This window comes from Schistocerca americana, chromosome 9 (genome assembly GCF_021461395.2).
Source record: "Schistocerca americana isolate TAMUIC-IGC-003095 chromosome 9, iqSchAmer2.1, whole genome shotgun sequence".
NCBI classification, from domain to species: domain Eukaryota; kingdom Metazoa; phylum Arthropoda; class Insecta; order Orthoptera; family Acrididae; genus Schistocerca; species Schistocerca americana.
The window spans coordinates 162,384,683-162,528,861 of NC_060127.1; the positions used below are offsets into that span (position 1 = coordinate 162,384,683).

The 144,179-nt window shown below is 40.7% G+C and overlaps 1 protein-coding gene across 1 annotated transcript; it reads left to right on the top strand.

The window, feature by feature from the left end:
* Positions 1-38,362: 38,362 nt before the first annotated feature.
* Positions 38,363-109,672, top strand: LOC124550773 (15-hydroxyprostaglandin dehydrogenase [NAD(+)]-like). Its single transcript, XM_047125497.1, has 7 exons — positions 38,363-38,436; positions 72,773-72,866; positions 85,808-85,931; positions 87,202-87,308; positions 98,031-98,204; positions 103,490-103,644; positions 108,255-109,672. Exons 1-7 carry the CDS (start codon positions 38,363-38,365, stop codon positions 108,379-108,381), a joined length of 855 nt encoding a protein of 284 aa, XP_046981453.1. The 3' UTR covers positions 108,382-109,672.
* The last annotated feature ends 34,507 nt before the right edge of the window (positions 109,673-144,179 follow it).

The window sequence follows — 144,179 nt, forward strand, 5'->3', positions numbered from 1 at the left end:
ACACGATCGCTGTTTCCGGAGTTCATGTTGATTCCTACAGAGTAGATTCTGGGTTTCCAGAAATGACATGATAGGCGAATAAAAAACTTGTTCTAAATTTCTACTACAGATCGACGTCAGAGATATAGGCGTATAGTTTTGCGCATCTGCTCGACGACCCTTCTTGAAGGCTGGGACTACCTGTGCTCTTTTCCAATCATTTGGAACCTTCCGTTCCTCAAGAGACTTGCGGTACACGGCTGTTATGAAGGGTGGCAAGTTCTTTCGCGTACTCTGTGTAGAATGGAATTGGTATCCCGTCAGATCCAGTGGACTTTCCTCGAGTGATTTCAGTTGCTTTTCCATTCCTTGGACATCGCACTGCCGATGTCTGATCTGTAACCTCCCCATGTCAGCCGAGGTGAGGTATCTACGCACTTCAGGGTACCGGGACTCAGGCAATGCCCACTGTGCGCCTTGGCGGGGTGGCACCCACGGGGAAGGTCTCTGATGAGGGTGGCACTGGGACAGATGATCCTCAATGAAACGGATCACACTTTGAGGCCATCCCAAAACATGGCCGTCTCAGCATTTACGAACAGTGATTTTAATGCAGAAGTTTGCCATCGTAAAGCATACCCGTCTTTGACCATGCCTTAAGACGAGAGCCAGGTCAGGAGAAATAGAAGTGGAGAGTTTTACCGAGTTCTTGATTTGCTCCCAGAGCGATGCAGAATCTTTTGTTAAAATGAAGCCACGGATTTTCGTTAACATGTTGATGATCGATTTGAGGAACCTGCTGCAATAGAGAAGATTAGAAATGGATCTCTGCTGGTCAAGACATCGCCAACCAATTACAGGCACTTCAGCCTGTGTCGAAATAAATATATGAGTCATGGTTTCTCATACCAAGCTCAATAGAATGCAAGGTGTTATCTTCGGTAGGCTCTGAGCACTATGGGACTTAACTTCTGAAGTCATCAGCCACCTAGAACTTAGAACTACTTAAACCTAACTAACCTAAGGACAGCACACACATCCATGCCCGAGGCAGGATTAGAACCTGCGACCGTAGCGGTCGCGCGGTTCCAGACTGTAGCGCCTAGAACCGCTCGGCCACCCCGGCCGGCATCTTAGGTAGGGGTCTAACGCTGCAAACTGATGAGCTGTGTGCTAATCTGTCATGCCGTGGAGTCCATTTTGTTCGCCACATCCAGAGGGGACTCTCCGCAATTATCCTTTCTTTCAGGAGTGCTAGTTCTGCAAGGTCCGCAGGAGAGCTTCTGTAAAGTTTGGAAGGTAGGAGACGAGGTACTGGCAGAAGTAAAAGTTGTGAGGACGGGGTGCGAGTCGTGCTTGGGTAGCTCAGTTGCCCGATAAAGGCAAAAGTCCCGAGTCCGAGTCTCGGTCCGTCACACAGTTTTAATCCGCCAGGAAGTTTCAAGGTTTCTCCTCTATGGACATTTTTGCTTGGCTTGTTTTGGGGAAGGAGACCAGACAGCGAGGTCATCGGTCTCATCGGATTAGGGAAGGACGGGGAAGGAAGTCGGCCGTGCCCTTTGAAAGGAACCATCGCGGCATTTGCCTGGAGCGATTTAGGGAAATCGCGGAAAACCTAAATCAGGATGGTCGGACGCGTGATTGAACCGTCGTCCTCCCGAATGCGGGTCCAGTGTCTAACCTCTACGCCACCTCGCTCGGTCGACACTTTTGCAATTAGTCATGCGACGGTTATCGACAAAGTGGTGCAGGATACAATTGATATTATTAGTCATGCTGAAGCAGCAACGATACCGTACTATGGCTCATCCCGTCGACCGCCGGTGCCATGGTGGTCTGAAGATATATCCACAGCTATCAGGGAACGCCAAAGGGCGCTTCAATGACACAAACGCATCCCTCTTTGGATAATGTAATAACAATCAAGAGCCACTGGGCGAAAGCGTGGTTTTTGATAAACAAAAGGCTGCAGGATTATTGGGAGCAATTTGTCTCAACCATGCAACCCGTCAATGCTCAAACCGGAAACATTGATTACGGGAAAGAACTATCCAAGGAGCAAGTCTCTGTTCTTTCGATAGGAGGAAATTTTGCCATCACTCCATCACAGATTCCCATGGAAGATATTGTTGCCAAAATAGAAGCATGGATTCGTCTGTTGTCACCGCATTCTGCCGATGAAAACAGCATGGAAACAGCCAGGATATTACGTACAGTCAAGCCACCCAGCAGTAATTTATCCCTAGGAGAAAGGTAGGAGTTACGGGAGATTAATGCGGACAGGAATATTATTGTACTTACTGCTGATAAGGGTAATGCTACTGTCGTGCTGAAAATTGAGGATTATCACAGAAAGATCAGTGACCTCTTGGATCCTTCCACCTATAAAAAACTGAAAAATGACCCTACGACGAACGTGTTAAGTGCTACCTAGCGATTAATTAAAAGCTCTTTCATTCCTACAGAAGATAAAAGGTACATGTTGTGACTTGGCAAGACAGCCAAGTCACTATGCGAGGATGCCGAAAGGCACGCGTTAAGCTCACGCAGACTGGCGTGAGGTCTGGAACAGTTAAGGGAATGTATAGTAGCAAATAAAGTACGTAATTGATGTAATATTTAACTTTAATCCATACTTGGAGAACATCGCTCTTGATGATACTTTAAGTACAATCTCAATATAAACTGGTAATGGCGCCTTGCTAGGTCGTAGCAAATGACATAGCTGAAGGCTATGCTAACTATCGTCTCGGCAAATGAGAGCGTATTTGTCAGTGTAGCTTCGCTAGCAAAGTCGACTGTACAACTGGGGCGAGTGCTAGGACGTCTGTCTAGACCTGCCGTGTGGCGGCGCTCGGTCTGCAATCACTGACAGTGGCGACACGCGGGTCCGACGTATACTAACGGACCGCGGCCGATTTAAAGGCTAGCACCTAGCAAGTGTGGTGTCTGGCGGTGACACCACAGTACCTATGCAAAACTGAAGCTTACCCTCCTAGACTGTATGGGTTACCTAAGATACACAAGCCCAATGTCCCATTGAGACCGATAGTAAGTGCCATTGGGGCTCCTACTCAAGAGCTGGCTAGATATCTTGCTTCTTTGTTGCAAACGTATATAGGTAAAACTGACATTCATATTAAAAATTCCAAGCGTTGTATCGAAAAACTGAGGGAGATCACAGTTAGTCCAAGCGACATCCTTGTCAGTTTCGATGCAGTATCCCTGTTCACCATGGTCGCTGTTGACGAAGCTCTTTCTTACATAGCTGATATGTTTCCTACTGATATAATAGCTTTGTTTCGACATTGTCTATCCTCGACTTATTTTCAATATAACGACAAGTTTTATGAACAAATTGATGGGGTGGCCATGGGTAGCCCTCTAAGCCCTGCTATTGCTAATCTATTTATGGAATTTTTCGAACAACAGATGCTGCAGTCGGCCAAAAAAAGCCCTTTGAAATGGTATCGATACGTGGATGACACCTTTGTGATATGGAATCATGCTGAAGAGGGACTGAGAGATTTTTTGGTGCACATAAACTGTTTCAATCCAAAGATACAAGTCACCATGGAGAAAGAGTGTAATGAACAACTAAATTGTTTGGATGTATTGGTTATTAAACGGGCAGATCGGACTTTAGGGCACTAGGTATATAGGAAAGACACGCACACAGATCGTTACATACATAAGGATTCGAATCATCATCCTAGGGAGAAGAGAGGAGTCATAAGAACTTTAGTGGACAGAGCTAATAACATCTGTGAGCCAATTTACTTGCACGATGAATTAAGCCATTTACGAACAGCTGTCAAGAGACATGGGTATACTGACAAGGAAATAGATCGAGCACTCCACCCTAAAAGAAAAGTGTCCGAAAATACACGACAACAACAACCGTCTTCCATTTATTCATAACATCACGGACCGTATTGGTAAAGTTTTGGCCAAGTTTCAAGTGGAGACAATCTTTCGACCTACCAAGAAAATTAGTGAAAGTTTAAGATCTGTGAAAGACGCACGACACCCCTTAGCCACCCGAGGTGTGTAGAATTCCGTGTAGCTGTGGCATGGTTTATATTGGAACGACTAAAAGGAGTGTTAATAACCGCCTAACGGAACACAAAAGGAACTGTAGACTGGGACAAATTGACAAATCAGCTGTAGCGGAACACGTTTTCAAAGACGGTAATCACGAAATAAAATTTAGTGAGACAAACGTGATAGCCAGGACCCCACATTATTATACTCACGTGTATAGAGAAGCTATAGAGATCTACAAGCACAGAAACAATTTTAATAGAAAAGAAGAAGGATTAGAACTAGACAAGATATGGCGGTCGACTCTGTACCAACGAAGTGACAATCGATTACCTGTAATCGAGAGAGATGGCACTAGCCAGAGATAGTTTTAAAGTCGAAAGCACGTGACGAGTGGTGGCGCCATCTAAGCGCTCTATATAGGCGGGACCTCCAGCGCCTAGCAGCAAGTTGCCGACTCACCTCAGAAGATGTTGCCCGCAGTAGGCAACGAAACGTCTGGAAGGAGAAGCAGTTTTATATATGGACCACGGCAATTCAGCCCGCCGGAAGTTTTAATTAATGAAGACGCCGGCCGTGAAAGCTTACATGCCTAAAACAAACAGTTTTTAGCGGTATAGAATTTTAAGTGCTTGTAGTTTATTTGATTCTAAATTAGTGAATATTTCTTTAAATAAAATGTTTCAATGTAAACTAACTATAGACTTAAAATTACCAAATATGCAGCAACCAGTCGCAACATCATGTTTTATTTATTCACTTTTGCAAATCGATTTCAACTGATTAACAGTATAGTATAATAAAATAATGGAATAGATGATAATAAAATGCGTGGCTTTTTAAAATGTATTGAATTAATGAGATTAATTTTTCGGCGTGAATGACAAGCACAATAAGCTGAGCTATGCCTGGAAATAAGTCCGTATTAGTTCATATTATTTTGCAGGGCGGAGTAGTTTCTTTATCCGCTGTAGATTTGTGCTTACCATTCTTTATAATACTACGTTTGGTCGCCGCGTTCACCTTTGAAGTCTTGACCGTGTTCCTATTAAGCTTATCGGATCTTCGTAATTTTCCAAAGTACACAGGTGGGCTTCAGTTATTGTAATTATTGTACTATATGAAATAACAACTCACACGACCTTTCTGTTAATAAAACAATACTGTATTTTTCAAAACGGTGCACATATGAAATCCACACTCCTCACTTATTCATAGCGACCCCAAAATGGCGGTCTACAATTACTCGCTAAAAAATTGACGTGCTTCTCACTCTTTCACTAGCTGAGCGCGAATCCCTCCTTCCTCCTACCGGTACCAGAAAAAATCCTCTGTTTATTAACAACTGAAAGTCAAAAAATACATGACGGTAGGCATAGGCTCTATGATGGGCTACCGCTTCATCTTGTCTCTTTGCCTTTAAGGAAGACGAAAACATAAAGGAAATGCAAAAAGTTTATCACAAATGCCTCCCTACTGTATACTGTCGGAAATAAGTCTCTTTATTTAGGGAGACAGTATACAGTAGTCTTATTAACCTTGGGGCTCATAGTTCAGTCACTTGGTGCACGTCAATGGAGTTTTAATACCCTTATGTTACTACAAATATATCTAAAAGGCTCATTTTCTTGGCCATTACAAAGTCATACATATAAATACATTCACATATACTTATATCACGTAATTACATTCACATATATTCATATTACATATCGCACGTCCATGGCGTGCTAACGTCGTAGTCTCTTATTTCTCCTTACATTTATTAAGCAGTATTATCAGGAGGAAAATGTTACATTTCTTACATTGTCCTTTCACCATATTTTAATAATTGTTTTTCTCCTTGGTGTTTGGTTCATTAGCCATTCTGATAAGCTGCCCTTTCGACACACGTTATCTCATTGTTCGCTGCACTTACGGCCAGCAGCAGCTCATTGTTTAACGCGCCCTACTCAGTGACGCAAACGCCACGTGAGCAGCAGCACTGCCCGCGCCCACACTGTAATGTCGCTCCAGGCTCGTGAAGTCGGTGTTGTATTTGCCCTCCAGTCCGGAGACTGGATACGACGGATTCAGCTCCAACGCTCAACCGAAGTACACCAATACCTCATCTCGCGCCTGGGCTAGGATTTCGGCCAGTGACATTGGAGGTAAGAGCCGCACTGCAGGATACGGCATTACCTTCCGTCGTGCATTATAGTTAGCGGTTCTCACACCTCAACTCGTGGTCATACTGATTTCCTCTGATATCTCCGTCGCACACGCATCACACTCTCTGTATTCACATTGCTAGACTGCAGCGTTTACTCATATTACGGCTGAGCCGTTATTTTCAGTATTATTATGCCTTAATATTTTTGTATCACTTCACACGTGCGAGTATTTTACTCGTCCGTCGCGTTGCACTTCACATACATACATAAGTTGTTCTTCTTCAAGTATAAAATCTCACATAAAATTGATAATAGTACATACATAGACATAAACATTGACAATAATAGAGTTGACACATAAATTTACAACTCACATCCACATTTCATATACGGACTCCATGACATGCACCCTCTTACACACTAATACGTAAATCAGGAAGTATCTTTCATTTATTCTGAACATTCGCATTTTCTATTCTTGTCTTGCAGGACCGACCTCCTGCGCGTTTTTACGTCCACAAATACACATAGAACATACTACATACATATTTTCATAGACATCGACATTGGCAATAGTAAAGTTGACACATAAATGTACAAGTCACATTCATATTTCCTATATGGGTTCCATGTTAGGCATCATCCATCTTACACACTAATAAGTAAATTAGAAGGAATCTCTCATTTGTTCTGAATTTTGGTTTTCTCTTGACTTGCAGGTCCAACCTCCTGCGTCTTTTTAGCATCAAAAATACGCATAGAAAATACGTTCCAGCACTACTCACTACATGGAAAACAGGATTTGCTAAGGTCTGCTTCAGAGATCAAGCTGCTTCTAGGATTGCTATTTGTAGTGCGTCGTTAGTGTACTTATTCTATCCTTGGCATTTGATAAATCTTCATACTATGTATAATATTTACAAATGCTCGTTTGTGAGCGAGTGTGGGGAATGTTTTATCCCTTGACAAACCTGACTTCATCACTGCTTGTTAATCGTCGTAATATTCCACATTCGTGAATATATATTTCAAGCCAGATTTCTGCCTTATTGATTCGACGACATGTACATGTTTACCTTTGTGACGTGTGACCGATAATTTTACCGTATTTTTGTCATGTGTTGCTCCACTCATAATTCATTACCGATAGATAAGAACGCGCAAGTGCTAAAATGATGCTTTCGCTTCTGCGTGCAAGAACTCAGTGTAGAAAATATTGTTTCACTGCATTTTGTGTTCATTCCTCATACGAATCGTGTATCATATTTTCATATATATTAACCCTATAGTTTCTCGAGCTGTAACAGTTAGTCGCTAAGGAAATATTTTTCATACTAGGTTGTTTTACATTCTGATGTCTGTGTAGCAAATCACTGTGCTGTGGTGTGTTTTAAATGTTTATCATGTACCATTGTTACTATCGACTTCACTGTTTCTCCTATACTACTCACTGCTTCTTCGTGATGTTCGTTTTCATAATTACTTACCGTACATGCATCATCATACTTTGTTTTCCCCACTCATACAACCATTCATTCTAAAACTTAAAACTATATAGTGTATTCTTTCTTACGTCAGCTTCGTGGCCCTTTCCTAGGTACCCTTGTAACATTAATCGTCATATTCATCGCCGTATACCCATATAATTATTCATTAAAAATATTCCACATAAATCGCCATTTATACTCATGTACTACCTACCGGGTTCTCACACTAGAACCACCGCACTATTTATTTCTTCCCACAAATATAAATAAACTCGTATTACTCTAATACACTTTCATTCTCTTCCTAGATTCACTCCATGCACGGTAAGTCACCACAAACGTAGATTAACTAATTAATACCTTCAATCGTATCTAATAAACCTTTCACTCTCTCTACTTCAAAATATTATCCAGCAGTGAAATTTCATTTATTTCTCCATATCGCTTTTGTAAACATACAGTACTTACCTCAGTTCTTTTGTTTTAAGTTAATGCAATTACGTTGTGTGCGTATTGGTTGGTGTTTGTATTTACTTAGCTTATCTCCCGCGTGTTGTTCAATTCATGTTTACAGCTTTATTTTGCTGCTTATACTATAAGGTATCGTGTAATTAATAGCAACTAACATAGGCGAGCTCTGTAATAACAAATTTGTGGATATGTATTCTCCCTGTACATTAAGCTCACTACTTCTAATGTTGTCTGTAAAGAAGTGTGGTTCTACGATATGTTATTTTATAGTTTATGTCTCAGTCACACTCACGTCTCAGTCACACGCATTTTTCTATGTTTATGTCTCATTCTACCTTTCACATCGTCGCTCGCGTATGTGTTGTATGTAAGTCGCTTAGTTCTTAAGTTATATGCTAATCGCGTTCTTTCAAGTGTACATGTTGTTACTCCCTTTTTCAACTTGTCTTAGTCCTGTTGTATATAGTCGGATAGGTCATTTCCTGTATATATTCTCTTCTACTTCGAATACTTATACTTATTCCTAGCTATGTACATTCAATAGAATATGTTGAGTTCACAAATTTAGCGTATTCTACTCTCCTTATAGCTTACTTGCGTCCATGTGCTCATTTTCTTAAAGCTGCATATGCTTAAACTAATGATTTACTCTTAACATTAATGCTCTTTACAGTATAGTCACCGACTTAGGAATAAATGTCTCTGTTCGTTTAGTTTGTGTTGCTCATCTACGTCAGAGTAACTAGCTGATAGGTACTCTATTTCCTATTGCTCCTATTTTGTCCAGCTGGTTAGGCGGTGTGGATGCCGATTCGCTTAAATTCTAGAATGGTTTCCGTCGCGGTGCGCAGTGTGTCTCTGCGCATCGTACAGGGGACACTGAACTCAACCTTGCTTTTTGCCTACTTGGCCCCTACGATCAGCTGTTAAGCCGCTCCGTATATAATTGTTGAAGTACGCTCTGCTTTAAGCGCGGCAGCACGGCTCAGTATACCCCATCGCTCTTGCCTCTCGCTTAAAGCTCGCGCGCTGTGAATTAAGTCTTAAGAAAGTACAATATCAAAATACAAGAAAAGTTTATTTTCACTAGGCTGAATCTCACTCTCTGCATGTTAGATAGTAAAAGAAGATTGAACATTCCTTATTGATTAAGCAGGATAGTAGAAGAGGGAGAGGGCACCGGAAATATAAATATTGTACCCCCTAGCTGGAGAGGAACCGAGCGCCAGTCGGTTTATTCGTCAAAGAGCGACAAACCTCCTACCTTCCTTTATTATTGCTTGAATAATTTCACTTACTTTGCGTGTTGTTTCTTTCTCTTCGATAAACAAGTCTTCTTTCATTTCTGCGCCCTTATCATACCTTAAAAATAGATTCCGGATATGCTGTATGTGTAGGTTTGTTTCAGTGTCTGCTTCCTCCTTTCCGTTCCTGTTCGCTTTAGTGTTTAAGTCGCTCATATTAGTACTGTGGCACACTGACAGTTCATTACCTTCTTCCTCTAGTCACGCTCGATTATTATTTCCTGGGGCCGGTAAAGGTATTGTTTCATTTTCTGCCGTCACTTCTACTATGTTTACTGTATGTTCGCGTGCTCGCCAGTTCGTGTCCCGGTTGTTTCGATTTGACTGGACGGGCTGCCTGTTATCTCTCGGATCCCTGTGTTGCATATTCCGTTCCTGGTAATTTGCATTTCCTTGTCGCCCATTGTCGAAGTTTTCCCTCGAGTTTCTATTGTCTCTGCCATTACCGTACCTATAGGACTGATATTTAGTTTCGTACGACCCTCGGCCACTCTGTGGCTGGTAGGTAGACCGATTGTACGGATTTCCGTTGTGGCGCGGCGGTACATACGGATGCCATTCATTCATACGCACACGACCGTTATAATTTCCAAAGCCGTTGCCGTTACCGTAGTTCTTCCCGTTTGGGTTGTGCCCATCACCGTTACGATAACTAGGGGTGGCTTGCCCATCCTCATGAATCAGATCTATTGAGTCGAGCACTGAAAGAAAATACTCGAGATCATATTCGGGAACAGTTATTAATTTTTCCCTAACATTTGCAGGTAACTTGTTCTTTAAGATTTTCAGTACATCGACATGAGATATCGGATTATTCCAGTAGCGGGTCTTGTTTAGGTATTTTTCAAAATAGCTTCTTAGCCCCCCGAATTTTGAATGATATGGTACTGGGTTAAATACCTCTCGTCTTAACCTCTCCTGGATAGCTGTTGACCAGTATTTATCTAAAAATGCATTCTCAAACTGCTCATATGTCTCGCAAAGTTCTGACATCTCCGTAGCCCACAAAAGGGCATCACCCTCGGTGTGTCCTACTACATATTTAATTTTTTGAGCTTCTGTCCAAGTCCTGGGCAGTACGTTTCTAAAGGCTCGGACAAACACTACTGGGTGCGTTCGCTTTTTCTCATTTGAGAATACGGGAAACTGTCGATGTTTTATTAAGCTCTCATCCATTAACAACGCTGTCCAGCACGGCAGAACAGCATTTCCCTGCGGTGATGGTATATTTGTTTCAGCAAAGTTTTGCCCGCGTCGCGCGTCGACATGCGGTCGCGCGGCGTGCGTTGGGCATTGTTGTCCGCGCCACTGATTCCTCCCACTGGCGGATGGCTGTTTATCGCTCCGCTTACCGCCCCAGGCGATGATATTACCGTACTTCGTTTGTTAACTATTTCGTCTCTTAACCGTTGTTCTAACTGCCTGATATCATGTTCTACGCGTTTTAAGATTTCTTCTTCCTTGTCCCCCATTACTTCCTTTACCGCTTCCACATAGGTACGCTGTTCACGTACGCATTTTTCTGCGAACGTTGTATTGTCGTCCTTTGCATTGCTCTTTACCGATTCATAAAGGTGCACAATGTCTGAGTTGATCCTCTTGTGTTCTAACTTGAGTAATCCTACCTCCAATGTGATTTTTTCTACATTTTCTGGCAAGTCGTTACAGAAAGAATGTAGTTTCGCTACATCTGATTGTACATTGTCTAAGTTGACCTGCGTATTCTTTTGCATTGCCTGTAAATTCTCTTGGGTTTCTCTAATTCCGGATAGCTCCTGTCGATACGTGTGTGTTAGTGTTTCAAATTTTTCGCCCACTATGCCTTTTAATTTCTCACCCATATCGTGAACCGAAATTTGTACTTGTTCATTAATTTTACTATCCACCTCCATGGAGATTTGTGAAATCTGCTGTGTGAACTTCGTGTCCAGACTATTGAGTTCTGTGCGCAAATTTTTTACGTCGTCTGAAATGTGTGTCATGTTTGTATTAACCTTCTCGATCTCGGACTTTACTGTGGTCATGTCTGCTTGTATCGTTTGTAAACTTGACATTTTAGTCTCTAAGCCCGACATTTTTGAATTTATGTCTGCTTTCATTGCATTCATGCTTGTTTGTATGGATTCTGTTAAGGCTCGAAATAAGGCTTGCATATCTTCCGTATTCACTTCCGGCCTACGCCTGTCAGTATCTGTGTCCGTACTACGCGTACTGCTCTCATTTAAAATATTCTCTGGCCTCGAGGTGCCATTAGTTACGTCTACTGTAATTAACGTATTGCTTGTAATTAAATGTTCTGTATTCACGGGCGTCGAATGCAACAATGGCATGTCGCGCCCAGCATCCAAATAATCACAGTTAAACAGTTCCAAACCACTCATTGTTGCATTTTGCAAATGAACATCCACTACATTCGCATTATGATTTTCGAATGACATTTCCTTATTGTTTTGACCCTCCATTATAGAAATCCTTATACCACTGCAGTTATCAAAATAAAAATTTTCTTTTTTAAGATTTTACTTCCGCGCTACTTCTCACGCGAAAAAAATGCATATACAGTTGTATGTAATTATAGTCTCAGCTATTCTTTAGTCAATATACTTTCTATACTAATAAAGAAATGTCATTATCTCCACTTGACTACAATAGCGTTAATATCTGAAGCTTTAGGTTCTGGAATTTAGGAAATAGGTGGATGGATTTTCTAATAGGTCTACTGGGAACGCATTCTCTATATGCATTGCGCAGTCCTACCTGATTGTTGTCTTGTAAATCGTACTTCCTCTATTGTGCTTTGTTGTGTGCTTTTGGTATTGTCGCCTTTTTTCCTTCTAATTTATTTATTATTTCCTTTTTATAGCATTTCTTCAGTACCATATCATCGTCTCCGTCACATCATCAGCGTACATGGAACATAAAGAAATCGTTAACATACATGTATATTCATTTTCCTAACAGTACTAGTACTCACAGTTTTGCCCACTGCGTATCGTGCCTGTCACCTGTCGCCACTTTATAGTATAATAAAATAATGGAATAGATGATAATAAAATGCGTGGCTTTTTAAAATGTATTGAATTAATGAGATTAATTTTTCGGCGTGAATGACAAGCACAATAAGCTGAGCTATGCCTGGAAATAAGTCCGTATTAGTTCATATTATTTTGCAGGGCGGAGTAGTTTCTTTATCCGCTGTAGATTTGTGCTTACCATTCTTTATAATACTACGTTTGGTCGCCGCGTTCACCTTTGAAGTCTTGACCGTGTTCCTATTAAGCTTATCGGATCTTCGTAATTTTCCAAAGTACACAGGTGGGCTTCAGTTATTGTAATTATTGTACTATATGAAATAACAACTCACACGACCTTTCTGTTAATAAAACAATACTACATATGAAATCCACACTCCTCACTTATTCATAGCGACCCCAAAATGGCGGTCTACAATTACTCGCTAAAAAATTGACGTGCTTCTCACTCTTTCACTAGCTGAGCGCGAATCCCTCCTTCCTCCTACCGGTACCAGAAAAAAATCCTCTGTTTATTAACAACTGAAAGTCAAAAAATACATGACGGTAGGCATAGGCTCTATGATGGGCTGCCGCTTCATCTTGTCTCTTTGCCTTTAAGGAAGACGAAAACATAAAGGAAATGCAAAAAGTTTATCACAAATGCCATCATCGGTGCTTTCAACCAATATGTGCCCCGAGTAGTAATACTGTCTTTAGCAGACGCCAAACATAAAGTCTGACATATGCGTCATGTGTAGGAAATACAGCAGAAAAGAAAAGAAAAATGTTTATTTATGGAATAGAATTATAGAAAGGAAATGGGGGAACTCCACCTTGCTATGTTTCAACACATTCCCTCACTTTATGTTTGATCACTTCATGTTTGACCTCTGCTTAAGGCAGTATTACTACTCGGGGCACATATTGGTCGAAAGCACCGATGATGGCTCTTAATCAGTAGAAATCGATTTGCAGAAGTGAATAAATAAAACATGATATCGCGACTGGTTGCTGCGTATTTGGCAATTTTATGGTTTACGGTCGCTGCACGACTTGAGAACCACATTCATAACTATCGACTTATTATCAGTAGTCTAAAAACTATACATTGTGTAATAACATTTAGGAAAATACAGCGCGAATAACAATTTTTCAATACTATGTAGTCATGACATACGCGTCATCTGTAGGAAATACAGCAGAAAAGAAAATAAAAATGCTTATTTATGGAATAGAATTATAGGAAGGAAATGGAGGAAGTGCACCTTGCTATGTTTCAACACATTTCCTCATTTCGCGAGTTTGTAGTTTGGAAGCACGAAGTAATATAAACCATAACATAATGTAAAGGTATTACATTTTAGGTATTCACGTAAAAGATAAGACAGTGAAAAAAGTACAAAAATCCATTAAGCAACATTGTTTCGTATTTCTTTTTTATGAAGCAGAAGTATTGTTGTGCACTTGGATCTACAAAAGATCGCCAAGAATTTTCTGGAAAGTTTAATTCTCTAATTTGAATATTTCACAAAGTGACATATTATTTTAGTAAAATTATAAATTTTTGGAAACGGAAAAACTGGTGCTACAAAACAACAGAACTGGATTTTGGAATGGACTACATTTTAACATTCGAACATTTTATAATATGATAATTTGAATAGGAACAACTTCTGAATCAAACAATTTTCTGAATCGGTAATATGTTGCTTAGTAAGACTAGAATAAGAAATTTTAAAAGAGGTTTAAAGAAGGTAGGTCAATCCTAAAACAAGCAATTATAAGCAGAGTCGAGTATTTTGGTGCTCGTCGTTTACATGATTCTTAAATCACGAATATTTGTTTAAATTAAGTTTTTCAGTGTGAACTGTAAGAGGCGATCAAAACGTTTGTTTGTGGGTGTTGTTTCAGCATATACGCAACATAGTGCGATTACGACGCGGATATACAGGGTGAAAAGTATTTAAACCGACAAACTCTGGGAGGTTGTAGGGGACATCAAAACTAATATTTTTCCCTAATGTCACTTTTTCATTGAGGAGTATTTAAACCGGCAGAGGAAGATTTCTCTGGCGGCAAATTAATTAAACCAACAAACGTGCTGCCTCTGCCAATCCACGTTTCTGGGAACCGTCGGTCCAGGAATCGACGCACACTATGACACGCACACTATGACTGAAATGTGTCGGCGCCCCGTCATGTTGGAACCACATGCGTTGCCTTGTAGGGAGCGGAACGTCTTCCAGCAATTCTGGCAATGCTCTGGCGAGAAAATTCCAATAGTGCCTGCCATTTAATGGCCTAGGAACCAGATATGGCCCAATTAAACAGTCCCCAACAACACCGTGTCACACATTAATGAAGAACCACACTTGATGAGCGCTTAACTGTGACATGTGGGTTATCCTCACTCCAAACATGCGAATTGTGCATGTTGAAGACTCCAACAGGCCCGAACGTTGCTTCCTCGGTAAACAACACAGAGGATGGAAATTTAGGACGCATTTCACACTGTTACAGGTACCACTGCGCAAACTGTGATCGGGGTGGATAATCAACTGGTTCCAGGTTGGGGACACGCTGTAAGTGAAATGGACGAAACAGTTGCTCTCGAAGGACTGTTCTTACATTCGTCTGATTCATATGATGCGGGACACAGCGATTAGGATATTGTTGTTGATAAACCCGCTGTGCAGCTCGTCCGTTGTGGTGCGCTACGTAGTACGCACCAACCACATCAGTGTACTCACTCCACGTGTATCGCTCCATTAGTAAACAAAGACAATGCGCTACTACACTGGTGGATAGCAGTTGCCTACAACTGAATATCGTAATACGGCCTCCATCGGTTTAAATAATCCTCGTAGGAAAAAATGACATTAGGGAAAAATATTTGTTTTGATGTCCACTACAACCTCCCAGAGTTTGTCGGTTTAAATACTTTTCACCCTGTATAAATATCGATGTGTAGGCAAGGTATTGTGTAGTACAACGTTATTATGAAACGCTCCCAAAGAGGACCAACGTGCTGTTGTTCTCTTCTTGGCTGCCGAAGGACAAACAGCGGTAAACATTAATCGGGGAAGTAAAAGTGCTGTGTGGAGCCGCACGTCCTCCGGAAACCACCACTGTGAGATGACGCGCCAGGGGTTGGCGCTGCTGCAAAAAAAAAAAAAAAAAAAAAAGAAATGGTTCAAATGGCTCTGAGCACTATGGGACTTATCATCTCAGGTCATCAGTCCCCTAGAACTTAGAACTACTTAAACCTAACTAACCTAAGGACATCACACACATCCATGCCCGAGGCAGGATTCGAACCTGCGACCGTAGCGGTCGCGCGGTTCCAGACTGAAGCGCCTAGAACCGCTCGACCACAGCGGTCGGCCGTCGTAACGCAGAAATTGTGTTAACTCAAGTGGGAGACACTCGAGTACCTACCTGAGCCGAGTATCGACTCGTGCTACACCTTGTGTTTAGATTGCATTGGTTTTCCTTTTCTTCCCCTGACATGTTTGTTTGATATGTTGTCAGTCATTAAGTGGCTGCTTGGTTGTCCTTTTCCCTCTGCTATCGATATCTGTGTTTTTGCTTCCGGGAAACTGCTATGGAGGAAGTCAGATCTTTGACCGGTCGTAGCCTCCTGTGATGGCGCGGAAGTAGGGGCGTGCTCTCAGAGAGTCTGGTGGACACGGGAGGGAAGTGTGGCTCGCCATCGCGGACCAGGCGTGGTCGGTTGTACCGAGTCGCCACGTGATGTATGTCGGTTGTGTGTAACGAGCGGGTCGAGTTGACGGAAGAGCTCCCCGCGTGTTGGTTGTATACAGAATCGCCCCACGAGTAGTTGCTGTTTATTTCGCCTTGGTGGGGCGTTAACAAGGTTCTTTAAATCCTCCGTTTCAACACTGGAGTGTAAAAGGAGACACCTAACATGAAGGAGCGGTCACTACCCGTCAACGTTGCAGAGAAGACGTGAACTCCGGTGACAGAGCGTGTTGTCGCGTGACCGTGGCGTGTCGGGTACGCTGGCGACGCGTGCGCGGTCGGATGTGTGGATCCTTGCCATCGGAGGTCGAGTACTGCCTGTTCGAGAATAATTGCAAGTTAAGTTCGTGGAAGGTTTAATCATTAAGTAATAAGTGTGCGTAACCAGCGTCTCTTCTGCCTTGTGGCCTCCGGCGACCGGGTTTTTTGTCCCTGGCACCGGTGTAGTTTAAGACAGTGATCTTTCCTCCTCCTCTCGTTACTGTCCGATGGGAGGTTTAGTTTTGGCAGTTTAATTGTTTCGCTATTCTGTCGTGAGTTATAATTCATGCTTCTTGTTGGTTGATCACGTGGTTGCTCATTCAGGACTGTGGGGTGTAATGTTCCTTGCACGAGGTTAGCTCTAATTCTGTCAGCAAGTGAAGCCATCTTATAACAAGTTTTCGCTGGCTAAAAGTCGGTGCAGTGACCAGCCCGAGAGTGGCAATTGTGTTTGCGGGCGTATTCAAATTGGTCAGTATTGTGCCTAGCCTGAGCATCCCTGAGTGGGTGATTTGTGGCCGCCTTACACGGGTCCGTCATATCTGTTATGTTCTAATGATATTCCAGGATACTTTTGTTTAAATTTTTTTTTTAATTCCTCCAAGTTTGTAAATTCCTTTTATTGCCATTAATTGTGTGTTTGCTGAGACCTGTTTAATTTTTTTAACGACGGTGTTGGTAGCTTCACTACCTCACCGTACCTTATTAACAAAGTTCTGTCTTTGCTTTAGTAGCCTGTTTACTAATGTTCTTTAAATTTTTTAAATTGTTATATTGCTATAAATTACTTTGATTAGCGTTAGCGGCGTGTTTTAAAAGGTAGTTCATTGCCGTACTGCTTGCTTCTGTGTTTTTTCTTTTTAAAAAATGTTTCAACTGTTTTATTGCTATAAATTACTTGATTGCTGTTAGCGGTGTGTTTAAAAGGCTGTTTATTGCCGTACTACTGGTTTTTGTAAGATACGAATAAAACATTTGTAAAAATCTAAACTCGAAGGTAAACTTCTAGAAATTTGGCCCCGTTTCGCAACTTGTGGTGTGGCTTGTAGTAACCGTAACCACTGTGTGTGTCACTACCTTACAGTCCTAATTTCTCCCCATGCGATTATCATGCCTTCAGTTCTTCTTCTTCTTTTTTTCTTTTCTTTTTTTTTTTTTTTTACAGCCTTTGAATAGTCTAAGAATCCTATTGGACGAGGATGTGCAGCAGCCAATTACGGACTCCTTCACACAGCAGGACACCGTATTTCTAGCAAATGTGTATCTTCAGCCTGGTGCGTCGTTGGGATTATTGGCCTTCGGTGCTCACGGCTATTTTGTATCATTGACATACCAATTCTGAATACGACCTTCGAACGGAAACTTTGTAAGACGTGTGTATTTCTATTGTCTATTGTCAAACCACAATTTATGAAAGATGTTTATATTTTATTAATAGGATTAAGTAAGAATAATTAATACTTGTCATGTTGGAAATAATTGTGGTAGCAGGGAATGTCTGCACCAAAGTATTGTTGGCAGGAGAGGCCGCACATTGATATAATTTTAAAATGGGCGGGAGAGACCGCGTATGGATACATTTTAAGAAAAGAGTGGGAAAGACCGCGCATTGATACATTTTGTAATGGGAGCAGGGATTGTCTGCACCAGAAAGCATTGTTGGCGGGAGAGACCGCACTTTGGCGTTCGTAGGAAGTCAGTAGTAAGCGAGACGTGAAGCGAGTCGGTAGCAGGTCTGAAGCGAGAGGTTGAGAGGAGCGGTGTGCCTGCCAGCCACCAGCTATGATTTACAAGAGATTATAAACGGATGTACAGAGACATCAGCTAACTATTATCATAAGAGGAACTAATATTATTGAATTATTTTCTTTGCGAAACACAATATTACTGAAGGGTTGATTGCGCAATGCTAGTTGTAATATTATTGTAAAAGTAAGTCCCATTTGAACGTTTGTAAAATCATTTCATTACCAACAGTAAATATTTGAAGCGTTTTCAGAATATAATTAATTTTTGCCAGCAATGTTGCATTACTGATTGTAATCCATCCCAAAATCCATCAACGTAAAACTTGGCAAAAATTTTATTGTTGTCAAGAAAAAGTGTAACTATGAATTACGTAACTTGAGTCAAATTAATTAAAGAATAACGTCACCTTTGGTAATAAATACAGCCAGTTATTATGACAGCCCACGAGCAGTTAATAGAGTATAGTAAACCAGAGTAAGTATATTCATGTCGCAGTTCGATGTAGCAGTCAGATGGCGATCCAGTAACAGTAAAAAAGGTAAGGAACAGTTTTGGGTTATTGCAGGTAACGACTGAGGGCCACGACGACGACACATTCTATGTTTCGTCGAAGTAATCAGAAAATCACTTTTAATAGGCAGCAATTAAATTTGTATGCGAAGATTGAGAAAGAGAATAAATTTCAAAGGGAAGATTTCATTTGTTATTATTAAGCAAGTGATAGAAATCCTAAGGAAAGGTTTCATAGGCTATTGTAGAAGGGAAAGTTGCGTAAAAAAGAAAAGAGCTTATAGAGGAGACGGGAAGGTTTCAACTTTTCGATCTCCCCTTAGAATTGTACCGTTACCGTAAGTTGTGTGGAAACTACACACTATTAATAAAATTTATGAAAGTACCGCGTGAATAACAATTTGGCGTCGGACGGTGTGGCCGAGCGATTCTAGGTGCTTCAGTCTGGAACCGCGCAATCGCTACGGTCGCAGGTTCGAATCCTGTCTCGGGCACGGATATGTGTGACGTCCTTAGGTTAATTAGGTTTAAGCAGTTCTAGGTTGTAGGGGACTGATGACCTTAGATGTTAAGTCCCATAATGCTCAGAGCCATTTGAACCATTTTTGAACAATTTGGCAATCTTCTGCCTTCATGGTATGTGACTTATGTGAAGAAAATACACTGAAGCACCAAAGGAACTGGTATAAGCATGCGTACTGAAATACAGAAATATATAAACGGGCAGAATATGGCGCTGCCGGCAGCAGCACCTATAAGAGACAAGTGTCTGGCGCAGTTGTTAGATCGGTTACTGCTGCTACAATGGCAGGTTACCAGCATTTAAGTTAGTTTGAACGTAGTGTTATAGTCGGCGCACGAGCGATGGGACACACTATTTCCGAGACAGCGATGAACGAGGATTTTCGCACACGACCATTTCACGAGTGTAGCCTGAATGTCAGGAATCCGGTAAAACATCGCTGCGGCCGGAAAAAGAACCTGCCAGAACGGGACCAACGACGACTGAAAAGAATCGTTCAGCATGACAGAAGTGCAGCCCTTCCGCCAATTTCTGCATATTTCAATGCTGGGCCATCAGAGTGCGAACCATTCACTGAAACATCATCGATATTGGCTTTCGCAGCCCAAAGCCCACTCGTGTACTCTTCATGACTGGAGAACACAAAGCTTCGCCTAGCCTCAGCCGGTCGACACCGACATTGGACTGTTGATGACTGGAAACATGTTACCTGGTCAGACGAGTCTCGTTTCAAGTTGTACTGAACGGATGGAGACAACCTCCATGGGGACCTTGCATGCCAACATGTGACTTTTCAAGCTGGTGGAGGCTCTGTAATGGTGTGGGGCGTGTGCAGTTGCAGTGATATGGGACCCCTGGTACGTCTAGATACGAGTGTGACAGGTGACACGTACGTGAGTATCCTGTCTGATCACCTGCACCCATTCATGTCCATTGTGCATTTCGACGGACTTGGGCAATTCCAGCAGGACAATGCGACATCCCACACTTTCAGAATTGCTACAGAGTGGCTCCAGGAACACTCTTCTGAGTTTAAACAGTTGCACTGGCTGCCCGACTCCCCAGACATGAACAATATTGAGCATAACTCGGATGTCTTGGAATGCGCTGTTCAGAAGAGATCTTCACCCCCTCCTACTCTTATGGATTTATCGATAGCCCTGCAGGATTCATGGTGTCAGTTCCCTCCTGTACTACTGCAGACATTGCTCGAGTCTATGCCACGTCGTGTTGCGGCACTTCTGCATGCCTACATTGTATTGGGCAGGTGTACCAACTTCTTTGACTCTTCAGTTTATACCAGCAACAATTACAAAATCCGGCCAGAGTGGCCGAGCGGTTCTAGGCGCTACAGTCTGGAACCGCGTGACCGGTACGGTCGCAGGTTCGAATCCTGCCTTGGGCATGGATGTGTGTGGTGTCCTTAGGTTAGTTAGGTTTAACTAGCTCTAAGTTCTAAGGGACTGATGACCTCAGAAGTTCCATAGTGCTCAGAGCCATTTGAACCATTTTCGAATTACAAAAAAATGTTGTTTTAAGGAATGGAGCCGCCCCGTTACGTTTCACGAGTTTGTAATTAGCTAGCGTGAAATAAACAGACGGGTAAAACATCATGTGATTTCTAAATAGTCAAAAATATAGCTCTGAGCCAAAAATTCCTTTGCAAAGGAGAACCGAGAGGGTGTGCGGACATTTGCCACGCCGTACATTTGCCACGGTTTTACCTGCTCCAAAGGGTTGGGTCCCTTGTCTCTCCCTCCTCCTCCTCCCCCTCCTTCTCCTCACCCACCACCCGACCACTTACTGAGCCTTTCCGCTGGTTTACTTAACATAGGACCAGAATCTCTAGGGATTTTCCGCAACTTTTCTAGAGAGAGTTTCGTTGTGGAAACTATTAAATGAATCTCGCACTGAAATCCGCATCAAATTTCGAGCCTCAGTAAAACTTCGCCAATCTTGGAGATTTTGCGTGCGTCTAAATTATACTTGCCTCTTTCGGTGCTCCTGCAGCAGCTTTCTGTCTTTTTTTTAACCATGGGGGATCAGTTCCGTCTCTTATTAATTTATTTGGTATGGATCTCTCGAGTGCTGTTGATACTATTTCTTTGAACTTAAGTCACATATGGTCTTCACTTACATAGTTTGCAAGGATTGGATACTCTCTCTTAGAAATACTTCACCCGAATTTTTGGTTGCTTTTATAAATAGATATATTTCGCGTTTAGTTTTGGTGAATTTCTTTGTTACGGAATTGAGCCTCGCGACGACTGTGTGTTCACTAATCTCTGTATGTCGTGATGCTCAGGATTATTTGTGGCTAAGAGGTCAAGTGCGTTTTCGTAACCATTTACAATCTCAATGGCCTCGTGAACTAATTCTTCAAAAAATTTTTAAAAAAAGCATTTAGAACAATTACTGAAGTTGTTTTCTATGTACAACAGGGTCTGAAAATGTATTTTTGTCAACATACGGAAGGTAGATTGAAGCACTGCCAAATATAATTGTATGAGTAGGGTACCTATTTGTGATGATACTCACGTTTTCTTTGAACTGTTCTGCAGCTGTTTGATCTGAGACCGGGGGTCGGTAAAAGGAGCCAGTTACTAATTTAATCCGGTTGTCGAATATAACCTCTGCCCATACTAAGTCACAGGGACTATCTGCTTCAATGTCGCTTGTGAGCTGGAACACACATTACATTATTTTTCCTTAAGTTGTGCTTCTTGTTTCTGTTGTAGTGCAGATCATTACAATTACGGCTTTTCCCTCCAAAACCTAGGATGCTTCCTCTGTGACCCTGCAAATACCAGAGCTAAACAATGTCGAACAAGGACGTACATTACAAGCATAGCATTCTGTATTACTTCATTTCCTTATTTCTAACGTTTTAAAATTGTACGTTTACATTAGATGGCATGTCAATCATAGATGTTCTTATCTGTATTTAGTGAACGTATTTTCAGTCGTGTTTTGAACATTGTCCCGCTACACTTTATTAACTAATGTTTCGCCGCAAGGGATATCACATTTTAGAGAGTAAATTAATATGAAGTATGTCGTTCTTCTTTTCACATATTCACATTCCCATTTCTTCTTTCCTTATTGTCTTTTGGGCATGCAGTTGTAGTAATTAAAGTAGGCACAAATGCAGTGATCAAAAAGAAATGTTTAGCGAAGGCTTCATTCCCATTATCTTTACATCGCTCCTTTTTTGTTGCTCCCATGGCGATGGACAATTTCTATCGTAATCAGTAAGCGTCTAAACATTCTGCGTGGTGTCTGTTTGTTCTGTATCGTGTCTCCCTACCACCTTCGCGCAACGACGCTCTGAGCGTGTTTTTTAGGGAATTGACTACTTTGAACCTGGGACCTGTTGCTGGTAAGGAGACGTCAGACCACACATGACATGTAGAATTCAGAAGAGTTCAGTGAGACTACTGATGATATAACCAAATACTTAATGATTTCAGTGTCAGCTCCACTGCACTGCCTGTAAAGGAGTCTTAATACTAACTAAATTTAGTGGAAGGGGTTCAAGGCTTTCCTATTTTTAGTTAGCTGGTAAAATAACGTCGAAAAAGCAGTTAAGTTTACCATTGGAAATTTTGTTCTACTCACAAAACATCGTTTAAAAATTGCACTATTGATAAAAGGAAATGTTTTAATACAGGATGGTAAAAACCAACTGCGTTCAACGAAAATGTGAACGAATATTCCCAGAATGGGTTTCCAAGTTCTACTACAATGGATCGAAGGATGACCTATGCCTTATCATATCTATAATCTAGGTTTAAATTAAGTTTCACAAGAGAGACAACTATCAAAATGGTCTACAGTGACCCTCAATTATCTTTAATTATTTATCTAACTTGTCTTAAATTACAGTGGCTGATGTGGTTTCTCAATGACTATATAACAGAAAAATCATCGCGTTTCAGATTTTTACTTCAAGTGGCAAATGTGAACACCACGAGCTTTAATTGACGATCGACACTAGTATTACGTAAAAAGGGGATGTAACAGATGAGACTTCTGCAGTTCTGAGTGAAGCCTTATGCGCTCAAAAATGCGACATCGCGTGCGTTCATTACCTTGTTGGTGTTCGTCAGGGGGCGGCGGCCGGTGCAGCTCCGCTCTCCGAAGCAACTCTCCCTTAACTTCTCCTTACTACAATTTACCGAAGTTGGTTTAAAAAAAACTATCTGGATGTGTTTTAATCTGACCAATCAGGGTCTCAATGTTAACCTTAAGCTCCGCCTACAAAAATTCTGTCTATCCAATGAGAAACGTTATACTTTTCATGGTGGGGCAATGTTTTTAAAGTTTGCAACGTAACAGAGACGCGAAAAAGTCTCACGCTAAAACTTGCAGCTGGTATGGTCCTTTTAGCGTTATCGTAAATCTATACTGTTCTTCTGGAGGGCTCTAGCTTTTAACATGGGCTGGGGGGTGGAGCTGGTGGTTAGCTGGCGACGTGGGTGTCCGTCCCTTATCGTAGGGCCTTCTCGCTTAACACGGTTCTGCTCTCGGCTTCTGTTCTCGTTTCTCCCCTCGGAACTGCGTCTGTCTCACGGTGGGAAGGTATGACATGCATTTAGGCATTCTTGTGTTAGTCTGTGGTATTTCATTTGCTCACTCGTTACTCGTATTACTTTGGTTGATTTAATGTCACGATTTATTCGGAGCTATGTGACATACTACTGGATTTGCTTATCATGTCAGGGTTTTCATGGAAGGTGTTGGATTTGCCTGACACATTACAAGCGTGAAAGGAAGCTAGAGTACAGGTAGAGGGATATGTATTTATACTTGGCAGAACTAACTATGTACTGACATAATCGTCGGTATTGTTTTCGTTTCCCAAAAGTTATAAATATTTAGATTTCGTAAAAGAAGCTCTGCATTTGTCCAAGACGTCGAAGAAGAAGAAGGTCCCTTACGTACTAGTTGTATCGAGTAAGATGTGGAGACGGTGGTTTGAAAGCGGACAGAAGAAGTACGAGGAAGGGCGTCCCTTACCTGAGGGATCGCTACCTGGAGAAGGGGCAAGTGTGGCAGATGTCCGGCGTGGCAAATGTCCGGCATTCAAACTAGAGGTGTAGCACCTGGACCGCTATCCCAGTGAAACAGCGCGTTTCCAAGTACCTCAGGTGTTAGCGTTACAATTAGATATCGGAGTGGGCGGCCCGTATGAGGAGCACTTGACTGATAACTAGGTGAGTCAAGTCGCGGTCGTGGACTTTGTACGAAAGCGGGGCTCATATAAACGCACAGCAAGGCGTCTTGTCGGCAGTTGCGTAGCGGACGCTGACGGAAGAATCACTCTTACAGGTACAGCATTAGGCTATTTTGGTTGTTCCTTTTTTTTTTTTATTTACATTGGAACATTGGCACATTGGACAAGCGTTAGTCACCTAGAGGAGGCATCAAGATAATACCGTGTAACTTTTGAGAACGGTTTAGATATAGACACTTTATATTGAAGTGATAAACCTAATTCTACCTTTTTAACTGTATCTTCCGTCGGTTCTTGGTAGAACAACATTATAATAAATGAAAACCGCTAGTTTTCTTTCGTTCTACAGTATTACTTGGTTCAAATGGTTCTGAGCACTATGGGACTTAACATCTGAGGTCATTAGTCCCCTATAACTTAGAACTACTTAAACCTACCTAACCTAAGGACATCACACACATCCATGCCCGCGCAGGATTCGAACCTGCGACTGTAGCAGTCTCGCGGTTCCGGACTGAAGCGCCTAGAACCGCACGGCCACCCCGGCCGCCTACAGTATTACTTTTATTGTGTGAACTGGTTTTCGGCTTACAAGGCTATCTTTTCTGACTATTGTCGCCAAAGAAGCGACAATGTTCGTGAACGACATTGGAAAAGAAATTACACATCTAGACTGAAGCAGAAACGTACAGTAAATAACATCCGTCAAAGATGTTATTTACTGTACGTTTCTGCTTCAACCGAGAGCAAACTAGTGCTTTTCATTTATTATAGTTTTACCATTTACAGGAAGCCGAACGCCACATGTATAATTAATTATTAACGCAGATTCATGTCATCCTCCTAAATACGAAAAAAGCCTTTTTTTCAAATCTGTGATTCGCAGAATACTTAAATTTTCTCTGGCACCAGATACAATCCAAAAAGGACTAAACATTTTGAGGCCAACTGTCAAAGCTGTCTTGGCTCTGAGCACTATGCGACTTAACTTCTGAGGTCATCAGTCGCCTAGAACTTAGAGCTAATTAAACCTAACTAACGTAAGGACAACACACACATCCATGCCCGAGGCAGGATTCGAACCTGCGACCGTAGCGGCAGCTCGGCTCCAGACTGTAGCGCCTACAACCGCACAGCCACTCCTGCCGGCAAAGCTGTCTTAACTGCAAGGAAGTTGATTACTTGCTTCGTAAATTACAATAGTCTGACAACAATCTTGCAACTCGCAACAGCAAATTTACCAAAATAATATAAACGGGCTTAATGTCTGATAAAAAATAAATTCTTCAAGAATACCGGTTTGATAATTGCCTTTACTACTAACAATCGTTTGCAGAATAGGCTGAAACATAGAACTGGAAACTGCAATGATATCTATCTGAATTTCGGCGTTATTAAAACATTATGTAAACACTGAGACAAATAGTACATTGGTCTGATAGGTCAGAACTTCACTACTCTTTATGAGGAACACACTTCAGGTACATCTTGTAAGAAGTCAGTATTTGGCCAATACCTGAAGCATCACAATTACGCGGAAGGATCTATAACGTATAATTTAAAAGTTCTTCAGAATGCTCCTAAAGGATTGCTACTCAGCACATTAAAAGAGATAGAAATTTATGCTTACTATGAAAATAAACACTCGTCCATACTCAGCGAGCAATTAGACTTCAGAGGAAAATATTTCTATGATCTTTTTGGTGACTTACTACATAATTTTCCTGCTCTTCTTTTCCTTTTTCATACTTTATTTTGTTTTTAATGAGAAGTTTTTTTGATTGTATAAAACTTTGTTCACTTCATTTTAAACTCTCGTCTGCTTATGTTTTTACTTTTTATTCATGACTATCTTAATACGCCCAGTTTGTTTTATGGCAATTACTGTGCAGCGCCTCCCTTGATGTAGTATCATGATTTTGCTCAAGGCTGACCAAAGAATGGTACTTTATTTGTATTCGTCTTCATTACTCCAAATAATAATTGTAAATTAACGCTTACTGCTATTTTACGGATTTTTTGTGACTGTAAACAACTACGTTCAAAGTTTCTTTTAACTTTCGACTTCTTAAGCGTTTGTTTTACATTTACAACTACTTAGATGGCTCCATGATGTATTGTATCATAGTGATGTAACCTATATTTCCGTACATCTTAAATTATGTAGGCCTATTTCATGGAATATTTTTGAGTATAAACAAGTATGTTCATTTCTTTTAAACTTCAGTTTCTTCTGCTCGTTGTCAATGACATTTTGTACCGTAGTTCTTTGGATGTAATTTATTTTTCCACGCTTTAGGTTTTAGGAATGAGTAGGCAGTCTCGGATGCAAAATGGTTTTTTATTTATTCAATTTGCGACTCGCTTCACTCTCACAGGATCATCAGACATCTGGGAGAAAAACCAGCAAAACTTTATGAGCCAGGAATCAGCTGTAAAGCTACATTGTCAGTTACATAAACTCCAGCGGGACTATCTATACATTTGCCACTTGTGTTTGTGTGTTTTTACTCGGTGAGTTTGTCTTCGGTTAATCTCGTTTCACAACTCATGACGTGGTTTCCCAGTTGCTTTATTTAACTGATAACGTAGCTTTATAGTTGATTCCTGGCTCATGAATTTGTTCTAGGCGCTTCAGTCCGGAACCGCGCTGCTGCTACGGTCACAGGTTTGAAACCTGCCGGGCACTGATGTGTATGATGTCCTTAGGTTAGGTTTAAGTAGTTCTAAAGTCTAGGGGACTGATGACCTCAGATGTTTAGTCCCATAGTGCTTGTACCGAGGAAACTTGTTTTTCCCCCAGACTTCAGGCAGGCTAGTCGGTTTCAGAAATGTTATTGTCTACAAACCACTGCCCCACAGATGCCGCTTTACGGCAGGGTGCTCTGTCACAGAGTCATCGTCTCCAAGCTGTTCACCGCTTACTGGAACATGTTTCTGTAATATGTGTTCGTATTCTTGCGTATTTTGCGTTTTCCCAAGTGCAGTAAAGGAACTATAGTCCTAACGACGCCAAACGAACCCAGACCGTAACACCACCTTCCCTGTACTTCATTCTAGGTACCATACATGATGACTATAGTTCAATTCTTTTATCTTGGCGGCTCGCACATGCCCGCCCAGACGCAGGAGATTGCTGCGTTGCCAATTGCAAACGACGCACGCCCCAAGAGAAGCAGCGCCATAGTGTAGTATAGTTTGCATACTTACGTTTAGGGGGGAGCGCGCAGTTTATGAAGTAAAGCCACCACGGCCGCATTAACCCTTTCGCTGCTACAGAGATGTGCTCCCCGCATTCCGCGCTGTGCGCGATTTTGTCATCACTGCACTGCTCGCCTGTGCAGACACATGGTGTTCCGACTGCGTTGACACACTTGTCATTCAATTTCACAAAAACTATTTGGCCCAAAAATTTGATTTTTACACATATTCTTGACAGATACCTTCCCCCCATAAATGAATTAATTTTGTTTCGATGTTCAACGCAGTTATTGTGCAGCATTAAATGTAGTAAACCATTGCACGAAATTTTGAAGAGTTTGCAGAGGTAAAAGTCCATGGCGTGTACTTTCCGTATGGTCGATTTTAGTTGCCACAATGTTGAGAATGACATGTGGACAAGATACCTAAATTTCATATAAAATTTACTGTGTAACAATATCTCATTTAAGTACCGATAGGTGTCGTATGTAATATTGAGAAATATTCCGTCTTTCGCGACTATAATAAAAGTTTAATTTATACCAGAGTCATTTTGCGTTTTTCTAAAAAGTTCTGATTAAAACAAAGTTGGCGAAGTACACAAAACTTAATTGCGGACGTAATAAAACACAGAAACTAAAATACATTGTCAGTGAATCGTAGTGCGCAAACAATTTGTGTTTGTCACAACGGACAGCAAATACTTGCGAAAACATAGATCAGTCGACGAAAACATTGAGTATGATGATGTTGCCAAAGCAGCGAAACAAAGAATTGCGACAGACAAAGTAGCTCGGCAACATACGAGCCGAAATTCTGCTCTAAATAATACTTTTGTAGTGTCGCAAAAGCATATATCTCAATATGAATAGTAAAAGAGCGACTGCGGAAGAGAAGATATACAAACAAAACAGATAACATGAAAATTGTATGTGTGAAAAAAAATGGCTCTGAGCACTATGGGACGTAACATCTATGGTCATCAGTCCCCTAGAACTTAGAACTACTTAAACCTAACGAACCTAAGGACAGGACACAACACCCAGCCATCACGAGGCAGAGAAAATCCCTGACCCCGCCAGGAATCGAACCCGGGAACCCGGGCGTGGGAAGCGAGAACGCTACCGCACGACCACGAGATGCGGGCCGTATGTGTGACTTTTCATTGTTTTAGTTGCTGTAAAAAGAAATATTGGAGGACAAAATTAGAAAAACCGAAAACTTATTATGATTATAATGAAGAGACGAAGCAATAGATATTTCAAAAAATTACATTCAAGCGAATAAAATTCATGAAGTGAGACATTTCGATATTGTTTTTAAATTATGAAAATATTAAGTACTGAACAAGGTTTGAACTTAGAACCGATTGCTTGGCAGTCAAACACCTTAACCATAACACTACCGCAACTTGCTTTCCTAGTCTTCCTGGACGCCTCCAAAATGGCACGCAAAATACCGACAAACACTGTTGTTATGACTATGAATTACTCACGTTTCGTCGAAGTACAATAGGAAATAAACAATTACTGCTGCTCTTCATTGCGAAAAAGCGGTTCGTGAGAACGATACAAACCCCTTTCCTTGCTATCGCCTGAATTAGGAGGCTTGTTGCTTGTTTGGTTTAATTAATTTATAGAATATGAAGCAATTGGTATAAAGAATGCTTTTTTCAAACTTTCTATAAAAGAAAGTCTGCTATCATGACATTGCTTTTCTAAAACTGAAGACACTCGTCTGCGCTCTGCACTGCAGTCGAGGTCTGGCAATGCGCTGACTGTGTTTAGGGACGTCAGATGCGCAGAACGAACCTAAAATCGGCCGCCGTCGTAAATGACGCATAGTAACATTTTCCAGGCATTCAGCCAACCCCGACGCTCCCATAGGGCTACGATAGGGCACAGCACGGTTCGTCGCTCCGAATCACTGGTTCCCAGTTGTCCACTGTCTTTACACCACCTCAAGCGTCGCTTAGCATTTACTACTGAAATGTATGGGTTATGTAACATTGTACCCCAGTCTTTGTAACTCACCGCGCACAGTCAGTTTACTAGCTAGGTTGCTAGGACTCACGAGTGATTTCTTTCCCCAGTTTAAAGCGATTTTAAACGACCACCCTGTGCAATGTTCGACCGTCCGCAGCTCGTGGTCGTGCGGTCGCGTTCTCGCTTCCCGAGCGCGGGGTCCCGGGTTCGATTTCCGGCGGGGTCAGGTATTTTCACCTGCCTCGAGATGACTGGGTGTTTGTGTTGTCCTCATCATTTCATCATCATTCACGAATGTAGCGAGTTAGGACATTGGCTTTAAATGTTCCTTCGAGAGTCTATCTTTATCATCATTCATATAAAGTGTCCCATAAATGTTTAAAAAAAAATATGTTAAAACTACGATTTACTGCGTGAGGGTCTGGCGCAATCTAGCGCTCAGTGCAGTCCATGTAATACTATAATAGTTAGCGACGGAGTAGGGATCCTGTTAGATTCGCATAATATCACAGAGGGAATTAGTATCAACTAAAATACCGATTTTAAGAAGATTCCTCTTCGTTAAATGATTCGTTTGTGACAAACAGCTCCGACGAAGAGGTGAAAGAAGAGTTTAAACATTAAGCTATTTTTCGACATAATCACCATTACTGTCGATGCGTTTTTGTAGACGCTGTGGCAGTTTTTGTATGCCCATGTCATACCAGCTCGCCGCCATGCTGTTCAGAAAGTTATGAACCTCTTCTTTCACCTTGTCGTCGGAGCTGAATCGCTTTCCAGTCAAATGTTCTTTTAACCTAGGGAGCAGGTGATAGTCACTGGGCGCCAAGTCAGGACCATAGGGTGGGTGGGTGGGTGATTATGTTCTACTGAATCTGTTGCAGGAGAGCAACAGTTTGCCAAGCAATGTGTGGGCGAGCGTTGTCACGGAGAATGTGTACGCCCTTGCTCAACATTCCTCTTCTCCGGTTCTGAATTGCCCGTTTAAGTTTTTTCATCGTCTTACAGTACCTGTCAGCGTTAATTGTGGTCTCAGCGATTCAGCTCCGACGACGAGGTGAAAGAAGAGGTTCGTAACTTTCTGAACAGCATGGCGGCGAGCTGGTATGACATGGGCATACAAAAACTGCCACAGCGTCTACAAAAATGCATCGACAGAAATGGTGATTATGTCGAAAAATAGCTTAATGTTTAAACTCTTCTTTCACCTCTTCGTCGGAGCTGTTTGTCACAAACGAATCATTTAACGAAGAGGAATCTTCTTAAAATCGGTATTTTAGTTGATACTAATTCCCTCTGTGATATTATGCGAATCTAACAGGATACCTACTGCGTCGCTAACTATTATAGTATTACATGGACTGCACTGAGCGCTAGATTGCGCCAGACCCTCACGCAGTAAATCGTAGTTTTAACATATTTTTTTTAACATTTATGGGACACTTTATATGAATGATGATAAAGATAGACTCTCGAAGGAACATTTAAAGCCAATAAAAGAAATTAGGCTCAAAAAATTTTTACATCTACATCTGTATCGATACCCCGTAATCCACCTTACGGCGCGTGGCGGAGGGTAATCAGTACCACTACCAGTCATTTCGTTTCCTGTTCCCCTCGCAGAAAGAACGAGCAAAAACGACTGTCTATAAGCCTCCATATGAGCCCTAATTTCTTGTATCCTATTTTCGTGGTTCTTGAGCGCCAGCCGGCCGCTGTGGCCATGCGGTTGTAGGCGCTTCACTCCGGAACCACCAGACTGCTACGTTCGCAGGTTCGAATCCTGGCTTGGGCGTGGATATGTGTGATGTCCTTAGTTTAGTTAGGTTTAAGTAGTTCTGTCTAGGGGACTGATGACCTCAGATGTCCCCTAGTGCTTAGAGACATTTGAACCTTGAGCGTAGTTTATGTTGGAGACAACAGAACCTTTCGGCAGTCAGCTTCAAACGCCGCTTCTCTAAATTTTCTTAGTCTTTTTCCTCGAAAAGAATGTCGCCTTCCCTCCAGGGATTCTCATTTGAGTCTCCAAGGCATTTTCGTCACACTTGCGTGTTGTTCAAACCTACCAGAAACAAATCTAGCAGCCCGCCTCTGAATTGCTTCGATGTTTTCCTTTAATCCGACCTGGTACGTATCCCAAACACTCGACCAGTACTCACGAATAGATATTTAAACGATGTGGCTGTGTCAAGAAAGACACTACTAATGCTGTACCCCACCATTATGCGTTTGTTCGCCTTACCCATGTGCGTCTACCTACATTTTTCTACATTAAGACCTAGCTGCCGTTCATCACACCAACTAGAAATGCTGTCTGAGTCATCTTGTATCCTCTTACAGTTACTCAACCTCGACCCCTTACTGTACCCCATGACACCATCAGTAGGCAGCCGGATATTGATGCTCACTCTGTCTGCCATATCAGTTACACCGGGTGATCAAGAAGTCAGTATAAATTTGAAAATTTAATAAACCACGGAATAATGTAGATAGAGAGGTAAAAATTGACACACATGCTTGGAATGACATGGGGTTTTATTAGAATAAAAAAAATTCACAAAATGTCCGACAGATGGCGCTGGACAGCAAAACGTCAGTGACTGCACATGACAAACGTGTATCGGCATCATGAACTGTTACCTGGTGATTTAGTGAAGCGGAGGGCATTTGTGGTGTGGGCGTTTCAAAAGATGGCGGAAGATGACGATTGGTTGAGTAACGTGCTGTGGACCGACGAAGCTCATTTCACGCTCCGAAGGTTTGTCAGCGCCCACAACTGCAGAATTTGGGCTACCGAAAATCGTAGAACTGTCGTGGAAAACCCATTGCCCGACGAGAAAGTCACGGTATGGGTTGGATTTACGACATATACCGTTATCGGGCCTTTTTCCTTCGAGGAAACGCGTGATTCTGGTTTTTTAACTGCTACCGTGACGGGTGAGAGGTACGCCGATATGTTACAGAATCGCATCATTCCCAGCCTGGCTGATAAACACCTGCTGGAACGTACGATGTTTATGCAGGATGGCGCTCAACTCCATATTGATAGACGCGTGAAAGATGTCTTGCGCGCGTCGTTTGCTGATGATCGTGTGCTCAGCCGCCACTTTTCGTCATGCTTGGCCTCCCAGGTCCCCAGACCTCAGTCCGTGTGATTATTGGCTTTTGGTTTACCTGAAGTCGTTAGTGTATCGTGATCGACCGACATCTCTAGGGATGCTGAAAGACAACATCCGACGCGAATGCCTCACCATAACTCCGGACATGCTTTACAATGCTGTTCACAACATTATTCCTCGACTACAGCTATTGTTGATGAATGATGGTGGACATATTGAGCATTTCCTGTAAAGAACATCATCTTTACTTTGTCTTACTTTGTTATGCTAATTATTGCTATTCTGATCAGACGAAGCGCCATCTGTCGGACATTTTTTGAACTTTTGTTTTTTTTTGGTTCTAATAAAACCCCATGTCATTCCAAGCATGTGTGTCAATTTGTACCTCTCTATCTACATTATTCCGTGATTTATTCAGTTTTCAAATTTATACTGACTTTTGGATCACCCGGCATACACAGAGAATAATAGCGGTGCTTTCACAGTTCGTTGGGGCATTCCTGACGATACCTTCGTCTCTGATGAGCGCTATCCGTCGAGGAGAACATACTGGGTTCTATAACTTAAGAAGTCTTCTAGCCACTCTCACATATTCTGAACGTATTACATATGATCGTACAGTATCTTCCTTCTAATGCAGACGACTGCAAAATTAGGTTGGACAACAAACATTTGGAAAACGTATCACACCTTAAATATCCAGGTAGCCAAATTAGAAGCGATAACAGCCTGACAACAGAAATTGCAGCTCGTATAGTCAATGCACCCACAGTTTTCGGCAAACTGAATCACCGAGCACGGAAATCACATGATCTCAGGCTACAAACTAAAATTGCGGTCTACAAAGCAATGATATAACCAACTTTATGCCTCGGAAACTTGGTGCTGTTATAAAGCTAACATTAGGAGGCTAGACACCTTTAATCTTCGCTGACTGACAAGAAGACGACACGAGCGTGGGGTCGGCGATTTGTCCGAAACTTTGTGTGGTGAAAGAGGACCCCTAACACCTCACGTGGTTAAAATATTAGGACGCACTACCCGGAAAATCCCGGGAAAAATCGATCCAAAGTTTCTTAGGTGACTTATGAGTATAAAATGTTGGTCCACTGCCGAGCCGCCGTGTGGCCTGGATGTTTAGGGCTCGGACTCTTACGCCAGAGGTCTCGGGTTCTATTCCTCCCCTGGCACTTTTTTCCTTCTGTTTCATTTTCTTTTGCTATTCCACCAATTATTCAGAAAGTTTCCCAAACGTACATTATCTTTAACAAATTGGTTAGATTACTGAATAAAAATTATTTTCTTTTTGTCCAACAACACAATTCATGGCGGTGGGTTTTCCATTTTTTATTTTGTAAAGTACGTGAGGAGAAACATTGGGTTTTTTATCAGAATAACAAACTCGATTGGGAAACATTCAATTTTTATACATATAATAATTATAAACAAGAACTGCAGTGCTAATTATCGTAAAAACAAACAAAGCAATAATTTTTGCGACATCTTGCGCAACATATAAAAGCGAATTTTTTACAATCACAGGGCGTTTGCAATAAATCTGTAGAAAAATGTGCTCCATTAACATTTACGAAAATGTTTTGATTTTCTGATAATTTTGAGGCAAACCAGGCATATCGAATCATGTCTCGGAGTATTGGTGACGATAACTGATGGTGAATTATAGAATGAATTTTTATACAATCTCCCCGGGAATTAATTTCACGATTCACCTGTAACAATGCGCTGCAATTTTGCAAGTAACAGAAGAAAAAAAAATGAGGGAGGAGGAATCGAACCCGAGACCTCTGGTGTAAGGGTCCGACCGCTAACCATGTAGGCCAACCATGTAGGCCAACAGAAGAAGAAAAAATGAGGTGGGAGGAATCGCACCCGAGACCTCTGGGGTAAGGGTCCGACCGCTAACCATGTAGGCCAGACGGCGGCTCGGCAATGGACTAACATTTTATACTCATAAGGCACCTAAGAAACTTTGGATCGATTTTTCTCCGGATTTTCAGAGTGGTGCGTCCTAATATTGTAACCACGTGAGGTGTTAGGGGTCCTCTTTCACCACACAAAATTTCGGACAAATCCCGGAGCCCACGGTCGTGCCGTCTCCTTGTGAGATCAATTCTCCGCATGAAATGGGAAGACCGTGTTCCAAACACGGGGATTTTGCGTTGCGTGAAACTGCCTGGCATCGAAGCTCTCTTCATGAGACACCAACTGAGGTGGAGTGGCCATATCGTACGCATGGACGACAGTAGACTTCCCAAAGCGGTGCTCTACTCAGAGCTCTCGTTTGGAAAGCAGCGGCAAGGTCGCCAAGACCTGCGATATAAGGACACCACCAAACGCCACCTCACAGCCTGTGGCATTCCGAGCAGACGTTGGGAGGGATTCGCAGTGCACCGATCACAGTGGCGCCCAACTGTACACAAGAGTGTGGAACAATGGCTCTGAGCACTATGGGACTTAACATCTATGGTCATCAGTCCCCTAGAACTTAGAACTACTTAAACCTAACTAACCTAAGGACAGCACACAACACCCAGCCATCACGAGGCAGAGAAAATCCCTGACCCCGCCGGGAATCGAACCCGGGAACCCGGGCGTGGGAAGCGAGAACGCTACCGCACGACCACGAGATGCGGGCTAGAGTGTGGAACAACTCGAGCATATCCGCCTGAAGAATCTGGACGATAAACGAAAGCTCCGCAAATCTAAGACCCAAGCCTAATTACATCTATACGTGTAGCGTCACTGGGCAGCTGTATTGCACTTCGTGTGACCGAATCTTCAAAGCAAAGCACGGTTTTTCAAGCCCACGTCCGAGCCCACCACAATACGGACTAAACGACTGACGGAGTCGCTGTCGCCGAACACGGCGAGGAGAACATCATCACCTCCGGTAACAGCCGGCATTTCTGAGAATCTCTTCATCAATAGTAGGCAGTATGTCATGTGAGTAAATAGCGCGCTGAGTCTTCTATCCTGTGAGACCTTAACTTTTCCCGGCGTAATGAATGTTCGAACAACTTACGGGTTTGCTGCCGGGTGACGTCGTCGACCACCGCCGATATTTCGACAGGAGCACACCCTGCCATTCTCAAGGCACAACTCCAAGGAAGAAAAAATGTGCAAGGAAATTTAATACCTCGGTTCACAGAGGAGAAACAAGGAAGATAACACACACAGAACAAGTGTCAACACAAACAAAGATGACCAACACGAGAAATATCGTTAGTGACTAATCAACAGGTGAGGTAGCACTAATTCTGTCCCTCTGTTTTTTGATGAGAGACAGAGCCGGATTCCAAGCAGCATTTAAACAAAATCCACCATCTCTGTTAATAAGGTTGCTTGATAGTTTGATTTCAACAGCTTCCTTAATAACAAATGGTTCAAATGGCTCTGAGCACTATGGGACTCAACATCTGTGGTCATCAGTCCCCTAGACTTAAACCTAACTAACCTAAGGACATCACACACATCCATGCCCGAGGCAGGATTCGAACCTGCGACCGTAGTGGTCGCGCGGTTCCGGACTGACGCGCCTAGAACCGCTCGACCACCGCGGCCGGCCCTTAATAACACTATCCCAATAGCTGGACGTGCAAGCCAAAATCTCCGTGTTGTTGTATTCCATAGGATGACCAGTGCCAAGGCAGCGGATTTACTCGGCTGTTGTAAGCGTGTGTGACGCTTATGTTCAATACACCCGTCTTCCACAGTCCTGATTGTCTGACCAATATATGACATACCACAACTGCAAGGAATACGATAGACCCCAGCCTTACGCAAACCAAGATCATCTTTTACGGACGCCAACAGGGAGTTGCAATGGGAAGCCCGTTGTCACCTATTGTGGCCAGTTTGTTTATGGAGGACTTTGAGGAACGTGCATTGGAGTCAGCGACCTTGAAACCTGCGTGTTTTTTTCAGATATGTAGATGATACTTTTGTTGTTTGGCCTCGTGGTAGTGAGAATTTAAACCGGTTTTTGGAACATCGGGATTCAATCCACCCGAATATTCAGTTCACTATGGAGGTGGAAAAGAATGGATGCCTTCCCTTCCTTGATGTGTTGGTCAAAAGAAAGACTGATGGTACGTTGGGATATTCTGTTTATATGAAGCCCACCCACACTGACTTGTATCTGCGAGCTGATAGTTGTCACCATCCAGCTCAGCATGAAGGAGTACTTTTCACCTTGGTTCACAGGGCCCACGTTATCTCAGCCCCTGAAAGTTTGGCAGCTGTGCTACCACATACCGAAGTCACCTTTCGTCAGAATGGTTATAGTGAGAGGCAGATCAAACGTGCGTTGCGCCATCAGCCTTCTGTGCAAAGGGTGAGTGACGATAGCAACGAAGTGGCACCTGAGTCTACGGCGTTTTTGCCATACGCAGGAAGTATTTCCAACAGGAGTGGCCGTATTTTGCGGAAATATGATGTGAAATGTGTTTTTCGACCCCTTCTAAGATCAAGGCCCTGTTGGCGTCCGTAAAAGATGATCTTGGTTTGCGTAAGGCTGGGGTCTATCGTATTCCTTGCAGTTGTGGCATGTCATATATTGGTCAGACAATCAGGACTGGAAGACCGGTGTATTGAACATAAGCGTGTCAAATGGTTCAAATGGCTCTGAGCACTATGGGACTCAACTGCTGAGGTCATAAGTCCCCTAGAACTTAGAACTACTTAAACCTAACTAACCTAAGGACAACACACACATCCATGCCCGAGGCAGGATTCGAACCTGCGACCGTAGCGGTGCGCGGTTCCAGACGGTAGCGCCAGAACCGCTCGGCCACCAGCGGCCGGCCATAAGCGTGTCACACACGCTTACAACACCCGAGCAAGTCCGCTATTGCAGAACACTTCCTTGACACCGGTCATCCTATCGAATACAACAACACGGAGATTCTGGCTTGCACGTCCAGCTATTGGGTGTTATTAAAGAAGCTATTGAAATCAAACTATCGAGCAACCTTATTAACAGGGATGGTGGATTTTGTTTAAATGCTGCTTGGAATCCGGCTCTGTCTCTCATCAAAAAACAGAGGGACAGAATTAGTACTATCTCACCTGTTGATTAGTCTCTATCGATATTTCTGGTGTTGGTCATCTTTGTGTTGACACCTGTTCTGTGTGTTGTATCTTCCTTGTTTCTCCTCTGTGAACCGAGGTATTAAATTTCCTTGCACATTTCTTCCTCCTTGCATCTGTGCCTTGAGAATGGCAGGGTGTGCTCCAGTCGAAACATCGGCGGTGGTCAACGACGTCACCCGGCAGCAAACCCGTAAGTTGTTCGAATCTTCTATCCTGGTCTACCGCATCGAGTAGGTGGTCGTAACGTTTTGCCGCTTCAGTCTACCTGTTGACGTGCACCTGCTGTTTCCAACACGTCCAGCGTGAGTAGAGCGCGCTGTGTTTATCAGCTGATCGGAGCCGCCAGGAAGTCCTTCGCCCGGCCGCTCCGGCTTACGTGAACCCAGATCGGTGTCCTAACGACGTGAGTCAGCTATCAGCTGCCGGAAGTCGCGACCTTGCACCCTTTGCGCATGCGCCGTGGCTGCCTCGACGCAAATCCTTCACAGTCTGCCAGCGACGCACCGACGCGCAGCATCGCTGAGAGGTACGTCTGGCAAGGTTCTCTCGTTTCACGTTTACAGGCCTCTTGTTTACGTTCTCTGAGGGGGCATAGGGTTAGCAGTCTTCTGGTCGTTCGCCTCTCCCATATCGGAATGTTCATCGCATAGTAGCACTTACACCCTTCGTCATTCATTCACTCACTCAAATTGCTCCGCACATTGAAACGTCCCTTTAGAAAAATTAATGAATGACTGTGCTGATAAACCTCTTACGAATTCTAAGGAAATGATATTCGAAAACAAAGGAAGTAGGTTACAGTCCGCTTGTTCGCCCACAGCTTGAATACAGCTCAGCAGTGTGGGGCCCGTACCAGATAGGGTTGATAGAAGAGATAGAGAAGATCCAACGGAGAGCAGCGCGCTTCGTTACAGGATCATTTAGTAATCGCGAAAGCGTTACGGAGATGATAGATAAACTCCAGTGGAAGACTCTGCAGGAGAGTCGCTCAGTAGCTCGGTACGGGCTTGTGTTGCAATTTCGAGAACATACCTTCACCGAAGAGTCAAGCAGTATATTGCTCCCTCCTACGTATATCTCGCGAAGAGACCATGAGGATAAAATCAGAGAGATTAGAGCCCACTCAGAGGCATACCGACAATCCTTCTTTCCACGAACAACACGAGACTGGAATAGAAGGGAGAAAGGATAGAGATACTCAAGGTACCCTCCGCCACACACCGTCAGGTGGCTTGCGGAGTATGGATGTAGATGTAGATGTACGTTATTTGATTTTCAAACAGCTGGGCAGAACTGAACGTACTCAGACGTTTCTCTCTTTACTTATTCTGATCACCACTAAACTGACACACAATATTTTTAGCGCAACGCAATCTGACTTTCAATAATCCCTACAAAAGAATGGGCCTGACTAACAATAACCTATACCTTTCATGAATCACTTGCCTCACAAAAATCTTCGTTACTCGAACTACTGCAATACAACAAGCGCCACTACTGCCAGCTAAATAAAAGATTACTGAAGGCACTAACTACTGATAGGCATAGTCAGCAAATGAAAGATTTTGATAGAGAACAAACAATGTATTTACCTTAATAACGTTCAAAAGTCATCTCTCTCTCACACACACACACACACACACACACACACACACACACACATATATATATATATATATATATATATATATATATATATATATATATATTGTTGTGGTCTTCAGTCCTGAGACTGGTTTGATGCAGCTCTCCATGCTACTCTATCCTGTGCAAGCTTCTTCATCTCCCAGTACCTACTACAGCCTACATCCTTCTGAATCTGCTTAGTGTATTCATCTCTTGGTCTCCCTCTACGATTTTTACCCTCCACGTTGCCCTCCAGTACTACATTGGTGATCCCCCGATGTCTCAGAACAATATCCTACCAACCGATCCCTTCTTCTAGTCAGGTTGTGCCACAAGCTCCTCTTCCCCCTAATTCTGTTCAATACCTCCTCATTATTTATGTGATCTACCCATCTAATCTTCAGCATTGTTCTGTAGCACCACATTTCGAAAGCTTCTAGTCTCTTCTTGTCTGAATTTTTTATCGTCCACGTTTTACTTCCATACATGGCTACACTTCATACAAATACTTTCAGAAACGACTTCCTGACATTAAATCTATACTCGATGTTAACGAATTTTTCTTCTTCAGAAACGCTTTCCTTGCCATTGCCAGTCTATATTTTATATCCTCTCTACTTCGACCATCATCAGTTATTTTGCTCCCCAAATAGCAAAACTCCTTTGCTATTTTAAGTTTCTCATTTCCTAATCTAATTCCCTCTGCATCACCGGACTTAATTCGACTACATTCCATTAACCTCCTTTTGCTTTTGTTGATGTTCATCTTATACCCTCCTTTGAAGACACTGTCCATGCCGTTCAACTGCTCTTCCAAGTCCTTTGCTGTCTCTGACAGAATTACAATGTCATCGGCGAACCTCAAAGTTTTTATTTCTTCTCCATGGATTTTAATACCAACTCCGAACTTTTCCTTTGTTTCCTTTATTGCTTGCTCAATATACAGATTGAATAACATTCGGGAGAGACTACAACCCTGTCTCACTCCCTTCCCAACCACTGCCTCCCTTTCATACCCCTCGTAGCGTTGCGCAGTTGGAGGTGAGCCGCCAGCAGTGGTGGATGTGGGGAGAGAGATGGCAGAGTTTTGAGAGCAGACGATGTGGACGTGTGTTCGCCAGATAGAGTAAATTCGTAATACTATATATCATGAACTCATACACACACACACACACACACACACACATATATATATATATATATATATATATATATATATATATATATGCGCAACGCTAAGCGCTGTTCACATCCAACTGCCCAACACTACAATGGCGAATATTCCAACAATGCCAACCAGCCACAGACTGCGCACAGCACAGCCAGTGATTTTCATACAGAGCGCTAGATGACGTTACCAACATAAAAACCTAAACAGCCTACTTACCACATTACAACAAGATGCAGAGCCCCCGGGAGGTGGAACTAATCAAGATCTGCGATAGAAAAAGCAAACCAAATCGTAGCAACTTAACCCATCGGCTTATACTACCGGCTCGAAGCCGGCTGGTGGTTTCAAGTCTGTTACTGCAGTGCCGTCTGAGACGGTCCGAGCGTACTATAGCTACTGCTTAGTATTCCTTTTTCTCTGTTAACAGATGGCATGACGTGTTATATACAATTGGAAAGCTGAGAAATCGATCTGTTTAGTGGTGTATAACTCATTCAATTTCTTCCGATATTTTGCGAGGCATAAGCAATCGTTTCACGGTTCTGTTAGGTTTATCCCCTGTCCGGCCTAATCCCGTCAAGAAAACACCGTCCAGAGATTCTGCAGTCTGCAAAGCAAGGAAGAGGATAAGTGATGCACGGCATGAATGTGACGAGAGTCTAGTGGTATTACACATGCCTGTATTTTTTCGGATATGCCATAGCAACAAAAACTTCTACAACAGTATTATCTTCACACCTCATAACTTCAATAATTAGTAAGTACAGATTTGTAAAGAATTCCTGTCAAAAAGTTATATAATTCTGAGAAAAATGTCTACGACGAAATACGCTGATTTTCCTAAATTAAAATAGTAAATATGGGATCGACTGTGGGGAAAAATATTAATAAGTGAATGGGTTAATAACGATCGTGTGAAACCCAATTGGCTCTGACCGTTCACAAAACACAGAACGCAACAGGTATCGGCGGCAAGGTAGCTGCCCTATTCCTACCGGAAGTCATTCGATATAGTTCAGAGCGGCCGAATGTCAGCGAGCGCAATAGAACACATCTTCTCCTTCTTAATCTAGAGAAATCATGATACGTAAAAGTAATTTAGAGTTTACCCAAAGCGAGTATTACAGCACCGTTACTTATCAGAATATACTGTATTTAAATCGTCCATTGCATAACGTCGGAATCTCCGTAAGACAGTTCGCGGAGGGTAGTGGTCAGCACAGAGAAATCGCAAGGCTAGAGCTTTGGAGGAATGTCGCTTGTTGCAGGAAATAGCGGTGGTCCGCAACATACAAGGTGACAATTACTGAACTACACTACTGGCCATTAAAATTGCTACACCACGAAGATGACGTGCTACAGAGGCGAAATTTAACAGACAGGAAGAAGATGCTGTGATACGCAAATGATTAGCTTTTCAGAGCATTCACACAAGGTTGGCCCTGGTGGCGACACCTACAACGTGCTGACATGGGGAAAGTTTCCAACCGATTTTTCATACACAAACAGCAGTTCACCGGCGTTGCCTGGTGAAACGCTGATGTGATGCCTCATGTAGAGGAGAAATACGTACCATCACTTTTCCGACTTCGATAAGGGTCGGATTCTAGGCTATCGCGATTGCGGCTTATCGCAATGGCCTCGTATCACTAGCAGTCGAGATGACACGCGTCTTATCCACACGGCTGTAATGGATCGTGCAGCCACGTCTCGATCCCTGAGTCAACAGATGGGGACATTTACAAGACGACAACCATCTGCACGAACAGTTCGACGACGTTTGCAGCAGCATGGACTATCAGCTCGGAGACCATGGCTGCGGTTACCCTTGACGCTGCATCACAGACAGGAACGCCTGCGATGGTGTACTCAACGACGAACCTGTGTGCACGAATGGCAAAACGTCATTTTTTTGGACGAATCCAGGTTCTGTTTACAGCATCATGATGGTCGCATCTGTGTTTGGCGACATCGCGGTGAAGCCATATTGGAAGCGTGTGTTTGTCATCGCCATACTGGCGTATCACCCGGTGTGATGGTATGGGGTGTCATTGGTTACACGTCTCGGTCACCTCTTGTTCGCACTGACGCCACTTCCAACAGTGAACGCTACATTTCAGATGTGTTACGACCCGTGGCTCTACCCTTCTTTCGATCCCTACGAAATCCTATTTTTCAGCAGGATAATGCACGACCGCATATTGCAGGTCCTGTACGGGCCTTTCTGGATACAGAAAATGTTCGACTGCTGCCGTGGCCAGCACATTCTCCAGATCTCTAACCAATTGAAAACGCCTGGTCAATGGTGGCCGAGCAACTGGTTCGTCACAATACGCCGGTCACTACTCTTGATGAACTGTGGTATCGTGTTGAAGCTGCATGGGCAGCTGTACCTGTACACGCCATCCAAACTCTGACTCAATGCCCAGGCGTATCAAGGCCAGAGCTGGTTGTTCTGGGTACTGTTTTCTCAAGATCTATAAACCCAAATTGCGTGAAAATGTAATCAAATGTCAGTTCTAGTATAATATATTCCTCCAATGAATACCCGTTTATCATCTGCATTTCTTCTTGGAGTAGCAATTTTAATGGCCAGTAGTGTAATAAAACAAAAGTAAACACAAAGCTGAAGTGTAAAGCTTAGCATCGATATGAAGACGACGACAAACATGTAATACGACGTGTGATCAGGCAATGCAGCGATCACAGATAACGACCGTAGCGAATGGATCGCTAGGTAAGCTAACAAGGAGGGCCCTACGAACTCCCCATAGCGAGCTGATTCATGTTGGTAGTGTGTGTAGGGCACCACCAGGAGTTTGAAACTTTTTGACTTGCCTATATAACAAGCATTTCAGCAAATACTCAAGCACTTCGCAGCCGAGCGAATAAATCAAAGCTGAAGACGTACTGTTCCAGGGCAAAGTATACTTTCCCACCGCCAGGACAAACGCCGTAAGCTGGATGAAGGGGGATGTCCAAGTATTATCTGTATCGCACCGATGACGAGAACGTCATAGACTTCTGGTACATACTGCAAGAGCAACATAATATCTTGCAGCGACACGTGAAATACAGAACATGTTTTTCCAGTTACTTTGATTCGTTATTCACGGAAGGAACAGATAGAAAATGTTGTGAGGAAAGCTAACCAAAGACTGCGTTTTATTGGCAGGACACTTGGAAAATGTAACAGATCTACTAAGCAGACTGTCCTCTTTTAGAATACTGCTGTGCGGTGTGGGATCCTTACCAGATAGCACTGACGGAGTCCTTCGAAAAAGTTCAAAGAAGGGGAGCACGTTTTGTATTATCGCGAAATATGGGAGAGAGAGTCACAGAAATGATACAGGATTTGCGCTGTACATCATTAAAAGAAAGGCGTTTTTCGTTGCGACTGAATCTTCTCACGAAATTCCAGTCACCAACTTTCTCCTCCGAATGCGAAAATATTGTTGACACTGACCTACATAGGGAGGAACTATCACCACGATAAAATAAGGGAAATCAGAGCGCGTACGGAAAGATACAGGTGTTAATTCTTTCCACGCGCTATACGAGATTGGAATAATAGAGAATTGTGAAGGTAGTTCGGTGAACCCTCTGCCAGGCACTTAAATGTTATTTGCAGACTATCCATGTAGATGTAGACCCTCCGGCTAATTGGGGTGTTCCGGGTTGTTGTTGTTGTGGTATTCAGTCCTGAGACTGGTTTGATGCAGCTCTCCATGCTACTCTACGCAGTCCAAGCTTCTTCATCTCTCAGTACTTACTGCGACCTACATCCTTCTGAATCTGATTAGTGTATTCATCTCTTGGTCTCCCTCTACGATTTTTTCCCTCCACGCTGCCCTCCAATGCCAAATTTGTGATCCCTTGATGCCTCAGAACATGTCAGACTAACCGGTCGCTTCTTTTTGTCAAGTAGTGCCACATACTCCTCTTCTCCCCAATTCTATTCAATAGTTCATTATTAGTTATGTGATCTACCCATCTAATCTTCAGCATTCTTCTGTAGCACCACATTTCGAAAGCTTCTATTCTCTTCTTGTCCAAACTATTTATCGTCCATGTTTCACTGCCATACCTGGCTACACTCCATACAAATACTTTCACAAACGACTTCCTGACACTTAAATCTATACTCGATGTTAACAAATTTCTCTTCTTCAGAAACGATGTTCTTGCCATTGCCAGTCTACATTTTATATCCTCTCTACTTCGACCATCATCAGTTATTTTGCTCCCCAAATAGCAAAACTCCTTTACTACTTTAAGTGTCTCATTTCCTAATCTAATTCCCTCAGCATCAGCCGACTTAATTCGACTATACTCCATTATCCTCGTTTTGCTTTTGTTGATGTTCATCTTATACCCTCCTTTGAAGACACTGTCCATTCCGTTCAACTGTTCTTCCAAGTCCTTTGCTGTCTTTGACAGAATTACAATGTCATCGGCGAACCTCAAAGTTTTTAATTTTTCTCCATGGATTTTAATACCTATTCCAAATTTTTCTTTTGTCTGCTTTACTGCTTGCTCAATATACAGATTGAATAACATCGGGGACAGGCTACAACCCTGTCTCACTCCCTTCTCAACCACTGCTTCCCTTTCATGCCCCTCGACTCTTATTACTGCCATCTGGTTTCTGTACAAACTGTAAACAGCTTTTCGCTCCCTGTATTTTACCCCTGCGACCTTTAGAATTTGAAAGAGAGTATTCCAGTCAACATTGTCAAAAGCTTTCTCTAAGTCTACGAATGTTAGAAACGTAGGTTTGCCTTTTCATAATCTAGCTTCTAAGATAGGATAAGTCGTAGGGTATGAGAAGTGAAATGAGGAGATAGCTCAACGATCAGGAACTAACGTTCATGCCCGATGTTTCCAGTGGACAGTTAGCGGGCAGCCGACATGGATACACGCCAACAGGGCGTCTGCAGGGTCCCGTTTTCTTTTCTTTCTTTTTCTAGTGAACTCTCTAGACAGCGTTAGGAGCTCTTCTTACGTTTGGATGTGTTGAATGGCATCTTTAGATTTTGTATGTTGTGTTTAGTACCCATGAAAGGCAATAAAAATCTATAGCCGCAGAAAATACCTCAAATAAAAATTTAAAAAATATGAAAAGAAAAAATTAGAAAATCCCTTTCACATATTGGAACACATCCCCAGAAAAGGGAGGGTTGAGACGTTATGGCCAAGCCTCCTGTTGCGACCCTTGTCCCCCCTGCCTCCGCCAGCCAATGACCTGATGCCCTCCCCCCCCCCAAAAAAAACAAGGAAAGGGAAAAAAAGTGGTAAGGCGAAAAAAGTAAGCGCGTAGTTTTGTATGTGCGAGGTCTCTTGATCGAACCCCGCTGTTGGTAATTTTTTCATTCCCACGTAATTCTAACAACGGATTTATTACGACTATGCACATTATCAATACTTAATTTTTCACTTATTATTTAAAATAATTTTATCCTGAAGAATTGAGGAAAATCTTTTTCGTAAGGATATAAGAAAATAAAAAAAGGGTACAAGGGAACTGTCAATCAAATCGTTACAGTTATGTAATTTATATTATTGTATTTACATTTTTGATAAGTATTGTCTGTAATTTATGGAGCACTGCGCGAATCACAATGATGATGATAGTAGGAACTTGGAAAACAACAATTATTCCGACATAAAAATTGTGTGTGAATACCTAAGGGACCAAACTGCTGAGGTCATCGGTCCCTAGACTTACACATTACTTCAACTAACTTAAGCTAACGTATACTAAGAACAACACACACACTAATGCCCGAGGGAGGACTCGAACCTCCGGTGGGAGGGGCCGCGCAATCCGTTACATAGCGCCTCTAACCGCGCGTCTATAAAAGCCTTTCAAACGGTTTTCGCAACACACAACTGATGCAAAACTATCTTAATCCCGTACAGGCTATGATGTCATACATAACCAACAACAAGAAAAACCAGCAGAAGATATCCCTGACATCAATATGTGGGCATCCACTGGCCCCTTCTCCCTCAAATGCCACACCAGCCACTATAGTAACGAACAATGGACAAAAAGTTCTAGGTTAATTTAGTTTAAGACAATTTATTTTTCAGTAACATTGCTCTGTATGTATGTATGTATGTACAAACGCCTGATGGCGAACAGAACGAGTTCGAAACGCGTTGTATTATTTTAGATTAAACATAAAACAAAGAAAAGTGATTGGTAGCAGAAATTACAAATAAATAATTCGCCCAATATTGCTACTGACGAATGATGGTGTACGATTGATTGAATTTTTATAACGTCTACTACAGAAGCTATTCTTTTCGATGATATACCCACAATTTTGTAATCGTTTTATGATGTTCTTCTCTTGCATTTAAACACAAAAATCGCGTGGCTGCACCAGCGTAACACATTTGAGAGGGTATTGCATTAATATTGCACGTTGGCAGAATAACATGAGAATGAAAAAAGTATCAGCAGCCAGATTCGATCAAGGGACCTCGCGATTATGAAACCAACCACTTCTCTCCCAGCTGCGGACTCCTTGGATGATGATGATTTTTCAGAGTATGTAGGAGGGCATAAAATTTTCAAACTATTATTTTCTCGAAAATGGTTAAGAGTTGCATCTTCCTGTTTAGATATGTTAGTCGTGTCTTACACAACCGGCCAACATGTCTGAAACCGGTGAGGGGAAGTTCGTACGGCTCCCTTATAATAGGGACTAGCGAGGTCCAAGAAAGGGCCGAATGGGTTACCTCAACCTGTCCACTCACTCTGATTGTTACATTGTTAATTGGTCTGTTCAAATGTATTAAATGTTTATGACAGCCTTCCTAGCCATGTAACGCTTTCAACTTTAGCTTGGTGAGTATTTACTTCCGTACTCTGATTATTCCTTATCTCAAGTGGATTACATGTTGATTCTTAGGTCAATAGAATTTTTAATAATTTTAATATAACTTCACTCATTTCGCCATTGTCTTGATCCAAAGTTGACTACTGCTTATTTCGTTTTAGCCTTCTGTTACTGAGGCTTCCCACTATCTGACTAATGGGTCTTTCGCTGTTTCGAGGGAGGTACAGTAATTTTTACACCCCCATCTCAGTGATTGTTAGTGTCAGAGCGATTCACACACTTCCATGTAACAGAAACTTTTGTGTCATTACTTGCAAACATTCTGAAGAGGAATCAATCGTCCGAAACGCGTCATTAGCAGTAACTACTTTTACAATAGAGATTCCTTTTTCTTTTTGGAAAAATTTGAGAAGTTCGATCCGACACAGAGGCTCACTAGGAATCGTTCTTTCCCCGTAACTTCGCGTTTGGAACAGGAAGAGGCGAATTGAAAGTGGTACCTAAACTACCCTCCGCCACACACAAATGAGGTGGTTTGCGGAGCATAGCTGTAGATACAGACGTACGCTTTATTAACAAAAAGCCCACAATCACTCGCTTCGGAACTTCAGCAGACGGTCATTTAGAGCTTTCTCTGGAGTTTCGCCCTCATTAGTGCCTAGCACAGAGTTTCCCAAGTTGTGTCCCACGGAACACTGGTGTTCCACAGGAATTGAATAACTGCTCCGCGAAAATTTATAATTAACGCGAAAATGAATAATTAATAACGCCGGGCTTTTTCCACATTTTTTCTTCTTTTTTTTAAAATTATTATGGTTTTTTTCTTATTATTTATGATTTAAAATGGAAGTAATCTCTTTCGACTCATCGTCGTCCAGCCAAAACCGCTAAAGACAGAAACTTGAAATTTGGAAAGGGTGTTGTTTTCTTATATGCAGGAATAGTTTAAGAATGCGTTTCCCGAAATTTCTTTCCTTAGAGGTGGAATACTTACGGGATGAAAAATTGTTTCGAAATATATCGCTACGAAGGCAATTTTGAAGCGATACCTATGACAAAAGATTTTTGCTTTCTCGGTCAGAAACAAAGAAATACGTGTTTCAGCATTTTTGGAGATTTAGTCTCTATGGAGGCGAAGTAGTGCGTGAAAGAGTTTTAATAATAAATCATTATTAAAGAACTATTAGATTATTTTCAAAGCTACACTCCTGGAAATTGAAATAAGAACACCGTGAATTCATTGTCCCAGGAAGGGGAAACTTTATTGACACATTTCTGGGGTCAGATACATCACATGATCACACTGACAGAACCACAGGCACATAGGCAACAGAGCATGCACAATGTCGGCTCTAGTACAGTGTATATCCACCTTTCGCAGCAATGCAGGCTGCTATTCTCCCATGGAGACGATCGTAGAGATGCTGGATGTAGTCCTGTGGAACGGCTTGCCATGCCATTTCCACCTGGCGCCTCAGTTGGACCAGCGTTCGTGCTGGACGTGCAGACCGCGTGAGACGACGCTTCATCCAGTCCCAAACATGCTCAATGGGGGACAGATCCGGAGATATTGCTGGCCAGGGTAGTTGACTTACACCTTCTAGAGCACGTTGGGTGGCACGGGATACATGCGGACGTGCATTGTCCTGTTGGAACAGCAAGTTCCCTTGCCGGTCTAGGAATGGTAGAACGATGGGTTCGATGACGGTTTGGATGTACCGTGCACTATTCAATGTCCCCTCGACGATCACCAGTGGTGTACGGCCAGTGTAGGAGATCGCTCCCCACACCATGATGCCGGGTGTTGGCCCTGTGTGCCTCGGTCGTATGCACTCCTGATTGTGGCGCTCACCTGCACGGCGCCAAACACGCATACGACCATCATTGGCACCAAGACAGAAGCGACTCTCATCGCTGAAGACGACACATCTCCATTCGTCCCTCCATTCACGCCTGCCGCGACACCACTGGAGGCGGGCTACATGATGTTGGGGCGTGAGCGGAAGATGGCCTAACGGTGTGCGGGACCATAGCCCAGCTTCATGGAGACGGTTGCGAATGGTCCTCGCCGATACCCCAGGAGCAACAGTGTCCCTAATTTGCTGGGAAGTGGCGGTGCGGTCCCCTACGGCACTCCGTAGGATCCTACGGTCTTGGCGTGCATCCGTGCGTCGCTGCGGTCCGGTCCCAGGTCGACGGGCACGTGCACCTTCCGCCGACCACTGGCGACAACATCGATGTACTGTGGAGACCTCACGCCCCATGTGTTGAGCAATTCGGCGGCACGTCCACCCGGCCTCCCGCATGCCCACTATACGCCCTCGCTCAAAGTCCGTCAACTGCACATACGGTTCACGTCCACACTGTCGCAGCATGCTACCAGTGTTAAAGACTGCGATGGAGCTCCGTATGCCACGGCAAACTGGCTGACACTGACGGCGGCGGTGCACAAATGCTGCGCAGCTAGCGCCATTCGACGGCCAACACCGCGGTTCCTGGTGTGTCCGCTGTGCCGTGCGTGTGATCATTGCTTGTACAGCCCTCTCGCAGTGTCCGGAGTAAGTATGGTGGGTCTGACACACCGGTGTCAATGTGTTCTTTTTTCCATTTCCAGGAGTGTACATCTATGAAAATTTGTATTTAACCCCTCGGTTACAAATAAAAAATACAGCTTTCAATGTTTTTGGAAATTCAACCCCTATAGGGGGTGAAATAAGAGGTGAAATGTTTCGTGAAAATATTTCATTCTGAAAACATTTTTACTGCTAAATCTACGATAATTGGTATTTGGCTTCTTAGTTCGAAATGGTAAATATGTATTTCACTGTTTCTGAAATTCAACCCTCGAGGGAGTCAACTAGCGTACGTTGATTTACTGACACATCACTGCTCAATCCAAACCGTTAAGGATAGAAACTTGAAATTTGGAGAGGATGTGGATCTTATACTGTAGACGTAGTTTACGAAGGGATTGCTCGAAATTCCACTTCTAAGAGGGGTGAAATAAAGGATGAAAGGCCTTTTACAAATATGTAGCTATTGAGGCAATTAAGGAGACAGAACCATGAAAATTGGTATTGGCTTTCTCCATCAGAAATAAAAAAATGCTTGTAGTGAGTGATTTCTCATCATCTTTATTAAAGAACTACTAAAGCATTTTTAATGCTACAGTCATGAAAATTGGTATTTGACTTCTACGCTAGAAATAAAAAAAATGCATGTTTCAGTGTTTTTGGAAATTCAACCCCCTAAGGGAGTTAAATAGAGGATTAAAAGTTTTAGGAAATTATTTCATAATGAAAGCATTTTCAAAGCTAAATCTATGAAGTAAAGAACGCTTATTCCACTATTTTTGGAAATTCAAATTCTAAGGGGATAAAACAGGGGATGAAAATATTTAAGAAAATATTTCGTTACAATAAAATTTTTTAAAGCTAAATCTATGAAAACTGCTATGTAACTTCTCGGTTAGATATAAAGAAATATATGTGAGGGGGCGAAAGTTCCTATGAAAATATCGCCACAAGAACACAAAAGGCATGGCTAACAAAAACCTTGGACTGCAGCTATCAGAATCGCTTTTTGGTCAGAAGGGAATTCGGAAAAGACCATGCTTCTATGGCTTTAATACGAGTGAAAAGCTTAGAATATGTTGCAATTTGTGGACAACATAAAAATTCATTTACAGAAAAACAAAAAATCTATGCAGACCGTACAGTCGATGCGATTTTCCTCTCGTATTAAAATTTTATTAGTTTTATTACCCTTCAAAGTGAACTAGGCGTTCCATCAAAATATCAAGGATTCTCAAAGAGTTCCGTCAGAAGAAAAATTTTGGATCGCCTGGCATTTTGACATGTTCACCCTGCATTGCTGGTAACTGAACTCCGCAGACAGAAATAGAGTGTGAATATTTGACAATGCTAGCCACTCGTGCTTGCGAAACGCCAGAAAAAACTCAAAACGACCGTCGGCCGAAGACCCAGAAGAGCGCCAGCATGCAATAAATCAAAAAGTTGAAACAAAAGCTTCATAGTACATAGTAAAGTATCACTATACGGCTTAATGCGGTCTTAGTTTACGACAGGTTAATTTCACATCGTAAATATAAAAAAAAAGATAGCAAATGCTTCAAAAAAAGTTGATTCTTCCTCAGTTATATTAAATAGCTACTTAATATTAAATTATACGTCGGTGCCTGGCAGATAATGATAGTAATATTAAATAGGAGACACGTCCTATTATTCATCTGTATTATATTTATGTAGTCACGAAACAGAATATTATATTTATTTAGTCACGAAAGAGCTTTCGGCTTCTTAGGCTATATTCTGGTGACAGTTGAATGTCGTAAACACGGAAAATAGCGCGAGACTTACACAGATATTATTTATAGAGACGATACCCCAGATCACGTACATGATCTGGGACGATACGAAAGGTACAAAAGTGATGGCATGTTAAGTGTTTAGATGAAAGAATTACATTTTTTGTCACGCAGAAATAGTTACATTAACTTAAATAGGAAAAGTAAAGTTTTTGTGGGGAGATACAGTTAACAACTGATGAAGAGGTGATGCGGAAATAACTACATTAACTTAAACAGCAAAGCCGGCCGGTGTGGCCGTGCGGTTCTAGGCGCTTCAGTCTGGAACCGCGTGACCGCTACGCTCGCAGGTTTGAATCCTGCCTCGGGCATGGATGTGTGTGATGTCTTTAGGTTAGTTAGGTTTATGTAGTTCTAAGTTCTAGGGGACTGATGACCACAGATGTTAAGTCCCATAGTGCTCAGAGCCATTTGAACCATTTGATTAAACAGCAAACATAAAGTTTATATGTGAAGATCCATTTAACAACAGATGAAGAGATAAAATAGAATTTACACTTTATATCTAGTACTTACAACTAGAACTTAATTTAACAGAGGGGGAAAAGGAAATTGCGTTTGGGTATTTAATACTAAGCTGACATTCTGTGGCACATGTTAGTGAATTTCCAGTATTTCCAGTACAGTCTTCTTCCTGCATTTCTAAACAGAATGTAAACCTTCACATTGCACACTATAAGACTGGTTTTCTGTGAAAAGATGGTAGGCAAAGGTTGACACTTTCTGCCTTAAACCTCTGCTTTTCCCAGACGATCTTACAACTCGCTTCCATTGATGTCTGTAGCTCTCCCCTGATTGATGATATACTATGGAGAAAGAAAATACCCAAAATTACACCACGTCAACAGGAACCTGTCAGGAGGTACCAAAATTAGTGCATCATCCCATACATTGGCAGACTTTCAAATAACCTCGTGAAAAATTTCGTCTCGCAACTACCGATTCGCTTTTTATAATATCAACAGCAAATCAAGAATTTTATTCAATAGTAACGACAAACTGCAGCCATTCGCACAGAGGTGCGGGTATAAAATTACATGTTAGAACTGTGGAAAAGCATAGTTAGGTCACTCAGGGAGAGCTGTGGCAATTATTTTACCTGAACATGACCAATTTGTCATAAATGGTACGAGGTGTGTGAGAAAAATAAAGAGACTGACAACTCTTCGAGCGACCTGGCAACGCTGTGTTGTTCTGCATGTGCAGACCGGTGTGTCCATCCTTTCCAGATGCTCAGTCGGAGGTTCAGCTCCATACAGCCATCACATTATTCTTGAGAGCGCCTTCACTGAAGTTCTGCTTTTGTCGTGTATTGTGAAAATGAAAGAGCAGAATTCAGAGCAACGTTATGCCACCACGTTCTGTGTTAAAATTGCGGAATTCGCCAGTGCGACCAGTGAAAAGCTGAAACAGGCCTATGGGGAACATTCCTTATCAAGAGCACAAAGTTTTTCGCTGGCACAAGTCATTTTTTGCAAGGCCGACAACACGTTGAAGACGAACCTCGCTCAGGAGGTCTTAAACTGCAAAAACTCACGAAAACGCCAACGTGTGCGTTCTCTTGTGAGATCAGACCGACGCTTAACATTAGAGATGATAAGTGACCTGTTAAACACTGTCACCGTACATCGAATTTCGACCTTAGATTTGCGCAAAGGTTTGTGCGAAAATGGTCCCGAAAAGCCTCACAACTGAGCAAAAGGCAATCGAAGAAATGTGTGCATTGATCTTCTTGAGGGGACTGCTAATGACGATGAATGGTTGAATCGTGTGGTAACAGGTGATGGATCCTGGGTTTTTGAGCACGTTTCTGAGACAAAGCGTCAAAGTGAGACTCCTCCACGACCGAAAAAAGTTGGAATGAGAAAATCATACACTCCTGGAAATTGAAATAAGAACACCGTGAATTCATTGTCCCAGGAAGGGGAAACTTTATTGACACATTCCTGGGGTCAGATACATCACATGATCACACTGACAGAACCACAGGCACATAGACATAGGCAACAGAGCATGCACAATGTCGGCACTAGTACAGTGTATATCCACCTTTCGCAGCAATGCAGGCTGCTATTCTCCCATGGAGACGATCGTAGAGATGCTGGATGTCGTCCTGTGGAACGGCTTGCCATGCCATTTCCACCTGGCGCCTCAGTTGGACCAGCGTTCGTGCTGGACGTGCAGACCGCGTGAGACGACGCTTCATCCAGTCCCAAACATGCTCAATGGGGGACAGATCCGGAGAACTTGCTGGCCAGGGTAGTTGACTTACACCTTCTAGAGCACGTTGGGTGGCACGGGATACATGCGGACGTGCATTGTCCTGTTGGAACAGCACGTTCCCTTGCCGGTCTAGGAATGGTAGAACGATGGGTTTGATGACGGTTTGGATGTACCGTGCACTATTCAGTGTCCCCTCGACGATCACCAGTGGTGTACGGCCAGTGTAGGAGATCGCTCCCCACACCATGATGCCGGGTGTTGGCCCTGTGTGCCTCGGTCGTATGCAGTCCTGATTGTGGCGCTCACCTGCACGGCGCCAAACACGCATACGACCATCATTGGCACCAAGGCAGAAGCGACTCTCATCGCTGAAGACGACACGTCTCCATTCGTCCCTCCATTCACGCCTGTCGCGACACCACTGGAGGCGGGCTGCACGATGTTGGGGCGTGAGCGGAAGACGGCCTAACGGTGTGCGAGACCGTAGCCCAGCTTCATGGAGACGGTTGCGAATGGTCCTCGCCGATACCCCAGGAGCAACAGTGTCCCTAATTTGCTGGGAAGTGGCGGTGCGGTCCCCTACGGCACTGCGTAGGATCCTACGGTCTTGGCGTGCATCCGTGCGTCGCTGCGGTCCGGTCCCAGGTCGACGGGCACGTGCACCTTCCGCCGACCACTGGCGACAACATCGATGTACTGTGGAGACCTCACGCCCCACGTGTTGAGCAATTCGGCGGTACGTCCACCCGGCCTCCCGCATGCCCACTATACGCCCTCGCTCAAAGTCCGTCAACTGCACATACGGTTCACGTCCACGCTGTCGCGGCATGCTAACAGTGTTAAAGACTGCGATGGAGCTCCGTATGCCACGGCAAACTGGCTGACACTGACGGCGGCGGTGCACAAATGCTGCGCAGCTAGCGCCATTCGACGGCCAACACCGCGGTTCCTGGTGTGTCCGCTGTGCCGTGCGTGTGATCATTGCTTGTACAGCCCTCTCGCAGTGTCCGGAGCAAGTATGGTGGGTCTGACACACCTGTGTCAATGTGTTCTTTTTTCCATTTCCAGGAGTGTAGTTCAAATCAAGGCTGATCTGCTTTTTTGACATTAGGGACACCTTGCTATAGAATTTGTTCCTCTAGGATAAACTGTGGACAAAGGCTCAAGGAAAGGATGAATCGAGTGAGACCGGACTTTGCAAACAAGTGGATGGTGCATCACTGCAACGGCCCACGCCACACAGCCACTCCCATCACGGAATTTTTGACCTCAAAAGGCGTTCGTGCTGCTCAACAGCCCCCCTTTTCAGCTGATCTAAGTCCTTGTGACTTTTTTCTTTTTCCGAAACTGAAAAATGTTTTAAAATGACCTTATTTTGGGACTCTGGAGAAGATTCAAAAGAATGTGATCTGCACGTTAAAGGCCCTATCAATTAAAATCTTTCGGTGCTGCTACCAAGACTGGAAAGAACGACCGCACCGGTGTACAGCTGCCGAAGGGAACTAACCTGAGGGGACAATTTTGTTGTTTGAAAAACGTAAACACTTCGGTAGATAAAAAATCAATCTCATTACTTTTCACACACCTCGCATACCTCTTTTTCCAAATAATAGAGCAGATCATAGAATTAGGAATAATCTTTATAAAGATTCAAAGTCACTATAGATCCGAAAGGCCTCCATTATCCAGCAACACACATTTTCAATAACTTGCAAGCACTCATAATATAGTTAGCTACTTATAAAGGTCTGTTTAAGGGATGCCGAATGATTTATTTGTGATCTTCCCCTTCTACTTCACTGACAAATTTCTTCGTGTAAAAGCAATCCACCTACACGCTATCACCAACATCAAAAAACCTCTGTGTTACGTAAAACCCGACGCCTGCACGTCTTAGAGCGGTAATGCAACCTGTGTACCTAAGAGCTGTAACCCGCTTTCTGTTTGATAAGGTCTGTTTGCACGTGTTATCTGAGTCCGAGATCGGCTTTCATACAATGCTATTCCCCACACGCACGTTGTCAGGAATTTCTTTTTCAAAACAAGGCCCATGTTTAACACTAGCAGACTTTTGTAACGGCGACTGCCCTCTTGGTCTGTGTTAATCTGTTTCTTATGCCCTCACTGCTTCGTCCAATCTGCATTATTTTGCTTTCAAGGTAGCAGACCTTTTCGTTTCAACTTTGTGACCACTGATGTTGATGGTATAGTGCGAACTTTGGATGAAGGGCAACAGGCACATGGATATTTCTAGATTTCCCCGTGCAGGTTGTGAACGTAGATACGAGCGAGTGGAATAATTTCACAGATATGTGAGTGCCTCGACGACTTCTTAAGTAATAGAAGCCAGTACGTTATTCTCGACGGCGAGTGTTCATCAGAGTCAAGGTTAGAGTCAGGAGTGCCCCAATTAAGTTGTTGTTGTGATCTTCAGTCCTGAGACTGGTTTCATGCAGGTCTCCATGCTACTCTATCCTGTGCAACCCTGGAGGACGACGGTTCAATCCCGCATCCGGCCATCCTGATTTAGGCTTTCCGTGATTTCCCTAAATCGCTCCAGTTAAATGCCGGGATGGTTCCTTTCAAAGGGCACGGCCGACTTCCTTCCCTGTCCTTAACTAATCCGATGAGACCGATGACCTCGCTGTCTGGTCTCCTTCCCCAAAACCAACCAACCAACCAACCTGTGCAACCTTCTTCATCTCCCAGTACTTATTGCAACCGACATCCTTCTGAATCTGCTTTGTGTATTCATCTCTTGGTCTCCCTCTACGATTTTTACCCACCACGCTGCCTCCAAACCTAAAATTGTGATCCCCTGATGCCTCAGAACATGTCCTACCAACCGGTCCCTTCTTCTTGTCAAGTTGTGCCATAAATCCTCTTCTCCCCAGTTCTATTCAGTACCTCCTCATTAGTTATGTGATTTACCCATCTGATCTTCAGCATTCTTCTGTAGCACCTCACCTCGAAAGCTTCTATTCCCTTCTTCTCCAAACTATTTATCGTCCATGTTTCACTTCCATACATGGCTACACTCCATACAAATACTTTCAGAAACGACTTCCTGACACTTAAATCTATACTAGATGTTAACAAATTTATCTTCTTCAGAAACGCTGTTCTTGCCATTGCCAGTCTACATTTTATATCCTCTCTACTTCGACCATCATCAGTTATTTTGCTCCCCAAATAGCAAAACTCCTTTACTACTTTAAGTGTATCATTTCCTAACCTAATACCCTCAACATCACCCGACTTAATTCGACTACATTCCATTATCCTCGTTTTGCTTTTGTTGATGTTCATCTTATATCCTCCCTTCAAGACACCATCCATTCCGTTCAACTGCTCTTCCAAGTCCTTTGCTGTCTCTGACAGAACTACAATGTCATCGGCGAACCTCAAAGTTTTTATTTCTTCTCCATGGATTTTAATACCTACACCGAATTTTTCTTTTTGTTTCCTTTACTGCTTGATCAACATACAGATTAAATAGCATCGGGGATAGGCTACAACCCTGTCTCACTCCCTTCCCAACCACTGCTTCCCTTTCATGTCCCTCGACTCTTATAACTGCCATCTGGTTTCTGTACAAATTGTAAATAGCCTTTCGCTCCCTGCGTTTTACCCCTGCCGGCTTTAGAATTTGAAATAGAGTATTCCAGTCAACATTGTCAAAAGCTTTCTCTAAGTCTACACCCAATGAAGTATGAAATTAGAAATTTGTGGTAAGATCTTATCGGACCATACTGCTGAGATCATCGGCCCCTAAGCTTACACAGTATTAAATCTAACGTAAACTAAGGTACGGCAAGGACGACACATACACCCATGCCCGAGGGAGGACTTGAACCTCCAAAAGGGCGGAGCCGCGTGGACCGTGACAAGACGCCTGAGACCGCGCGGCTACTCCGCGCGGCAATGTAGTATGACAGGACCGGTGCTGTCCTCTACATACATAAACGATTTGGCGATCAGGGTGGACAGCAGTCTCCGGTTGTTAGCTGATAATGCCCTGGTGCATGGTAGGGTGTCCAAGTTGAGTGACTGTAGGAAGATACAAGATGACAAACAAAATTTCTAGTTGACGTGGTGAATGGCAGTTAGCTCTTTCTTTCTTTCTTTCACTGGTGCCATGCCGCGCACTGACGCAGGGTCTACATTGTTAGGAACGGATTTGGCAATGTTAGTGGAAAGGGGTGGCCGGATGCCCTTCCTGCCACCACCCCGTACCCCTGGGACGGAATTCGTGTACCTCTACTGTCTGCATCGAGTGTAATTAATGGAATAGTGCGAGCGTGTTCAGATGTCTGCAAGTCTTGTAACTGAGGCGGAACGTGGGGACCAGCCCGGTATTCACCTAGCGGGATGTGGAAAACCGCCTAAAAACCACGTCCAGGCTGGCCGGCCCTCGTCGTTAATCCGCCGGGCGGATTCGATCTGGGGCCGGCGCGCCTACCCGAGTCCACAAAGCAGCGCGTTAGCACTCTTGGCTACCATGGCGGGTAAATGGCAGATAAAACTGGAAAAATAAAGTTAATGACGATGAGTAGGAAGAACAGACCTGTAGTTTTCATGTACAGTATTACTAACGTGCTGATTGACGCAGTTAATTCGTTCAATATCTGGGCGTAATGTTGCAAAGCGATTTGAAATGGAACGAGCATGTATGAACTGTGGTAGGGAAGGCGAATGCTCGACTTCTTTTCGTGAGGAGAATTTAGGAAATAGTGACTCAACTGTAAAGAAGACACCATATAGGACGCTGGTGCGACCTATTCTTGAGTACTGTTAGAGTGTTTGGGGTCCGTACCAGGTCGGATTGATGGAAGCCATCGAAGCAATTCAGAGGTGGGCAGCTAGATTTGTTAGCGGTAGATCGGAACAACACGTGTTACGGAGATGCTTCCGAAACTCGGATGGGAATCCCTGGAGGGAAGGCGACCGTTCTTTTCGAGAAACACCATTGAGAAAATTTAGAGAACCAGCATTTGAATCTGACTGCCGAACGATTCTACTGCCGCCAACATAGCTCGTAAGTACCACGAGGATAAGATACAGGGTGTCCAGAAAAGGGCTCCCTGATTTCAAAATTAAATATCTCGAAAACAAAGATCGATAGAGGGATGCAGTAAACGGTATGTTTATTGTGAAAGCTGTAAGAAGTTTACACAGCAGTTCGAAATAATAGTTACAAAAGCTGCTAACAGATGGCGCTGTACGCTGTACAGCTCATATCAGCATACATAAGTGAAATAATCGTATGAAAACAATCTTTGCAAACAATCACATCACAATGTTTTCAAAATGTTCACCATTGGCACTACAGAGGCGGCGCAAACGAAGAATGAAATTCGCCATCACATTTCGTAGTGTCTCAACCGAAATGGATTCACATGCCACAGAGATCGCCGATTCAAGCTCGTCCAGCGTGGCGGGATGCTTGGGGTAGACCATGTCTTTCACTGTGCCCCAAAAAAAAAAAGTCACAGGAAGTCAAATCTGGCGAATATGGAGGCCAATCCATGCATGCACCAGTAAATTTGGGATATTCCAAAGCAATGACTCGATTCCCGAAGTATTCCTCAAGAAAGCGAAACACTTGTTCGGTCCGATGTGGTCTGGCTCCATCTTGCATAAACCATTCAGTACCTGGTCGATCCTCTAACGCTTGCTGTGTGGCGACAAATTGTTCCAAAATTGCAACGTAACGTGGACCAGTGACTGTTTCTCGAATGAAAAAAGGTCCAATAATGCCTCTGCTGCATACTGCAGCCCACACAGTAACTTTAGGAGAATACAGGGGTTTCGCGTCACATCAATATGGCTTTTCGGAACCCCAAAACCGCCAGTTCTGCTTATTCACGTATCCATTCAGGTGGAAGTGTGCTTCATCTGTAAATCAGATGCAGCCAACATCAAATCCTTCGCTATCAATCATTGTGAGCATCTGATTAGCAAAGGCAACCCTTTGTTGCACAGCTCGTACGGGTATGGCCTGGTGCGTTTGAATTTTGAATGGAAACATCCAGTCTCAGATGCAATTCTACTGACGGATGACATTGGAATTCGCTGAATAATTCCAGAAACTGTGGCGATATTTTCAGGCGTAACTGCGGTTTGCTTGCGACCAACATGTCCCACTAGATCATCAGTTACGCTGCTGTTCGTTGAAATTTTGCGAAGAGCGTACGAATGGTTTTCGCATCGGGTCCTTTTGGAACATTAAATCGTGCTTGAAAACTTCACCTTGTTGCCGTAGGACTCTCTTCTAACCTGTGGTACTCTGGCACCAGAAAAACGCATTCAATGGAGTACATGGTTTTAATCTCTTCCTTCGGTACGCTAACCTCCTTTCACGTTTCAATAGTGGAACTGATCGCTCTGGGCTTCGGATCACTATTTATACTAGGCATTAGGTATGGCGATTACAGCGCCATCTGTTAGCAGCTTTTGTAACTATTATTTCAAACTGCTGTATAAACTTCTTACAGCTTTCACAATAAACAAACCGCTTACTGCATTTCTCTATCGATCTTTGTTTTCGAGATATTTTATTTTGAAATCAGGGAGTCCTTTTCTGGACACCCTGTATGAGAAATTAGGGGTCATACGGAGACAGTCGTTTCTCCCTCGCTCTGTCTGCGAATAGAACAGGAAAGGAGATGCCAAGTAGTGGTACATGGTACCCTCCGCCATGCAACGTATGGTGACTTGTGGAGCATCTGCGTAGATGTAGATTGCTCAGGCTATATCCTGCGCTCTTTTCCCCTGAGAATGGCAATGTCATCAGCGTGTCTTAACATTGATATCTTTCCGAACTGAATTTTATTCCCACTGCTTAACCTTTCTGTTATTTCCGTCAGTGATTCTTCGCAGTACAAGCTGAACAATAGCGGACAAATGTTGCATCCTATTACTTTTCTCTCGGCATTTCTCGCCGAGAGAAGTATATTTGTGTCAATAGCCTGAAACACATCACCGATTCTTTCAAGAATCCACGTACAGTGTATAAAACAGCTTCAAACTTCTGATAACTCTACCAATGAGATAATGTATGTTTGACGTTAAGCATGTAAAACTTTTATGGTTTTAGACGCAAAATCCAAATTATGTTCATTTTATTAGTTTTGGATTATTCGCTGGATGAGCTGTGGGTAATTTGCGCACCTTTCTAAGAGAAGGTAGTTTCCTGCGGGTCTAAATTTTATGACGTAATATCTCCCGCATTATGTGCCGCACAATAATATAATTTCACACGGTACATTCAGCGGTATGTGTGGACACTGAAAGCAAAATGTGTTCCAAACAGAGTTGTTAGGAAAGAAGAAACAAATTAAAAGCCGGTTCCAACGCTCGAGTTTTACTGCATGAACACCGAGAATGTAGTAAGCGATAAGTTTTCTTCCTGTCATTGTTTTGTGGGGCGTGTCAGCCAGTAACAGTTTCCAAGTCTGGACGCATGGACATAAAACAATTAGTCTATACCGACAGGTGTAGCCCACGTAGTGATGCAGTTACAACCATGCAGAAAACATCAGGTCGTAAAGTCTGTGACGTGTTTGTAGAAAGAGTATCCGACGCAGGGAAAAAGCAGTCAACACGCTGATGTATATTCATATTAAGGTACCACATTTAAAAATATCTGTACTCATACCCGTTGCACCCTGCACATAGGGTTTCCCAGGAATAGTCAGTATTCGAGGATATGACAGGAACGATCATTCAGGACCAAAAGGTCTAGTAAACATACGCTCTAAAAGGCTACAAGAACTCGTTCAGTAGAAAAGATGTGTTTCAGAGTGACGAAAAATGGTTCAAATGGATCTGAGCACAATGCGACTCAACTTCTGAGGTCATTACTCGCCTAGAACTTAGAACTAATTAAACCAAACTAACCTAAGGACATCACACACATCCATGCCCGTGGCAGGATTCGAACGTGCGACCGTAGCGGTCGCTCGGTTCCAGACTGTAGCGCCTAGAACCGCACGGCCACTCCAGCCGGCTACTAGATTTTTTGTTTAGATCATCGTTCCTGTTGTTTCCCTGAATGCTGACCATTCCTCCTTGGCCACCCTGTTTGTATCATGTTAAGCAATACCCTCATTACGTTGGTGTCGAATGCGAGTAGTAACATTTAAGAGATATGTGTGAGTACAGTACGAAAGGAATCTTATGTGTAGGTGACTGATCAGAGTTAGTTAGTAGTCGACAATTAAGTAGAGTGTCGAACACGTAGAAGGACGCGATCTACTTACTCTCCTGCATCTAGTGCTTGCAACATATGACTGAAGCAAGATAATACATGCAGATCATTTTAGAGGTGGTTTTTTTTTTTCCTTACGGGAACGTCGTTACCTTCGAACTTAGAATATGCTACAGGATCCTGCAACAGATGCACGTTAAGTTGGTCTGTAATTCCCACCGTGCCTTGGAGAATGATTATACGTTCTGAAGACTCAGCATCACGCTATACTTCCAGGTCGATCTCCTTGAACTACGCGAAACGTTGTTAACCAGAAAAAGCGACTACTAGGCCTCAAGGGGAATACATGAAGTCCACGGCATGTAGTTCTCCGAGATTGCCGCCGTATTCAGTTACCTCGACGACTTAAAATGCGTATCTCTGATTTCTCTCTCCTTCTCTCTTTCTCTCTCTCTCTCTCTCTCGTGTACTTTTCAATGGTTTTTCTGCTGACTTATTCGATATCTTGCGTTCCATTTCACAACTTTCCTTTCGGATTTTGTATGCACATTGAAGTTGTAAAACTCCCTCTTGTGGCATCACTGTTACCTCACATTTATGTTATCAGCATTACTCCTTATACATCGATATATACACGTATTTTCTGCTAAATACAGTGATGTGCGTGGCGGGGGGTACATTTTACTCCAGTAAACAAGGCGTGTTAAAAAATAACGAGAATCTTCGTTTTTCGGAAACAGTTTTACTTCCTCGTCCGCATCAGTGTTATCCCATTCAAAATAGCTCCCATTAGATATTATACACTTATGCAAGCGCTTTTTGCAATTCTAATACAACAAAAAAGATGGGAAAATAAGAATGGAATGCAGTAACAAAGTGCTCGGATTAGAAAAGGTTCAAGAAAGGGGCGTAGTCCTTCACCCCCCCGCTGTCCATTCTAGACATTGAGGAAGCTATGACGAAAATAAAAGGTGAGTCTTATGACTAGGATCAATATTCAGGGCAAGGATATCAGTGTTAATATTCGCTGCTGATACTGCTGTCTTCAGCGAAACTGAGGAAAAATTTGCAGGATCTGTTAAGTGGAATGAATAGCTTAAAGCGGACACACTATGGACTGAGAGTACACAAAAAATGCAAAAGTGCTGAGAAGTAGAAGACAGAAGATTAGTGACAGACTTAAGATCACATCTGGGGGCCGCAAAGCAAACGAAGTTAAGGAAGACTACTGCTTCAGAAATAAAATGCAAGGAGTACATAAAAAGCAGACTATCACAGGCAAACAGTACACTAAAATAACTGTACTAGTAGGAATTATCAGCCTCAATTTGAGGAAGAAATTTTGTGAAAATGTACGTTTGAAGCACAGCATTTTATGATAGCGAAACATGGACTGTGGGAAAACCTGAACAGAAGAGACTCGAAGCATTTAAGATGTGCTGCAGAAGCATGTTGAAAATTAGGTGGGTTGATAAGACAAATGAGGTGATTTTCCGCAGATGTGCGATGAGAGGAAAATCTGGAAAACATTGACGAGAACTACTCTGGAACGTTTCTTGACGGTCCATCTACTGTAGATGTTCATCTACTAGTTGTTTGGGCATGGATATGACGCCCTAGTACTGCTAGGTAGACCATTTTTTAATAATTTCATACGAATTTTAATTTCTAAATGTTAATCTTTAACTTTTTAAAATTTCTTAATTGTTGAATGGAGTAGGTTACAACTGTCCTTTTACGTTAGATTTCAGATGTAGCTGATGATGGGGCTAATACATCGAAACCATGATATTGTACAGCGACTTCTGTTGTGTATGACTTGGGCCAATAAAAATATTTTACAACTGTGGCGGATTTCATTACCGTGAACATGTAGTAGAACAGTTGTGGGTGTCGCACAAATAAAAATTTAAATTTCATGTGGTTGTTGTTCTACAAACAAATGCCATAAATGCCGTTCCCGTGGGAAGGCTATTTTCTTCCTGTTTGCTGTGTTTTCTAAAGGTGTTACGTCGAAAACTTCATTTACATGTGGAAAGAAGCGTCGGACGGGTGTCATTTGCATCTGAATGTTTTCCTGTCGTAATGAATGGGCTTTCGGTGCTCGCCGTAGAGTCGTAACACCTGCTGTCTCAGCTTTTTCGAAAGACAAATGGGAACGCGAGAAGAATGTAGGGAAAAGTCTGGTGTGCCGTCAAGATTGCGATATCTCCAGTGTGTGTGTGTGTGTGTGTGTGTGTGTGTGTGTGTGTGTTTGTGCGTGTGTGTGTGTGTGTATAATGTGTATGGTAAATAGCCATCAGCTGCGAATGAACAGCATACTATAACGTTCGGTCTTACCAGATATCTCTATTGCAACTGTGCTGAAGTAAAAGTATGTTGTAGACTTTATAGAAATCCTAGTGAAACTCGATCTTGTGCGGGTGTGAAATTTTCCAGAGATTTTGCAGCCAAAGTTTGGAAATAAATAATTTCGTTGAGTCGAAGTGAAATCCCGTGCTAATTTCGAATATAAATCAACAAGCTTTATTAGCAGCACTACATGCATTTTTTTGTTATCCAGAATGATCGTTCATAACATGAAATTTTAATTATTATGCAAGAAGATTTATTAAGGGACAAGTCCTGTTTTGTGTACTTTATTATTTGCATGAGATATTCCGCCTGGTCTCCCTTCGAAGACGTACTTGAAGTCTTGAACGACAAAGCAGTCAGAGGCGGCCAAATGTCTCTTGGGCCGGCCGCGCTGTCAAGGAATACCAATGACCAGAACTTTATATCAATAATGTACATATTTATCCATTGAAAAAAAAAAAAAACGCTTGTTATTCGTCACCCAGAAGGTCTGCTGTAACACGATACTCATCATCTAGTATGCGTAGTATTTAAAGGCACTTTTTTTTTTTTTTTTTTTTTTTTTTGAGTCATCTGTCTTCTGACTAGTTTGCCAACCTTTTCATCTCAGAGTAGCTCTTGCAACCTGCGTCCTCAGTTATCTGCTGGATGTATTCCAATCTCTGTCTTTCTTCACAGTTTTTGCCCTCTACAGCTCCCTGTAATACAATGAAAATCATCCTCTGATGTCCTGACTGATGTCCTATCATCCTGTCCTTTCTCCTTGACAGTGTTTCCCACATATTACTTTCTACTCCGATTCTGCGCAGAACCTCCTCATTCCTTACCTTACCAGTCCACCTAATTTTCAACGTTCGTTTGTCGCACCGCATCTCAAATGCTTCAAGTTTCTTCTGTTCCGGTTACCCCACAATCCACGTTTCGCTACCATACAGTGGAGTGCTCGAAACGAACATTCTAAGAAATTTATTCCTCAAATTAAGGTCTGTGTATGATATTAGTAGACTTCTCTTTGCCAGGAATGTCCTTTTTGTCAGTGCTAGTCTGCTTTTGATGTCCCCCTTGCTCCAGGCGTCATGGGTTGTTTCGCTGCCCTCATCAGCTTGGTGACCATCAGCCCTAATGTTAAGTTTCTCGCTGTTCTCATTTCTGTTGCTTTTCATTACTTTCGCCTTTCTTCGATTTTCTCTCCAGCCATATTCTGTACTCATTAGATTGTTCTTTCTCTTCAGCACATCACGCAATTCTTCTGCACTTTCACTTAGAGTAGCAATGTTATCAGCGAATCGTATCAATTAGGTCCTTTCACTTTGAATTTTAATCCCTCTCCTGAAAATTTCTTTTACTTCCATCATTGCTTCTTCGATGTACAGATTGAACAGCAGGGGTGAAAGACTACATCCCTGTGGTACAGCTTTTTTAATCCGATCACTTCGTTCTTGGTCATCCACTCTTACTACTCCCCTTTGGCTCTTGTACATATTGTATTTTACCTGTCTCTCCCTGTAGCTTATCCCTATTTCTCTCAGGATTTCGAACATCTTGCACCATTTTACATTTCCGAACGCTTTTGCCAGGCTGACAGATCCTATGAACGTGTTTTGACTTTTTTTATTTTTTTTTTATTTTTTTTTTTAGTCTTGCTTCCATTATCAACTGCAACGTCAGAATTACCTGTCTGGTGCCTTTACCTTTCCTGAATCTAAACTGACCGTCATCCAACACATCCTCAATTTTCTTTTCCATTCTTATGTGTATAATTCTTGTCAGCAAGTTGGATGCATGAGCTATCAAGCTGATTGTGCGATAATTCTCGCACTTGTCAGGTCTTGTAGTCTTCGGAACTTTGTGGATGATATTTTCCCGAAAGCCAGGTGGTATGTCGCCAGACTCATACATTCTGCACACCAACTTGAATAGTCGTTTTGTTGCCACTTGAAACGTCGCCTTAGAAAAATTAATGAATTACTGTGCTGATAAACCTCTACGTTAATTGATTTTCAAACAGCTGAGCATAACTGAACGTACTCAGACATTACTCTCTTTACTTATTCTGTTCACCACTAAACTGACACACAATATTTTTAGCGCAACGCAATCTGACTTTCAATAATCCCTACAAAAGAATGGCGCTGACTAACAATAACCTGTACCTTTCATGAATCACTTACTTCACAAAAATCTTCGTTACTCGAATTAATCCAATACAACGAGCGCCAATACTGCCAGCTAAATAAAAGATTCTAACTACTGAAGGCACTAACTACTTATAGGCATAGTTAGCAAATGAAAGATTTTGATAGAGAATAAACAATGTATTTACCTTAATAATGTGCCATCTCTCTCCCCAAACCCACTACTGCTGGCGGCTCACCTCCAACTGTGTAACGCTACGCGCTGTTCACATCCAACTGGCCAACACTACAATAGCGAATATTCCAACAATGCCAACCAGCCACAGACTGCACACAGCACAGTCAGTGATTTCCATACAGAGCGCTACGTGATGTTACCAACATAAAAACCTGAACAGCCTACTTACACACTTGCTCCAATGATTTCAGAAATTCTGACGGAATGTTATCTATCCCTTCTGCCTCGTGTGATTTTAAGTCCTCCCGAGCCGTTTTAGATTCTGATTCCACTACTGGGTCCTCTATCTCTTCTCAATAAATAAAAGCCTTAAAAGCTCGGGGTTACCAACTCCTGGTTTTTAGTAAAAAAAACTCTACAGATAATGAGAATATGTAACAAGTCGTGGGTTTGCAGACTACTCCGAGCTGAAGGTCACAACGAAATAACTGAAAACATAAACAGACCCTCGAAGCCTGTGTATGTACTGAGTGACGTGTTCAGGAAGACTTCTGGCCAGATCGCTGCCCATCCTGCCTTACAGAGCGGCAAATAGATCTCCACATTCTGTCATCAGGTCCGCGCGTCCTAAGATTGTCACATACTCGTTTCACCTTCTTTCAACCACATGTCATATATACAGTGGTTACAGTTAAAGTTCCAGTTTCAAAAAGTTGTAACAAAAACCACTGCTCTGAATTAATTCAAATTTGAACGAAGTAATGCCGAAGATAGAGGATATTGTGCGTAGGAGCTAAGATTTACAGTTAATTTGTTGGATACGATAGTTGGTCCAATGTTTCTTGTTAATGAGCTCTGAAAAGGTTTCTGTTATTTAGTTGATATGTCATTGCCAGGAGATCCTATGGATAGTCTGGCTGCCTGTAATCACTGTTACTCAATTAGCACCACGCAGGAGGCACTGGTAGGGTATTTTAAGGTTAAACCTACGGACGTGAGCAACGTTACTCTGAAGTTCGAGGTAATCACTGGAAGCGACATAAGTAAGGAGAGGAAGCTGAACAACGGATTGCCGAGTAGTAATTCCGAACGGGAAGCAACGCGACACGTTTGGTTACTAGTTCCTTATCCGCAGCACACAATGAAACCACCAAAGCGTGTCACCGATCAAACAGTTATTTTACATCGGCCACTGACAAAGCACAGTTGCACTCGCGTGCCACTATACTCACCTTCTGTGCTCGCTGCAGATTCTTTGTTGGTGTTTTTCTCTGTAAACTTATCGATGTGTTTCTACAGCTAAATACATCTCGCTTAACATTACACTTTCAGACATCCCGAGCACATCGATGTATAATTTCATAAAACGCTACAGCTTCACATAGTTATCCTCAAGAAAAGTAATTTTGAATTAGAAGCACATAAACACGCAAACACACAACATCAAAAGCTAAAATTGTTATTCCATTAACGAGCTTGTACTCGTGTGATAATTCCTGACACGGTCACTCGCGCAAGTGGCACATGTCATTCACAACATGAACGTAGCATTTGGACACTTTGAATGATTTTAGAAGTTTTTTATGTAAATCTAAATATAATATATCTAATGCAGAAATGTAGTAATTTATAGGTTAGGTGATAAATAGTTTTGAGAACTGAAGTTGGAATATTCCACGATATCCCACAACAAATTCCGCATTTTTTCAACCGAAACTGGCTGAGAAAAAAAAAGTGTTACATTGCTTATTGAACGCCTCTTATGTTCTCGACATCTCCTACTAAAGCAGAGGACAGCTTTCAGCCAAATTAATACATATATCAACAACTATTTGTACAGAAACAATGTGGGGGAAAGACCCACCTACGTCACACAGGGCTGGTGTGAAAAATGGGTGACACAGGAGCATGATTGAGGAACACCTGGAGCAATTAAATTTTGTGTACGGGGTGGTTCAAAACTTCCACAACCAATAGATGTACAGGGTGTTACAAAAAGGTACGGCCAAACTTTCAGGAAACATTCCTCACACACAAATAAAGAAAAGATGTTATGTGGACATGTGTCCGGAAACGCTTAATGTCCATGTTAGAGCTCATTTTAGTTTCGTCAGTATGTACTGTACTTCCTCGATTCGCCGCCAGTTGGCCCAATTGAAGGAAGGTAATGTTGACTGCGGTGCTTGTGTTGACATGCGACTCATTGCTCTACAGTACTAGCATCAAGCACATCAGTACATAGCATCAACAGGTTAGTGTTCATCACGAACGTGGTTTTGCAGTCAGTGCAATGTTTATATATGCGGAGTTGGCATATGCCCATTTGTTGTATGGATTAGCACAGGGCAATAATCGTGTCGCGGTACGTTTGTATCGAGACAGATTTCCAGAACGAAGGTGTCCAGACAGGAAGACGTTCGAAGCAATTGATCGGCGTCTTAGGGAGCACGGAACATTCCAGCCTACGACTCGCGACTGGGGAAGACCTAGAACGACGAGGACACCTGCAGTGGATGAGGCAATTCTTCGTGCAGTTGACGATAACCCTAATGTCAGCGTCAGAGAAGTTGCTGCTGTACAAGGTAACGCTGACCACGTCACTGTATGGAGAGTGCTACGGGAGAACCAGTTGTTTCCGTACCATGTACAGCGTGTGCAGGCACTATCAGCAGCTGATTGGCCGCCACGGGCACACTTCTGCGACTGGTTTATCCAACAATGTGTCAATCCTCATTTCAGTGGAAATGTTCTCTTTACGGATGAGGCTTCGTTCCAACGTGATCAAATTGTAAATTTTCACAATCAAAATGTGTGGGCTGACGAGAATCCGCACGCAATTGTGCAATCACGTCATCAACACAGATTTTCTGTGAACGTTTGGGCAGGCATTGTTGGTGATGTCTTGATTGGGCCCCATGTTCTTCCACCTACGCTCAATGGAGCACGTTATCATGATTTGATACGGGATACTCTACCTGTGCTGCTAGAACATGTGCCTTTACAAGTACGACACAACATGTGGTTCATGCACGATGGAGCTCCTGCACATTTCAGTCGAAGTGTTCGTACGCTTCTCAACAACAGATTCGGTGACCGATTGATTTGTAGAGGCGGACCAATTCCTTGGCCTCCACGCTCTCCTGACCTCAACCGTCTTGACTTTCATTTATGGGGGCATTTGAAAGCTCTTGTCTACGCAACCCCGGTACCAAATGTAGAGACTCTTCGTGCTCGTATTGTGGACAGCTGTGATACAATACGCCATTCTCCATTGCTGCATCAGCGCATCAGGGATTCCGTGCGACGGAGGGTGGATGCATGTATCCTTGCCAACGGAGGACATTTTGAACATTTCCTGTAACAAAGTGTTTGAAGTCACGCTGGTACGTTCTGTTGCTGTGTGTTTCCATTCCACGATTAATGTGATTTGAAGTAATAAAATCAGCTCTAACATGGAAAGCAAGCGTTTCCGGACACACGTCCACATAACGTATTTTCTTTCTTTGTGTGTGAGGAATGTTTCCTGAAAGTTTGGCCACACCTTTTTGTAACACCCTGTAGATCGATCACAGTCCGCATGCTACAGTACAGGCTAGACCTCAACACAGTTTAATATTAACCTTTGGCCTGAAACTGTATTGGGTACTGGTAGGGCCACACGTCCTCCCAGCGTGTCTTACAGATGAAGTCTATGGAAACTTTATTCGGAAAGCCGTCCAACACTAGAAGACGTGCCCCTGAAAATAAGAACAAACGTGTGATTTGTGCACGGTGGAATTGTAGAACATTTCGGTCTCAGAGTTAGAGACGCACTATTCGTTAGCTATCATGACTGGATGACCACTTCCGTGGTATGTACGTTCCCTGACCTCAGTCCTTTACATCTCTAGGGACACGTGTTCTGTCCAGCAGACCATCCGGATGCAAAAAGGTCTCGATCTGCTTGTCATGGAAGCCTGCGCAGCCATTCCAGATCGTCAGGGAGCACTTGAGAGGGTGCGACAGCCCATGACTCTACGAGTCGCCAACCGGCAGTTGCGCTAGGTTATTCAAAACGTGTGACGTCATCCACTGCGAGGAAGCAAGCGTAAACGGAATTTTGCTTCTGTCTTTAGCGAGCCAGGGTGCGAATCGGACACTCACACAAGCTATAATCTCCCTCCAAAGTGTCCTCCGTAGACGGGGACCAAACGTTGGGTTGTAATGTGAAATCCATTTGACCACGGCCTAATAGTCCGGTAGCAAAGATAACTACAGAATATGAAAAAACTAGAAACCCGCCTCGATTGCGAAAAAAGCACCTAGTGTTAACCTACGTTTCGGCGTAGATAACTATACCTTCTTCAGAACAATAAAACCCACAAGTGCTTAAGAAGACCTTTGTCAATGATTAAAAGAACACCATAGCTATACATTTATAAACGAAAAAGAAAAGGAAACACAAACAGTACATATGTACAAAGTCAAAACCAGCATATTCCTACTAGAACCGGTGACGGTACTAAGGGCTCTACTTATGCGGAACACCTTGTGCAAACGGCTCATGCGCCGAGCCCTCTAGTTAATATCGAGTTACTTCATGCCGAGGTTAAGGGCTTAAAACTGGATGTTTTGGAAGAAATGCAGATCTTTAAACATCTGCAACATGATAAAGACAATATCCTTTTTTGAAGGTTTCGCACCTTTAATTTGTTCTTCATACTTGTAAATCTGATGATCTTGGGATTTTCACATGCGCGCGCTGATTGGCGAGCGCGGTTGGTCAAGCTGTTCATCTTTTTTCTTTTTTTTTCCTCATTTTCCTTTTACGATGAAGGTCATTTTAGCCCGTTGAACACCTCACGTTTTATCCCTATATCTTTATTACCACGACGTCTTTAGATTACGTCCCCTCAGCCTCCCCCCCCCCCCCCCCCCAAGCTAACTACTGGCTTTAGATATAGTTTAAGCGTTTCTCCTGTTCTCATAGGTAGCTTCATATATGTTTCTTTCCTAGCATAAGCAATCGTGTGCGGTTATTTTTAGGTTTCATCTCCTGTTTAGCTCGTCACTTATTCTATCAATTCTATTTTTTGATATACGTTGATCCACGGTTGGGAATATATGGGCTGTTTAACCGCGACCCATGTATAAACTTTCTCGTTTTCGTATGCGCATGCGCATTCAAGTAACTTACCTTGTCTTGCGCATGTGCATAGGTAGCGGGTCGGGCTTGTAAGTGAGCGACCGTTTGTAGCTGCAGTTTATGGCGGGTCGTGGCCCATCGAACATAGGCCGGTGTGAGGTGGAGCGTACACCATTAAGTTAATTAGTGGTTTTGACTTTGCACATATGTACTGTTTGTGTTTTCCTTTTTTTCGTTTATAAATGTATAGCTATGGTGTTCTTTTAATCACTGACAAAGGTCTTCTTAGGCACTTGTGGGTTTTATTGTTCTGAAGAAGGTGTAGTTATCTACGCCGAAACCTAGTTTAAAACTAGATGCTTTTTTCGCAATCGAGGCGGGTTTCTAGTTTCTTTAATATATTAACCAACGATTGCTGACGCGCTGCGATGTAGAAAGTTCTTAAAAACTACAGAATATCATCTGATATTAAGTTCAACGTCTTTCTTGGAGTAACCGACGTGGACCGATGTAGTCTAGTGGTTGAGGCAAAACGGCGTCACATCGTCATGGTGATACAGGGTCAGTTGATGTTGATGTTGTTCTTGTTGTTGTTCCAGGATGGATCCCTCAGGCAAAGTGGCGCTCATCACGGGAGCGGCTGGCGGGCTGGGAAGGGCCTTCTCAAGGGCGCTGCTCGCCGCTGGAGCCAAGGTCAGCACTGCGGCAGCGAGCCAGTCCTATTGAAATCTGCACACGTCTCATCAATCTGATCTGATTCTGATCATTCGATACACTCCCGAAGTCCCTTTTCCACAGGCAACGAGAACTTGCACATGCGTCCAGCCTGCCAACACACACGCCAGACAACTGGTCTGAGGTAACAAAATGGTTCAAATGGCTCTGAGCACTATGGGACTTAACTCCTGAGGTCATCAGTCCCCTAGAACTTAGAACTACTTAAACCTAACTAACCTAAGGACATCACACGCATCCATGCCCGAGGCAGGATTCGAACATGCGACCGTAGCGGTCGCGCGGTCCCAGACTGAAGCGCCTAGAACCGCTCGGTCACAGAGGCCGGCCTGAGGGAACACCCTACAAGCCAGGTGGCCTAACAGTCAGAAAAGTTACAGTTGCATGACCACTGTGCAATTAACACTAAAGTACGCAGCGGAGGATTCATCGAACCGCTTCCACACTATTTCTCTAGGGGCTGAAGCGTAAATATTCCACGATATCCTACACACATCAAAAAAATTTTTGCATCACCCCAGTTCCCAGAATTCCTGAAGATAGACATTGGCTGTGCATATTGCATCACAGACACAGTCCCTTTCACTGCTCAGAGATGTCACTAACCCGTCCAAAGGTGTAAACAACCATTCATGAGCAGCGCTTATTGGACGGAGGGGTTCCCACAGTCGATCAGTTCAAGTCATTCCACCAGGAAGGAGATACACGGATCGTGTTGTCTGTAGTTCAGCCACGCCTAGACTGTCAATACCGCTGTTCGATCGCGTCGGCATTGTTACTTTGTCCCAGGAAGGGCTCTCAACGAAGGAAGTGTCCAGGCTTCTCGGAGTGAACCACAGCGATATTGTTCGGACATGGAGGAGATACGGAGAGACAGGAACTGTCGATAACATGGTTCAAATGGCTCTGAGCATTATGGGACTTAACTTCTGAGGTCATCAGTCCCCTAGAACTTAGAACTACTTAAACCTAACTAAGGACATCACACACATCCATGCCCGAGGCAGCATTCGAACCTGCGACCGTAGCGGTCGCGCGGTTCCAGACTGAAGCGCCTAGAACCGCTCGGTCGACGACATGCCTCGCTCAGGCCGCCCAAGGGCCACTACTGCAGTGGATGGCCGCTACCTACGGGTTATGGGTGGGGGTAACTCTGACAGCAACACCACCATGCTGAATGCTTTTCGTGCAGCCGCAGGACTCAAACTGCACACAATAGGCTGCATGATGCGCAACCTCACACCAGACGTCTATGTAGAGGTCCATCTTTGCAACCACGACACCACGCAACGCGGTACAGATGGGGACAGCAACATGCCGAATGTACAGCTTGGGATTAGAATCACGTTCTCTTCACCGATGATTGGCGCGTAACCCTTCAACCAGACAATCGTCGGAGACGTGTTTGGAGGCAACCCGGTCAGGCTGAACGCCTTAGACACAATGTCCAGCGAGTGCAGCAAGGTGGAGGTTTTTGGGTGGCATTACGCGGGGCCGACGTACGCCGCTGGTGGTCATTGAAGGCGGCGTAACGGCTGTACGATACGTGGGATGCCATTCTCCGACCGATAGTGCAACCATATCGGCAGCATATTGGGGAGACATCATTCTTCATGGACGACAATTCGCGGCCCCATCGTGCACATATTGTGATTGATTTCCTTCAGGATACCGACATCGCTTGACTAGAGAGACCAGCATGTTTTCCAGACATAAACCCTATCGAACATGCCTGGGACAGATTGAAAAGGGCTGTTTATGGACGCCGTTACCCTCCAACCACACTGAGGGATCTACGCGGAATCGCCGTTGAGGAGTGGGACAATCTGGACGAACAGTGCCTTGATGAACTTGTGGATAGTGTGCCACGACGAATACAGGCATACATTAATGCAAGAGGATGTGCTACTGGCTATTAGAGGTACCGGTGTGTACAGCAGTCTGGAGCACCACCTCTGAAGGTCTCGCTTTACGCAATGTGTGGTTTTCATTAGCATTAAAAAGGGCGGAAATGATGTTTACGTTGGTCTCTATTCCAGTTTTCTGTACAGGTTCCGAAACTCTCGGAACCGTGGTGATGCAAAACTTTTTTTGATGTGTGTATAAAAAATTACGCATTTTTTGAACTGAAAGTGGCCGAGAAAAAAAAAAGCCTTGCCTTACTTATTGAACGCCTCTCGTGTTTTCCGCATCTCCTACTTAAGCACAGGACCGCTTTGAACCAGCTTGATAGATATATCATTTACTATTTGTAAATTCTGAAGGTGGCAGGGGTAAAATACAGGGAGAGAAAGGCTATTGACAATTTGTACAGAAACCAGATGGCAGCTATAAGAGTCGAGGGACATGAAAGGGAAGCAGTGGTTGGGAAGGGAGTGACGGTTGTAGCCTCTCCCCGATGCCATTCAATTTGTGTATTGAGCAAGCAGTAAAGGAAACAAAAGGAAAGTTCGGAGTAAGTATTAAAATCCATAGAGAAGAAATAAAAACTTTGAGGTTCGCCGATGACATTGTAATTCTGTCAGAGACAGCAAAGGACTTGGAAGAGCAGTTGAACGGAATGGATAGTGTCTTGAAAGGAGGATATAAGATGAACATCAACAAAGCAAAACGAGGATAATGGAATGTAATCGAATTGAGTCGGGTGATGCTAAGGGAATTAGATTAGGAAATGAGACACTTAAAGTAGTAAAGGAGTTTTGCTATTTGGGGAGCAAAATAACTGACGAAGATCGAAGTAGAGAGGATATAAAATGTAGACTGGCAATGGAAAGGAAAGCGTTTCTGAAGAAGAGAAATTTGTTAACCACGAGTATAGATTTAAGTGTCAGGAAGTCGTTTCTGAAAGTATTTGTATGGCGTGTAGACATGTGTGGAAGTGAAACGTGGACGATAAATAGTTTAGACAAGAAGAGAATAGAAACTTTCGAAGTGTGGTGCTACAGAAGAATGCTGAAGATTAGACGGGTAGATCACATAACTAATCAGGAGGTATTGAATAGAATTGGAGAGAAGAGCAGTTTGTGACACAACTTGACTAGAAGAAGGGATCGGTTAGTAGGACATGTTCTGAGACATCGAGGTATCACCAATTTAGTATTTGAAGGCATCGTGGAGGGTAAAAATCGTAGAGGGAGACCAAGAGATGAATACACTAAGCAGATTCAGAAGGGTGTAGGCTGCAGTAAGTACTGGGAGATGAAGCAGCTTGCACAGGATAGAGTAGCATGGAGAGCTGCATCAAACGAGTCTCTGGACTGAAGACCAAAACAACAATCTGTACAGAAGCGCTATGGGAGAAACGAACCTTAAATCTTTCCACCGTCAAACATATTGGCGTCATGCACCTTCCCTCGTCAACGAGCTGCAATAGCTGCTGTTCATAACTCGGCATTCGTTCGTTCGACAGCACACGTCTTCAATAGTTTGTTTGCTTATGTGTGTGCTTAGCTTCTTGGCCAAAAAAAAAAAAAAAAAAAAAAAAAAAAAAAAAAAAAAAAAAAAAAAAAAAAAAAAGGAACAACCACCCTACTCCTGAGCTTAAGCAGTTCTTTACAATCGCTCATTCGTGATAAAGTAACGCAACAGACTCTTAAGTAAGAAATGTTTCGAACATTATTCGTGCAACAAACACCGATCGACAAAACAATAGAAAAATTATTTGTAAAAAAGCATCCTTAATAGAATGTGAGCGATGTATTTTATTCGCTGACTGCTTTAGATATCTTATAGGATCGGAGTCAGACCATTTTATCCTGTGAAGTTGAGTAATGCGCTTTCTTAGAGGTCAAAGCACTTCAATACAATCATAAAAATAAACTAATATAAAACTGTGGCTGGCGTATCTTTGATGACAGCAGGGGACTACGGGGCGCAGCAGTTCGCTCTGGATAGCTGTGAAGAACACTGCTTAGAGGGGGGGAGGGGGGGGGGGGGTCGGTTCGAGTTACCAAACCGAGTTGAGAGGATTTCAAGTGAGCTCGAGTTGACTTACAACCCGTGTTGTGTACACGCCGTACGCGGCTCCTGCCACACTATCGATCACAGTTTCGTCCGAGGTTGGAGTTTATCACCGTCGCGGCGACCGAATCCGACTTGATCCAAGTCGAGTCTATGCCTACAGAACGGGACTCGCTCACTGTGATCATAAAAAAATGCAGTAGATTATTGCGATTTATTTTGTTTCACAACATTAGCGTAAGGGTCACTCGGGAGTTAAAGATTTTACGTAGAAGGTGTCTGAGGGAAACGATGACGCCAGCCGCGGTGTCTGAACGGTTCTAGGCGCTCCAGTCTGGAACCGCGCTGCTGCTACGGCCGCGGGTTCGAATCCTGCCTCGGGCATGGATGTGTGTGATGTCCTTAGGTTAGTTAGGTTTAAGTAGTTCTAAGTTCTAGGGGACTGATGATCTCAGATGTTGAGTCCCATAGCGCTCAGAGCCACTTGAACCAATTTTTGAAACGATGACGTAGTGGTAACAGTGAACATTCATGCTCGAGCAGCGCTATCTGGCTACCGTAAGATCGCCTTATCGTCACCAAAATCCCTACAGCAAATTCTGGGTGTCTCGTGAGTAATTTTTAATTTCAGCCCACAACATAGCAACCATTCATGACGAGGCATTTAGCTACCTTACGATCGTCCCATTACCATCCAATTCGGTGCCTGCTGAGCATATTTTCAGATTTTAGTCTGTAATGTGGCGTCCATTAATCTTCATGACGAGGCGTTGACTGCCTTACCATTACAGCAAATTCCGGGCGAATCACCATCTTCAAAATTTCATGTCGAAAGACTCGAAGACTCCCGCTTCGCAGTCATACTCGTTGAGAGGAATTTGGCTACCACGCTCGCCTGATAGTTGTCAAAATCTATACAGCAAGTTTTGGAAGATTCACAAGTCTATTTTTCAAATTTTAAAACAAAAGACCCAAAACTGCGGCATGTAGCAAATTACGCATTCATGCTCGTCAGCAGGCTTTTGACTGCCGTATGATCGGCCAATGGCTAGCAAAATTTAAAATTTGGATTTTGCATGTTTCACAAGTGTATTTTCAAAGTTTCGAAGAACAGACTCAATAGTGCCACCTGTAGTGGAGTATGCCGTCATAATCGTGAACAGCCATTTGCCCACCTTACGATCGTCCGATAACTGTCAAAAATCTGTACAGCATATTTCGGATTTTTCACAAATCTATCTTCAAAATTTCAAGCCGAAAGACCAAAAATAGCCGCTCGTGTAACACACTCGTGACTGTATATATGATCACTGGTTAGGAAACCGCGAATCTCCGGTTGATTGACTGAACTGAATCGTAAGCCGCACAGCGGCGAATGAGGGAACGCTGTTGAATGTTGTCTCAGTTTTTTCGTCCAAGCTGTTTTGAACTCGGTTTACGCAAAACTTTCAAATCGGTTAACCCGGTTCGGCGTACACCCGAGGTGGCCTATCAATAGCACTGTTGAGTGGAGCTTAGTCGTTCGAGTATATACGAGGTGCATTCAAGTTCTAAGGCCTCCAATTTTTTTTCTAATTAACTACTCACCCGAAATCGATGAAACTGGCGTTACTTCTCGACGTAATCGCCCTGCAGACGTACACATTTTTCACAACGCTGACGCCATGATTCCATGGCAGCGGCGAAGGCTTCTTTAGGAGTCTGTTTTGACCACTGGAAAATCGCTGAGGCAATAGCAGCGCGGCTGGTGAATGTGCGGCCACGGAGAGTGTCTTTCATTGTTGGAAAAAGCCAAAAGTCACTAGGAGCCAGGTCAGGTGAGTAGGGAGCATGAAGAATCACTTCAAAGTTGTTATCACGAAGAAACTGTTGCGTAACGTTAGCTCGATGTGCGGGTGCATTGTCTTGGTGAAACAGCACATGCGCAGCCCTTCCCGGACGTTTTTGTTGCAGTGCAGGAAGGAATTTGTTCTTCAAAACATTTTCGTAGGATGCACCTGTTACCGTAGTGCCCTTTGGAACGCAATGGGTAAGGATTATGCCCTCGCTGTCCCAGAACATGGACACCATCATTTTTTCAGCACTGGCGGTTACTCGAAATTTTTTTGGTGGCGGTGAATCTGTGTGCTTCCATTGAGCTGACTGGTGCTTTGTTTCTGGATTGAAAAATGGCATCCACATCTCATCCATTGTCACAACCGACAAAAAGAAAGTCCCATTTGTGCTGTCGTTGAGCGTCAACATTGCTTGGCAACATGCCACACGGGCAGCCGTGTGGTCGTCCGTCAGCATTCGTGGCACCCACCTGGATGACACTTTTCGCATTTTCAGGTCGTCATGCAGGATTGTGTGCACAGAACCCACAGAAATGCCATTCTGGAGGCGATCTGTTCAACAGTCATTCGGCGATCCCCCAAAACAATTCTCTCCACTTTCTCGATCATGTCGTCAGACCGGCTTGTGCGAGCCCGAGGTCGTTTCGGTTTGTTGTCACATGATGTTCTGCCTTCATTAAACTGTCGCAGCCACGAACGCACTTTTGACACATGCATAACTCCATCACCACATGTCTCCTTCAACTGTCGATGAATTTCAATTGGTTTCACACCACGCAAATTCAGAAAACAAATGATTGTACGCTGTCCAAGTAAGGAAAACGTCGCCATTTTAAGTATTTAAAACAGTTCTCATTCTCGCTGCTGGTGGTAAAATTCCATCTGGCGTATGGTGCTGCCATTTCTGGGACGTATTGACAATGAACGCGGCCTCATTTTAAAACAATGCGCATGTTTCTATCTCTTTCCAATGCGGAGAAAAAAAATCGGAGGCCTTAGAACTTGAATGCACCTCGTATAGAGAAAGCTCCGTACACCGCCTCCGGCATAGCATCTATAATAGTAGTAGTAGTAGTAGTAGTAGTAGTAGCTAGTAGTGGCAGTAGCAGTAGTTTATTCATCCAGAGACAATTTACACTGCATCGATTTCGTCAGAAAATACGCAGTAGAAATATATGTGTATAAGGATGTACAGTACCCTATACAACGTTACATTGAAAATGTATACACAGCTTCAATTGATGGCATAAAAGATATAATTCATGGAAGACTTAGTTGAGATTTAAATAAAAACAGAAATAGTTGTCTTAAGTAATAGAACCCAGTACGTTGTCCTCGATGGTGAGTGTTCATCGGAGGTGATGCCATCATCTGGAGTGCCCCAGGGAAGTGTGGTAGGTCCGCTGTTGTTTTCTATCTACTTAAATGATCTTTTGGATAGGGTGGATAGCAATGTGCGGCTGTTTGCTGATGATGCTGTGGTGTACGGGAAGGTGTCGTCATTGAGTGACTGTAGGAGGATACAAGATGACTGGGACACGATTTGTGATTGGTGTAAAGAATGGCAGCTAACTCTAAATATAAATGTAAATTAATGCAGATGAATAGGAAAAAGAATCTTGCAATGTTTGAATACTCCATTAGTAGTGTAGCGCTTGACACAGTCACGTCGATTAAATATTTGGGCGTAACATTGCAGAGCAATATGAAGTGGGACAAGCATGTAATGGCAGTTGTGGGGGAGACGGATAGTCGTCTTCGGTTAATTGGTAGAATTTTGGGAAGATGTGGTTCATCTGTAAAGGGGACCGCTTATAAAACACTAATACGACCTATTCTTGAGTGCTGCTCGCGCGTATGGGATCCCTATCAGGTCAGATTGAGGGAGGACATAGAAGCTATTCAGAAGCGGGCTGCTAGATTTGTTACTGGTAGGTTTGATCATCACGCAAGTGTTACGGAAATGCTTCAGGAACTCGGGTGGGAAAAATGGCTCTGAGCACTATGGGACTCAACTGCTGAGGTCATTAGTCCCCTAGAACTTAGAACTAGTTAAACCTAACTAACCTAAGGACATCACACACATCCATGCCCGAGGCAGGATTCGAACCTGCGACCGTAGTGGTCTCGCGGTTCCGGACTGCAGCGCCAGAACCGCGCGGCCACTTTGGCCGGCACTCGGGTGGGAGTCTCTAGAGGAAAGGAGGCGTTCTTTTCGTGAATCGCTACTGAGGAAATTTAAAGAACCAGCATTTGAGGCTGACTGCAGTGCAGTTTTACTGTCGCCAACTTACATTTTGCGGAAAGACTACAAAGATAAGGGAGATTAGGGCTCGTACAGAGGCATTAGGCAGTCATTTTTCCCTCGTTCTGTTTGGGAGTGGAAGAGGGAGAGAAGATGCTAGTTGTGGTACGAGGTACCCTCCGCCACGCACCGTATGGTGGATTGCGGAGTATGTATGTAGATGTAGATGTAGAACACTTCTGTTCAGAATATTAATTCAGATCCTAGGAAACATTTGACAGAAAATGCTATTGAGATTGAGTCTGGCATATGGTATCAAGATAGAATATTACTTGCTACTAGGTTGTTGAAGGTATTTGTTTACACTGTAATAGCGGTTGGTCATTAAAAGCTTGAATATTGCTTCCTTAAATGCAGACGATTTTTTAAAATCTCTTTTATATGTGCTGGAAGTTTGTTGTACAATTTTGTACTTTGAATGTTTGTTTCTTTCTGTGCAGTAAAGCCTTGTTCACTCTTTTTACATGGGTATCATTGCACATATTTGTATTATGTGAATGCAGGTCTGAGTTGGTTTAGAAATTTTCAATGCACCTTTTTAGATTAACTAGACTTTTTTTGTATGTAGAGTCAGGGTAAAGATAGAATATTTAGCTGTTGAAATAGCTGCTTGGAGGGTATTAGCCCTAAACTGTTGGTACTTATTGGTAATAGACAATGGTTGTAAGACATGCCTACATTACGCGGAATAGATTTATAAAAAATGTATTGCTATGGTCATAGAATACATAAGATGCTCTAAATGTCATGTAAAAGACATGAGTTACAAAATATTCAAAATCAGAGAGTAAATCAGTCTCCAGTGAAATTGGCTCATTTAAACGTAAGCTACCTTCTGCAGTGACTTAGGGCGGACGTAAGGGTAAGAAGTAAAGCAAGTGCAAGCTAACAGCATTCTCTACAGGGTGAAAAGTATTTAAACCGACAAACTCTGGGAGATTGTAGGGGACATCGAAACAAATATTTTTCCCTAATGTCATTTTTTCCTATGAGGAGTATTTAAACTGATGGAGGCCGTATTACGCTCTTCAGTTGTTAGAGGGCGTATTACGCTCTTCAGTTGTAGGCAACTGCTGTCCACCAGTGTAGTAGTGCATTGTCTCTGTTTACTAATGGAAAGATATACCTGGAGTGAGTACACAGCGGGTTTATGAACAACAACATCCTAATCGGCGAATCCCGCATCATACGACCTTTGCTGCTGTGTACCAACGTCTGCGTGAGACCGGGTCATTTAGCAAATTACCTGGACACGGACGCCGTCGCACGGTAAGAACGCTGCAATTTGAGGAAGCTGTCTTGCAGCATGTGGAGCTGGATCCTTCAATCAGCACTCGTGCAATTGCACGTAACATGGGGACGAATCAGACGAATGTAAGAACAGTCTTTCGGGAGCAATTGTTACATCCATTTCACTTACAGCGTGTCCACAACCTGGAGCCAGTTGATTATCCACCCAGAGCACAGTTTTCGCAGTGGTACCTGGAACAGTGTGAAATGCATCCTAAATTTCCATCCTCTGTGTTGTTTACCGATGAAGCAACGTTCGGGCGTGATAGAGTCTTCAACATGCACAATTCCCATGTTTGGAGTGAGAATAACGCACATGCCACACTTACTAGCGCTCATCAAGTGCGGTTCTTCGTTAATGTGTGGGTCGGTGTTGTTGGGGACTGTTTAATTGAGGAGTATCTTCTACCTAGGCCATTAAATGGCAGGCACTATTACAATTTTCTCGCCAGAGCATTGCCAGAAGACGTCCCGCTCCCTACAAGACAAAGCATGTGGTTCCAACATGACGGGGCGCCGGCACATTTCAGTCGTCGTGTGCGTCGATTCCTGGACTGACGGTTCCCAGAAACGTGAATTGGCAGGGGTGGTCCTGTAACATGGCCTGCTCGATCCCCAAATATGTCCCCTCTGGAGTTTTTTGTGTGGGAAGAGATGAGCAACTTTTTTTACGCAGCTCCTGATGCATCAGAAGAGAATCTGGTTGCCCAGATAGTAGCAGCAGCAGCAGCAGCAGGAACAATTCAAGATACTCCTGGGGTTTTTGCCCGTGTCGGACATAATATGATCCGGTGGTGTAACCTTTGTTTACTTGTCAATGGAGGCATTTTTGAAAATCTACTGTAATTGAAATTGGGTCTGTTAATGTGTTGGTTTAATTAATTCGCCGCCAGAGAAATCTTCATCTACCGGTTTAAATACTCCTCATAGGAAAAAATGACATTAGGGAAAAATATTTATTTTTATGTCCCCTACAATCTCCTAGAGTTTGTCGGTTTAAATACTTTTCACCCTGTGTAACCAGTCCTGTATAATTAAATATGCCCGAGCGAGGTGGCGCTGTGGTTAATACACTGAACTCGAGTTCGAGAGGACGACGGTTGACAGATGAATCTGGCCATACTGATTTAGATTTTTCGTGATTTCCTTAAATCGCTTCCGGAAAATGCCAGGGGATGTTCCCGTGAAAGGGCATGACCGACTTCCTTCTCCATCCTTCCCTAATCCGATGGGGCCGATGACCTCGCAGTCTGGTCCCCCTCCGCAAAATAAACCAACCAACCAACCATAATTAAATATGTCACACGAGAGTTTGTTAACACATGTGAAAGGGTACTAAACATCATGAATGTTCATGTTCAGTTGTAAAAAGGAATACCTTGCCCAGATATCTTTTCCGTAGTCTTGTCGTAATATATCGGTTTCGCGTGAATCTTGTTTCATGGAGCTTTCGCACAGACTTCATCAGACATGTAGACTGTTATTTAAATGTAACACTGCCGCATCATATTGAACATTAGTAGTTTATAGTCTGTTATAAAGTGTACGCATAACATGCATCTTTACAGATTTACGAAGGGCGTTTGAAGAGTCCGTGAAAAAATAAAAACTACTTACTTGTTTGGGGTAATCCTTTTTTTATTTTTCGGCATAGTCTCCTTTTGACTTACACACTTCGTCCAACGATGCCCTAATTTGCTGATCCCTTCTCAGCAATAGGAATTGCCCAAGTCTGCAAAATAGCTATTAGTTGCTACAATCGCCTCCTCGTTTGAATAAAATGCTTGTCCCACAAGCCATTTCTTCAAATTGGGGAACAAATAGTAGTCCGAGGGAATCAAGTCTGGAGAATAGGGGGGATGTAAAACGAGTTGGAATCCTATTTCCATTAATTTTGCGACCACAACCGCTGAGGTGTGTGCTGGTGCATTGTCATGATGAAAAGGGGCTTCTTTGCTGTCCAATCGCCGGCGTTTTTCTTGCAGCTCGGTTTTCAAACGGTCCAATAACGATGAATAATATTCACCTGTAATAGTTTTACCCTTTTCAGATAGTCGATGAGGATTATCCCTTGCGAATCCCGAAAGACAGTCGCCATAAACTTTCTGGCGAAAGGAATGGTCTTCGCCTTTTCTGGTGCAGATTCTCCCTTGGTAACCCATTGTTTAGATTGTTGTTTGGTCTCAGGAGTATAGTAATGTATCCATGTTTCATCCACAGTGACAAAACGACGCTTAAAGTCCTGCGGATAGTTCCTGAGCAGCTGCAAACCATCGTCGCACTAGACATGATTCCATTTTTGGTCAAGTGTGACCAATCGCAGAACCCATCTTGTGGATAGCTTTCTCATGTCCAAATGTTTATACAAAATATTATCTATCCATTCATTCGAGATGCCTAGAGTATTATCAATCTCAGACACCTGAACTCTTCCGTCAACTATCACCATATCATGGATTTTATCAATGATTTCTGGAGTTGTAACCTCCACAGGGCTTCCAGAAAGTTCAGCATCACTTGTGCCCACATGGCCACTCCAAAATTTTGAAACCACTTATAAACTGTTCGAACAGGTGCAGAGTCACCATAATGTTTATCAATCTTCTCTCTAGTCTCCTGAGGGCGTTTTGCCTTTCGTAAAGTAATGTTTAATCACCACACTAAATTCTTTTTCATTCATTTTTTGACGATCACTCGACTTCCTTGATTTACACGAATGCCAAACACAAAGAAATAGACAAGAATGGCTCAAACTTGGTCAGATGTTGTAACAGATGCAAGTGGTAGGGGTTGAAATGCATAATGCCGCCTCGAAATATTCCACAATGGTTTCTGCCGAAAGTTCTGTTCACGGATTGCATGCGCAGCTGATGTTTGTGGCACAAAGCTCTGTCTCTTGCCCGCCACTATCTCCAATGAGACACGTGTTCGTCCTGTTCTTTTCCCTCTGCACTGTCACTCAGTATCACGAAACTGGCGAAAACAACCCAAAATGCTCTGGTGGCCAAGTCAACATTTTCCGTGATTGCTTACGATGAATGCACACTGGACGCTCGTAACCAACAAACACTTCGCGTATTCTAACACACAAAATCTCGCCTCCTGCAGTGCTGCCATCTTGTGGATTGCCATCACAAGCCTGCCATCTAGCGTGCTCACGAGTCACAATGCAAGCTTTTGAAGTTGGACAATGTATCTATTTTTTCATGTACCACTCATCTTTGTATATCGTACACATGTCAGTAAACAATTCTCTGAAACCAGATTAATCATTAAAGATATCTCTGTACGATGCTGCCTGCATGGTGTGCAAATGAAACGTTAATCAGTGAATGTAAATAAAAAATATTTACATGGCCTCCAGGCAATAATCAGATTAAGCCACATTCATATGACTGAATGAAAATTCTCCTAACGTTGGCTTTTGGATGTAACAAAATATTATCAGCATTCATGTCTCCCTCTGCAGTCGATCCAATGTGACACCATCTACTTTCGACTGGTTTCAGGTGGTGCTGTCGGATGTTGATGAGGCGGCTGGCAAAAAGGCAGTGGACGAGCTGGAAAAAGAGTTTGGGAAGGGGAACGCCATCTTTGTCAAAGCCGATGTCACCAACTCTGCTTCCCTGGAAGGTGAGAAGTGCTCTTGCTGCCAATGAAGTCACAAATGGAAGGTCGTTTTCCAGCGCCATTATCGTCATCAGTCATCTGACGTCCAGCTCTGGATAAAGGAGTCCTCTAGACATCTCCGTTCATAGTTGTCTTCAGCTATGCAGTTTCATGATCTGATGTGTGTTTTTTCATCTGTCAACTTTATACAATGTGGCTGTTACAACTGCGGCACCGTGAAGGCAGCTTGCAACAAATGTCAGAATTTTATGATTGGATATGCAAATCATTAGCATTTTAGCGTAACTGTATGAAGTAGATAGTATTGAAGCCATCTACATTCTGTATGCATGGAAAGATTATGCAGTGGGCTTCCCATTCAGAAATTGTTATTTGTATGCCGGAAGATCGTGTTTTACTGTGGGTAAGAAGGGGAAACATCTTCCAGAACATGTTGGAATCGGAAAGCATCAGGACCATGGCATATTGCAAGTGTGTTTTAGGATTCTCGGGTGCTGTTACTCGCTTTCATCTGGATCCAACATCCATAGATCAGTAATACTGTTGTTTGCATTACTCGGAAACGTTGGACAGCTGTACGAATATGGGATTGATAGGATCAATGGGGCCATAGTAGATGCCATTAAAACTGTTTGCTGGATAAGGAATTAAACTTGGAACCTTTGCCTTTTATGGATAAGTCTTGTACCAACAGAGTTATCCAAGCATAACTCATGGCCCACCCTCGCAGCTATACTTCTGCAAAGGGTCCAGCTTTTTCTCGCAGTCCGGCAAACAGTTTTAATTGGTTCAAATGGCTCTGAGCACTATAGAGCATAACTTCTGAGGTCCTCAGTCACCTAGAACTTAGAACTACTTAAACCTAACTAACCTCAGGACATCACACACATCCATGCCCGAGGCAGGATTCGAACCTGCGACCAGAGCGGTCGCGTGGTTCCAGACTGTAGCGCCTAGAACCACTCGACCACCCCGGCCGGCACAGTTTTAATTACTAGGAAATTTCAAATTAGTGCACACTCCACTGTAAAATGAAAGTTCATTCTAGACACGTTATTTTCCTTGCACAGTATCAGAATCCTTCCATGAGTAATGACAGACTAATATGTTAAGTCTGTGCAGTTTAATATTCTCTAAATTGATACCACCTAACATACGTACAAACAAATCTCTTATATACAAAATGAAAAATGATTTGCTTCCCATCATTTCTATGTAAATCACGTAAATGATCACTGGAACATGTAACTAAGTGGCTGACTGTTCTTTGCAGAGGTGTTTAAGGCAGCCAAGTCGACATTCAAGCGGCTCGACATTGTCGTCAGCAATGCAGGGATCATGCGAGACTCCTTGTGGGAAAAGCAAATCGACATCAACATCGTGAGTACTGTGGCTGCTGCCGTAAAATTACTGTATCTGATGATTAATTTAAACACGTGGCGCCGTGTGACTTCATTCCAAAAACAACCAAATAATTCGTTGAGTACAAGGGATCTTTAGCATCTGACATTTCATTGCATTAGTAGTATCTATACATCAGCTTAGTAACTTAGGTGCCATCTATAATACTGCTTGCTCACAAAACTTCACATCAGATTACGTTAACTTAGCCACTGCACTATTTTCATGCCATTTTTAAAATACAGACTGATATTATTACAAGGGAGACAGGGCAACCAAGAGTACAGGATGATGGCATCACCATCAAAGCGAATAGAAACTTGATAAACAACAAGCCGGAAGTTGAAAACATTTTGAATAATCATTTTTTAAATGTTGTAGAGAAAATAGGATCTAAATGTTCATTAGAAGAAGCAAGGCAGTTAATGGAAGAGGCCTTACCCACACCATTTGATACAATTGAAATTCCACCCACCTCTCCTGCTGAAATTAGGAAGATAATAAACTCTCTGAAGAATAAAAGCTCACATGGAATTGATCGCATTTCCAGCAGGATAATGAAAGCTTGCTCCCAAGAAATAAGTGGCATTCTTAGCCACATATGTAATAGCTCTCTGAAGCAGCGTATGTTCCCAGATAGACTGAAGTATGCCAGTGTTATACCACTGCATAAAAAAGGAGACACGTCTAATGTCAACAACTACCGCCCAATCTCTCTTCTGACTGCCTTATCCAAAATTTTTGAAAAAGTAATGTATTGTAGAGTAGCTTCACACCTTTGTAAAAATAAAGTTTTAACAAAATGTCAGTTTGGTTTCCAAAAGGGTTTTTCATCGGAAAATGCTACATATACTTTCACTAATGAAATATTAAATTCTCTGAGTAACCAGAAGTCACCTGTTGGGATTTTTTGTGATATATCAAAGGCTTTTGATTGTGTAAATCATGGAATACTTCTAGATAAGCTCAAGTACTGTGGTATGAATGGGACAGTGTGCCAATGGTTTAAATCATACCAAACTGGAAGAGTGCAGAAAGATGAAATAAGCAGTTCACATAATATGCAAAAAACTGGTGATTTCTCAAACTGGGGAACAATCAAGAATTGGGTGCCACAAGGTTCGGTATTGGGTCCTCTGCTGTTCTTAATATATATTAATGACTTGCCATTCTGTATTCACAAAGATGCAAAGCTGGTACTTTTTGCCGACGATACAAGTATAGCTATCACACCCAACAGACAAGAATTAACTGGTGAAATTGTAAACGACGTTTTTCAGAAAATGGTAAAGTGGTTCTCTGCAAATGGGCTCTCATTAAACTTTGACAAAACACAGTATATTCAGTTCCACACAGTAAATGGGATGAGACCATTGATAAATATAGACTTTGATAAGAAATCGGTAGCTAAGGTAGAATATTCAAAATTTCTAGGTGTATGCATTGATGAGGGGTTGAACTGGAAAAAACACACTGAGGATCTGCTGAAACGTTTGAGTTCAGCTACTTATGCTATTAGGGTCATTGCAAATTTTGGCGATATACATCTCAGTAAATTAGCTTACCACGCCTATTTTCATTCTCTGCTTTCCTATGGCATCATATTCTGGGGTAACTCATCATTGAGTAAAAGAGTGTTCATTGCACAAAAGTGTGTAATCAGAATAGTTGCTGGAGCTCATTCAAGATCATCCTGCAGACACTTATTTAAAGAGCTAGAGATCTTTACTGTAGCCTCACTATATATATATATATATATATATATATATATATATATATATATATATATATATATATATATATATATTCACTTATTAAATTTGTTTCTAACAATCTGAACGAATTCAAAAGTAATAGCAGCGTACATGGCTACAACACTAGGAGAAAGGATGATCTTCACTACTCAAGGTTAAATCTAACTTTGGCTCAGAATGGGGTAAATTATGCTGCCACAAAAGTCTTTGGTCACTTACCTAATGGCATCTAAAAGTTGACTGATAGCCATATAGCATTTAAAAGGAAATTAAAAGAATTTCTTAATGGCAACTACTTCTGCTCATTAGATGAATTTTTGGATATAATAAGTGGGTAATTCCCCAAGGCCCACAAAAGAAAAAAAATTAAAAATATTGTCATGTAATATTTTGTGTAATGTAATATCTTGTATAGACACCTTTTATTAACATGACTTGTTCCACATCATAACGAAGTGTTGTATTCATGATCTATGGAACAAGTACTAATCTTATCTATAATTAATGTTCAACAATATGAGTTTTGAAAGCTATTATTTTGGCTTATTTGGGTAAAGTGTGACTCACAGCCAGCATTCTAACCTGTCAAAACCACCTTTCAATTAGCTGGTAAAACTGATTCCTTATGTCTGAACCAAGACGTTCCTCATCTCCCCATTTCGACACTTTTGCAGCCATGGCAGTTCCATTCCATAGAGTTTGAATTTAAGAAGGTCCCTGCTCCTGGAGAAGATGTCTTTTTGACGCTGAACTTCCTGGCATTTCCTCTCTCTTCTGGACAAATGGTGAAATAAAGCTGTAATTAATTTTCTAGCAGAGTTGGGGGAGAGACGGTGGGGAAACTATCCTTGTGGGAATTGGGCATGTGTGTGCCAATGGCTTGTTGCATTGGATACAACATTTCCCATCAGATCACCAAGTTAACCTCACATGTGGATGGCACTTGAGTGCATAACCATCTTGGTATGTTATGTATTATTGGCAGTTTTACATTGGCCTTTCCAGCAAAGTGGAGAAGCAGGGTGATGTAAAGTTCCCGGTCACCAGTCTTTGGATTAAATTCCAAACCTTTCCTCAGTGTGTATTGAGGTGAAGGCATGTGACGATGTTTACGGTCACCCGTCCATTGGATGGAGACATTAAACTCTATTGTCTCATTGGTGCTATTTGAGAGGAGCAGGCTATCTGACTGGGTTTCACCTTTTTTCCTTTCTTTAACTCAAAGGAACACAAATCTGAGAGTAGACCGTACAAGCACATATTGAAGTCAGGCACATAACACAGTCACGGGTACACTTTATAAGAGGTTGGAGGAAGACAATGTCAAACTATCTCCATTAGAGCCTTTCAATAAACTGTGATATAGGATTCCTGCTTATGTTCCCCTACACTCATTCCTGGAGTATGGGACCACTTTGATATAATTCAATAAAATTTTGCTATAGCCTACAATTTGTGATGTACTAAGCTAATGAGAATTTAAAAAAAATTATTTGGCACTTTCGCTATTCATTTCACATAAAGTAGTTTGTATTTTATGGTAGTACTTAATTACAGAAAAAATAATCTTATTACAAATGAAATTTTAGTCTGTCACATTTCTGTTATGCAGCTACTATGACTTGTACAGCCATTCTACAAGTTATGTGTCATCCCCCGTTCTTGTAATATTGTAATAGTTATGTTGACAAATGCTTCAAGTTATTTGCAGCTGGTAGTATGGTATTGTAACTGTTGTTGTTGTTGTTGTTGTTGTTGTGGTCTTCAGTCCTGAGACTGGTTTGATGCAGCTCTCCATGCTACTCTATCCTGTGCAAGCTTCTTCATCTCCCAGTACCTACTGCAGCCTACATCCTTCTCAATCTGCTTAGTGTATTCATCTCTTGGTTTCCCTCTACGATTTTTACCCACCACACTGCCCTCCAGTACTAAATTGGTAATCCCTTGATGCCTCTGAACATGTCCTACCAACTGATCCCTACATCTAGTCAATTTGTGCCACAATCTCCTCTTCTCCCCAATTCTCTACTTCGACCATCATCAGTTATTTTGCTACCCAAATAGTAAAACTCCTTTACGACTTTAAGTGTCTCATTTCCTAATCTAATTCTCTCAGCATCACCCGACTTAATTCGACTACATTCCGTTATCCTCGTTTTGCTTTTGTTGATGTTCATCTTATATCCTCCTTTCAAGACACTGTCCATTCCGTTCAATTGCTCTTCCAAGACCTTTGCTGTCCCTGACAGAATTACAATGTCATCGGCGAACCTCAAAGTTTTTATTTCTTCGCCATGGATTTTAATACCTACTCCAATTTTTTTTTTTTTGTTTCCTTTACTGCTTGCTCAATATACAGATTGAATAACATCGGGGAGAGGATACAGCCCTGTCTCACTCCCTTCCCAACCGCTGCTTCCCTTTCATGCCCCTCGACTCTTATAACTGCCATCTGGTTTCTGTACAAATTGTAAATAGCCTTTCGCTCCCTGTATTTTACCCTGCCACTTTTAGAATTTGAAAGAGAGTATTCCAGTCATCATTGTCAAAAGCTTTCTCTAAGTCTACAAATGCTAGAAACGTAGGTTTGCCTTTCCTTAATCTTTCTTCTAAGATAAGTCGTAGAGTCAGTAGTGCCTCATGTGTTCCAACTTTTCTATGGAATCCAAACTGATCTTCCCTGAGGTCGGCTTCTACCAGTTTTTCGATTCGTCGGTAAAAAATTCGTGTTAGTATTTTGCAGCTTTCACTTTTTAAACTGGTAGTTCGGTAATTTTCACATCTCTCAACACCTGCTTTCTTTGGGATTGGAATTATTATATTCTTATTGAAGTCTGAGGGTATTTCGTCTGTCTCATACATCTTGCTCACCAGATGGTAGAGTTTTTCAGGACTGGTTCTCCCAAGGCCGTCAGTAATTCTAATGGAATGTTGTCTACTCGAAGGGCCTTCTTTCGACTCAGGAATTTCAGTGCTCTGTCAAACTCTTCAGCACGTATCGTATCTCCCATGTCATCTTCATCTACATCCTCTGCCATTTTCGTAATATTGTCCTCAAGTACATCGCCCTTGTATAGACCCTCTATAGACTCCTTCCACCTTTCTGCTTTCCTTTCTTTGCTTAGAACTGGGTTTTCATCTGAGCTCTTGATATTCATACAAGTGGTTCTCTTTTCTCCAAAGGTCTCTTTAATTTTCCTGTAGGCAGTATCTATCTTACTTTCAGTGAGATAAGCGTCTACATATTTACATTTGTCCTGAAGCCATCCCTGCTTAGCCATTTTGCACTTCCTGTCGATCTCATTTTTGAGACGTTTGTATTCCTTTTTGCCTGCTTCATTTACCGCATTTTTATATTTTCTCCTTTCATCAATTAAATTCAATATTTCTTCTGTTACTTTGATATAATTCAATAAAATTTTGCTATGCCTACAATTTGTGGTGTGCTAAGCTAATGGGATTAAAAGAACTTTTATTTGGCACTTTCGCTATTTCACATAAAGTAGTTCATATTTTATAGTAGTACTTAATTACAGAGAAAATGATCTTATTACAAATGAAATTTTAGTCTGTCACATTTCTGTTATGCACCTACTATGACTTGTACAGCCATTCTATAAGTTATGTGTCATCCCCTGTTCTTGTAATATTGTAATAGTTATGTTGACAAAAGCTTCAAGTTATTTGCAGTTGGTAGTATGGTACTGTAACTATTACGATAAAAAATAGTTTCCTGCAAAAAACAATTTTTTTGAGGGAAATTCAATTGTTTAGTTGACTATTGAGTCTCCTGCTAAAATGCTCAAGACGGTCATATGACCTAGCTATGACGAAATGAATCAGTAAGCTATCTGTCAGACGCTACTGATCTTAAGCCTTCATATAAATTTATTGGAATTTATTGTTAATGAATAAAGTTAGCCTATTTGAAAATGGTTTATCCCAACTTCAAGAGATGAAGAATCTGTGTGTGGCAGCAACACTGAGCCAAAAGTAATTATGGGGCTTGGTTTGTATGACATGAGGTATGGAAATAATTAGCTTTCCACGAAACTGAAATTAGTTTAAACCACCGAGACTCAGTAAAAATTTTTCGTAGTGACTCTACCAACTGAAGTGTCAAGGGTTGGGTTGAGTTGTTTGGGGGAAGAGCCCAAACAGCGAGATCATCACTCTCATCGGATTAGGGAAGGAAGTGGGCTGTGCCCTTACAAAGTAACCATCCCGGCATTTGCCTGGAGCAATTTAGGGAAATCACGGAAAACCTAAACCAGGATGGCCGGATGCAGGATTGAACCGTCGTCCTCCCGAATGCGGAAGAGTCAAGGATTTGATTAGAGCCTTTTATAAACTTCCCACACTGCGCAGCCGCTGCTTCTCATTCCTGTAGCACCCCAACTGGCAACATGAGACTGAGTGTACCTCATGTCAGTTCCCCCACCAAAGAGAGAACCTCAACAGTAATGTGAGTCGAACCTGTGTCATTATGGCAGCCATTTACACTGACCACTCAGCTATTTTGGTGGATCCAGCTGAGTGAGCCCATAAAATCTACATTTATGTGCTTTACAACTGTAAGGAGACCTACATTCCAGTAGTGAAGCTGACATTTTTTCTATTAAATTTCTATGGTGCAGGCCTCTTTGTGGCATGGGCCCTAGCCTTGCTGCTCAGATAGTCTGCTTTGTCAATGATGACCCTAAATGATAAGTTTTAGTACGTCTGTACTATAGCCCAAATTAGGCTCGAAGTGATTTTCGTCTCTTTAGGTGCAGGAAAAAGTGACTTTGTTCATAATGCTGTCATGGGCTGGCTGCAGTCTCAGGAAGCAGATTCATTATTATGCTCATACGAATTGCTTGCTTAGCTGTGGCGTGATTTACTATGGAAATACAGGTACAGAAAAAGAAACTTTCTAATTTCGAAAAGGGGCTATTGGTATAATGAAACGAGTTCCCCATTGAAAGGCATACAGGAAATATACAAAAAATTTAAAATAATGACACTTGTGCATTAAAGTATAAATTTTCAGCATTGAACAATCACATTTATAACCACAAAACAAGAAACAGAGATGATTTCCACAGATATGCTATCGCAAACCCATCCTTTGTAACTACTGAAAGTCATATATTGTTCTTGTACACTTCCTTTGGTGAAGTAACACTATAAGTGTGTGCAAACATTTTAAGTGAGAAGTAAGTTAGAAATAACACTTAAAAAACTAAAAACTTTGCTCATCTGGTTCTTGTAGATCTTTGTCAGTACTTGTATTATGGCTTGTCAACTGACAGGTATGATTGGGTCAGTTATTGACAAATAAGAACTCTGTTGTACAATGAATTTTTATCCTTTCTTTTTGTTTTTCACGTCATATTTCAGTATAATTTCACAATTTGGTTCAATTCTTCAACATGACAATGTCATGACAGACACTTCACAATATTCCTCTGTAATTCACTGGGACACTATTATTACTTCTGTAATAACATTTTACAACTAACTGCTGCAGTTCTACTACTACAAACTGATACACAATGATTAACTACAAAGATACAATATCTCACAGCCCAGAAGTATTTGAATTCATCAGTCTTTACATTCAAAGACTCTAATACAGTTTACTATTTCTTGTTAAAGATTTCCAGAATAAATCATCTAAATATGAGTAATGATAGTAGCTTTAGATTAGAGTTACTGTTTCAAATTAATTTGCTAATAAATCTTGTGTTAATAGTGTCTAGTTGTTTTATTTATGAGAAACATGGTAATTATTTTGAAATCTAGATAACAAAAATTGGTAACACCGGATTATGTAATAGTCTATGGGTTGTGTGTGTGTGTGTGTGTGTGTGTGTGTGTGTGTGTGTGTGTGTGTGTGTAAAACAGAGAGAGATAAGGAGGGAAAGAGGGGGGAGGAGAGAGAGAGAGAGAGAGAGAGAGAGAGAGAGAGAGAGAGAGAGAGAGGTGCCCTGACCAGTTCCATTGCAACACACATTAGAAAGCCATTCATGAAAAAAGTGTATATCATCAAACCAAAATACTTTTTAGTGCATTGCCTGGTATAATAAAGGAACATGTGAAATTCCATAAATTCAAAATAGGAATAAAACAGTTATTAATAACACATAGCTTTTAAACACTAAAGAATATCTGATTGTAAGAAAGTAATATTATTTACACATATCAAAGTGAGGGACATGAATTTGTAGATAACTTAAATATGAGAAGTTTTATAGCAATTAGCCCTGGCTATTAACTGACTACATTCATACAATGCACATAGTTAATGGGCGAATAAAGGGAATGATTTGTTAACTGTTCAAAAGGAATTTGTCAGTCCATTAAGGAGTGTGACACACTTAAATGTGAATTGTGATTATGTAGATTATTGATACCAACATGCACGTCTATAACTTTTCTAATAAATCTTTTCTAACAGTATTATTATTTTATTTGTATGTTATCAGGAGTAACTTAACTGTCATGCAGTTCACTGTGCTTTGAATAGTGTGGTGTAGATTGGATGTAGGTGTAACCTTTGTACTTCTGAAATCTTGGCTTCACAGAAGGTAGGCATCAGATTGAAATTCAATGTTTTCAGCAGCGTGGGTGCTGACTCACTAATACTGACTCAGTCATATAATACGCACCTTAATCTCAGCCTTCAGGGACATGAAATTAATCGAGTTAAAAATTAGTAGGCAGAACAACTACTACAGCCTACATTGTTAAAAATATAGTGTACTAACAACAAATTCAGGTAACCTACTCTTAAGCTAATCAGCTGTTTTTTTTCCTAATTCTTCAAATAAAGCATTTTTTGTATCTGTACACAAAACACTACAGGTACCAGCTACCTGTGTACTGGATCAATTAGAACATTACTGTTAAATGGGATTTACATATCTAACATGATCTTTTACTTTGTTTCTGGATATCTGTGGATTTTCAATTTCAAGACTTTTGCACCATATTAAAAAGCTTGCAGTGTCACCTAAATATTATATCAGGAACTTGCATAGTAAGTCTCACTGATATCAAGAATTTCCAAACAGTAATGTTCATGAGTTTTTAAAATTGATATCGACTGTCTTCTTTCTTCTAGCTTTAGAGAAAAACACAAAAGATGCCATGTTATAGAAACACTTTCGTCTTGGGATTGCATGAGTATGGTGGCTTATTAATGTATGTATAGCTTGGGCCATAGTTTACTAAATATTGTGATCAACCTTGGATTTCAGAGTTGTTATTGGATTCAACCCTGTGGGTAATACATGCTTAACTGAAGACTCGCCTATTTGGGTTAAAGAATATGCAGTCTTTAAAACAAAGACCCCTCCCCCTCCCAAAAAAATTATCTAGAGTATTACATACTACCTTAAAAACTCCATTCTAATTCCTGCATAGGAATGCATTGTCTGTATGCAAATTATTTTTACATCAGGTACTGCATTTTTTAAATATATAGTTTGTGCTAAAGTCACATAATGTTATGAGGGAGTACACAGTATCATGAAAGAGTAAACATTTTGGCACATAGTCTAAGTGTAGGTATCCCCATGTTCCTAACAATGCTTCTGACACAAGCATCAACTTTAAATAGCATTCTTACAATCGGCTTATGCACAATAAATAGTTTTTTGACTCTGGCTGTACTACTCCAGATGATTAGGACAGTAGTGGGTGAAAGTGTGCTAATAATACCATCTGCAGGTCAGCACACGGAGAGAGATTTTTAAGTGGAAAGCAGACAGAATTGAACTATTAGCTTAATTTAAAGGCGCGTAGGTGATAGCTCAATTTATTATTCACTTGGTTGCCCTGGGACATCACACATGGAGGTCACCTGGAGTGTGCTTACTGATCTTGTGAGCTTAAGATTGTTTTCACTATATATTTTAATTTCAAACCTGGCTGCTTATTACTTCAATAAACAAATGTATCGGAACATTTGAGAACAGCAATCACAGCATATATTTACTCATCTTGTGTTTCGTTGGAACTCATGAAAGATCCTAGCCAAATAATTTGCAGTTTCTACCATAGCTCTGAGTTCATCTCAACTTTTGAATGCTGCAAGTGGAATCTGACTTTGAATTTTCTTATACACCAACTCCTCTGTCTTTTCAATTTTTCATTGCATACAGCATTTATTTGCTTTTATTTACAAAATGTTACTTTTGTGGAGAGAAGACATCTTCACAGCTGGTTCATGCTAATACCAAATCTTATCTGTACCGTAACCAAAGATGCCATAATAAACAAAGATAAAAATATAAAGATGAACTTAGAATGTTTTGGCATGCAGACCTTTTATGTAAATAACTTACCCTTTAAATTTTCATATGATTATTATTAAAAATTTAGATTTATTATTTTATAAAATGAAAGAATTTTTTTGGACTGTTACAACTGTATAATGTGACTAAAAATGTATGAAAGTTAACATTCAGTCAATTTGGATGTGATGCAACCACATGCACAGGTATTATTCCACATAATTTGTAGCAATCAGAGAACCTGAAATGATGAAACTGTGTCCCATACCATGAAAATGAAAAATTGAATTAACTGATAATGCATGGCAATAATGAAGAAGAGGCTGATACACATCTGAATGAAATCCAATACCCTCGAAATTTGGCAATCTGAATAGCTGAATGTTATTTTTATTTCTTTTAAATTTTCTAGTATTAGTCTTAATAGGATTAAGTTCTTTCTCACGAACACTTTATAAGGCTGATCTAACATTCACCTGATCTAGTATAGTATAGACCATAGCTTTAGAAGAGGCATTCATTATCTTTAGTAAATCACTTATGTAGGTCAAGAACTGGACTGAGCCAAGAACAAAATCTTGTGGTACACCCTGTTTAATGTTTACCCACTCCAGATTTAGTCTTATTTCTGCGATATAATTCGACTGTGTTATCTTGCTTTGCAGAAGGGTGTTGTGCACACGATGTTGCTGGCCTACAAGCACATGGGCAAGCACGAAGGTGGAAACGGTGGTGTCGTGGTCAACCTGTCCTCTGTAGCAGGCCTGGAGCCAGTATCTGTGCTTCCCATCTATGCAGGCACAAAGCATGCAGTGGCTGCTATGACCCGTTCCTATGGGGTCAGTAACTACTCACATCTATACATCTCTAAAATAAACGTGTTGTGTAAAGCAATCAGACACCCAACTGAAGTGGTGCAGGGACACTGACGCGTTCTTATGAACTGCATTGCAGGCTTACTTTTGGTTTCAGTTATTATACACAGTTGTTCCACCACACACATACCTTTCTTTCCACACTGTGTCTTGAGATCTACCTGTGTTTAGCTTTTGCCATAAAATTTGAGCTCCTATCAGTAGTTTCTCAAATCAATAATTCCTATGGCTATACGTATCATTTTATACTCATCTCATTCAGAGTCACACACACATGGCTTGATATTTCTGTGGTGATGTGAAACAGTTGAATAACACAAAAAACTCTGCATTATTATTGTTTGTTATTATGGTATTCACCACAAAAAGAAAATATATTGCTACACTTCTGTATGGCTGTCATCAGTATGTCATCAGCCTGCTAGCAACTGATGAAGCTCACAGAAATATGGCCTGCCTTCAGCAGAGGCTGCTTATTTTCTTACAGTAGCTTCTGATGTCATGATTGTGTCAGCCAACCACTACATCACAATTATGAATTACATTTTGCATCAAATTATTATTTGTACAATTTAAAATTATTCTGAAGGCCAGTATCCAGCAAGTGCCAAGATCCATCTTGTTAGCTTTATAAATAGTTTGGACAAGAAGAGAATAGAAGCTTTTGAAATGTGGTGCTACAGAAGAATGCTGAAGATTAGATGGGTAGATCACATAACTAATGAGGAGGTATTGAATGGGATTGGGGAGAAAAGAAGTTTGTGGCACAAACTGACTAGAAGAAGGGATCGGTTAGTAGGACATGTTCTGAGGCGCCAAGGGATCACCAGTTTAGTATTGGAGGGCAGTGTGAAGGGTAAATATCGTAGAGGGGGACCAAGAGATGAATACACTAAGCAGATTCTGAAGGATGTAGATTGCAGTAAGTACTGGGAGATGAAGAAGCTTGCACAGGATAGAGTTGCATGGAGAGCTGCATCAAACCAGTCTCAGGACTGGAGACCACAACAACAACAACAGCAACAACAACCATAACCATTTCTTTGCTTACATGCAGCTGAGTTCTCTCCCATACACCCAAACCAATATATTGAGTCTTATGCCTTCTGTGTCATCCATCCTACCATCCATTCATTCCAATTCCCCCTTCAGCTCCACATCAACCATTCCATCTCCATCAGCTCCATAAAAACCATTATAAGGAAAATTACCCACCCATGCCATCCCAGAGCTCCTTACCCAAATATACAAACATCCAGCCCACCTAATTAAAATAGTAAAATAAGTAGGACTACCACTCAAGCACTTGTAATCCCCAATCCACTAATCATTCATGAATATGCCAAAATTAGATTGAAACTACTAAAAGTACTAATTGACTGAACATGGATACTAAATCACATGATCATCATCCACACATAAAAGACCATTGTGTACCTCAACGTAACGCATATGAATTTGGCATGCATTTCCATACTGTGCAAGTTCTGTCACTCCCACCAATTTCTTGAACAATAGCCACTATGCCTCACTTTCAACATTTGGCTACCTGCTCCCATCCGTGCACACTGAATGATATGAGCATATGCAGGTGGCCATAGTATTGTGTAAATGAGATATAAAAGGGTAGTGCATTGACTGAGCTGTCATTTGTGCTAAGCTGATCCATGTGAAAAGATTTCCAATGTGGCTATGGCTACACAATGGGAATTAATGGACTTTGAAGATAGAATGATAGTTAGTTGGAGCTAGATGCATGGGACATTCTATTTTGCAAATCCTTAGGGAATTCAATATACCAAGATTCACAGTCAAGAGTGTGCTTGGAATACCAAATTTTGGATATTACTTCTTCCCATAGACAACCCAGTGGCTGACGGCCTTCATTTAATGACAGAAAGCAGCGGTGTTTTTGTAGAGTTGTCAGTGCTACGAGGCAAGCCACACTACATGAAATAACCATGGTAATCAGTGAAGGGTGTGTGAAAAACATGTCCAATATGACACTGCGGAGAAATTTAGCATTAGTGGGCTATGGCAGCAGATAACTGATGCGAGTGCCTTTGCTAAAGTGTGCATCATTTATGACGGCAGCCGAGTTTTAGGTTCGTTCTGCGCATCTGACGTCACAAAACACATTCAACCAATGAACAGAGAACGACGTTGCCAGAGCTCGACTGCAGTGCAGAGCACAGACGAGTGTCTTCAGTTTTAGAATCATTCAGTCATAAATAAAGTAATTGAACAAAAGCAATGTCTTGATAGCAGACTTTCTTTTATAGAAAGTTTGGAAAAAGCATTCTTTATACCAATTGCTTCATATTCAATTAATTAATTAAACCAAACAAGCAATAAGCCTCCTAAATCAGGCGATAGCACGGAAAGTTGTTTGTATCATTCTCACTAACCGCTTTTTCACAATAAAGAACAGCGGTAATTGTTTATTTCCTATTGTACTTTGATGAAACGTGAGTAATTCATAATCATACCAACAGTGTTTGTCGGTATTTTGCGTGATATTTTAAAGTCCTCTGGAGATATATTGAATGACGAGCTGCATTAGCATAATGACTAAAGTGTATGGCTGCTAAGCGAAAGGTTCTGAGTTCAAACCGTGATCGGTACTTAATATTTTCTTTATTTAAAAACAATTTCAAAGTGTCTTACTTCATGAATTTTATTCGTTTGAATGTAATTTTTTTAAATTTCTAGTGGCAACTAAAATCGACCATACGGAAAGTATATGCTATGGACTATTATCTCTGTAAACTCTTCAAACTTTTGTGCAGTGGTGTAATATATCTAATGCTGCACAATAACTGCGTTGAACATCGAAACAAAATTAAGTCAAGAAAGATGTGTAAAAATCAAATTTTTGGGCCAAATAGTTTTTGTGAAATTGAATGATAAAGTGTGTCAAAGCAGTCGAAACACCATGTGTCTGTACAGGCGAGCAGTGCAATGGTGACAAAATCGCACCCATCGCGGAATACAGGGAGCACGTCTCTGTAGCAGCGAAAGGGTTAACGCGGCCGTGGGTGCTTTACTTTAGAAACTGCGCGCTCCCCCCTAAACGGAAGTTTGCGAACTATACTGTGGCACTGCTTCTCTTGGCACGTACATCTGGCAACACAGCAATCTCCCGCGTCTGGGCAGGCATGCGCGTACCGCCAAGATAAAAGAATTGAACTATAACAGCATATCACCTGCAGCAATTGTGACCATATCAGTTGGACTGTAGATGACTGGAAACCCATAGCCTGGTCAGATGGATCCCAATTTCAGTCAGGATTAGTGTGTGCTGCAGACCCCATGAAGCCCTGGACCCAAGTTCCCAACAAGGGAGTGTACAAGCTGGAGGTAATTCCATAACAGCGTGGGCTACTTTTACATGGAATGGACTGCAGCCTGTGGTCCAACTGAACCAATCATTGACTAGAAATGGTAATGTTCAGCTACTTGGGGAGGATTTTGAGCCATTAATGGATTCATATTCCTGGACAACAGACAGTTTAAGTGAATGGTTTGGAAACCCACATCACTTGACTTAAAACACACTGAACTTTTATGGGACAAATCAAGAACTCATTTCATGCACAAAATCCCACACTGGCAGCACTTACACATTTATGGATGGCTATAGAGGCTGCATGGCTCAGTATTTCTGAAGGGAATTCCAGTGACTTTTTGAGCCCATGTCACATCGAGTTGCTGCACTACACCAGGTAAGAGGGGGCTTGCCAACAAATTAGGAGGCATCCAACTACTTCTGTCACCTCGCTGTATTGTACCAGATTATACAATTCCTTCACCTCATGAATTGCCAAAAATTTCTTGACCTGACCTACATCCTTAAAGGGGAGTAGGACGTCAAATAGGCCGACTTTGAGCAGGAGAGGCATCACAGGATATTTTGATTTCCACTGTCTATACTTTTACAAATAAATTATATATAAAAAAGATGAGGTGACTTACCGAACAAAAGCGCTGGCAGGTCGATAGACACACAAACAAACACAAACATACACACAAAATTCAAGCTTTCGCAACAAACTGTTGCCTCATCAGGAAAGAGGGAAGGAGAGGGGAAGACGAAAGGAAGTGGGTTTTAAGGGAGAGGGTAAGGAGTCATTCCAATCCCGGGAGCGGAAAGACTTACCTTAGGGGGAAAAAAGGACAGGTATACACTCGCACACACGCACATATCCATCCACACATACATTCCCACGTGGAATGTTTCCTTCCATTATACTTTTACAAATAAATTCATAAAACTTTGTCAGCACGACCAGGAAGGATTCGGGATTCACATTCATAGCAGTGGAAGTTCAAAAACATAACAAAATAAATTTTTTTACATGTGAAATTTCATCATATTTTCGCTTACTATTGGCTTCATTTGTTGCTATATGTACATTTTCTTCACAAGTAACAGAGATTCTTTGATGAATTTTGCACAGCATACAAACCATACTTACAGGTGTATGAAACTGTAGAATTTTCCAAATCTATTAAGAACTGTGGTAAAAATTGAGATTAATTAACTACAAAATTTGATTTTTTTCTAAACATAAAGTTTAAAACATAACAGCTCATTCATTTTTTCATAAATTAAATAGATTCCAGAGTTTCAGACACCTGTAAGTACGGTTTGTATGCCGTGCAAAATTCATCGAACTGTCTCTCTTACTTATGAAGAAAAGTGTACCTATAGCAACAAATGCAGCCAATAGTAAGTGAAAAAATGATGAACTTTCACATGTAAAAAAAAAATTATTTTGTTATGGTTTTGAACTTCTGCTGCTACAAGTGTGAATCCTGAATCCTTCCTGGTGATGCTGATAAAGTTTTATGAATTTACTTGTAAAAGTATAGACAGTGGAAATTAAAATGTCCTGTGGTGCCTCTCCTGCTGCAAGTCGGCCCGTTTGAAGTCCTACCCCCCTTAAGAAAACTTGATTCCACCACACTGTATCCATAATCTTTGAAACCCTTATACTTATGAGCTCATTCCACCTTCCTTCCTATTCAACATACTCCACATTCTCCCTCAATGGAATTATAACATCTGTGAGCTTAACCTGAGACAATTCCTGAGATGCAAATATATCATTATTTCTATCCTACCCAGCCGTTTCATCCCATATTAATGCTTCACTCCAAATGTTTACCCACACTGCATTCATTATTTCACTAACAGTGTGATAGTAATGTTTATAAAAATAAAGAAGAACTTTTTGTGTTTGCAGGATAAACTGCACCTGGACAAGACTGGAGTGTCTGTAATGGCACTGTGCCCCGGGGCCTCAGACACTCCTCTGGTGCACGATGCCCATCAGTTTGTGCTTCACGACTACCTCACGGAACCCCTTGTCCATGCTCTCAACATGTTCCCCATCAACAAGTAAGTCACCCTTACTTAATTTGTAACACATAATATGGAGGTAGATAAGTTAGTGGTAAAACCGAAATGCTTCTCTTGGGAAATAAAATGTGAATGTCTTGGGAGTGATTAAATTTTTTAAAAACACTTAATGGGACAATTTTCTATACTACTAGTATTTAAATAAGTAAGGCACAAAGTCAGTGTGACGTCACAATAGAGAGATGACCAACGACAAAATACAAAATATCTCATAGCTACTGCCACTCATATATTTATATTTTCTAAATAATTTGGTCATAATATTTTTGTCCTTGGAGTATTTCATCGTGGAATGCGTCAATAAAATCTTCCTGGTTTACAAGCTGCACAACTTTGAATAAAACACTCGAGCTTACGACAGCTGTCTCCACCATTAACACGAGGAGTTGAAATCACTGACTGCTGATACTGGCACAGAGCTCTGCTTATGTAGATGTAATGGCAATGTGGAACCTTGCAGAGAAGGCTGGGGTGGAAGGCAAGTTGGGCAGCTCCTAGTAGCTCTGTCCCATCACGGAGACAAGTGGCGTCATGTTAGTACAAGCAGTTGAGGCCACATTTGAAACTGCTGCTGCCATGTCCCTGCCAGCATCAAGCCTACATCTTTGCATTTGCTCAATATCAAAAGCCTGCCTCCATGCCCCACTAAATGGGTGCCCCTGGTTTTAGTCATAAAATTTATCACAATGAGTTTCATTATGTTGCAACAGATTTTGCATAATTTATTACATTACATTTTCTTAACTTGATTCTTTCAACTTAAATGTTACTTTCCTTCTCAAGACATTCTTCATACGTAAAAAATTCAAATTTATGCTTTCAGTTCAATTTCTAATTTCATCCTTGGTTTTATATGACTAATTTTGGGTTTCATTACTCACCCATGTGAATATGATGATGTAACATAATTTTAAAACTACAATCAGTTTTGGTTTTTGATATTAAAATCATTGTCTTGAAATAATTCAGAATTTACATTCCACAAACAATGTAGTCCCTCATACTTTTGTATTTTTACTAGACATTATTAAATTTAACAATTACAATATTCAATTACAAAAATGAAACAATTTCCTCAAATCAGTAACCAACAGTGTCTAGAACAGGACTGTATCAGGTGCTGCACAAATTCTTCATATCACATACTACTTGTACATCTGGCTAAGATTGCTAAATTTCTACCTCTAGGCTACTTTAGCATGCCTGTGGGACTGAGAAGCTATGAAAGTCATTTATGTTTTCTTCTGTTACACATAAAAACCATAACAAGACATTCTCTAATTGGATATATATCCTGTGCTATGGAAGACTAAACACATCTCCTTCAGGCACATAATATATGAAATGTGTGAGAAGGAAGAACTTATGCTCTTATTTACATAAGTTTAATTCTGGTGAGTGTCAACTGTCTGACAGTAATTGTGGCTTAACTTTTTTCCCAGTTTTTAAACCCTAGACGGAATCTATTTTAATGGAAAAGAACAACAAGTTGCTTGACTGAAAAAAAGAAAAACTGAGAAATGGACGTTTATGTAACTGTTTCTGAAAAGCAAGTTCAGTTTGGCACATATTTTCATTTGTCATGACATTTTCATTATGCTGCAAGTTCTGCAATTATGAATGGTTTTCACTTATATAACTTCATTACATTACATTTTCATTGATTTCATCCTCATTGACTCATTTTATTTCAGTGAATTTTATTAAACTGAAATAATCTTTTATCAGATGAATAAAGGAGAATCCAGAATAGTAGCATTCCTCTAAATTTTCAAGAACATTAGAGTAAAAAATAAGTGGCATGATAAAGAAATGAGATTTATATTTTAAATAGTCTGATGGTAGGGTTACTGGAAAAGAAAATGCTTAATCACAGGACATTTGGCATATGACAGTACCCAGAAGTGTAGAAACCATACGAAATTGTACACTTATTTCAAGAAAGAGATACTGCCTCTTCTGCAACACCAAAACAAGTAATATAGGATATGGTGATGTGTCTTCTTGAAAAATTGTAAGTTCTCCCTCAAAAAGTCATTACGGTGCTATTGAATCCACATTATTTATGTCTGAAGTACTGGTGACAGTTCATTTTGATCACAGACCATAAAAAGCAACTACAAATGAAGTTTCTTTGTCTGTGTATGTGCTGCCTTTGGACTCAGACCTGATTTTGGTTTTGATGTGATAATATGCTGGCAGCAAATTGTTCATATTTATGACACCTAATTAAGGAAGCTTCTACTCTTATATCTACATCCATAGTCTGCAAACCACTGTGAATTGTACTCTCCACAGTATAAGTGAAGAATCTAAGAATATACTATAGCCTTCCACATATCCTTTGCACAGGGTCCACAAAGAAATGATTTATTAATTACTGTGCAGACAGAAGAACTTAAGCAATCATTCTTCCTGACTGTATACATATATGGCATGGAAAGAAATTCTAATACATTGTGGTTCTTGAAATTTTGTTACTAGGCTTTGGCAAGATTATTGACATTTTTCTTCAGCATCTACCAAAATGTCTGTTTCACTCTCCCATAGGTTAAACAATTGTGTGACCATTCATGCTGCTCTTTGTTGTATACATTCAACATCCTTTGTTAGTCTTATTTGGAATGGGTCTCACACACTTGATAAATATTCTAGTGTGTTTCTTATGAAATTTCGTAAAGTATCTCTTTTGTAGACTTAGAGCTGAAATGACCTGGCCTATTCTAGAGTGCTGCACTTCAGGATGGACAAGAGAAGATTGAATGTGCAGTTAAACAGTGGTAGTATAGATAGATGTTTATTCATGCAGCTTTATACGGCAATCTGGTCCACCTCAAGATTGCACTGTGTGCATGGATACTCAGATGACTGCAGACTGCACTGATCCTCCAGTCATGCAGTCAACATCCATTGTCCAGAGTCGCAGGTGGCAGCTGCCATGGCGCCACATCAATTGCCAGCAGGCAGAGAATGACAGTGGCTGACTAGTCACCCCTGTACATACTCATTACCACCATGAAGTACGCTTGGATCTGATTGCCAATGCTAGATGCCCTAATGCTGAGCAGTAATGTCCCAGTCACCCTCCAGGGGTAGAATGGGGTAGTGGCTAGGAGACCATGAGGGTGGACATCCCCCAAGAGGATTGTAGACAGTTTGCAATCCATAGGTCCTAGCTACTCACAGGACGGAGGCTGGCTGGACCCCAGCTCCCCTCATTGGTGAAACTCCCGCAACCACGATGCTACATTTATGGCGCCCCTTGTGCCAGAACTCAATGAGTGAATCAGTGGGCAGGTTACCTGCTGAGTTTCATCAACAAATGTTAGCCATGGTTTCTCTGAAACTCAAAAACTCATCATTCTCTCCATTTCAGAACAGACAGAACGGCTGCATGATTAAATGCCTTGATCCCCTAAGCTCAATTATTTATGAATAACAATATCAACACTTAAAAATCAATAACCATTCAAATTTTTTCTAGGCATTACTTATTCAGAAATCAAGCTTTGTACACTTCTATAAGCATCTTTTGCGTGTACTCATTTTTTCTATGACAACTCACCACTGTAATTTGACTTCTAATGTGGATAACTTCCCAAAAGCTGGGACCCCATAATTGTCCATCTATGACATGGAAATATAAGCATTGTGAGTACCCATCACTGTTTCTTTTTGAATGCCAACACTATGGTTCCGTATTTCTACCATTTCAATAATTTCATATACTGATTTGTATTTTTGACAGAAACCTGAGGATGTGTCTATACTGACATGAACCGAGTAGCTGCAAATAAAGCACCTTGATATAGCTATGCACCTTTTGGAAACACCTCATCATTCTTCACTTTTTAACTGTTGTAATTTTTATCATAATTTGAATGGTTGCTGAGTGCCGAGTGATGTTATTGTTATTCATAATATCTGTAAGCTGTGGTTGCCCTCCCAAGAAAGTTTCTTTTTTTATATAATTTGTACACAACATACTTGCCCCATCAGGTTCTCAAAGCGTCCTTGGATCCAAGCACCAGTGTTCTGGATGGACTAATTTGCAGTGTGAGAGTTTCTTGGTAGCACAGAAGTGCTCTGAGTTACAATATAGAGAAATAATTATTGTTGGTTTAGATATGCATCTAAATTATGAACTGATGTTGCTATTAGGAATTGTTTAGCTGCTGTTTGCATTTTGGCACCAGGTTTCATTTGAAGAGAGAGAGTATTGAACACTTTCTTGTGTAATGAACTCCATTCTGTGCAGTGCTAAGGTTTTGTTAGTTCACAAAGCAGGTCAAATTTTCTTATTGTGTTGTGACTGTGACAGGGGTTTTTGGTTTGTGCACATGGTTATGAATATCAAAAAACATCAATGAGTGTATATATTGGTATATTATTCTCAAACTTCTTAAGTTTCTATTTAGGTTTTTGCATGAATGACTAAGATGGAACAGAATGTGTGGATGAATGATTGGATGAATCCAGCACAATTGAAATATTCTCTCCAACTCATGTGCGAATGATTACTCTGGAGAGGAGGGATGAAAATACTGCAGCATATTGTATCTTATGTGTCCTCTGCTTTCTGCTTGCAGGCCAGAGTTCATCGCTGAGGGATTAATGCGAGTCATTCGTGAAGGTGAATCTGGATCCGTGTGGGTAGCAACCCTTCAAATGATCAAGCCAGTGGTCTACCCAAAGCTGTTGCAGCTTTCTAGATAAGAATGTCTGAAAACAAGAACTATGTAATACACATTCTATGGAAACAAAAAAACATTGCTGTAAACTTCATGTTTACTTCATTATGCTGTAACTGAGTACAAAAATTCCACAGTTAGAAGGAAACAGGCTACTCAAATAAATATTATCTAAATGATTAATGGAAAATCTCATATAAAGATGTGAAACAAATACTTTGTTAGTATTTGTTTCAAATAAATATTATATCACACACAAATAACACACAAATGCCTGGGACTACAGAATTATGGATATGTAGGGACAATTCTAAATCTGGGCCAGAGCAGGGCTCACACCAGGTTTCCTGCTGGCTGCAAGCATTAACCTTAACCACAAAGGTTGCACAGCACAACTCTAGGCCTCATTTAAACTTTCATTTTCACTGTTCCTACCTATGGTTTCTGAACACTAGTGCTCAAGATCCTCTCCATCATTCTTAAAATTCCTATTTTGCATCTGAAAAAGCTTCAAACACAGCACTCTATTACTGCACAATATTTATTAACATGGAGTAAAAGATAGAAAAATAAAGTTGGTATGTTTGTGACAGATGGTGCTGAGGGCTGTCATTAAATAACATGACACACTTAGCTCCTTTCAGACATTTTCACTGTATGTGTATCACCCATAAAATCATCAAATTTTTGTGTTTTTAGTGATATTAAGCTTGGTGGCATGTTTGAAACTTAATTGGGAGGACAGGAAGGAGGAGGGCTAGCCGCTAGCACAACAGTTGCTAAGATGGACTGGAGTTGGATTCACTATGAGGGTCCTATATCCTCACACACTGTCTTTGGTATATTCTTTTAGCCATTAAGATTTTGCTTGTTTCTTCTTTCAGCTGTCTGTTATGCTATTACACTAGTGATTGTTACCATGTGAAAATGTGGCAAATATTAATTGGCTGATACAAGAATAAATCAAATTCTTTAAGTTACTCATTGACAGCTACAAGCAGTAAGAAAGTATTTTTTGAACTGACTATAGAAGTCATCATTGTATGATAGTAAAAGATTTTAATAGGCTGTCAATCAGAGATGATGTTGTCTGCATAGGCAAAGTGATATTATTATGTTGGGAATATTATCTAGTTTGTTGTGAAAGCAATTAAATTAAGCATTTGTGTCAAGTGTCCTTAGCAACTCAAAATTAGATTTGAAGTACACATTTGAATCTAGTGGCGTACAACATTATGCAATCTTGTGTTGAATTTCTTTAGTATTTATCACAGTATATATGTTGTGGTACAATAAATACAAATTTTATTGCCTCATTTTTGTTTTCGTCCATTAGAAACCATACCTTCCACATTATTCTCCAGTCCTGAATGAACATTCTGTCATGAGCATTTCACGCAGAGTAATTTACGGGCAATATTTGACTGAATGGAACACATTCATTCCCCAGGCTTTAATGACTGTAATACAACTTCTGCTATAAGGTAAATACAAACCATTCATAGTTACACCCTAAAAATGAAAAACTGCTTTAACAAATGAGGTGTAAACTATAAATTCCTGTAATTGTTCATATTATAGATATGTTTGCATAACAGACTGCCACACATTAGAACAAAGTTAAATTAACTGCTAATGGAGATTAATGAACCATACTGTGATGAGTGGTTGAGTAGGGAGATTTTAGTCATTTAGTTATTTGGAAACACAGTTATCTTGCATTGTTAGCCTCCATCGCCTTAGCTAATGTTTTGTAGTAAAAATTTGCTGTGTTATTAATTGTTACTGAATTAATAAAGTTTGAAGTATTTTTCTGTGTTTCTTTTGTTATTAACTGTCAATTAATTTTTTTGATAATGTCTCTGAAAAAGTGCTTTCTAGTGTTTTAAAGTTTTTTATTATTTTATTTTCAAGTTTTCCTTTAATTGAAATTCTGGAAATTTGTGGTAAATTCCTATGGGACCAAACTGCTGAGGTGATCGGTCCCTCGGCTCACGCACTACTTAATCTAACTTAAACTAACTTACGCTAAGGACATCACACACACATACACCCATGCCCGAGGAAGGACTCAAACCTCAAGGGGGGGGGGGGGGGGGAGGAGGAGGGATGGTGGAGCCGTGCCAACCATGCCAAGGCACCTCAGTCTGCGCATTGTAGCCACGAGGCCCTTTAATTGAGGTTATGCTGCTGCAAAATAAATTTTAATATTGTATGGAGGGTTAACTGAACTAAACACTCAGTTAAACCCACAAAAATCCTTTATGCCCTCTCTTATAATTATTGTTATATATAAATCAATAGAAACATTATAATTTGACATACTGTGAATTACAGGATTGATAATTTCAAAATAACATAACAAAACCCACCAATTATTGAGAATATCCGCAATGACAAGTTTACTTGCAAATATGACAATCATTCACTGGTGTCTGGAGAGCAACTCTTAAACAATGTACAGAAAAGGCTTTCATCTTAGGAATTGATGATTTCAGTTTTAAGCAGTCAAATGAACATTTGAAAATTTTCACAGAAGTTCAAGAAAGAATGCTTCCTGACTATGGCTTATTGTCACTGCATGTGATAGCCATTAAGGCTTAAAGACAAAAACTGACAGCATTCTGACATTATAATCTGCTAAGGGGAGTCAAAAATCTGTACTGAACAAATGGTAAAGAGAGAAAATGGGAGGACTGATATAGCTCTCGGTGTTCATAAAATGAAACTGACCTCCAATGCAAATACAAGTTTCAGCAAGAAGACACACACTAGCCGGGTAAGGTAGCAACCACTGTCTAGAAGTCACTGATAGTACTGACTCAAATAGTCTGCAGAGCACTTGGACAGCCTCCACTTGCTAATAGAGGTGAACTTGTGGCCATGGTTGCAATAATTATTGCTTCAGGGGCAGCTATGTCCCAGTTAATGATCACATGCTACTCAATGTCCTGCCTGGACCTTCAAGTAGTGCTATAATATTAGACTGCATCAACAGTTGATTACATTTATCAGTTCCACAGCACACCATCAGACAAGAAGGCCCACAATTTTATGCTGCTAAAATTTTGCATGTCCTAAGAAATGGAGACATTTTACTGATGTTTGACTAGTACAATTAAATTTAGGCCTACAGGTGAAACAATTTGTGTATGTGAGACGAAAGTTGAACATGTAATTACTGAATCCAGTTCTTTTATGATCATTTGAATGTGCAAAGTGTTGTGAATGAACTCACATTGTATTAGCTTTTATTAGCATTTTGTAAGCTATTGTGATTTTATTATTTTTTGTTTGTATGTCAGTATGCTGTATTCCATAACATGCAGTCATTAGCTGCCTTGATATGTATTATGTTTTTGAATGTATACCAATTAACAATAGTGGCTCAGTGTACCTCACATCACGGATCAGTTTACCTCCTGCAGAGGGTTGAGTAGCCACTTACAATTATGGAACATTTTGTTCCCTGTCTTCGTTAATATTTGGAGAGGGCATTTAATATTTTTTTCAGATATTTATCAACACAATGGCATGTTCAACATTTTCCTAGTTTCAAAAATATTGACAAGAAAAATTAAAAAGTAAAAGCTGTCTCAAGTTTCTTTCTCCATCAGTTTTCCAGTCATAGGCAATGAATTAATATTTAGAAAATAACCACAGTGTTCTGCCAACTGAATTCCGAATTCAGATACTGAGAAGCTGTTGTTAGTACCTGCAGTTCCTTCAGCAGGTACCTGCTGGATGTTCTTGAGGTCACTGCACAAATAATTCTTATTACTCGATTGTAGACTCAGAAAACTGTACCTTGGATTGGAGAAATTACCCTGAAAAAGTATCACATATAAAATTAAGGAATGAAAGTAACTCAAGTATGCTATTTTTTTTACTTTTGTATCATGTATTTGACAATATCTGCAGAAATAAAGTTTATTTTATGTACTGAAGCAGTCTGTGGTATGCTCATCCCACTTGAATTTATTAACAAATTGTTATGCCAAGAATTTAATAGTCAACTTCTTCTACATGCTTGTAATTGTATTTTAGATATGCCGGAAGAAAACCTATTGCAATCACCCAACTGCATATAGCGTGTATTTTCAAAGTTCAGTGTGCAAATAATTGGGCAGGATCCACTTGATAATGTTCATAAAAATTTCATTAAGTGCTCTTCCCGAAACTTTAATGATGTGGTTTTTATTGCAATGTTTTCATCATCTGATAATGAAACAAAATTGGCATTTGATAACATTACTTATGGAAGGTGATTCATAGACTCAAGAAAAAGCAAAGCCCTAACATGAAATTAGGGGTGATACTGCATGTAATTAATTTCCAGTAGGATGGTGACACAGCTTAGTGCAAGACTCTTTTCTGTTGACACTCTTTGTTTATTGGTAGGAAGAGATCATTTGAACCATTTCTGCCATTTCCTGTAATAACTTACTTAAAATATATTCTAGTTCACACAAGTGCCTTTGACAGACACAGAATATAGCAGTAGCCAGTAACTTAGTGTCTAATGAATGAAGTACCTTCTCACTGTATGAGTAAATAGCGTTCTTGGTACTGAGACCTTGTAAAAATCTAAACTGTGACTAACCCAAGTTATAATAAGTCTTTATCAGTTGGTATGTGAAGAGAAGGGGTAGTTTAAGTACTGAGGTGGTCTTATAGACTGCATTGAAATTTCTGTAATGGCACTCCACAAATCACTCTCACAGCATGTTTCTGTAAGTTAGAATTTTCTCAGTTCTTGTGCACTTTTCTAGTATTATCCTGGTGCAGTAAACTGAAAATTTTAAACATTTATATTTACCTAACATAGTGAAAACTATTTTTAAAAGAAAAACATAACTGTAGACCAGTACCCTCATTCCATTATGATCAACTATGCATTCAGCATCCCAGAATTTTTTTATATTTTGCTGGTAATGTGTAGTATTAAATCTTGAGTTACTTTATTTGCTATAGACAATTTCTATGTTTGTTGTATTACTGTCACTGCTGTTTTTGCTCATGTGGCAGTCATAAAATAGTTGCTTACCTGTCTCTCTCTCTCTCTCTGTCTCTCTCTCTCTCTCTCTCTCTCTCTCTCTCTCTCTCTCTCTCTCTCTCTCTCTCTCTCTGTGTGTGTGTGTGTGTGTGTGTGTGTGTGTGTGTGTGTGTGTGTGTGTGTTTGTATGAGGTTATTTTCAACAGCTGGAATGCCATGAATGTAAATCATAAGTGAATTTGAAGGAATGATGGTCAGTGAAATTGTTACCTTAATTCCAAGATGAATCTTTCATCCTGCCATGGAATGTTTGCTGCTTTGAAACTTTGTGGAAGATTAAAATTGTGTGTCAGACGGGGACTCAGCTGAAAATGTTGCTTTTGTGGACAATGTTCTCGGTGTATGACGTACCCAGGCAAAAGCATGACCTTCTCTCACAGCTTCAACTCTACCAGTAACTATCTCCTACTTATTCAACAAGGAATTTAATTTTATAAGTGTTCCTGCATTCCAAATTTTGTGCTGTAGCTGCAACCTCTATTTGTGAAGGCTGTTCTTTGTTTCCTGTTACATAAATATGACACATCTTTCAGTAATGATTTATCACTTATACAGTAAAAAACAGAGCAGCTTGTGTGTGAGAGAAACTGTTGACTATCATGACCAATATGTGAAAAGTGGTCCTAGAATCATGTTAAATAGTTCATAGAGTTTGATTTTGTATGTCATTGGTAGTCTGTGAGGGAAAAAATGTGGCAGGAAAATGAGATAAGATAAAATGTGGCAGGTAAATTAGACATGTAAGGTACCTCACAGCTGACGTATGAAGCTGAAAGTCTGCTTAGGTGCCAACAATGAGGGACTTCACGGTAAACAACCTGTTCCCAGCTTCTGTATTTTTATGCTCATTCAACAATTCTATCTATGTCTTTGTTGTGATTGCACCATCGACTGTTCCAGTCTTTGCTTTAGATTATTTACTTATATTTATTGCACTGTTATGTGCAACTGGGGAAAGGTGAACTTTGTTGGTCCTGCATATTTACTGATTTTCACAGAGATAAACTCATGCTGCAGTGTTCTTCTTTGGCACACCAGTGTAGAAGTGTGAACAAGAACAGCTAAGCGAAAAATCCATGCAACACACATGTTTATTTATATATAAAAGCCGACTTCAGAATTTTTGTTTGTGTGAGACCATGTGTACAAGATTTTTGTGTTGATTTGAAGTTCAAGATTCACATATTTTACTGTTCACATCACTTTTGCATAATCTTTCACCAACTGTTATCAGCACTTACTTGTTTTCTGATATACTTCAATCATTCCAGTGGCTGGCAGAGAAGGTTGAGAGAACCAGCCTTGTGCAGCAAGCTTCAATGAAGCTCACAAAATTTGCAGCATTGTCTTCAAAACTGTTTGTGGGCTTTTGGTTCTGCATTGAGTGGAAGGACTGAACCAGAGACTTTGAAGGTTCTACGACAAGCTAGGTGGTGAGTTTCCGGACTTGCCCCATAGGGCTGAGAACTGTAGGGTCTCCCTAAATGGGTCAGGTGAGCACTATTGAACAAAGGCTGCTACTCAGGTAGCTGACTGTGTGTGTAGTGCACTCAAGGGATACTAGATTAGGTGACTCTCCTTCCAGTCCAGATAACAATAGCTGCAGGAAACACAGAAGTATCAGTGTAACATCAAAAGAAATGCCTCACACAGGTGTAAGTATTAAGATCCTAATGGTAAACTGCAAAAGCATTCACAACAAAGTGCCAGAGTTCGAAGTGCTCATAAAAAGCAGTGAAGCTCACGTAATACTAGGTACAGAAAGCTGAATGAAACCTGAAAGTGAGATTTTAGGGGAAAAGTTAATAGTATTTTGAAAGAATAGGCAGACGGGAAGTGGATATGGTGTATTTGTTGCAATATATAAGAAACTCAAATCCACCAAGATAGAAACTGAAGTTATGTGCAAATTGTTTGGATAAGATTCTGTGTCAGGGCACAAATAATGGAAATGCCATGTGGCTAGGGCCTCCCTTCGGGTAGACCGTTCGCCTGGTGCAAGTCTTTCGAGTTGATGCCACTTTGGTGACTTGCATGTCGATGGGGATGAAATGATGATGACAAGGACAGCTCAAATCTCCGACCCAGCCGGGAATTGAACTATGGCCATTAGGTACGACATTCTGTCATGCCAACCGCTCAGCTACCAGGGGCGGACAGTGCACATAAAAAATGCTAGCTGAAGCCTTTTGTTCTCTACCAGACTCATCTACCAAGGTAACAAAAAACTTCAGAGAAAACCTCAGTTCACTTGCAGGTAAGGTCCACAGTCATACTGCAATCATTGGTTGAGACTTCAATTATCCAACAATTGACTGGGAAAATTACAGTTTTGATAGGGGTTTGAGTGATAAGACATGCTGTGAAGCATTACTAAATGCCTTCACTGAAAACTACCTACAACAGATAGTTAGGAACCCCACTCATGATAGAAATATGTTGCATCTAATGGCAACAAGTTGATCTGACCATTTTGAGGATGTCCACACTGAAAGTAGTATCAGCGACCATGACATGACTATGCCAACAATGATTAACAAAGTACAAAGGACAACTAAAACAAGAACAAAGATATGTGTGTTCAGTAAACTAGATAAAAATCAGTTCTCAAACAATGGGAAATCCAGAATGGAATGTAACAATACCAGAGAAGGAAAGTTGCTACTCACCACCAACACTAGCTTTTCTGAATTGTGCAGGTGGGAACGTTCCCTGCCATACATCCTACGTTCCCGTAACCCTCCTGGCCTCAACCTTCGTTCGTCACTGTCCTCACCCATCCAGCCCCCTCCCTGTTCCCATTCCAGCACTACACAGCCTTCATTTCACCGCCACACCCAGTCTTTTAAACTATTTTTATTTTTCTTATTATTTTTATCTTTGCTATTGTTTTTATTTCTCTGCTTTCCACTACTTACTCCCTCCCCCATCAGCACCTTCTGACCTGCCCTCTATCTAAACTGCAACACTTCACTGTCCTCAACTCCCACCATACTTCACTCCCCCTCCCCGCCCCAGCCTCTTCCTTACCCCCACCCAGTCGCCACTCCCATCATGCACTGCTGCTGCTGCTTGCAGTGTAGTTTCAGCTCTCTGAGACTGCAGACATGTGTGCAAGTTGTGTTTGCATGAGTGTGTGTGTGCATGTGTGTATGTGTGTTTACTGCTGAAAAAGGCCTTGATGGCCGAAAGCTATGATTGTGTGAATCTCTTTATTGTGCCTATAGCGACTCAGCATCTCTGCTATATGGTGAGTAGCAACTTTCCTTCTCTGGTATTGTGAAAATCAGTAGTGGCATACCTCAATGAGTAACTTGAAACTTTCATCACAGGACAGGAGCATGGAGAGGAACTATGGCTCAAGTTTAAAATAATAACTGACCATGCACTAGATACATATGTACCAAGTAGAATGGGAGGGAATCTCCAAGGTATACAGTCATTGTAAGTAAGCTTCTGAAGAAACAGTGAGTCCTGCATTATAGGTGTAAAATAAGATGTAGGGCTGCAGATAGAGATGCTGAATGAAACATGTTTGGCTGTTAAGAGAGCAATGCATGATGCCTTCAATGACTACGATAGCAAGATATTGTCAAATGATCTTTCATAAAACACAAAGGTATTCTGGTTGCACGTAAAGGCCATTAGTGGCATCAAAGTTAGTGTCCATCACTAGCAAATGAGACAGGAAATTGTGTTAGAAACTATATGCATTTAACTGAAAAGTACATGTAAATATATAACTTCAGTTGACAAAGCCAACTACATGGTAAATATGCTGAAAGGCTAATAAATAAACATCTAAACACTTTGTGCAGTTGTGTGTTTACACTGAGGTGACAAAAGTCATGGGACAGCTATATGCAGATATACCACATGCATAAGATATAAAAGGGCAGGGCATTGGCAGAACTGTTATTTGTACTAGGTTATTCTTGTGAAGCAATGTCTGATGTGTTTATCATTGAACAACAGGAATTAACAGGGATTAACACATAGGACATTCTAATTCAGAAATCATTAGGGAAATCGATTTTCTGAGATTCACACTGTCAAGAGTGTGCTGGGAATGCCGAATTTCAGTATTATCTCTTGCCATGGACAATGCAGTGGCTGACAGCCTTCACTTAACAACTGAGAGCAGTAGTACTTGTATGGAGTTATCGTTGTTGACAGACAAAGGCTGTTAGTGCATCAAACTTAGTGACCAGTCCCTAGTGAATGAGGCAGGAACTGAAATTGAGGGTAGCACAGCAAAAGCTGAAATGTTTAACTCTGTTTTAAAATTTTCCTTTACCAAGGAAAACCCAGAACAATTTTCCCAATTTAATCCTTGTACCACTGAAAAGATGAATGAAATAAATATTAGTGGCAGTGGTGTTGAGAAACTGCTGACATCATTAAAACTGAACAATGCTCCATGGCCCAATGGAATCCCTGTCAGATTATATACTTAATTTGAGACTGAGTTTGCCCCTCTTTTAACTGTAATCTCTCAAACAAAAAACTGTGCTCAGTTCTTGGAAAAAAGCACAGATCACACCCATCTGCAAGAAGGATAATAGAAGAGATCCAAACAACCATCCAATATCCTTGACATTGATTTGTTGTAGGATCTTAGAACATATTCTGAGCTCAAACATGATGAAGTGTCTTGATCAGAATGACCTCCTCAATGCCAACCATCATGGACAAAAATATCAATGATGTGAAACCCAACTTATACTTTTCTCACATGATGTACTTAAAGCTTTCAATCAAGGCAGTCAGGTAGATGAAGTATTTCTTGATTTCCCAAACGCATCTGACTCTGTACCACACCTATGATTATATGTGGTACTAAATAAAATTTGTGATTGGGCTGGGGACAAATGATCACGTAGGTTAGCTGTAGATAAATTTTATTTATATTTTATTTATTTCATATTCCATCAATCCATACTGTGATAAATCATGTGGATGTGGAATGAGTCAAGATTATATAGCACAGATATAATACATGTATATAAAATGACAAAAATGCACCATAAAATGATGAGTAAACTTGACAGTTAAAATCAAATCAAAGGTATAGCTACAATAACATAAAACAATTGCTTAACAAGAAAATATAGTACATTGTCCAACTTAAACAGTTAAAAATGAGTTATAGCAAAACACATTAAAACTAAGTTTTAAGAATATAAATACCAACGGCAATACGATTTACAAAAAACAATCATTGCTATATCTGCAGGTACTCGTCAATAGAGTAGAAAGAATTTCCCCTTATGTATCCTCTTAGTTTATGTTTAAAAGTAGGTAAAACATTATCGTGAACTTCAATATTCAAAAGAAGAAAGTTAAATTTTTTTGTGGCAGAATAATGAACACCTTTTTGCAAAAGACTTAAATGTTTCAGATTCCTATGTAAATAATTCTTTGACCTAGTATCATGATCATGACATTCACTGTTAGTTTTAAAAAGAGACTGGTTATTAGAAACAAAAATCATGAAAGAAAATATGTATCGAGAGGTGACTGTTAATATTTGCAACTCATGGAACAGACTTCTGTAAGGATATCTTGGATGATCACTGCTCATGATTCTCACAGCTCTCTTCTGTCCAGTAAATATTTTTTTGGCTAAAAGCTCATTACCCCAAAATATGACATCATAGAATGGAAATAACCAAAGTAGGCAGCTTTCATAGCATCCAAGTCACGAATGGGGGTGACTACACACAGAGCATAAGTTGCCACACTGAGCCTTTTATCCATGTCTAGGATATGCACAGACCAGTTCAACTTGCCATCAATTAGATTGCTCAAGAACCTCAATGATTCACAGGTAGTGTATTCAGTTTACCACAGTTTAAGTGGCATACATCATATTCTTGCTGACATGTATGAAATGGCATAAACTAAGCTTTTATAATATTTAGAGTTAGTCCATTGCACTTAAACCAGTGTAGTATGTCAACAAGTACAGCATTATATTTATTTTCTGGGCCATTGTTAGCAGAATAGTGGTATCATCAGCAAAAAGAGTAAATTTACACTCATTGTCAGTACAAAGTGGGAGATCATTGATGAAATTAAGAAAAAGCAAAGGTCCCAAAATGGACGTTTGGAGCACTCAACATTTTAATGTGCCCCAGTCAGATGAGATGGGACTATCATTTGCACCATTAATTATCACCTTCTTTTTTTCTGTTTTGTAGCTATGATTCAATCCACCTACCAATGCTACCTCCCAAGCCATAAGACTTAGCCTTCTGTAAGAGAACATTGTGGTCTACACAGTCAAAGGTCTTTGACAAGTCACAGAAGATTCCAACAGGCAACATTTAATCATTTACGTCAATACTGTGCCGCCTGCACTTCACTGACCTTGCCCTTGTCAAAACAAACAGCTGCGCGACATGCAATCCCACCACGGCTACCGCACCCGCATCTTGTCAACAACTCGCCGACACTATGCATGCTTACCGCCCAGCCGTTCACTACTCAATCATGCCTGCAACTTTTTCACCCACGCTAGAAGACGATTTCAGCCGTATCAATGCTTCATACAGCAATGAACGTGTTCTCACTCTGCCGCCACCGAGTACTGAGTTTCACATACGCGATCGCATACACGATCTCCTCTACTCGAACTGTTATGTTGGGTCAATTGCTCGTATCCCTAGATTTACAGATAAAAAATCTAACTTACTTTTGAGACTTCTTATATTGTGATGAAAAATAATAAGATTCTTACAGGTACCTTCACTGTCCTTACGCAGGACTGTTTGCCCATTCTCACTATTTTCCCCTGTGTGCTCAATACTGTGTTGGATGCATTTTGATCTATGTTGCAGCTAGAAGTTTGTTCACTAGTTGTCATTGGTAAGGTCATGTTGGTACTGGCCATAAAAAATCAGTTTCCCTTTGGCAGTCTTCTTCCGCTTGCAGAAAACTGTGGAACACCCTTTTTCCTTGAAGATACTGCATCATAATTACTTTCCAGTTCTTGAGGTTCTTTGTGTGGAATGGTACTGATTTATCTTTGGAAGGTATTTGTGATGAAATTACATCACTGCTGCTGGTTTTAGAAGAAGGATCAGTCATGTATCTAGATAATACAGTATTTTCTTTACATTTGGCAGTGTCAGGATGAGATACAGCTATACATCTGTTCCTTTCATTCACATGAGTTCTCTGCATATCTTGGCATGGCTTGGCTTCTACTGCACAACATCTGACTTTCCTTGCAGAGCTTGTTGCAAGTGGTTTTTACTACTTCACACTGTTTCCATGGGTTTGATACTGAAGAAGCAATGTTTCTGCACTGCCTTATGTTTTGTTCAAGTGTAGACCATGATTAGTGTAATCATACCTTTGCAAGAATAAATTGACATTAAATTACAAACACTTTAACATTAGCAAACTTAGACAAGAAGTTCATTGTATATTCATTCAATCTGTACACTGTTTTGCTAACTTCTGGCTTGTCATAACAGTAAGGAATGGTAGATAACAATAGGTTTCTATGGTCAAGTGCTACAGTCCACTTTTATAAGTCTGGAATAAAGTTGTTTTGCTTATGAATGTCATTTGTTCCTGCAAGGATGATAACTACATTGTCCCATTTGAAATCACTAGTAAGTTCCAGTGCCCATTCAACTAAACCACTGAGGCATGCATTTGGTTTAACAACTGATGTTGTATAGTATTTGGTCTTTAAAAAGTCATTTAGCAAAGATGCACAGTTTTGCCCATGACTGTCTGATAGTAATAAGATTTTTTTCATTGGCTAACACACAGGTGGTTTTTCTGGCGGATTTTTAGGAACATTGTCCCTTTTTACTGTTCGAGAAGATTTCTCTGTTTCATCAACTTTATCATTTGAGGCACTACAATGGTTGCTTGTATTCAGATGATATAACTGCTGAGAGATGAGATGTTCTGCTGACTTCCTGGGCAGGTGCCAAATTGTTCTGTCGCCTTGGTTTCCACATTTATTCCTTTGACTTTTGGCAGACAATTTGACATTTTCAGCTTTCAGTATTTGCAGCTCTTCTAACAACACAATTATTTTTCCTTTGCTGTCTTTAGTGGTCACTTTTATGCAGTTATCACATCTACAACTCTTTTGTTTTGATTCTGCATTTGCACAGTTGTAATGGTAAAAAGTTTTACATTGATTGATTGATTTATTGATCCACTTTCATCTATAGCTGCACAATGTGCAAGAGATATTTAGATTTTTATGTTAATATTAATAGTTTTATATATAAAATACCTTTGACTTAATAACACTCATTAATATATCAATTAATGATGAATACTTAAATAAACATTGTTATGCTATACACAGAGAGACTACATTGGGTTAACATAGAAAAATTTAGTTTTGTAGGTATTCATTTATTATGTAAAAGCAGTGATCAACCAAGTACAACTTCAATTTAGATTTGAAGTGACCAATGTTTTGTATGTATTTAATGGTATCTGGTAAGGCATTGTATAGTTTGAGATTAGGATGGATATGGCCATTTTGAAATAACATCATGTTGGCACTTTGAACATCTACTTCCAGTTTTTGTCTTGCATCATAGCTGTGTGTCGTGTGATCTTGAGTGATGAGTGGTCTTTTTGTATGTAAGTTTTGCTTTAAATGCATTTTATTTTCAAGTACATATATGCAAGGAAGTGGCAGGATCATCCTTTTTTGAAACAATGGCCCACATGATTTGCAATTATCTACCTCTTCCATTATTGTTATAATTTTCTTTGAATTTTGAATGTTTTGATGGCATCTCCAGAATTTCCCCAGAGTGTAATCCCATACCAGAGGCGAGAGTGTACAACTGCATAATATACACACTGAAGTGTGTTGCAGCTGGTACAATTTTTTAATGTATGTAACACAAAACAAGAAGTACTTAATTTTTTTTCATTTGCTCAATATGTGCTTTCCATTTCAAGTTCTCTCGTAGATGAAGCCCGAGAAATTTGGTACCGGCTGTTTTGGCAGTTGCATGTCCAAATAGCTCTAGATTGGGTGATATAAGATTTTTTGTTTGTGCTGTGTGTATATCCATAGCTACAGTTTTTTCAGTTTTTATTATTAAGTCATTGTCATCAAAGTAACATGTTAGCCTGTCCGTGGCTTCTTTTATGTTTTTTACAAGCATTCTTCTGTAGCACTACATTTCAAAAGCTTCTATTCTCTTCTTGTCCAAACTATTTATCATCTACGTTTCACTTCCATACATGGCTACACTCCATACAAATACTTTCAGAAATGACTTCCTGACACTTAAATCTATACTCGATGTTAACAAATTTCTTTTCTTCAGAAACGCTAACCTTGCCATTGCCAGTCTACATTTTATATCCTCTCTACTTCGACCATCATAAGTTATTTTGCTCCCCAAATAGCAAAACTCCTTGACTACTTTAAGTGTCTCATTTCCTAATCTAATTCCGGCAGCAACACCCGATTTAATTCAACTACATTCCATTATCCTCATTTTGCTTTTGTTGATGTTCATCTTATACCCTCCTTTCAAGACACTGTCCATTCCGTTCAACTGCTCTTCCAGGTCCTTTGCTCTCTCTGCCAGAGTTACAATGTTGTCGGTGAACCTCAAAGTTTTTATTTCTTCTCCATGGATTTTAATTCCTACTCCGAATTTTTCTTTTGTTTCCTTTACTGCTTGCTCAATATACGGATTGAATATCAGGGATGGGCTACAACCCTGTCTCACACCCTTCCCAACCACTGCTTCCCATTCATGTCCCTTGACTGCCATCTGGTTTCTGTACAAATTGTAAATAGCCTTTTGCTCCCTATATTTACCCCTGCCACCTTCAGAATTTGGAAGAGCGTATTCCAGTCAACATTGTCAAAAGCTTTCTCTAAGTCTACAAATACTAGAAACGTAGGTTTGTCTTTCCTTAATCTATTTTCTAAGATAAGTCGTAGGGTCAGTATTGCCTGACGTGTTCCAATATTTCTACGGAAACTCTGTTTTTATATGTTTCATTTGCATTGTTTTGAAGAAGATAACTTCATATTATATTCGTGTGTTGTGTGGAGTTGCTTGTCTCCCATCAGGAGCCTCACCAACTAGCAGATATGGGAACATTCACCATATATGGTGGACACTGGGAAAATAAAGTACCCAGGGTGGACCAAAACTAGCAGACTGCTGCCATGCAGCTGTGAGTTGGGTGTCCAAAGGCTGAGGGAAGAATACTCTGAATAAAAGTTACCCATGCTCCCGAAGAGGTTGAATGTAGGGTTGACAGACCACTCTGTAAAAAATATGTTTTATGAAACTTCAACAAAGAAAAGCTGGGTGGATGAAGGATGACAGACATGACACAGACAAGGTTATAGGGGATGGTCAACCAAACAATGAAAACAAGAAAAGTCAGAAAATGAAGAAAATGAAGAAAAAAATATAGAGTGTAAATCAGATTTATTCATTGATACTTGAAATATGAGATATGTGAGGTCACTATGCCACCCAGGAGTCCTCAAAGTAATGCTAGACCAAATAATGAACCTGGAGCAGAGCATAATAGCATTACAAGAAGTAAGATGGGCCAGGAGTGGAATCCTACAAAAGGTGGAAACAAACATATCTTATAGCTGTAGAAAAAGGAACCATGAGTGTTCAGGACAGGATTTGTGGTGCATCACCAACTAAAGCACTTAGTAATAGTATTCAGCCCCATAAATGCAAGACTATCAACACTTAGGATAAAAGGGAAATTCTGCAGTTACTCCATAATTAATACCCATGCACCAACTGAAGAATAAGAAGATGAGGAGAAAGAACCTTTCTGAGAATCTGTGGGAAGAGCGTACGATGAATGCCCAGGGCATGATATAAAAATAGAAGCCAGACTTAAATGCCCAAGTGGGAAGAGAATAGATCTATAGAGAAGTGGTGTGTGGCCTTACATGATGGTCCATTAATAACAAATGTTCTGATGTGAGAGAGATTACTGGTGATAAGAGTTTCTACTTACCCCAGCTTCCAGCTCTGTCATTTAAAAAAAACAATAGGTACCTATTGTAAACATGCCATAAGTAATGAAAATGGGACAAGGTTGATACTATTTGCAACATCTAGAAACATGGTGGTAGGCTCAACATTTTTCCCACACAAGGAAATACATAAAGGAACATAGAAAGCACCAGATGGAAATACAATAAATCAGATCAACCACCTACTAACTGATACAAGGCACAGTTCAGACTTACTGTATGTAAGGAGTTTAAGAGGTCCAAATACCAACACAGACCACTTCCTAATTTGGGTACGATTGAGGGCAAGAATATCTAAGGCAGTCAGAGGAGCGTGGCCCAGTATACAGAAATATAACATTGCAGCATTAGAATCAGAGGAAGCAAGGTAATGATACCAGGAGATAATAATTCAGTCCCTTGAAAACGTTGGATGATGTAACAACATTGAAGATCAGTGGGAAAGGGTAGAAAAAGCAGTGTAGATAGCACTAAGCAAAATACTCAGGAACAATGTAAGAGAAATAAGAACATTGTGGTTTGATACCAAATGTGAAACAGTAACAAATGAAAAAAATGAGACATATAGAAGGACATTACAACCATATTGTAGCAGGAGGATAATGAAAGAATGTAAAAGAAAATGGAGAACTGAAAAAAGGACCTATCAAAGGAAAAAGAGGAAGTGGATGAAGACAAATATTGAAGAAATGGAGCTATTGAGAAGTGAAAATGAGGCACAAAAATTTTATAGAAAAGTCAGTATGGTATGGAACCTTTTAGAGGCAGAATAAATATAATAAAAGATGAGGAGGGTGAAACTAAAAGTGAAGAAAAGGAGCTAAGTTAGAGATGGCGTCACTACTTTGATAAACTCCTTAACCTGAGACCAGTTGTATCAAGGGATCCAGCATAAATACAGGAGGAAGAGGACCTAGATAATAGTGTGGATCCACCTAACTTAGAAGATGTAAGAACTACAATGAGAAAGTTAAAGAACAACATGACAACAGGAAAAGATGGCATTACAGCAGAAATTTTCAAGGAAGAAGGCCCTGAATTGGAAAGGAACATCTTGAAACTGGTTATTTAAGGCAGGAGGAAGAGTAAATGCCTCAAACAGGGAAAGAGAGAATAATATGCCATATATATAAGAAAGGAGACCACATGAAATGCAGTAACTGTAGAGGGATCACACTGCTTTATCAGGGACATAAAATCCTCTCTAACACACTGTATGACCGACTCCTTCCAATAATACAGAGGGGAATGGGGCAGTACTAATGTGGCTTTATTCCTGGTAAGTTAACTATCGACTAGATATTTACACTATGACAAATTCTGTAAAAAAAAGAGGAATGTGGGCTCAGAACATATCATCTTTTTAACAGTTTTAAAGCAGTGTATGACAGAGAGAAATTATATCAAGCTCTTGGTGAATTGGATATTCCAAAGAAACTGATAAGGTAGGAAGAATGGCAATGAGAGGAATGCAAGGGCAATAAAAACTGGAGGAATGTTGTTCAATACTTTGGAAATGAAAAATGGAGTACAGCAAGGTGATGCACAGGCATGTCTCCTATTCAACACTGTTTCAGAGAAGGTGATGAGAGAATCAAATAACCTGAAAAGGGGAACAATTTTTTATAAAGCTGTGCTGATACTGGCCTTTGTGGACAACGTCAACACAGTAGCAAGAACTCTGATGGTAGTGAAGGAGACATTCACCACACTCAAACAGGCCAGCAGGGATATAGAACTAAATATAAGTGAGCAGAAAACAAACCTAGCTGCTGGGAAAGTGCACAGCGAGAAAATACCATCCGAAATAATAATGGGTAGTTCTACGTTTGAAGAAGTCAGTCATTTCAAGTAACTGGGTTTGATTGTAACCTGTTGAAATGAAGGTCTTATGAAATAAATCAGAGACTAATTGCAGCCAGGAAAGCTTATTTTGCCTTAACAGAGCTATCTTCAAGGTTCCTGACTCAAATCACAAAACTAACCATCTGCAAAATGCTAATCAGATCAGTGCTTACATACATCTCTGGAACATAGGCTCTGAAAGCAAAGGATGGTGAATCATTGCATGCCTTTGATAGAAGGATGCCTGGGAGAGTCATTGGCCCAATTTGTGAAAGGGAAAGATGGAGGAGTTTTACAACAAAGATCAGCCTGTCACAAGAATCGATTGGTAGGTTGATTTGCGGTAGGGGACCAAACAGTGCGGTCATCAGTCTCATAAGATTAGGGAAGGATGGGAAAGGAAGTCAGCTATTCCCTTTCAAAGGAACCATCCTGGCATTTGCCTGAAGTGATTTAGGGAAATCACAGGAAACTTAAATTACAAGAATTGTGAAGTCATCTAAGCTGAAGTGGGTAGGACATGTTGCGAGGGATTAGATGGGCTGGACATGGAGTGTGGTACAGATTACTGATAGAGAAATACCAAAAAAGATTTCACAATGAACACCAGGTGGACAGAGAGGACCTGTTCAACCGAAAACTAGAGGGGAGAATGGAGTCATGGAAGAGTCACCTTTGGAAGATGGGCTACAGGAAGTGGAACATGCTAGCAAGGATCCACAATGAAGGGAAGGAGACAGTTAAAGAGGCCAAGACTCAACATGAGTTGTAAAGCTGCAGAAGAAGTTATAAGAATGTGAACTCCTGAATACCATAGAGTGTGACTCCTGTCACGAGTATAAGAATGAACTGTTTCTGTAAGAATGAATGTGTTTCTGTTTCTTTGGTCTCACCGCTATGTCTCATTTGTTGTGAGTAAATAATATGAAATTATCATCTCCAAAACAATATACATAAAACATTTAAAACCAGAATAAACAAATTTAGTAAAACACTTTTGATAAAAAAGGTAATTCAAGTGATCACAAGTCCCCACAATTCTGATTTATTCACAACACTCCATTTGCCTGGTACATGGAGCAATGTTATGTTAGGAAATTAGTAGTGTGTCAGTCCTACATTAAAATACAATGTCTTTTGAGATTATTTTTTCAGAACATAGAAATTATGTGCTGCGTTCCATATGGAAGCTTGCTGTGCTTGATACACTTACAGTGAGGTTATTACATGCTTTTATCTCATGGGAGTTTGTGCTATGACAATGATTAAATATACATATATATGTCTAATTTTCAGACTTGTGAATTTTTGTCAGCCATATAATCACTGTGTCACAGCAGGACACACAGACAGAATTATTGGCAATATTTATCCTGGTGTAGTTTTTATCCATGCCACATTAGGACATGGAATGAACATTTGGGCAAGAATGGGCATATCTTGTAGTGACTTGGTTGTGCCACCATTGCCTCAGTTGCCCAGTCTCTTTATTTCTGCCAATTTTTGTAAGATGTATGGTCATAATTCTCATTATATGTTCTCCAACTAATGTTTTACATTTGAAAATGACAACATAGTTTGTTGAAGCTGGTAATTTATCCCCTTTGTTAAAGAAAATAAATTATGTATTGTGACTATGGCTTCACTATTGTAGTGTCAAATAAATTTTTAAAATGACCATGGATTATTTTCCAATTTGTATCAAATCTCAGAAATTTCAGTTTTAAAGTCTATTAACTGGACAGAACACATCAAGTTTTATAGTAGGCACTCCATCCTTATTGTTAACACAAGGAACAGAAAGAAGCTGATGGGATCCAATTACAATTTTAGTGGGAAGCTTCTGGATCTTGTTATATTATGAAACTGTTTGGGGCTAATATTATGAAGCAATACAAAGTCTAATGAAGTTGTGAAATCAGCAATAGGAGTGTCATATTGAAGACTTAAATTGTTGGGAAGTTTTTGGAAAAGTTCCACGTATCTGAAAAGATGTCATCCATGATGTGAAGCATATAACTTTTGAACCCTTCTTTTTCCTAGTTATCTAATCATCTTCATTCAATATTTCTGCTAGTTGCATGACAAATACAGTATCCATTGAATCCATGCCTCTGCACACAACAGATAGATAACTGTTATTTTCTGCTATGTATGAATTTGTTTAAGCAAATATTAAAGCAGCAATGGAAGACAAACACTTGTAACTGAGTAAAAATCACCTTTCTCCTTTTTAATGGTATTTATACTCATTTTGTATGAAGGAACATTAGGGTGCAACATTCCACCAAGAATGATGTATTTAGAGGCAGAGCACAAGCAACTTGGAGGCAGGAGGAGGGTTGGAAGAAATAGATGCTACACCAAGATCTGGACTGTGTACTGAACACCAGGTCAGAGAAAGGGGGGGGAAGAGATATAATTCCGGTCCAGCTCCTAGACAATCAGTTCATCAGAGCACCTCATGATGGCAATGTGTCCATGGACACTGATTTTACCCATGAACTATTTCTTCACTTTAAAAACCAATGTCACATTTTACCACGTGTCTGCAGTCAATGCAAATAGAAGAGATACATAGATTATTCCCTGGAGAGAACTGGCAGTAACTTTAAAATATCTTTTAGAGTGGCAATCTCATTTTAAAATAGCCTATATATGGGTACAGTTGGTTCTCCATGAAACTGCAGAAGTTCTGAAGCAGTCTAAACACAGCACTGGCTGCATAAAGGGAACGAGAAGGGAGGAGGAGGAATTACAGCATATGTGGGCATAAGGACAGGTAATAAATATGACACTGGAACAATAATATTAAGCATAAGTAAATTATAAAAAGAAAAATATGGATCTTGTTTGTTATTTAATTTTACAATTCTTAACTTGATACTCACCAGACACATATGTACACTCCCTTAAACATTCACAATAATGCACTTTATGAATAAATAATCAGTTTTTCACCAAGAAATAATGCAAGAATCCATCACCATTACATATTATGTGGGCACTATATCATGTCAGTTTTAGGTAGGGTGTGTTTTAGATTTATAGTCATGTAAGATACTGGCCTGAGCTACCACTGCCACCTGCAGCAAACAATTTCACTGCAGTCACTAACAGATGCTTCATGTACTCCAATTTGTTTTGTGTTGCGGATTGCTTATTTTTTTCCTCATTTTTAAATGAATGAAGAGACTATTCCTGTTGCATAAAGGGATTTAAATGGGACTCTCACAACAGTATAAGGAACCAATGACCCCTATGACTGTTATTTCAGTTCTGCTTTCATGGAAACACAGAATGTGGATGAATGATAGCAGCCCTTCGAGAAGGGGTCGATCTAATTCCCCACACCACTCCTCTCTCCTTGGGCAGTCTAATTTCTAATTTGTTTATGGTCACAGCCAACTTCCACAATGTAGTGTACACATAATACCTGATTTTGTTGACAAATTGAGCAGCTATACATAATACAGATTAAAGGGTACTGAGAATCACAGAAATGCGCAAAGGTATGGTATGTGCATAGAATATTCAAATAGACTAATTATCACATTATTGGGTAAGAAAATAATAGTAAATCTACAATTTATTAAAGAAAATGATACAATGTTCAAACCCTAATGCCAACACAAGATTTAAAAAATAAATGAGTTTTCCACATAGCTCCAGCAGACTGCATTTCTCATTGTTGTATTCTTCTGTCTTTCTAGACAATACCTGCATGCAAACATTGGCTGATATGTTCTGGATTACACTGCTTCCATTTGCCCTTGGCACATCCTGTAGTGTTTTGCTCTGTTAGATGTGAAAGCCTCTAGACCTTACATCAAAATAGACGAAAGATGGTGTTCCAAGCAAAGTACTTAAATCTTGTGCTGAACAGATGGCACCTCACCTGTCCACTACTCCCACCCCAGCCCAAAGTAATCTTCTTTATCAGTCAATGAGACATGACAAATTTCCAGAAAGACTGAAATACACACAAGTAATATCCATTTACAAAAATGGAGGTAAGGAAGTGACCTCTAAATTATAGACCTATCTCCCTTCTTTCTGTTCTCTAAACTTACGGGAAGATAGCCTACAACAGAATACTCAGCCTCTTTCCTAATAATAATTTATTTATTTTATTTAATCTATCAGTAACATCTCAGACTGGCTTCACTGGAGGATTCTCACTAGTGAAAGCAAAATATCATCTCATCAATTTACTTCTGGAAGAATCAAACAAGAAATAATGTGCTGTTAGCATTTTTGTCACCTTTTGGAAGCCTTCAATTGTGTACAATGCAACATTTTACTAGTGAAATTAAAATGTTATGGAATGAATGGTAAGCCTCCTGTATCATAAAATCATACCTCTTGAACAGAAAACAGAGATGAGAAACGTAAATATTGTATCCTCAAGAGTCAATACTTGGACATCTCCTGTTCTGAATGATATTTTTCTGGCCACTGAAGGACCCTTCGCAATTTTTCATTTTTTTCCCATCATACTGGTTAATTAATACATGACTCACACACATCCATATAAAACAGCCAGTAAAACACTGGAACATGGTTAACATTTAAGACATAGCAGCATGCTGCCATAATGCTGCCCATAATACTCAAACTGACAATTAGCTGAAATAATCAAAACTAAATATTAAAAAACACAGCTAATGAGAAAACATCTGAAATGATGCAGGATTTTATTACAATAGGAATGTTACAACCAGCTTAATAATAGTAGTATGTGACGTGGAGATACTTATGTTTTAATTAGGAGTGCCTATCAGAACTGAGTCAAAGGTGACTGGAGCACAGGTAAGCCAGATGGCACAGACACAGGCAGGGGCCTCCAGTACTGCCAGTCACTATGAATTTGTTTTGACATAATGATAATGTAAAACCAATTGATTTGAAAATACTGGGCCTTGGCAATATAGTTTGATTCTATCATAATCAGTTCCCCTTTATTAGCAGTTGTATCTAAGATCTCAAAGTGTGATTGTGTTGAAAAATTTATTAGGCAGAATTCACAGGTCAGAGTGCAGCATATAGACCACAACATTAGAGGTAAAGACAAGTTAGTTTCACAAGTTAGAGCAGTGTGGTTGGCAGGCAAGGATGCAGTACTGGCAGGTAGGTCAGTACTAATAAAGTTTACACACACACACACACACACACACACACACACACACACACACACACACACACACACACACACACACACACACACCTGTAAACTGGTGCCTGCTGTAACAGTGAGTTATGACTGAGAGTATGTTGTTCAAGTAGGGTTTGTCATTCCATTTTCTCTCAGAGTCAGCCAATGTAATTTTGTTGTATTCTGCACCAGTTCAACTGTATGACCTGCAGGTTAATTTAATTTGACCATAGGAGGATGTAGGAAATGTTACAATTTGGTTTCCAACAAACATCCTGAGTCTTATTGGCCTTACAAAATGCCGTATTATGCAGTTTCATTTAGAAGTATGATTTAGAGGTCCAAGAAGTAGAGGTCAATGAGTATATAATAAACAACATGAAATTACTAGGCATCCAGATATGCATAGCAAACCAAAGTGGCACTATCATGTACATAAGTTAATGAAAAAGCTTGGTTCTACCTGCTTTGAACTTAGAAATCAATCTCATTGTGTTGACCAGCAAATGGTATTCTTGGTACACTTTCATTTACTACTGTCATATGACATTAGGTGTGAAAATCTAGCAAAGGTCAAGAAAATATTTATATGCTGTAGGAATATTGTGTAAAATTGATAACCTAACATCTTGTAGATGCCCCTACAGTGACCTAGGAATTCTCACTCTTTTGTGCCAATACATATGCTGCATAAAGATGTTTTTGTTTAATGAGAAGACTAAATTACGTGAACTGTACAATTCACAATCACATAACTAATGTAAAAATAATTTTCGTGTGGATGATCCATATGGAATGGAGTATTATATTCTGTTGGATAAGTATACAATAGGCCACTGATAGACATCAGGCAGGACTCTGGAAATCAGGAGATTTCTGACAATGATGTGGTGTTAGATATTTAAACCGTTCACAAGTTGAGGTTGCCTCTCACAACACTAAACACTCAGTGTACAGTTTTAAAACACAGGTTACAGTGAACATTGCATACTGATGAGTCATTTCATCAACATAGAAAACTGTGCACCAGAGCCCACCATGTCCATGTAAAAAGATCCATAAGGCATTTAATATAGGTACCCATATTGATGCAGTGTTCTGATTTCCAGAAGGCATTCACTAGGATTCCTCAGCATCATCTGGTGATATTTGAAATCACAAAATCTCAGACCAGGTTTGTGTTTGGATGTAGGGCTTCCTAGTCGAGGAAACTCAATGTGTAAAGCTTATGGTGTGAAATCATCAGATGTAAAAGTAATTTTGTGAGTACCCAAAGAGTGTGTTATGGGATTGTTACTGTTCTTTCAAAATATGGGGAAGATCCATGAGGCTGTTCACAGGTGATGCTGATGGAAGTGGGAAAATCATAACACCAAATGTACTAACAAATCTGGAAGGCAGAGGATTGGCACTTGGTGCAGGGACTGGCAGATACTCTCCAACATAAACAAATGTAACTTCCTGGCAGATTAAAACTGTGTGCCCGACCGAGACTCGAACTCGGGACCTTTGCCTTTCGCGGGCAAGTGCTCTACCAACTGAGCTACCGAAGCACGACTCACGCCCGGTACTCACAGCCTTACTTCTGCCAGTACCTCGTCTCCTACCTTCCAAACTTTACAGAAGCTCTTCTGCGAACCTTGCCAGGAAGTTTCATATCAGCGCACACTCCACTGCAGAGTGAAAATCTCATTCTGGAAATAAACAAATGTAATTTATTGTACATGTAAAGATGAAAAACCCAGTATTGTTTAATAGATTATTGACAATGGATATGTGGAGACAGTAATGTTACAATACGAAAGTGTGGCACACTTCTGGCACCTGCTACTAGTGTTACATTATAGCTGATGATTTTGCTACAGCAGCTGGTCATCCACAACATGGTGGCCTTGCAGCAATATGACATACAGGTTTGTGTCAACTTCATTAAGTAACACTACCATAGTAGCAGCCCAATGAACTACCTCTGGGGCACCTTTCATATGCGTCCATCCAGCCACCAGATATTTTTGAGCCAGTGGCCATCGTAACCAGATAAAAGCCGCACACTGCTCATTCGAGCCTTCCATTGCATTTATTAGCCATACAGCATCCACTGGACAGCAATCACCAAATGCAACTCATATGCATAGGCATGTGGTATGTAGCTCCGAGTTGCCCAGTAGTTAATGTAGTAGATTCAAATGTAAGCGGATATGTGTGATGTCCTTAGGTTAGTTAGGTTTAAGTAGTTCTAAGTCTAGGGGACTCATGACCTTAGATGTTAAGTCCCATAGTACTCAGAGCCATTTTCAAATGTAAGCTGAGCTGTGAGCTCTAGACTGCCAGCAGCTCCAATGTCACTGAATCAGAGTCAGCTGTGTCCAGCATAATGTTGCTTCACTCACGGCTTAATCTACCATCGGTCCTGTTGCATCAGTGCACTCTCACTTCACTTGAGCCAGAGGCTGATGCCTGATGTCAATTCCCAATCATGCCTGTGGAACATGTATGCCTGCCCATCTGTGGCAAATGTACCTTAGATCCTGTGTTGAAACAACAGTTCAGCCCAGCTTTTGACATCTTGAGGATAGGTTCCTGACCTCCAAAATTGTTGTTGAGCCTACAAAACTCCAGAAGCAGAATGGCTATGCAGTCCTGACAAACTGGAAGAACAGCTTCCTACCCTTCCTGTAGTAGTCATACCATGATGTGAACATTACAGTAACAACCATAAAATATCTCAGAATACCTGTGTGGAATGGCCAAAAGTGGAATGACCACATAAAACTAGTTATACAAAAGCAGTTGCTCAGCTTATAATCACTGAAACAATCTTAAGGAAATGTAATTCACCCATGAAAGAGGCAGCTTACAAAACCACCATTAAAGTGATTCATGAGTACACTTTGTCAATCTTGTGTCCTTACCAGGAAAGGTTAAAAGAGGCGATGAGAATATCCAGAGAAGAGAGGTATCTTTTATAATACATTTTTTAAGCAATCATAAGTGATGCTCATAAAAAGTCACTGGTAGGAATTACACAGAAGCCAAAATGGTGAAACTGTATAAATTTTAGCTCATATGAAGGCTTGATGACAATTTTTTCTCTGTGCATAGTTCTTCAATGGTACATAAAGGTGGGGAAATGATAGAGGCACCTTAACTGAGAAGCATAAATATACATGTAGGGTAGTTCCTAATATGGGGGATCATGGCCTTGTAGTTTAAATAGACCACAAAAATTCCTCTAGCCTCTAAAGAAGAACTGACATCTAATAGTCCAGTGGTAATATCAAGTATTCTCATATGTACTCCCCAACACATCACTTCACTGTCACAGTGAGTTCTAGTTTGATCTGCTCAGATTCTTTCTCTCCATTCAGGCCTTTCCACTAATTATACACATGTCTGTCCAGTCCTCATGCTAATAGTCATCCCATTGTGTGAAAATAGGAATCAAATCCTTAGTCTTCATGAATTCCAATGAAATAGCAGCTATGATGGTCAAATTCATTACAAGACATTATGTGTCCTTATTTGAAGCAACACACCATGGCAATACATATAGCGACCTGAATCTTCCATAAATGAACTGACAGTTGTTATAGCTGTGAACTGTTTTATAGAGCTAAATTTACAGCTGTCTTGCATCTGCACAGAAGTAGCACCTACAATGATTATATAACCAGCAGAATAATGATGTATGTCATAACAGAGCACAAAGTCAGGAAAAAAATACAAAAATTAAGAAAAAGGAGCCAACATTCCTAGATGAGATCCCAAGTTCTGTTCTGAAGGCATGTGTACACAGACCATGATGCTCAAATTTTAATACCGAAAGGATTTTCTACATAAATAAATTTTATATATATTTACAAACTATATAGAAAAGCTAATCCATTGGAAATAGATAGTTTCTTAAAACTCATTAAGGAACAAGAGTGGTACCAGTAGGATACTTATAGTGCTGATAACATAGATGACAAATATAATGATTTCCTTAACACATTCTTTGAAAGTTTCTTTCCATTGGAATATTCTAAACAGGATACTAGCAGTAAAAGGCCATCTGGGTCGTTGACTAGTGGGCTAAGGATATCATATAGAAGAAAGTGGGAATTATATCAAAATGTTAGAACTAGTCACAATTGGGCTATAGTAGCCCATTATAAAAAGTATTGTAAGATGCTTATCTACCCCTTCCATTATTCTTATAATTTGTTTTTGAATTTTGAATGTTTTGATTGCATATCCAGAATTTCCTGAGAACATAATCCCATACTGGAGGTGAGAGTGTACAACAGCATAATATACACACCAAAGGGTGTTGTAGCTGGTACAATTTTTTAATGTATGTAACACAAAACAAGAAGTACTTAATTTTTCGTTAATTCACTCAATATGTGCTTTCCATTTCAAGTTGTCTTGTAGATGAAGTCCAAGAAATTTGGTACAGGCTGTTTTGGCAATTGTCTGTCCATATAGCTCTAGATTGGGTGATATCAGATTTTTTGTTTGTGATGTGTGTATATTCATAGCTACAGTTTTTTCAGTGTTTATTATTAAGTCATTGTCATCAAAGTAATGTGTTAGCCTATCAGTGGCTTCTTTTATGTTTTTCACAAGAGTTTCTTCTGAATTTCCTGTAATTAGAACACTCGTATAATCAGCAAATTGAAATATTTTACTGCTGTCATTGCTTATGTTTAGGTCATTTACATAGAGTAAGAACAGAACAGGACCCATTACTGATCCTTCTGGCACTCCATATCTAACAGTGAGTAGTTTGGAATTATATTTCCTAATGACATTGTCCCTTTCTTGATCTATTTACACATATTGTTCCCTGTTCTTAAGATAAGGGCTGAGCCAGTTGTTAGCTGTTTCCCTAATGCCAAGATTTTCTAGCTTATGTAGCAATTTGTCATGATTTGCTGTGTCAAATGCCTTTGACAAATCTATAAATATGGCCATGGTAAGTTTTTTGTTGTCTAATGCTATCAGTGCCTCTAATAGAAAGGAGTGAACCGCTGATTCGGTCGAACGGTTTGCTCTAAATCCATGTTGAGATTCTGACAGAATGCCATTATCCTCTAAGAAGTCTGATTAGCCTCTTATTGAAAAACCTTTCTAATATTTTTGAGAAAACAGACAGAAGTGCCAGTGGTCTGTAGTTGGAAATATCATCTTTGTTTCCTTTCATGTATAATGGCTTTACTTTTGCTAGTTTCAAACATGAAGGAAAAGTTCCTGCAGCAAAAGATATGTTACATAGGTGGGTTAAGGGCTCAGTAATTAAGTCCCCACATTTCTTTATAATGAAATCTACACCTGCAGAATGTTTCATTTTGAGACCTTTTATTGTAACCTGTACTTCTTCTACATTTGTTGGGTAGAGAAACATTGATCTGCTTGAGACTTTTTTCCCTGTTTCTGTATGCTATTTTCTATTAGAGGTCTGTTGTAGTAGTTTCTCTGTTACATTTATAAAATAGTTATTAAACGTATTAGCTACTTCCTGTGGGCTATGAACATTTTCCAAGCCAGCCTTTATCACCATATTATTAACTCTACTTTTGTATGAGTTGGTTTCTTTCTTTACAACTTGCCAGATTGCTTTGGTTCTATGTATTTGTCATTGTCTCGTTTCTTTGCCTCCTTTATTATTTTATTTAAGATAGATTTATATTTTTTAAAGTAACTATCAAACTCATGAGTTGTGTTGTACGTTCTTGCAATATTGTGAAGGTACCAATTTCCAGCACAAGATTTCTTTATACCTTTAGTAACCCACTTGTTGCTTTTAGTGGTTTGGGTTGTTTTGGCTTTCAATGGAAAAGCAAGATCAAAATAATATTTAAAAATATTCACGAATGTCTGGAACTTATCAGAAACATTTTCTGTACTGTACACTAGCTCCCATGATTCTTGTTGGAGATAATTCTGGAATGTTTGTACGGCAGTATTACTGAAAGTTCTGCCCATGTATGTAGCCTTCCTCATATAATTATAGGAAGGATTAGTGTTTACACAAAAGCTTATAGCCTGTGCATGATGGTCTGCCAGTCCAGCTTTAATTACAACTGATTTAGATTTTGTTTTGGAGCTAATTGTTATGTGGTCTGTGGTAGTACTAGAATGATTTATTTCACGTGTAGGGGAGTGGATTGTAATCTCCAAATTATTGGCTGTTAATAAGTTCATCAGCTCAGATTTTGAATTACTTTCCTTATTAAAGTCTACATTTAGGTCTTCACATATAAGAACTGTTTTTCTATTTGTTACTACTTTATTTAGTTAAGTATCAAGCCGAGTGTTGAATATTTTTAGGTCGGTATCTGGAGGTCTATATAAACATATTACAATTAACTTGAATGATGGAATTTCTATGCCTGATATTTCAAAATCTTTCTCAGTGTTTAAGGATTCAACACTGTCTAAGTTATTGAATTTGATGTCTTTCTTTATGCATATGCAGTTCCCTCCACATGTAAACTGATTTCTACAAATTTGTGCTGCTAACACATAATCTGTTATTTTCACTGTCTTTAACTCATTTTTTTTCAGCCAGTGTTCAGTTGTTGTTGTTGTTGTTGTTGTTGTTGTTGTTGTTGTCGTCTTCAGTCCTGAGACTGGTTTGATGCAGCTCTCCACGCTACTCTATCCTGTGCAAGCTTCTTCATCACCCAGTACCTACTGTAACCTACATCCTTCTGAATCTGTTTAGTGTATACATCTCTTGGTCTCCCTCTATGATTTCTACACTCCACGCTGCCCTCCAATACTAAATTGGTGATCCCTTGATGCCTCAGAACATGTACTACCAACCGATCCCTTCTTGTAGTCAAGTTGTGCCACAAACTCCTCTTCTCTCCAATTCCATTCAGTACCTCCTCATTAGTTATGTGATCTACCCATCTAATCTTCAGCATTCTTCTGTAGCAACACATTTCGAAAGCTTCTATTCTCTTCGTGTCCAAACTATTTATCATCCACGTTTCGCTTCCTTATACTGTGCTTCAGTTAAGCACAGTATATTAACATATCTGAGTTCACTTGATAGCAAGATTTCAAGCTCTCTTACTTTATTCCTAAGCGACTGTATATTCTGATGAAGAAGAGTGACCTGGTGAGACTTTAGGTATGTTCCGATTGTACTTGGTTGACCCCTTACCTTTATTCCTGAATTTAAAATGATGTGGGAAATCTTCATTTTCACCTAGAAGCGTGAGTTTGTTTTTTCCATTGGTCATAAGAAAATGACCTGATGGTGAAAAGGGGCAGTTCTCCATCTCTCTGGTCATTTTACTTGTGTGGTCGATGTTGAGGTGGTTTCTGTGTTTGCTGCAAGGTCTGCTACTGGAGGTGGTGTTGATAGGTGCACTAGTTATCCTAATTTGGTCTTGAGGCTTTTTGGGAATGAAAAATCTTGTAGATGGCATGGCCACCTCACATTTCTTCTCACTGGAATTGCTCAACTTCCTCCTGCTGCTGGGGTGGTAGTAGTTGATTGTTGGTGTTCACTGATACATGTAAAATTAGATGTCCTTTGTGGTACTTTTGAGACTGGATCTGCTGCTGTCCTTAGTGGGTCTCCTGTGGGTACTGCTTCTGGTTTCCAGTGCCCAGTTCTTCTTCTTGTATCTTGAATATCTTTGGGTGTGGAACTTGGTTCTGCTGCTTTTTTTGGGTTAGATGCTTTTGCCGGTATCACAGCCTGGTTTAGTCGATGGTAGTTTTGTTTTGCTATGTCTTCTTTGAGTGATAGGGGTGTAGTACAGTTCTTTTTTGCGCCTCCTCATTTATCTTTCATAACTATCGAGTTGGATAAGTCTGTTTCTGCTGTTGATTTTCCTTGTGTTTCCACTGTTATATTTGCTGAAATGTCTTCACATTGTATGTATGTTAGAGCCGGTATTTGTAGATTGGCACCTACTGCTAGTTGTCAATGTCTACATAATTTCTCTTTGCCTTCCATTCGCAAGTGAAGTCCATGCTTTGTATAATCGCTTCTACTGAGGAATTGTACTGACATCCATTACAATTACATGCTCGTAATTCTTTGCAGTCCTCATTGAGAATTCGTTTGCAGCATGGATTCTGTTGTTCAGTTTTGGTACGTCGTATCTGTATGCAAATCATGTAGACCATTCTTTCAGAAAAGGATGATCCTGCCACTTCCTTGCACGCACGCGCGCACGCGCGCGCACACACACACACACACACACACACACAGATATATATATACACTTGAAAATATAATGTATTTAAAGCAAAACGTAAATACAAAAAGACCACTCATCACTCAATATCACACAATACACAGCTATGATACAAGACAAAAAGTGGATGTACATGTTCAAAGTGGCAACACAAAGTTATTTCAAAACGGCCTTATCCATCCTAGTATCAAACTATACAATGCCTTACCAGATACCATTAAACACATACACAAAACAATGGTCACTTCAAACCCAAACTGAAGTCGTACTTGGTTGATCACTGCTTCTACACAGTAAATGAATACTTACAAAACTAAATTTTTCTGTGTTAACCCAATGTAGTCTCATTCAAAGGAACATTTGTATTTTATCTCTCTGTATATAGTGTAACAATATTTATTTAAGAATTCATCATTAATTGATATATTAATGTGTGTTATTATGTACAAAGGTATATTATATGTAAAACTATTAAAATTAACATAAAAATCCAAATATCTCTTGCACACTGTGCAGCTGTAGATGAAATGGATCAATAAATCAATCAAAATGTCATTAGGAAGGCAAAGGGTATGTGGTATGCAAATAGAATAGCTAAGACACAAGATAAAGTTAAAACTGTATGCTCGTCATGAAGAGATGTGTCTGACACCAGAACAATGTCAGTTCATAGTAAAAATGTTTCTGTTATTGATAAGTCAGAAAGATGTACAGTATTTAACAATCACTTTCTGACAATTGCTGGTGAATTAAATAAAAACTTAGTTTCTACATGGAATCATATAACGTAACTCTCTTGAAAAATGCCTTTCCAAAACGGATGTCTGAAATACTCCTCTGTGGTATTGACAAGGTGGAGACTGAGTCAGTAATTAAATCACTGAATGCTATGGGCTCTTATGGATTGATGGAGTAACTAACAGAATAATAAAGCCCTGTATTTAGCCATGGTTATAATTTTTCCTTCAAGAACGGTCAGTTTCCTGTGAAAATGCTGTATTGCCTTTTATCTGAGAGGTACTGGATGGATTAAAGAAAAGGTTCCAAATGTTAGGCATCTTTTTTGGTTTAACTAAGGCATTTGATGTGTTGATCACAAAAAATTGCTGAGGTACTGGATGGATTAAACAAAAGGTTCCAAATGTTAGGCATCTTTTTTGGTTTAACTAAGGCATTTGATTGTGTTGATCACAAAAAATTGCTGAGGTACTGGATGGATTAAACAAAAGGTTCCAAATGTTAGGCATCTTTTTTGGTTTAACTAAGGCATTTGATTGTGTTTATCACAAAATATTGCTGCAGAAGTTTGACCATGGAATATGGGGAGTAACTCACAATTGGTAAACATCTTACTTTAATAACAGATAGGAAAAGGTCTTTTTCCACAGTGGTGAGAACTGCTATGCCCCACGGATCAGTGCTGGGCCACTGCTGTTCCTTATGTATATAAGTGATATGCCCTCAAGTATTTTATGTGATCCTAAAATATTTCTGTTTGCTGACCACACTAGTTTGGTAGTAAATGATGTTGTGTGCAGTGTTGGCACCATTTCAAATATTGTAGCTCAAGACGTAAAAGTTCAAGGTTTTAGAAAATAAGTTAATGTTAAATCACAGTTTTTATAGTTTCTACCACACAATTAAACAAAAGCTGATATTTTAATTTCACAGAATGGGCATATGATTGGTGTAAGTGAACAGTTCAGACTTCTAGGTGTTCAGAGAGATAGTGAGCTCATGATCAGGATCTTGTTCAAAGACTTAATGTTGCCATTTTTATTGTTCGAAGGGTACCTGAATAAGTGATAGTGTGATGTGAAAAGTAGTCTACTTTGCTTATTTTCATTTGCTTACCCGGCGTATGGTATTACATTTCGTTATATTTTGATGTAACTCTTTCACATCTAAAAGAATATTTTTGGCTCAGAAATGGGCGGTTTGGGCAATAAGTGGTGTAAGTTTGTAAACCCCTGTTCATGAGTCTGGGTATTCTGACCTAGGCCTCTCAACATGTACAATCTATACTGTGATTTCTTATTAACAATATCAGCTTATTCCTGAGAATCATGAGCTTTTATTGAGTTAATACTAGGCAGAAATACAATCTGCATTTGGATTGCACTTCCTTCACTCTTGTGCAGAAAGGCCTGCAGCATACTGCTGCATCCATTTTCAATGAGCTGCCACAAGAATTTTTAAAAAAACTTAGCAGTAGTCCATGCACTTTCACACTGGAACTGAAGAGTTTCCTCATGAGTCACTATTCTGTCAACAAGTTACTTGAAAAATTAAGCTGCTTCCTGTGTTATATTATTGATTGCGTTTGCATAAGCTTATGGCTTGTCTTTTTTTGGGTTCATAAAAATTTGATTTTATTTGTTACCATTTTTATGTGTACTGACACATTCCTCAATTTAGTTCTATGGAACCAGACATGTTAAATAAAAATAAATAAAAACAGCACACAAACTCCATTATCAAGTACTATCTGAATCTTTTGGTTTGGGTATTTTTGGAATATCTAAGCACTCATAAAATGCGTCACAACTGAAGAGAGATAAGACAGAAAATACTGGAAAAACAGACACATTTTCCCTTCTAATCATTCTCAAAACTAATAGAATCAATCATGAGAGGCAGACTGTAAGTTACCCAAACCTCAGTTTGACCTCCAAGGTAGTTAAAATAGAATAGCAGCCATAACAGGGTTCTCAACAGTATTTCATGAAGCTCTCAACTGAAATAACTGTATTGCAAGCAGAACCGTGCGACTGCTACGGTCGCAGGTTCGAATCCTGTCTCGGGCATGGATGTGTGTGATGTCCTTAGGTTAGTTAGGTTTAAGTAGTTCTAAGTTCTAGGGGACTGATGACCACAGCTGTTAAGTCCCATAGTGCTCAGAGCCATTTGAACCATTTTTGTATTGCAAGCATATTTACTTGTCCAAGGTTTGCTGCACTGTGGAACACAATACATTATTAAATTAGAAGCACTAAACATAAGAGCAGCAGATAATGACTGGTTCCAGCTATACCTGAAAAGTAAGGGTGCAAAAAGTAAAAATGGACTAAACTTCTGATAGTGCTAAATTTTTTTATGAAACAATTATCAGACCCAATACATATTAATATGAATTTTCCTCCACAGGGGAGTATATTGGGATCAAGTCTCTTCTTAATATATATCAATGACTTTCCATATAATGTAAGACATAGAGGAAAAGGTCTATAGCTTTTAACTAATATTGTGTTTATACTGGTTGCTGGTGAGGAGGAAAGTTAGTTATTAGTATTTTATTAATGATCTCATTCATAAGCAGCCATATCACAGTCATCACAGTCTCTCAAGAAAGTTATAATTAAGCTTTACTTGTTTAATCAGAATCAGACTATGACTCTCCTTGCCCGCAGTCTTGATGATTCAAAGTGATCTGCAATCCTGTGTGGATAAAATATCTTGGTTTTCTTGCGTTGCATAGTCAGTTGGGAATTCTCAGATCAAGCGGAAAGTTTGCTTTGATAGAGTTTAATTATCCGATGAAATAATGGAGCTCTTGGATCTAATAATTGCAGGTTCGTTTCCAATTCATCGGAAGTTCCCTTCTGATTACCAATGAAACGACACCTCCGTGCAAATTTCCAATTAGAGAATACATATATAATGAAAGTCCTTACACACATTTGATGTAAATGCTCAGTATATATTTTCTTGAGTGGCATACAATATATTTTCAATCTCTTTCTTCCAGTAATCTCAGCAGCAAAATTACAATTATTGAATGCGGCTATTCGGCACGGAGAAGATCCTAGAAGTCCTCTCAACACATTGTGAGATGGTTACAAAACAAATAGAAACTCTAAAAAAATGCGCAGGGAAAGTTAGCCTGCAAATATCATTTGTAAAGACAGTGTTTACAACAACAAATCTAGAAATTTTCAAATTGCAAACCAAATACAGTGAAATTAACAGAGATCCACTCTTTAAATATCTAGGAGAAATTATCTCTGAAAAATGTGCACAACAATAAAGCATACAAAAAGCTCGTAAAGGTTTAGGATTAGTGGAAAACTTCTATAATAAAAATGCTTATCTTTAAATGCCAAAATTAGACATTAGAAAACAATAATTAAACCATGAATGTTATATGCTTGCAAAACCTTTGCACTAAATGGGAAAACTAATATAGGAAATCTAAAGAAAGAAGAAAGAAAAATAATTAAGAAAATTTTGGGGCCAAGATGGGTCGAGAATGGATATAGGCTACAGAAAACGTGCAAAATTGAAGAACATTCTAACATGGGGGCAGACGTGAGGAAAAGACGCCTCAAATTCTATGGCCACATAATTAGGCTTCCCGAACACAAACAAAAACAATAGTAAAATACGTAGATTCCCTCGCTAATGGAGGAGAGTGGATCCAGAATGTTAAAAAAGTCTTGGAATTAGCCAAAATCACCAAAGAAGGAATAGATGTAAGGAACAATTTTAGAATAAAAGTAGAAAACTAGGAGGTTATACCAGAGACAAAAGC

What these genes read in the sequence shown, in the direction of transcription:
- LOC124550773 (XM_047125497.1), top strand. Translation starts at nt 38,363, where the DNA reads ATGCGCCGTGGCTGCCTCGACGCAAATCCTTCACAGTCTGCCAGCGAC. An exon ending in ACGCGCAGCATCGCTGAGAG is followed by an intron (nt 38,437 to 72,772) that starts GTACGTCTGGCA and finishes TTGTTGTTCCAG; the next exon opens with GATGGATCCCTCAGGCAAAG. An exon ending in AACATGTTCCCCATCAACAA is followed by an intron (nt 103,645 to 108,254) that starts GTAAGTCACCCT and finishes TTCTGCTTGCAG; the next exon opens with GCCAGAGTTCATCGCTGAGG.